The sequence below is a fragment of the Lycium ferocissimum genome, chromosome 8 (assembly GCF_029784015.1).
Source record: "Lycium ferocissimum isolate CSIRO_LF1 chromosome 8, AGI_CSIRO_Lferr_CH_V1, whole genome shotgun sequence".
NCBI classification, from domain to species: Eukaryota; Viridiplantae; Streptophyta; class Magnoliopsida; order Solanales; family Solanaceae; genus Lycium; species Lycium ferocissimum.
Genome location: NC_081349.1, coordinates 25,685,963 through 25,830,141, shown reverse-complemented (window position 1 = coordinate 25,830,141; position 144,179 = coordinate 25,685,963). Strand labels below are relative to the sequence as shown.

The following is a 144,179-nucleotide window of genomic DNA, read 5'->3' as shown; positions in this document are numbered from 1 at the left end:
ATTATCAGGGCTAAAGGGAATTGCATGTTTCCATTATTATGTGCTTACTTAATTGCATTACAAGTACATGTTTCCTTTTCGGAATTTGTGTTTTATTACTCCTTATGTCATATTTTTTGTTAAAAAATGATATATTTTTATATTTAATACTTTTTTAAAATTTTAACATTATTATTCTATTTTTTGATAATGTTCGATTACAGGAATGACATGATATGTTTAAATATATATATATATACTTTAAATGATAGTTTAACATGATTTGGTATGATATAAATAACAAAAATTTTACCATAAATTAATTATCAGGGCTAAAGGGAATTGCATGTTTCCATTATTATGTGCTTACTTAATTGCATTACAAGTACATGTTTCCTTTTCGGAATTTGTGTTTTATTACTCCTTATGTCATACTTTTTTGTTAAAAAATGGTATATTTTTATATTTAATACTTTTTTAAAATTTTAACATTATTATTTTTTTTTTTTATAATGTTCAATTACAGGAATGACATAATATGTTTAAATCACAATATTACATGATATGTTTAAATCACAATATTTAAAAGAATATTTTTGATATGTTATACAAATATTTAATTTAACACCTCAACATTCAAAAAAAACTTTAGCGTAGCGTAGGCTTCAGAGAAATATAGCAGAAGAATAGTAATTCGGAGAAACCTTCATGAAATAGCAAGATCGTTAACTCCAGATCGGAAGATTCAACTAAAGAAGAGGAAGCTATGAAAGGAGAGGATTTGGTTATGGAAGAAAGACTTTCTTGAATTGGGCAATGACTTACAATCAGGCTTGGCTGATTACAAATCGCCTAACGTCACTCCTATTTATACTTGTCTGGGATGCTTCTAGATATTATTCTAGATACATCCATAAGAAAAACTAATCATCTTTATCCCCTACCACTACTCTAGAATATCTAGATTTTTCTTTAGGATAATTATCCAATCCTACACTAACTATTCTATAATTCTATCCTCAACTATAAATATCTAAGTGTCTAGAATTTCTAGATAATTCCTAAATACAATATATATCAAAGATATTATATTATAACTTTCTAGAAACTCTTTTAAATATCTATGATATTTTTGTTCTTCCAAAAAATTAACTTTAATTTTTCACACTCCCCCTTAAAGTAATTTTTTGAAAGCTATCCTGAACTTGTCGTGGAAGAACTCAGATGAAGCTTTTGAGCGTGCCATGGTGAAGATCTCAACAATATTTTCTCAACACTTCTTCCTTCTTCAAATGATGATGGTTTTCCGCTGATAATTGGGCCTCCAAAGAAACATGAATATGCCTTGATAAAATTTTCATCTCTCGTAGCGGTTAGCGTCTTGCCACTATTTCTTATTGGCCTTTGCGAACCACGTGAATCATCTTCATGCTGAATTTTACATTCTTGAGTTTCCAGACTCCCCCTTTTTCTTAGCTCCTTGACAATTGTGTTATTTGGAGAAACACCAGAGTCGGTGACTATCTGACCATTAATTTCCTGCGAAGACTCAGAACTACCATAGGATCCACCACCAGATTCCCTTTTCAGCTCTTCAATGAACTGTTTGTCAGCTTTAGAGCATCCGAGAACCATATTATATGTCTCTCCATATGAAATTGAGCCTTCAAGGTTAACCTCTTCATTTATTTGACCATCAGCTTCCAGTATTTGATCTGAGCTAGTGATTGAGTCTGATATGGCAGATGATTGGCCAGAGACCTCAACTTCCACTACGACTCCCTCAATGCTTTCTCTAGAATGGTCACCATTTTCATATATAGTTTTAGAACCTTCATGTATCGTGTTTTACTCCAACATCCTCCACGTCCGCACTTTTATTACTAATTTTAAGATCCAACTTCGTTGATTTCCTCGATAGCGACTACCACGTCACTAGTCCGAACGTCATTGGAATCTTCTTGCTTTTTGATGACACCGTGTCTTCCTTCTCCACGTAATGGAGCGTATTATATCCCGAATCCACGATCCGACCTCTTTCGAAATTGAGAGAAGCTAAGGCATCTACTACTCGAGTCTCGGCCACAAAGCACCTTCCCAATCTTCTTCTTCGGGAGCTTCTCTCGCTTTGAGCCACGTAGCCTTTCCTTGGCGTTAATGAAAATCTTTTTATGTGTCCTACTTCACCACATCGATAACATTTAATAGTCTTCTTGCCATTATTAGAAGACTCTTCCTTCCTCTTGCGTGAGCTTGACCCTCATGGAATTGAGAATGTGTCATCTCTCTTGCACTTTGCTTTTGGTTTGGTCTTTAAAATTCCTCTTGTAAGCTACAAGAGCATTTCCTTCCCCTTCTTTGATAGACACACTAGCCATCCGTTCGGCTAGTAGCTCTGTGATGACAACAAATTCTCGAACTCTCCAAGGATGGTTGTTGAGCCCATCCTTGAATTGATGTAACAAAAGGAATATATTCTCAAGTTTCTCGCACCACGAATGATAATTCTTCTCATTCGTGCTTCGAGAGATAGCCTCATCCGTATTTAATAAAGAAATCTCTCGAACATAAGTTCTTAATCCTCAAAAAGTACTCGGCAATAGAAAGATTACCTTGAGTGGTGTTCGCCAATTCATTCTCCGGATTTGCGGTAGGGCTTCATCCTTCTTGTTGAACAACCGATCGAGGGTCCTCCATATCTCGTAGCCGATTTGCACCTAATAATATGATCAAATAAGTTGTGAGAAATGGACCTCTTTAGGATGAACTCCGCTTTCGCATTAATCGCTTCCACTTCTTGTACGCGTCGCTATTTTTCGGTCCGTCAATAGGGGGACTTGTGTAACTACCATTAACAACATCCCACAAATCTCTCCCATGAGTATGACTCATACATGTCTTCCATACCTTGTAATTAGACTCGATTCAACAACTCCATCCTCAGTCCGTTAACACGGCCGCTCAAATCCATTTAGAGAAACTAGTTGAATCTACCACAAACCCGATCTTGAAATAAAATCCAAAAGCCAACTTGTGACTATGGCTCTGATACCATGTAGAGAAATATAGCAGAAGAATAGTAATTCGGAGAAACCTTCTGCTAGCCCAAGATCGTTAACTGAGATCGGAAGATTCAACTAAAGAAGAGGAAGCTATGAAAGGAGAATTTGGTTATGGAAGAAAGACTTTCTTGAATTGGCTTGAATGACTTACAATTGGGGTTGGCTTGGCTTGATTACAAATGCCTAATGTCACTCCTATTTATCTTGCTAATGGGATGCTTCTAGATATTATTCTAGATACATCCAAGAAAAACTAATCATCTTTATCCCCTACCACTACTCTGTATATCTAGATTTTCTTTAGATAATTATCCAAGATCTACACTCGACTATTCTATAATTCTATCCTCAACTATAAATATCTAAGTGTCTAGAATTTCTAGATAATTCCTAAATACAATATATATCAAAGATATTATATTATAACTTTCTAGAAACTCTTTTAAATATCTATGATATTTTTGTTCTTCCAAAAAATTAACTTTAATTTTTCACAGGCTCTTGTTTGGAATCCATCACTAATGCTTCCTACTGAACTTGACAAAGCAAAGGGCATGTTCCAATGTCGTGTTTTCTTTCCTTTGGTATTTAGCTTCATATCCCGTATTAGTATTGGGATTGATTAATTCAAAATGTACTATATAACGTTCAGTAAAGGAGAAAATATTCTTTATCAAATTTATTTCATTTTTACAGCTCGAGTCTAAAACTTTTGATTGAGTAAAAAGAATCTTATCCGTCCCATCATAATCTTGAGTAGTGTTCCGATCTACAATTATTAGTGTATACTATTGTACGATAGTTCGGACCTTATTGTTCCCTTGGTAGCTTGGGTTTGTTTTGGCAACAGCTAGGACTACATATTTATTCATCTCTTGCTTTCAGTAATTTATTCATACCTTTTATTTATTTCTCAATTTTATTTTGATCTCTATAAATAGTGCTAAAAGATAAAGAAAACAGTTACCGGTTTTATATTCAGTATCCAACTGTTAAATTCTCACTTCATGATAATTCAATAATTCTCCATTCTGACCATCCAGCATTATTACTTTTAAAACACTGGTGTGCATTTCTCGCGAGTTAAATTTAGCTAATTTGGGATATCACTATAATTTAACTGAATACATGTTAGTATCTCATATCAGTGTAGGAATCAGATAACTTTATCAACCAAAATTTAGACAGATGAAAAAAATCATTTAATACTTTTTGTGTCCACTAAAATTTGAATTTAACATCTTGGAGTTCTCGTATTTCATTGATCTCGCCCTATCCAATTGAGTAATATCTTACTTATCATAGGTCGAATCATAAGCCTCAAAGGTAGTACTACCAAAACTATTAAATTAACACCTTAAAAATGAATAAAGATATGAATAACATAATAGATATATACTAAAATTTGAGTGCAGTTCAAAAAATGTGTACGAAAATTGATTTAGCAATTAGGCAAACTCACAGATGGACATAAAAACCCACTCAGAAAATTGCTTTGCCCGAGAAGTTCTAGGTTAGTCTCAACTTCACCTTTTAAAATATAGAGTATAAGATAAAGAACTTATTCCTATTAATGGAATCGTATTAATTGATCACTATAGTTAAATGATAAAATTGGATAATATTTTATACTTCTTCTATTTCAATGACATTGTTTAATTACAGTCTATTTTAAGAAGAATAACTTTTCTTTAAGAATAACTCGTTTCTATATTTGAGAACATCAGCAATAAATTTCTCATTTTATTGGTAATGAAAAGCTTTCTTATCACATCAATATTACTCCATCGTGTTAAAGACACAATTTTAAAAATCTCATTTTACTTAAATTTTACACAAAATCAAACTATATCGTATAAATTATAATGCATGAAATATTAATTGACACGGTTACATGAAAAATTTACGTTGTAGGGGCGAAGCAAATGCACCGAAATTCGTAATTTGACTCATACTCTGTATTTTAATAATTTAAAATCCTAAATAAAAATAAATACACTTATTACATTGTGATGGAATCTAATCAATCGATGATAGTGATGACTATATGGCCAAATATAAATATACTAGTAGTCGTAATAATATATGAATCAATCAATAGAGAGAGTAACACGTACGTATAAATCAACCTACCCCTTCACTCCATATTTCTCTTTCTTCCTAGATTTTAATTAACTCTCTCACAATTACTTCAATGGCAACAACATCACCATTCTTGTCCCTTCTTCTCTTCTCTCTCTTTTTCTTCTCCTTCTCCTCCTCCGCCACCACTTTCTCCACCACCAACCGCCGCATAAAAAAAGTCGAATACTTAAAACTCCCATTACTTCATAAAGACACATTTCCCTCAAATCCTTCACAATCACTCTCTTCTGATATCCGCCGTTTAAACACCCTTTACTCCTCCCTTCTCCACCGTAGCGCTAAGCTCCCGCTAACTTCCGGTGCTTCCTCCGGCAGCGGACAGTACTTTGTGGATCTCCGACTAGGTAAATATTTTAATTCATGTCCAGTTAGGATTTATGCTCCCTCTATGTTATTTGTTTTTGTTACTTTCCTTTTAGTCCGTTTAATTCGCAACTCCTTAATCTCAGCTTTTTTGCTATCTTTTCAAGGAAGCTTAAAAAGTATTTTAGTACATTTTAGTATCTTTTGTTTAACGCCACAAGATTCAACCGTTTTTCTTTAATTTCTTAAATTTCGTGCCAGATTGAAACTGAGGGAGTATAAGAACAGTTTCTTCCTGTTTTGAGTTAAAGTAGATTTGGTACTATTATAAACAGAGGTGCTTCTACCCGCTAGCTATTTTTTCATAATGTGGAGATTATAGCGAGCATTTAGAGATTTATGAGTTTATGAATAAACTATTTTTCCTTTCAGGTACGCCACCGCAACGCCTCCTTTTAGTGGCCGACACAGGTAGTGACCTTGTTTGGGTAACTTGTTCCGCTTGCCGTAGCTGCACGCGCGGCCGTGGCAACTCAGCATTCCTCGCACGCCACTCTTCAACTTACTTCCCTTACCATTGCTACGACAAGAAATGTAACCTCGTACCTAACCCAAAAGGTGTCGCGTGTAACCACACGCGCCAACATAGCCCGTGTAGATACGAATACTCTTATTCGGACAAGTCGGAAACTAAAGGTTTCTTCTCAACTGAAACGACGACGCTTAATGCCAGCTCAGGTAGTTCAGTTAAGTTTAAGAAATTATCATTTGGTTGTAGTTTTGAAGCATCCGGTCCAAGCATAACCGGTCCGAGTTTTAATGGTGCACAAGGAGTTATGGGTTTGGGCCGCGGTTCAATTTCATTAGCGAGTCAACTGGGCCGCCGGTTCGGTAACAAGTTTTCTTATTGCTTAATGGACTATACATTATCTCCAACTCCAACTAGTTATTTACTAATCGGACGGTCAAACACGGTCAACGGTTCGAAAATGAGTTACACCCCAATGATAAATAATCCGTTTACTTCGACGTTTTATTATATTGGGATTGAAAGTGTTTATATTGAGGATGTGAAATTACCGATACGCCCTTCGGTTTGGGCAATTGATGAGTTAGGTAATGGTGGGACTGTTATGGATTCAGGGACAACATTGACATTTCTAGCCGAGCCGGCTTATAGGCGTATAGTTCGAGCGTTTAAGCGGCTCGTCAAGCTGCCCAAAGCCGATGATAAGACTATGGGGTTTGACTTGTGTGTTAACGTGTCGGGTGTGGTGCGACCGAGTTTCCCAAAGATGAGTTTTAAACTCAGTGGTGACTCGGTTTTCTCACCGCCACCCGGGAATTACTTTATTGATACCGCGGTGGACGTTAAATGCTTGGCATTGCAACCGTTGACCGCGCCGTCGGGGTTCTCGGTTATTGGAAACCTAATGCAACAAGGGTTCGTGTTTGAATTCGATAGAGACCGATCGCGAATCGGTTTCTCTCGGCATGGTTGTGGCAAGCCATGATAACTCGGTGATTCACCGAGTCGTGGAGTTTTTTTTTTTTTTTTTTTTAGTTGGTTTTGGGAGGTGGGGTACATTTTTTTTTAATTGATATAAATCGATTTGTTGTTGTGAATTGTGTTATAAAATATAATTGTACTATTCTTGTCGTTTTTGTTTGTATGATTTTTGTATTTATACGAAACGGCCAAAAATATGTTGGAGAGAGGAAGATATAAGGGACGAGATGTTTTTGTTGCTTTTCGCTGTATCTGATTTGTGTTTGATGCTTTCACGTGAAATTCTTAATGAATTATGGAATCGCTTGGACTTTGGAGGGGCATGCTCCTTTTGGGTGGGGCAGGGGTTGGGGTAATATAATAGTATATTTTTGTGAACTCAAATTCAACTGTATGACTGTGCCCATATGAGATGAAGGTATGAACATGTCAATGTATGCCAATAATTTAGGTAATTACTCCGTTAATGTGCAACAAATCACGCACTAACGTACAAACAAATCTCGCAATTATTGCAACTTGTTTTCAACGAACGTATTAACTACTTCATTAGGGACATCACATGTCCAAAAGAATGAGCAGCTTCAGCATATTAAAGTCTCGTACTTGAAAAATTTGAAACGTGATCATCATCTGCTCATCCTCTACTTGTTGAGGCTTTACCTGCTCTGGGTAAGACTCATTTTGAGATGTCGACTAATTTGAATTCGTCGTGTAAGGCTCATTAAAGAAGAAAATGCTCTTTGTCAGAATTTTTTTCATTTTTAAATTTGAATCTGAAATTTCTAATTAAAAAATAAATGAGTTTTATATATCCCATCATAATCCTCGATAGTTCCGTTAATTATTGCAAGGAATAGGTATTGAATGGACAGCTATGAGCTAAGTTGAAAAGGAAAGCTACCCAAATTGGACAACCTAAATTAAATGAAATTAAGGTAAGTGTAACTTTCATGAAGTGTAGGTTGTACTAATTCTCATTAATTCAAGAATTCGGTGTAGTTACCCTATAAAGTAATGGTGTAATAACTTCTCTATCACCAATGACAAAAGTTGGTTTCATAAATTGCCTAATGAGTAATTTCAAGGACAACTATTTCCTAACAAAAGGGCAAATAGCTTTTTCATGTTTTACACTCACATGTTTTTTTATTCGGTATTTGAAAATTCGCTTTGGGGACCTGATCCAATTCCAAATAAGATCCATTAAAGAAAAAATGTTTCTTACCATAATTTTTTTTTAACCTAAAGTTCGGTTTGAAAATCTCTAATTAAGAGTAGATGCATTATATCTATTCCGCAACATTTTGTTGTATCCCCATGTTCTAAACGTCACTGTAAGGTTGTCTGACTGTCATATAAAAAAATTAAAAAAAAAATCATTTGCCAGCTAAATTTACATGTCCCTAAGCTTAGTCCGAATTTACATTGTCACATTTTTATTGGACCCCAAAAAGAGGGCTTGCTTTGTACTGAAAAAGGGACTTTATTCTCTCTTCGTCCCCATTATATTATAGCCATTATAGACTTGGCCCATGGATGACTTAGCTTTTGGTACATTGGATTCATTTTAGACAATGAACTACTATACCATATAACGGAGTGAGTTGGTCAAGTTTATGACTTTGTGTGGCGTATATAATTTTTATATAGTCTTAATATAGGTCATATTCAAGCAATTATTGGGATCAAGCCTTGTAATCAAGATATATTTATATAAATATTTTTTCTTATTTATAACTGTGTTGTTCAGACGATGTTGTGCGCATCTTAAATTAATTCCACGGGTAACATATTAAAGCACAAGTATCGGGTTAATCCAGTAAGAGCTTTACCTTCTTTAGGTTTTAAACATGACGAGGTCTCATGGGTCTCAACTTACTTCATTGATCACTAGGTCAAACCTTGAATGCCACATAAACACATTTAAGTTTCAAATTCAAGAACTTCAATAATTTTTTCTTTTGTTTTCAATTATAAGTCATAATAATGATTTTGTGTCTTTGTCCTTATATGATCTTGGACAACCTCACGCCATGAGAAATTTTTCGGAGTTGAGTTGGTCGCAAGATCTCTTTTAATTTCTTAACATAGTATTAGAGGTTATGCCGCATTTGTTGTTACCTAATAATGTTGAGCTCACATAACTGAAGTTGCTCAAGTTTTCAGTAGGGTCTGAGCTACGAGGTTATTTTTCTATCTTATGTGTTCGGTGATGGCCACTCGTGGATGCTATCTGTTGTAATTCTATGTTGCTCACGCTTCATATGTTTAATCATAAATGTATTGGGGGTCTAAAATATTTCACTGTCTATTGAGAAAATAACATGTTATCTCCGTAACTTTAGATGATTTTGGATGACCTTCCTCTTAAAGAGTAAAATTCTTTTAGGCAATCATTAGCATATTTAGATCATTAAAAAGAACACAATCACATTGTAGAAAACAATTCCATTCGGAACATTTTTTGGTAGTCCGGTGCACATGGTATTTCATGTTCACAGAGAATTCCGACAACATTAAATTTCAAGAAAGTGTAATGTAAACAACCTATCATAACACAAATATCAGTGACTGATTTCACGACTCGAACTGGAAAATAATTGGTTTTTTTCTCAAAAAGTTTCTCCAAACAACTTTCAAGAAAAGCAAGCTTAACTGCCCAACAATTGGACAATATCCAATAAAAAGGAGATTAAAAGGGGGAAAAGAAAAAGTGAGTCGTTCCAAATGATGTACAATGCTAAAATGTAAGCTTTTTCAACAGAATTAATTCTTTATACAGTTTTGTTAAAAAGATTTCTTCTATGTATATAATTCTCCCTTTTCCTTTTAGTGTCGACAAAACCCATTTAAAAATAATAGAAGTCACATGATGTATGTTTTTTTAAAATTCTTGTTTCTAATAGAAAATTGAATACTCCATTGAAGAATATTAATTAGAAGAATGATCGCCAACTTTATTTAGCAATAATTAAGTCATAATAAGTTTGAGTATATAGACGTTGAAAATGACTATTAATCATGTCAATTTGACAATCATAATGCTCCTTTCTCATTTCACGCAACAAGTCCAAGTCAAATAATTGTCTAATTTATCAGTTGTTTATCGAATAAAGGCTGACTGACATTTTGAATTGGTGGACAAATGCATACAGTTATTTGAATCTTAATTTTTGAAATCTACTGATCTTATTAAAATCACGTTTGATGTAAAGCCAATTTATTTTAATTACCCTTCATACATGTCTCTAAATTGGCATAACAAAGCTGCAACAAAACATTTATTTGAGCCCTTGTGTGAATAACCTGGGTAGCAGGTCACAATTCGAATCATTATGGATTTCTCAGTAATTGTTGTCGAATTGATTCCTTCACATGAAATTCAATACTCCATCCTTTTCAATTTATATGATATGATTTGACTTGATACAAAATTGAGGGAAGAAAACATTTTAATTTTTTTTAAACTATGACATAACATTAGTGTTGTTATAAATATGTTAAAATATTTGGTCATAAACATGTCATAACATTTATATGACTATAAAAACTTCTCATTAAGGTAAACTTTGAGAAATAAGTTCTGTTAAATTACTTCTAGATTATATATATATATATATATATATATATATATACGGTTTTAGCCGAGTGTGGCTTAAAAATCTCTCACCCCTAGCCGTAATTACTTGTGCCCAGGATCGTTATATATATATATACTCAATGTTAAAAATCTCTCACCCCCTAGCCGTAATTACTTTTGCCCAGGATCGTTATATATATATATATATATATATATATATATATACACTCAATGTATAGCAAGTGTATTATTAGCATATAATGAATATACACTGATTATGCTATGATTACACTGGCAAAAATTTATACAAAAAAAAGGTTAAGGTAACAATTTATTGTGAGTTTTATTAAGTTATTTGATAATATGTTACATAAATTGAAACGGAAGAAATACGTCAAATGAAAACAGTTAATTTTATTTTTATGAGGGACCATGAAAGTGTGAAAATGGAGTCCAGTCTTTCGTAGGCCCAAACTAATTCTAATTAGAATTATTGTGGTTGCTTTTTTATTGGGCTAGCTAATTGGTAGTGATTTAGTGTTAGATTTTTCAGATAAAAGAAGAGAATCTAATGATGATGATGAAAATAAAATTGTTAAATGTGGGCTTGGTGATTAGAAGGTCCACATGAGTGAATGATTGTTTGGTGTACTGACTGTACTCTTACATTGCCATTATAAGTTTGAACAACCAAGCAGCCACAACATTGCTTTCTTTCAGTGGGTTTCTGTCAGAGTGTGTAGTTATTTCTGAAGCAGTAGGAATGGTGTGCATTTGGCAAAGCCAGCTACAATAAAGGATCTCAATTTATTTCATACTTCACTTATTACAACTATATTTTAGGGGCAAAGGGTCAAATTTGCCCGGTACTATGCGAAATGGAATAGATTTGCCATCTGTCAATAGTTGAGGTCAAATGTGCCCTCGTCATTACTGGTCAGGATCAAATTTGATCCTGAATTATGCAAAATGGAACAAATTTGCCCTTATTTTTAAATGGTGAAACCTTAGCACTCGATGATGCTACGTGTCACGCAGTTAAGTACTTTTGAAGAAGGAAAAAACACAGAGTAACGCATAGTTCATGGGAAAATTTGACTCTTTGCCCTATTTTTAACATGAACCATCAAGGAATGTGTCGCGATGATTGAGATCTTTATACCTTTATCAATTATAGGTCTCGTATTTGAGCCTTACGAATAAAAATCTTTTTGACAGAAAACGTTTTTACCCCTCTTAATAAGCATTACTCGACGCGAAATACAAATTAGCTGGATAAATGACTTTGAAAGTGATGGTTAGACTAGAGCAGTAGGAATGGTGTGCACTTGATAAGCTAGCTACAATATAGGGTCTCAATTTATTTCATACTTCACGTACTATATGTTTTTTAACCAATTAGGGATGTGGCGGATGGTTGGGATTCTTATATCATTAATTAGAGAAGATGGAGTCGTAGAGAGTAGTTACAATAAGAGAGAAAATATGATTCATAAGGGCATTCAGTGAATGGAGGAATTAGCATATATTTGACCTGAAGTTCGAATTTTGAACTTTGAGAATGGAGAATCTCTTGGTAAATAGCGTTTTGCCTTCCTTAGTGGACATACCCGACGTGAGTCTATATTAATCGAGCTAATGACATTGAATGCAAAATGGTTAAATTTGAAAGGAAAAAAATTACACTATACAACAGCCCAACAAAGCTCAAAATTGGAAATAATCCCAATTTTATTTGTTACAAATTTTAGCTAGCATGCAGTGTATAATTACGGTATATTTTGTATGTATATATTATACAATAATTATGCATTGATTATATATTGAGTACATGCAGACAACGAGTACAAACTATTATGGCTAGGTGAATGAAAATAATGTTAGCCAACTGAATAAAAATGTTAGATCCCCCCAAAAAAAAAAATCTTCTCGCGAGTTTAACTTCCATATGCAAAATGTTTAAAATTATTTTACACTATCAAATTATCTAAAAGACAGTATTTACGGATAACTATACATAATAAGTGAAACTCTTAAGCTAAAGACGGACAAATACCCTTCTAGACTATAAGGGGTCGTTTGGTAGAAGGTATAAGTTTGGGATATCAAAGACTAATTTTATACCATGTTTGGTAGAAGGTATAAATTTATCCTGGGATAAATTTATACCTTGTACCAAACATGATACAAAAATTAGTGCTGGGATATCCCAGCTTATACCTTCTTATCCCACTTATGCTGGGATTATTTTATACCATCTTTTAGATGGTATAAAATAATCCCAATAGATGGAATAAATTAGTCCCGGAATTATAATCCCGGGATAATTTTGACTATCTACCAAACGACCCCTAATAGGTTAATTTTTGCTTATAGCACAAAAAGTTCGATTACACTATTAATGAATACTCCTCCATTTCAAAATACTTGTCACTTACTCCTTGAGTGTCGAATCATATGAATTTTGACCAACATTTTAAAAATTATTCAATCATGATGTTGGAATTTTATTTAAATATAAATTAATTAAAGTGTTTTAAAAGAAAATGTGTCTTTTATTGAAAGGGTGTGTCCTTTCATTCATGGGTTACTACCATTCTATTTAAACCCAACTACTTTTAATCCAAAGATAACTTTTTGTTTTCTTCCCAGAGAAAATCTTTTTCTTTAAACAACAAAATCCTGCACTTAAAAATCAGAAAAGTTTTTGCTTTTCTAAGACGGATTTTTTCACTGTTTGCTTAGTGTAGATTTTCAAAGGCTTGTCATATCCACTAAAACTATCTGCGTACAATCCCATAGCAATCTCGCAAAAGAGAGAGTGTAAATATTGTTTTTAGGAAAGCGTTTCGCACGTGTTTCAAGCCTTCAATTCTGTGTTTGTTGTTCATACTGTAAAACCTTCATCTTTGTGTTCTTCTTCATATATTTTTTGTGTTCTCGGATAATATTTTCCAACACATCATATATATGAAAAGAATTACAACTCAATTATAGTACTTTTTGTATAGATTTTAATTATCTAACTTTTAATTCAAAATATTAATTAATGTAATCCAACTTCATTAGTTTAAAAAATCAATTGACTCTCGACGAAAGAAACATGTTAATTATTTTGAGACGGGTAAGCACATAAGTCAAATCCTCTTCTCACAGTCTGCAATGAGATAGTTCAATGTTTGAAAGATCATAAATGAGATGCCATTATCACCAGTTATTCACTACTTCAAATTTTAGATAAATGTTACATCCTGTAAAAAAACAAATTATCCTGTCAAATAAAGTCTTTTCTTGCTCTTCGACTGATGATGTGATAGGAAAATTTATTCTTCCCACGTGATCTGTAAAATTTTCTTTTAACTTTTTTGTCTTTTATAGCCATCTAAATATTAATGAGCCAACCCTTGTTGACCCTTTACAACATATAGGTACATTCACAATCTCATCTCTGTGTAGATGGAAGTTGGGGTCTTTCTACTACCCAACGTGCACAAATTTATTGATGGAAGACACTCGTGAAGAGACATATATTCCAGTTTATTTATCTTAAAGACTTTTTTATTAATTTTATCACGACTTTTTTGCTAATATATACTCCCTCCGACCCGTCCTAAAAAATTTGTCACGGTTTCGCTTTTAAAGAGTTAATTTGACTAATCTTTATAGTTAAATATTGAAGGTAACAAAGTTTTTTTTTTTTTTTTCATATAATTCATATTTAAGCCGTCGTTAAATAAGTTATCGACGAATTTTTATTCTTTAGAGACTAAAGTTCTCTGTAGCTAACTCTCTCTCTCTCTCTCTCTCTCTCTCTTTTTCTTTTGTGGTACGTGAGACATGGAGAATTATATTCCACCAATTCCATGAAATAGACTCTAATCGTTATCTCTAGACAATATATAAGTCTTGGGTAATGAGTTATACCAAATGTGGAATATTTGAACAAATGCCTCAATGAGTTAAGAATCACATAAATATTGTTTTGTACCATATATATTTTTTGAGATAAAAGAATTACCACTTCGAAAACTTGTCCATCTTCTAGTACTATCAACTCTTTTAAGGCCAACATGTTTGTTGTGTGTAAGCTGTGACATTTACATCTCATGCATAAATGCATACACAGAGTAGATCTGATCATGAGAGGAAGAAGAAAAAGTACTATCTATAGTGAGAGGTCATAAGGCTAGCTAGCTAGGGTAGTCAGAAAGCATTTGTATATTTAAGAGCTATACATTCTATTAAAAAACATGAATTAGTAATAGACAACTTTTGTCGCCATACAACAATAATTCATCACTAATTCTATTTGTTTATACTTAAAGTTTATTCTATACAACAACAACATACCCAGTGTATTTGTTTATACACTATATACAGTACACTTTCTTTAATTATAAGAAAACATTTGAATGTGCTTACGACTGTAACTTCATTTTTCAGACCTCAATCTCTTTTATCTTCCATTTATACAAAGTAATAGGCTATTATTGAGGTAGGGATGGGGATCCTAGGGAAGCTTTAATTGTAAAAATTGCGCTCACAGGGCAGTACTTTTGGATTATATCTTTGAAATATTTATTGTCATGAATTTTCACATTCTAGGAGTAAAATTTCAAAATATTTCATGGAGTTTCACCTGTGATTTGAATGCCATGATAGCGATTATTTTTCAATTACATAAACTGAATAGTAACATTTTTTAAAAAAAAATTTACTAGCTTATTTGAAGCTAGACAAGAGTTGGAAAAGAGCTAAAACACAAAACACTATTTGATGGGCTTGGATATTCATTTACTGGGCTTTACAATTTTTTAGTTCCCTTTATAGAGAAAATTACACCATAAGTCATGGTATTATAATTAAGCATGCAAATAGCACAATTTTTCAAATTCATCACAAATAACACTGTTTATTATGTTTATACATAATGGAGAAAAATTATAAGGAAAAAAAATCCCCCTAAATCAGGGAGTATCATTTATCCCTCTCCTTTAACGGATAAACCCTTTGTTTTATTATTATCTCTCTTCTTTAACCGAGCATCTATATTTCTCACTTCTATCTCTTCTTCAACCTATACATTCTCCATTTGCAATTGCTTATCTCTCCATTCATTTCCATTTTTCCTTCGTGATTGCTTCGATTTACAAAGGATTTATGCTAGACTAAATATATTTAATGTTGGTAATCATCCATATTTAAAAGATAATACTTTTAATATATAGAATATAATTTATTATACAATGTATAATAAAATTATACGAGGCTATAAAATTATATATAGTGTATAATCAAATTATGTAAGTTATATCTAATTTATTATAAAAGTTGTAATAAATTATATGAATATTATTCCATGTATAACATTTTTATTATACTACATATAATAAAAATTAACATTAAAATTATTGTACTCCTGTTCCCCGCCGTTTTAAATGAAAATTGTGATTTATTTTTCATGGAACAATGAAAGAAGATGAGAATATGAAGTAAAAAAGGTAAGGGAAAACATGCTGGGAAAAAAATATTTCAGAATATGGAGGAAGTTAGGTATGAAACTGTAAAAAAGTAGTTATACTATAAACAAAAAAATAGGGATTGATATTATTCCCGACTAAGTTTCCTTATATATAGCAATTTGATTTACTATAAAACACTTAACTTGCCATGTAATGTTTAATAGCATTTACCTGCTAACATTATATAAATATTATTATAGTATTGTCTACTTGCGTTTTTTTCCCACACTTATACATGTGAGGCCCAAGGAAATAGGAAGATGGAATTAGAAGTTGGATAACAAAGAAAAGGCCCATTTACATTTAGGGGACTCATTTCTAATCGTAAAATTTACTTGGCATAGCTTCCATTATTACCTATTTATGGAACATAACTAAACTTTTCAATAATTATATTTAGTAGCTAAAGTATAACATATTTACTCCACATAGCTACCAGTTTTTTACCACTCATCTGATAACTTCCCACACCCCTAAATTTAAGCCAACAAAAACGTCTCTCTCTCTATCCCACTAACTTCACGCCATTATTCACAATATCCCTAAATTTTCTCCAATTTCAAATCGCCTTTACAATTCTACAACTTCCCTTTGTTATCTCTAATTAACTACTCATTAATTTCACTCATGATTCAAATCTAATTCCCAAAAAAAGGTAAGATTCTATCTTGATTTTTTAATTTTCACCGTGTATTTAACTTATATTTTCGGAGTATTTTTTTTTTTTCGTTTGAATCAGTAATGCAACTCTAAATAATTAATTATCAATGTTTGTTCTTGGTTTTTTTGCTTAGATTCAAGTGAAATGGCTAAGAAAGCTTTTACTCCTATCAGAAATAGAGGTATTGAACCCGAATTTGATATTCCTAATTTTTCTTTGGGAATTTCTCAACACGAAACCGCCATTGCGAACTCTTATGCTGAGAATCGTTAAAAAAAATTAACGATCCTAGGCGTTCACGATTATGTTGATTCGAAGAGTAAACAACAACAAAAAGTGAAAAAGGTTTCTCAAATGGAGAAACAAAAGAAGAGAAAGAGTTTGTGACAATGTTGCTAATGTTAAGGGAAAAAAAAATTGCTAAAGCCAAACATAATGTGGATGAGGATGATGATGCGGGTATATTTATCTTATATTTTCAGTATATTTAGTTCGTTTTTTTTTTCGTATAGTTATTACAGATCTGTTAATTAACCAGATCTATTTTTTATGTGCATTTTAAGTATATTTTCTACTGTTATTTTTTTCACATGTTTCTTCAGTTAAGTCGTGTTTATTGTTCTTCACCATAACAGTAATTTTTAAGATTTTTAAGTATATTAGTGTGTATTTTGTTGACAGTTATTACAGATCTGTAAGTAAAATTTTTGATCATTTTTTTCAGGGATTGTGGTGTGTATGTGCGAGCCTTTGCCGAATACTTGAGCTCAAGTGAAGTCATCCCAACCGAATTCGATGCAAATTGGCACCGTATGAGATACGGTGCCCTTTTATGCGACTATGCATGGGATAAGTCAAACAACAATGCATCAAGTGATAACGAGCAACCTCCAAGACCAATTAGACCAGCAGATTGATTACGATGCGGTTGATAAAGAGGATCTTGATTAGGCCACCAAGTCTTTTGTGTTTTTTATTTTCATGTTGAACAATAGCGTAGTTGGTTGGGACTTTTGTTCTTTTTTTTAATTTTGGACATATCGTTTCATGTGCGGTAATGTTTTTAGGATGATTAATGTTGAACACCACCTTATGATTTTTATATTGTTGTTTCTTTCAAGTATGTTATTTTTTCAATGTATACATTCCATTTTTCATTTTACGTGAAATGTATTCATTTAACAAAGCAAGATATCTAACTTGATTAAATACAAATAAATATACATAAAATATATACGAGATATATTTTATAAGTCCATTTTTTAATGTATAGTGTTACAAAAGTTAAAATTTCATCTAAATACACTTCAAATATATGTAAAAAATATATGAAATATAGTTAACGAAAAGAAACTGAATAAGATTTATATACCGGATCGGACAAAATGCAACTAAAATATAGCCCAAATATATACGAAAAACAAATATTAAAAAAATTCGCAAGGCGAGTTTTAAATTTCGCTATGCCCCCAACGGCATACACTTGTGAAGGAATTACCAAAGTTATGCGGACCGGATATTTATGCCTTATGGGCGGATTTGGCATAAGTATAAATGGTCCGCATAACTTTGATAATTCCTTCACAAGTTTATGCCGGTCCGCATAAAAGTTTGTCCATTAAAAGTATGCCCCCCCAAGATAAATTTGTGAAGGAATTACAAAGTTATGCATATGATACTTATGCCTTATGGGGTGACATAAGTATGCGGTCCCATAACTTTGATAATTCCTTCACAAAGTTATGCCGGGTCCAGCATAAAAGTTTGCCCATTAAAAGTATGCCCCCACCGGTTAAAAATATGAATGTACTTTTTTGAATTCAATTTTTTTTGAATTTGTGTAGCTGTTTGAATGAGATATGGGATCAGATATGGAATGGGATGATATTTGCGTGAATCAGGGAACAATAAAACTGATTTTAATTTAAATTGGAACAGATTTTGTTTCCATAAATATAGCAATTTCAGTTAGCCCAGCGTCTATATTTCCGCTATATTTGCACTATATTTTAGTATACCACAATGACTAAATATAGAGACATCTAGCTACGAATTGTAAATATATAACATGTAGTTATATGTTGTTAGAATGAGCTAAAAGGTAGCTGTTTATGAAAATTTTACTTTCTAATCTTGATCTATTGGGCTATGGGTACACCTGAAAGTTCCAAGGTATTGGGCTGCTGGGCTGATTCACGAATACTTACATCTTGATAAAAAGCTAAAAGGGAAAATTACATAAGATACCTACTTGAGACTTTTTATTATAAATAAGGAAAATACATAAAAACCCCCTAACGTATACTCGAATTAATTATGGCGCATCCAACCTTTGCGGGCGACCTATTACCCCCTGGCCTTATTTTTTCTGTATTTTTGTGGCCTTTTAGGCTGACATGGCACCAAAAAAAATTGATGCCCAGTTGCACAGTGGAGAGTGTTGCACACTCTCTGCCACATTGGTGCCACATCACTGCCACATCACTGCCACGTTTCCTTTCCTTTTTTTTTTCATTTGATTTTTCTTTTATTAATTATATTTACACTAATTAACCTCTAATTAACCATTAAACCATTAATTTTGTCTTCTTCATCACTAAACTCTTCTTCTTCTTCATTTCAAGAAATCCATCAACCCATTTTCTTCCTCCATTAACACACACACATTCAACCCATTTTCTTCCTTCATTAACAACACACATTCAACCCATTTTCTTCCTCCATTAACACATACACATTCAACCCATTTTTTTCCTCCATTAATACACACATTCAATTTAATCATCAATCATAAAGAGCTTATTTTCAAGAAACATTCAACCCATTTTCTTCCTCCATTAACACACACATTCAATTTCATCATTAACCCTCCTTCTTCTTCATTTCAAGCCGCCCCCCGCTTCCCCCCCCCCCTCCCCCCCCCCAAACTCGAGATTGTACAATTACTTTATTTTCCTGCTGTTGCTGCTGCACCCCCCCCCCCCCCAACCCGCTCCTCTTGCCCCACCCATTTGAAGAAAATTGCCATTGACATCCATTTGAAGAAATTGCCATTTGAAGGGTCAACAGATAATCCAAAAGTATTAAGGAGATAGAGTCACATTAAAGTCTTCTAACGAGATGTAATTTCTAAACTAAAACGCAACCTAAGCTCTGATAAATTAGTGCCAAAGATTGACATACAAAATAAAGCATTTACGAACAAGATGAACACTGATCTTACACCCAAAATTAAACTCCAAAAATTACACACAAGAACTTAATTGCAGATGAATTTCAACCAATAAAGCAAATGGGTATTCATAAATAGAAAAAATAAAGACAAAAACTAGAAAATGTAGTTATGGGTGCTCATATTCTATGGGTGTAAAAGGGTATGTCATACCTTTAGCATTCAGTACGAGGAATTGTTTATAATCATAGCAACCCCAACCTTATTTTCTCACAATTTAGCAATGAAAATACAATCTGGGCTATGTTCAATCATGGCGGCATCGGTGGCGGCGGTGTGGTGGCGGCAGCGGCGGTGGGGGTGGTTGAGGAGAAAGAAGAAGAAAGAGAAAAAGGAGAAAGAAGAAGAAAGCTGCTTTCACTCGCTATTAAAATTTTTTTGTGCCATGTCAGCCTAAAAGGCCACAAAAATACTGAAAAAATAAGGCCAGGGGGGTTATAGGTCGCCCGCAAAGGTTGGGTGCGTTATAATTAATCTGAGTATACGTTGGTGGGGGGGGGGGGTATATATGTATTTTCCCATTATAAATATATAAATAGTTTTTCTTATTAACAAAACATAACGATATATTACGAAACATGACGAATTTTTATATATTTTTCATTTTTTCATTTTTTTTCAAAAAAAAAATATTAACTTTTTTTTTTTTGCTCAAAGGCTTAAAAAATTACCTCAAATTTTTGTGTATGAAAGCTGTATGAAATGTGTATGTGTGAACGAAATTTTTAATATAATTTTCATACACAAAATTATAAAGGAAAACTTTAAGCCTTAAATATTGTATGAAAGTTGTTACAATGTTGTTGTAGTTGTATTAATTTTCCAGAAACCTAATATGAACTTTATATACGAAAAATGTGAATGAAATTCTAAGTCTTGAGCGAGATATACACATTTCATACAATTCTTATACATAAAATTTTGGGCGTAATGTTTAAGCCTTGACCGAAATATACACATTTCATACGTTCTTCATACATAAAATTTGAGCGCATTTTTTAAGCCTTGAGCAAGATATACACATTTCATATACAAAAATTTGAGCGATTATTTTTAGCCACGAATGTTGTATCAAAGTTGCATACAATGTTGTTGTAGTTGAATTAATTTTACAGAAATCTAACATGAACTTTATACACGAAAATGTGAGCGAAATTTTAAGACTTGAGCGAGATACAAATTTCATACTGTTTTCATACACACAATTTTGAGCAGATTTTTTAAGCCTTGAACGAGATATACACATTTTATACACTAAATTTTGAGCGAACTTTTTAAGCCTTGAACGAGATATACACATTTCATACATAAATTTTTGAGCGAAAAAAATACTTAAAAAAATAAAATAAAAATTTTAAAAATAATTTTTTAATTTTTTTTAAAGCATATTTTGTATAGGGTTTGTAATGTTATGTTTTGTAAATATAAAACTATCGTCACGTTTCGTAAATATTTCTCCTTAAGATGTATATATACGTAGTTGTCCCAAGCTAAAAAGTAAGGGAACTCATGTAAATATACCCTTCGGCCAACTAATTTACCAAGCATGATCGAAGACTCAAAGTATACACGATCTATATACTTCGTTGTATATGTCGTGTATACGTATACATATTATAGTATGCATATAATATATATATATATATATATATATATATATATATATATATAGTACAGACTATACGCCACCTATACACTATGTACGTTTTTTATAAGCTAGATAACCGAATGGTTTTTAGCTACTATAATTTTCTCAAAAAGTAAATTCAAACAGACTATACTTCGTCACGAAAAATCATGGATTCAGCTGAAAGAGTTATTAACAAAATTCCTTATGCTTATAATTTATGCATCCACGAATATCTGTATTTTTTCTCTGTGAGCCGTAAACCAACTTCTATGTAGACAGTTGAATACAAACTATTTCTTAATTATATTCTCTGTTTCTCTATGCTTACACGTTAGTCAAAGCAGCTTATAAATATTTTTTGATTTATTTACGTGTTTAGTAAACATTAGAAGTACTTGTAAACTAACGAATAGTTATTTCATTCCAATTATTGTTTGCACTCCACAAAATGTTTTTCCCAAAACAAGACTTTTAACTCCATCTTCATTTCCGTTTCATCCCAAAATAAAATGTTCAACTCCCTCTTCACTCCATTTCCGTTGCATATAAGCACTTTTTACCAGAAATACAAACTATTTAATTATCAGTTTCAACACTTTTACTTAAACACACAGAACTACTTATTTTATAAACTAGGTTAACCACTTAAAAATAGTTTAATCAGCTATAACTAAGTACGGGATCTTGATCTAATTCTCATTTCTTGCCTAAAATTAAAGGGAAAACGAAATGTAACGCATGCAAATACTTAAAGAATTCTTGCCCTATACGCAAGAGATCTTTGCAAGTGTTGATGATGACTAGAAAAATATAAAAGAATTAATCTTGATCAATAATCATGATAACTGCCGGTGGAACTTTATGATGAACTAAAAATAGAAACAAGAACAACATTAAAAAAATCATGACCAAATACAGTAGACGAACCCTATGGCTTAGACATGGAAAAATATGCCAAAGACCTATGTTTTCATATGTTTTATTTAATGAAATAAAGTCACTTTAAGCCATTGAAATATATTCCAAAAGTGCCCTTTTTAATTTTCCACACAGGGTGTTGAGGTATGATTAACCAAGACTCCACTTTCGGCTACAATATGAAATGGACAATTTGAAAGCATGTTCTGAAAATGACTGAAAATAAAGGATATTGGGTTCTTTTTCACATTGACAAACACAAACCCCACTTTCCTTGTAAGGTGTAGCTTCGTCATATTTGACTCAAGTAACATCAGTTGAATGTGCTCTAACTTAAAATCAAGATTAATTAAAGAGAAAATAATGCGACACAAGAACTATGCCTCAATCCCAAATAAATTAAGTGATGGTTATATAAATTCTCATTTGCTATGTTTTTCCATTTAATATCATTTCAATTGTATTGTGAGAATTCATAATCATTTGATTAATTTTATACAAGGCAGGCCCTAGAGGTTTGATTACGGGTTCACGTGAACCCAATAGCTATTGCTCAAAATCCTATATGTATATATATTTATAAAATTCACTAACTACTAATTATAAATTTTAATTTGACGATTATGAACCTAGTTATTAATGTAGAAGTATTAGCTTGAGGTTGTAGAAACCTGTAAATCTTATATCGTGGATCCGCCTTTGATTTTATGTTGATTGCTTGCCTACACCGCGCCCTCCTTTATCACTACTTAGGACAATAATATGCTCAAATTTGGACAGGCAAAGTTATTATGGGAGGAAATCATGCTTTGATGTTTTAGCCTTCGATTATGATAGGCCTAGTGCAAAATCCTACTTATATATTGCTAAAAGTCAAACTTGAGGCAGACTGATTTATTCGTAGGAACAAAAAGTTACTGTGTTAAATATGCAAGAATGTTCAAAAAAGCTAATCGATAATGTTCAAAAAAGCTAATCGATCCCTCCACATTAATAATGCAGGGCAGAGGTGGATTTAGGATTTAAATTATAGGGGTTCAACATCTTATACTTTTAGCACTAAATCATTATATTTTTAAAGTTATGAGTTCATATCTACTATTTATTATAATTTTAGTAAATTTTTACACATAAATTTATACCCCGCATCAAAAGTTTGGGGTTCAATTGAACCCCAAGTTATAGTGTTCCATCCGCCTCTGAATTGCAGGGTCATAATCAAAACTTATAACTCTAATGGGAAGTCCTTTAGTCAGATGATTAACTTTATCTCTAGGAAGATAATTATATTCTGGTTATCATCAATTCATTTTCACTTTGTCGACAAGTCTCAATCATTTGCTTTATTTTCTACTAAACTTTTCTTATTGAATTTGAGTTGGTTTTCTTTTTCAGTTTATTTCATTATTATGTATATTTAATTTTCTAGGTGTTTGAATGTAATCACTTGCAGGTCCTTCTGATCGCGATGTGGACAAAACTCAAAACACCACTATGTGGTCCATTAATTTATTTCCTACATTAGAAGAAAACAATTCAATCAAATGGAGTAATAATTAAGGAGCTTTCTTTAAAGATCAATATTATGAAGAAACGGGTCCAAATATAACGGAATCGATATATAAGATTTGTTTCATGTAATCACTAATTCCACATCTATAAAACACGTAAGATTGTTTAAAAAAAAGTGTTAGACGATCTTAGTGACGTAATATTTGATAATCATGTGAGCTTACATCTAAAGCAAATTTGAGTAACTGTATTTAAGGCATGCAAAACCTTATAATTAGGCACTTTGAATATCCACCAACTTGAATATATAGAAACTGTGGATGTAGGTAATGCATGCCTCTATGCTGCAAACCAAACATGTATGTAATTCATTTATTATTTTTTAAATATCAAACTAATTTTATTGTTACACTTGTATATATTCCAGCAAATGAAATGTTATATATAATCTTACGTAAGTTGAGGGGATGAGCAATGCTTAATCACCCTGATTTACCTTGATAGATAGCCAAAACTATTTATATACATGAGATGAGGTAAATCGTAAATGCATATTGATAAACTAACTATCTAAAGCCTAACCAATTCATGCTGGCTCAAAAAAGATGCTAACTCTATTAAGGTTCACAAAACAAGTGGAGGGAAAACCCCATCCATCTACTGTCAAAAGACCTTTAACTTGAAGAGGAGGGTCAATTGTAGCTCAAGTACTCTATAGTAGCAGTGAGGCTGTGACTTAGAGACGGGCGAATCTATGTGCAAAAAATGGGTCACGTGAATCCATGGTCGCTCGACTAAACTCGGTATATTATGTATATATTCCTTAAAATATATCTAATACTAACCAAGGAACACGTGGTTAAACTGATGAGTGAAAGGTTAAGTGTTGGGTTTAATCCCTTAAGGTTGTGGGATCGAATCCTACTAAATGCACTATTGCATCTTTTTTAAGAAAAAAAAATTTCTAAGGTGAACTCATTCTTTTGAAATCCTGGATTGGCCTCTGCAGTTAGAGAGGCCAATTTTCCAGCTACTTGATTAGTTCCCTATAACAGTGTTGAATAGAGGTTTGTATCGGCTCCAATTCTCTGATCTTGTTCACTTCTTTAAGCATCCTCAAGGTCTTTGGTTGAGTCTTTTGACACAATCCACCCAAAGTTTGGAATCAGTTTCTGCAATTAAACTTGTATATAGGACCATTGTTTTTGCGCCATTTGATTCCATACAACAACGCAGCAGCTTCTGCCCAGTTACGTGAGCCAGGTCCAATAAGCACCAGTGAGTAAGCACATATCAGAGGTCCATTCCTATCCCTATGATGCCACCACCTCCACAAATGTTATATATATTGGTTGACAAAATTAGATCATGAAAGTGTGATTCGTCCAACTCACTCATTTAGTAACTCAATCCATCTTAGTCTGCTCAAATTCAGTTCATTTACTTGATTTGGGCCAAGTATGTAGTCCAAATTGATCAATGAAAAACCTTATTAAACTATTTAAACAAACAACTTTTATTAGTTTTGTTTGGTCGTTACACAAAAAAACTAAAATTTGGTAGAGTTGAACGGGTGGGACTAACACACATCGTTTTGCATTGAGGGGCAAAAAGACCAGCACAAAATAGGGCCAAAAGTGCAAATGACCCAAGAACTCTGGGAAGGATTGGCAATCATCCATCCTATTGATTCAACTCAATTTGACCCCGTCCAAATTCAGCTCAATTCGTTCTTTTGCCACCTCTAACAGTATATATATTCCTTTGTGACTAGTATATTTTATGCTATACTACATATGATTATAGTGCTTCTTAATCATAGAATTGGTGCTAATTAAGTGCCATTACAAAATCTTACTTTATTAGTTAGGTACTCTGGTTTAGTGGCAAATCTTAAGTTAACAAAATTCTCTCTTTATTCTTCCTTTGGTTGGTTTGGGATTTGTACTTTTCCTAAAAGGCATTTGAACATATAATAAACTATGTAAATGAACATATAAAAATGGTTTGGACACGACTGATTCATCTTAAAGGGTGGGTACTCTAGCAGCCCTTTTCAAATTTAATGGTTATCTAAGTTGAAACTGAAAGTGCCTTTTAGAAAATTTGTTCTGTAGCAAATAACTTTTGCTTAAAATAATAATAGGGGACAATAAGTAAGTTCATAATATAAAAGGGAATAAATAAATTATCCTTTTTTTACTTTATGATCTGTCTAATTAATTTTTCTTAAGATAGATCTCATGGGCAGTGGGGTACTTCTTAATATAGATCTCATGGGCAGTGGGGTACTTGGAAACTATTTTGTAGCCCTCTAATTAATTAACTAATGCAATTAAAGTACAACTCTTTGCCATTAGAAGTTTGATTAATCTGAGAATGGATCACTTCTCCAGTTCATAATTTTCATAGCTGCCTTGCAGAGAACTTGAATTGATCTCAATGTCCACAAATAACACATACAGCTTGCTACTGATCAGTTGATTTATCTTTCAGTTTCTATTCTAATATTTAAGTATACATCTGGCAAGATCTATTCAATAATTAGACAGAATTTGACTTAATTAGCTAATCTTGAGATCCACAATAATTAGAGGACGAGTTTTGGCGCAATGGTTAAGTTGCTCTTTTGATCATAATCAACATGACATGACGTTTGAGTCGCGAAACTTCTTCTTTGAATGAAGAAATGTAAGAGGAGGGTTGCATAAATATATGTCCACAATTGAGAGATAGAGCAACCATTCTTTTTTTGTTGAGTTTGTCCCACATCAATTGTGGATGGAAATTTGGTCTTCTAATATAGCCGTGGCAATCTTTACCTCATTATGAGCTAGCTTTTGTGATTGAATTAGATTCACGAGTTCTTATCATGGTATCAGAACCAAACTCATTCAATTCTTTTGATTTATTCCATGTTGGATCCTCATATTATGTTGTTCCTGCTCTAGTTGGCAAGTCTGAGTGTACGAGCGGTGTTGAATTTGTCCCACAACCATGGAATGGGAACTTGATGTCCTTGTACGATATTGGATAACCCTCAATTCATGAACAAAATTTTGGGGTTAAACTAGGCACAATGTCCATTTTTGAATTAGGTCCAAGATTCATTTGAAATAGGTCATTTCTTATCACTACCATGTCAAAGTGTGGGTCTATTTTGTCTAAAGGTTTAAATTGTTAGAGATAACACGTGAAGTTCGAGGGTAGAATACATCGTGAACATACTCATTTATACTCATCCAAGGGTTCATGTATCACATTAATTGACTATATTTATTTCTTCTTGAAGAAGATTTTAGAGTTTATCATATGGCAAGTACTTTGATTAAATGGAAAGACACATTGCTCAAAAATAAAAATAAAAAATAAAACAAGGCAAGATAATTAACTAACAAATTATACTTTCGTTCTATCTCAGCATGTGCAAACCACCTGAAATGTGAAAAAACAATAATGTTTATAATGTGAGATAGGCATGCGGCTAACTTTTTTTTTTTTTTTTGTCAATGTCGTAGGGGCAATAAATTCTGTTTGGACAAAATTAATCCCTCGAAAAAATTCCGTACTTTAAGGCAAATATAACCAATTATTTTTAGCCACGGCTTTGTCGACCTTTTTGTTCACTCTACATAAAGTTAAAAGAAAACCATTGTAATTAGCCAGTGAAAAGGTAATCAAACAAAGCACTACTAATTATAATTAGCCAAGACATGAGGAGTTGGTTTCTCAAGACTTAATATATTAATTAGCACCATGGTTAAATAGTTAATTAAGCACTTGTTGCTTAAGGGGAATAAACGTCATGACAGCATGAGACTGATGTCATAATAATCCCCACAAATAAAGGAAAGGGAGCTTCTATTCCAATATAAGTTTTTAATTTTTTTCTAGTGGTACTAGCTATCATCAAATCTTTGAATTAGGAAAGACTTAAATTAAAAACACAGAAAGTACAGGAAAAAGGAACCTAGCTAAAAAGGTTAAACAATGGGGACCAAAGTTGCCATGCGTGTGACCACCATATATATGGTTCCTAACTTCCTATAAACCTTTACTTAACACCGCATTACAAAAGAAAAGACTTCCATTTGCTAGCTTCTACATGAGTTTGAAAGAATTTGTTAGTAAATTATACTAGTGTATAAATATGATGAAACAAATATCCTATCCGAAGTTTTTTTTTGCGCAAATAAAACAAACACATAATATTAGAAAAGTCAGAATTTCTGATTAGTTTTTCCATCTAGAAAAATTGTGATAAGTACATTTTCATCTGAAATTCCCTTGATATAAGTAAAACTTCTAGTGTAGTGTCAAAGGTGACTCCAAAACTGCTATAGGTGTCAAGTTCAGATCTAGATTGGGTAAATATTTCCATGGAAGGACTCTGATTCAATTCCCCTCCCCTTCCCTCACAAAACTGAAAAGGAAATTGGGTTGTTATGGAAAATATTTTCTAACAATATATTTTCCTCTAATTTCTAGAAAATCATTTTCCTGCCAAGAGGAGGGAAGACAAATTCTGAAACTCTCCCATGTAGGGGCGGATGTTCTTCGAATTATATGTTCGGCGAAATTCAATCGCTTTGACTCAAATCATGTATATGTGTAAAATTAAATTTAAAACCGAATAATTAACTAGCACTTAAGGTTACTGTCTTATAATTCAAAACTCATTAAGTTCAAATCTAGGATTTGCCTCTGCGTACCAGCCTCCCACACCCCCACATCTCACTCACCTCCCACCCCAACCCCTCCAACCCCCATCTCCACCCAAAATAGTTTAATTAAAATACAGTTATCAGCGCTTGAGGTTATTGTCCTACAATTTGCAACCTAATATAAAGGTTAAATTATAAATCTGCCTATGCCCACTATCTTCCTACCAAGTACTGACCCCACCCCATCACCCATCTCCCTCACAACCCCAACCCCGCATCCCCACCCTGAAAAGTTAAAATTTATTTGTCACATTATAAGTTCTACTTACTTATCACTTAATATCGAAAAGTAGCGAAAATATTATCCTTTCATGCCAAAAACACCCTAAAAGGAAAAAGAACAGTAGCAGCTCATGAGGGCAGTGACAAATCTGTGCATGAGTGACCTGACAATGGTGAAAAGAAGAAGGGCAATGAATATCCGTACTAAAAATAGAGTAGGAAAGAGCACTAACAAGAAACATCGGAAATGAACATGTCTTTTCTTCTTCTTCATGTGCATAGTGTTTTTATTCCTACTCTAAATGTTGGTTCATAGGGTCTCATTCCTACGTAAAGTGTTTGTTCAAATTTGACACACACTACACTAACCTAACTTACCTTTATATTATGGAAATTTTGGTAACCCACGATAACATGATTCTATCAACTACTCAATTTAATTTTGGAATAGAAGATTCTCTCAATTACTCGATTTAATTTTGGAACAAAGTTCAAGTTTGTCCAATATATTGTCCAGAATTATTTAATTTTACCTTATTTTCTTTTCATGGTGTTCAGGCCAAGTTGAACGTACCTCGATTAAGTTAACGGGTACCTGCTAGGTTGCTACACCTTCCACCAACACAGGTATCATCGCTTGTAACCTTATTGTTGGCAAATTATATTGTATTTAGTCAAAAATGAAATGAATGTACTCATCCACGTGTCCAAAATCTTCAACAAAAGATCACATTTCCCCCCTCAGCTTCTGATTATGGTTTTTAGAACTATAACATGATTAATATTAGACTACAAACTAACCGATGACAAAGTTTCTCAATTTTAGATATTCACTGCTAAAAGAGAACGAAATTAATTTCTTGGAAACGTTTCCGACAGATCTAGACTTTTCAATGGAAATCCCATATTTTCGAAGGCGTTCTAACGAGAACGTATGTCCATAAAAAAAATTCGATTTTAGTAGTGATTACATGGAAAACTTGATCCTTTTCATTAATTTAACTATAAGTAATGCGAATTCTTGCTCCCAAGTGTAACAACAGTTACCAGTCAAATGAAAGCAGCTAGCAATAATGGTCAATTTTAAGTATAACTTTTTTATCTGTGTAAGTTAATTACTCCCTCCGTCCCATAATAAGTATCACCTTAGCCAAAGACACGCATATTAAGAAACTAATAATGCAATGTGAAGTTTACCAAATTACCCCTATATAATAAAAATAAATTATTTTTATCTTTTGATTAGAGCATGCAAAGGAAGTAAATCTTTTGATATTGGGAATCCAACAATACCAAGTTACTATGTGGTTTTTCCAATCATCATTTTGATGTTACTTTATTGTCTAAGGGTAGAATTGGAAAAAGCTAGCCAATTTATGTCTTGGTTTCCTAAAGTGACACTTATTATGGGACAAAAAAATTTGGCTAAAGTGATACTTATTATGGGGCGGAGGGAGTATCAATAAAGCTCTTTAGTATTCCAAGATATAGGGGAAATATAAAGGGGAGAGAGTTCACAGTAGGGGTTGATGCTATTTGTATTAACTTTACTCAGCCAAATTTCTTATGAACTGTGTAATTAGTCAGATCCTGTTGGTCAAGACATCTCAGGATAAAAGCAGTTTTTTTTCTCCTCATTTTACTCTTAGTCAGTCATTTTCTTTTTTGTGTATTAGTAGTATAATCATTTCTGAAAAACAGCTTTGGAGCTTTATGCATATTTGACTAAAATAAAGAGACTTTCACAGAAGAAGAAAAAAGGAAAACTAAGCATATTTTGTATCAACCACCAAACATGGCAGAACAAACTAGAAAGCCATCTTTTGAGCACTAGATACATATATTATGCCATATTGTCAGATTTGACAACATCCATCATTTTAGAAATATTTTGGTCTTTTGGGGAACTAATGTAATCTACAAGCAAGAATGTTTTTTTCTTGCCTTAGCTAATAGCACTACTTTTACTACTTTTCACATACTCTTAAGTAAAAGAATCAGCAAAAATCTACTAACTTCGCCACTAAATAATTCATCGCTAACAAAGTTTTTAATAATTTATGTCTAATCCGTCATTAAATAAGATTAACTACGAATTTTGTAGTTTAACTATAGAACTTGTCCATAGTTAGTTCCTATTGTTTTAATAATAATTTCTTAGTAATGTGATGGAGATCAATTTTGGTGGCAGGTAGCTAGGGTAGTCGCAAAATTAACATTTCTCATGTAATTTTTCATTAATATTTAAGATTTATAATACGTATGTCATGTGATAATATGTTAGTTATCATTTTTATCAAATATATTTTGATTTCAGTCTGTCTCGAGGGTCAATCTTTGCATTTTTTGAGAAATTAAAACACAAATTAAATTTTTGATTAATACTCTGGGCAAAACTACTGTTGGTTCTACACATGTTGTAATTAGATGATGTAACAATTGATTTAAAATAATTAATCTTTGAATATTAGAAAACTAAGCAGCATAATGCAACATGATGTCAGTGTAGAATCACACCAAACCTCACAAACTTAGTAGAGACAACATTTTCGAACAACAACATTTTCGAACTTGTAACTTATGTCAGCAACAACTTGAGAATTTAATTTAAAATTCTATAAGCTTGTGGTAGCCTAAGTATTGCTTTAATTAGTGGGAAATCTGTTGCCAATTCCCAACCAATGGATTAGACAAAAAAGTACCCTTGAGTTCAAAATTAGAGCTCCAGTTTAAACTTTAAAAATATTGAAGTTTAACGTTTAAACACTATCTGTCTAAACCACGTTAAAACAACTATGAGTAACTAATCATAATAAGTCGAACTAGCTGCCTCAAAAATAACCCGTTGTAATGGATTAAAATTAGAAAGTGTTTAGCTACGTTTATACACATTTTTTTAGTTTATTTACACGTTTGGTAAATAGCAACAATACTTATAAGCTAAAATTAATCAAAATTCATAAAATGATCACCTCCAACTTATGATTTATAGTTTATAATTAGTATTTTTAATTTGACCAAGCCTTGTATGATCTTATCCCTAATTAATATCTTTTGTTATTTTCGAGAACTCTTCTTTGTGTAACAATACTGTTAAACTTTTCTTTTGTAATAAATAACTTTAAGGACATCAGTCATTTTAACATAAAAAGTGTTTATTAACATCTTTATATCAAACACACTAATGACTTATTATCAGTTTCAACACTTCTATTCAAACACATTATTGTTTACTTATAAAATTAATTTCAACACCTAAAAAGTGTATTCCAACATTTGATGCTTATACTTATTACTATATATGATTGATATATATAACTTAAATTCAAAATTTTCAAATAAAAACGTCTATAAGCCGTTCTCAAGAACTGTTAGGGGTCGTTTGATAGCTGGTTTTGAAGGTGAGTTATGCAAGTAGTAAATTTTGCATAAGTAATACCACGTTTGATAGCTGGTTAGGAAGTAAGTTATTCATGTATAATAATTAATATGGTGTTTGGTTTGCAATTTAGAAACTCACATAACTAATACATGTATAAGTTATGAGGGAATTTATGTAAAGTATTATTTTATATAGGATAGAAGGTGGAATAACTAATATATGAATAACTAAACACTGCATAATTAATTTCTACATAAAATAATACATAGATTTTTTCATAACTAATGCCTCTATTACTCATACTTGCATGACTCTAACCAGATAGCAAACGACCCCTGTTATTCAACTTAAGAAGAAAGATTAATGAATTATGGAAGGACTAATTAATACTGCTAGTACAATTAGATGTAATGAATAGAAGCAACTGAAACCGAGGATAGAAGAATGCATCATGTGAAGACAAACTCAATATGTAGTTGTAACAATGGCCAATTATATTACACACCTACCTACCCCACTGGTCACTACGGTGTGGGGGGAGGAGTGTGTTCCAAGACACAATGATTACAAAGGTCTTGGGGAAGCAGAAAGGGTTGGCGTGGAAAATAGATATCTATCGGTCTATGAAGATAAAAGAGAGAATAATAATATGGAAGAACGTGGGGGCTTGACCAAACAAACCCTAAAATACCTTAAATTTTCAAAACTATTCTATATCTCTCTTTCATGATCCATTACACATAGTCACACACTTGAACCAAAAGGCGAAAAAAAATACTAGTACTATATAGCATTCAACTTTGACTACGTAGGTTTGGTTACATTCTGATCCCAAATTCGGATAAAGAAGGGAGGTGAAATAGACCGATAACTAGCGTAAAACTTATCAATTGATCATAATGAATTCAGTGTATACACATAAATAGAAAATATAAAAGAGAATCAATTTCTTTTAGTTTCTTTCTCTATAAATCGATGATTCTGTTTTTTTAATGACGGTGATTTACTTGTGCGTACTTTGACTATCTCATGAGGTATCTACTATTTCCTATCAGTATGAGTATCTGAAAATTTAACTTGCTGCAAAAACTTAAGTAGAAGAGAAGAAATCACTTGATGCCTTTTATCTTTGTTGAGATATGAAATGATTCTGATCCTTTTATTTGGAACTAATATCGTGAAGAACTTTCATATTGTCGATTTGGATGCAGATAGGCTTGGTTTTATTAGGTATACAATTGAATCAGAACTTTAGATATGAAATGTAAGTATAGGTGAAAATTTTAGTAAAATTTCTACAAATATTAAATTTTGAATTCATAATTTTAAAAAATTAAAATATTCAATATTACGACTGTAATTCAAAAATGAACTTATAAGTTTAAATTTTTTGATTCGCCTCTAAATATTGTATTAATTGATGTACAACAAGTAACCCTTTGTATCCATATGTTAAATAGAAAACCAGATTAATAATCTGCTATAACTTAGTTATTTAATTACTTGGATACTGCAAAAACTCATTTACTTTTGTCATGCATAAGCTAAATTCGAATTATTATAATTGTCTTTGGTCTGTCGACAATCCGTGTGTTTTGTGTTCACTGTGTTTCTATCTCTGCTCCCCCTAGTCCTCTCTTCCTTTCTGCTGCAGCAACACACACTGTTATCATAATACTTTGATCCAATCACAAAGTAGCAACACGCTTCTCAAATTATCATAACTATTAATTTTAGTACTACGGTAGTAATATAAATAATACTATTGTTCATGTGTTCCTATAGGGAAAACAAATACTACTCAAATCCTATAGTAATATTTTAGTACTACTTAAGTATTACTAAATATAATGTTAGACTAAGGAATTTTCATTCTATCAATCGTTGAAAAGATCTAAGACTTCTACTAGTAATTCTTTTTAAAATGTGATTTGTAAGCGTCAAAATAAGATAGATTACTTAGTATAACAGGTAAAAGTGACTTGATAGTGTAAAAATGCTTATATTAATGATGCATATTATGTCAATTTATGTGAAAGAATTCGGAGTACAAGATCAAAACACTTAACTTCGACCGTAAATTTTATCATAGTTGATGATTCAAAATATTTTTAAAACATTATAGTCAAACAAAAAATTATTTTTGACTCCTCAAAGATTAGTACCTTCACATAAATGAGTGCGGGGAGCATGTATATATTGTTCATGTGTTTCTATTCGGAAAATAAATGAAACAAAATACAAACTGAATAAACATGAGAGAGAGAATTAACAAGTTGTGTGATAGCTACAGAAATAAATAGTTGAGAGAGAAAAAAAGAATGCCGTAAAGAGAAAGGAAAGAAGACTAGCAGTACTTTGCATACTCTTCTCGGTATACATTTGTCAAAGTGGGATAAAAATAAAAGTGGGGTGTATACATGAAAGAGAAAAGACTATAGTGAAAAAGTTGGGCCCATAAAAATAAAAATAAAAATAAAAACAAAAACAAAGGGAAACAAAAAGATACCAACAAAGCCACAAAAGAGATTTGGAAAGTTAGTTGATGCTAAGGATAAAAAGGGTCACTTCCATTGCCATTCAAAACAACTAAAGAGAAGTTAGAAAGAAGAACAAGCTGAAGTTCACCAAAAAATATCCTTTTTCTCTCTCTCTCTTCATCAAAACAAAAAACCTTAGTTCATCACTACATCAAAGCAAAGCAAAGGTCTGTCTTTTACTTCCCTTTTTGTGTGTTTATTCCTTGAAAAATTCCTTTTGCAAAATCCAACACCCCCCCCCCCCCCTTCTTGTCACAAAATCCAAGTTTGTAATATATTACCCCTTCGTTCTCTTTGTTCATTCTTTGTGTAAACGAGAAAAGAATCTTATACTATATGGTTATATAACAAGCTAAAGTTCTTCAACATCAAACTTATTTTGTACTTAATATAGTTTTTTTCTTTTGGGATAGAAATAAGCTCAAAGTTTCACTCTTATCAACATATATATACTGTATAGTCAGTTTATGATCTAGTATATCAGCCAGAAAGAGTAAACAGTGAATCATACCAACTATTTGTGTAAAGATCCCTATAAACTAAGCCTAAAGTTCTTCAACATCAAATTTATTTTGTTATTTATTGAATTGTTTTTGTTGGATATAAAAAGATCAAAGTACTCTCATAAATATACATATATATACATAGAATATACTAGGATATCTTATGTCTTATACGAAAGATCATCAAGAAGATCAAGAAAATTGTTCTGAAGCTACTATACATAATCTTCAACAGTGTATTCAAGAACAGCTACTACTTCATCATCAAGAAGAACAAGAAAATATGGAGCCACAAAGTTACATGAACCAGGTTCACTTCCAAAGCAACTCGGAAATGTCACAAATTCTACCATGGACACTACCTCCAGTTCAACCTTTCAACTCGGTTCACCACCATGACCCTTTCCTCCTTCCACCTTCACCATCACCTTACGGTTTATTCAACCGTAGGCCACAATTCGGTTACGAGGGTGCCACGTCATCGGACCACGGTCACCTCAGGTTCATATCGGATACTTTAGTAGGTCAAGTGGTTCATCATCAACCCGGTTCAGCACCTTTTGGTTTACAAGCTGAGTTACAAAAAATGACAGCTCAAGAAATTATGGATGCTAAGGCATTAGCTGCTTCAAAAAGTCATAGTGAAGCTGAAAGGAGACGTAGAGAAAGAATCAATAATCATCTTGCTAAATTGAGAAGCCTTCTTCCTAATACTACAAAAGTAAGCTCAAAATTATTTCACTTCCAATCATTAATCATATCATTCTCTTATGCCTGAACGATCTTATATTATATGCTTATTTAATGTAACAGTATGTGCGCTAACGGTGTAAAAAATATTTCAACCGCTAACTCTTCGTATCAAGATTGATATGACGATAACCTATTGTAAGCCTAAAAATATTCTTTTAAACTCTTAATGCAATCTGTTGCTTTGTTTTATTTGTAATGTATTTAGGTACAATATTTCGAGTAGTATCTCTTTTCGGTTTGAGTTTAAGTTTTATATATACCGTGAGTATAAGGAAACTTTTCACATATCGAGTTATTCAAATGATATTTATAAGTCAGTTTCTTAAAAAGTGAAATTTATAATCTTGAAAATAAGATAGATTATTTGTTACAACTTATATTGCTTAGACTCTCCAAAATGTTGCAGCACCCTTTTTGGATCCTCTAAAAATGCATTACTGTTAGAGAATCCTACATGACTCAATCGACATTTTTGAAGAGTTCGAACAACATAGGTTACAACAATTCCGGTTGAACTAGTGAATAAAAATTAATTAGGCAGATGATCTATATAAGTTAAAACTCTTTTGGTTTTAGATCTTCTAAGATTTTATTTTGGATTCCTTTCATAGAGAGAGAGAATACAAAACCTAGCAGCACCAAATGAGTAAAGTGTGTATTTAGGTACAAAAAAAGTGTTGGCCCTTTTCCATTTTTCTTCTATTTCTTTGATCTATTTAATAATTTTTTCAGTTGGTTTGGACATAAAGAATGAATATTTTGGACGAAGGTGATAAATATTCTGATTGTAGTGCTAGTTCCGAGAAAAGTTGGAGAAATGGAAAAAGGGAACAAAGCGTTAATGTCGCTAATTTGACATGAAAAAGAGAAACCACCAAGCAGTTGAAAAGCTTCCATAGAAAATTCTTGCCGGTTATTTAATTTACATTACCCAAAATAAAGTTGTTGTAGGAAAAGGGGAAAAAATAATAATCCACAAGAAAAGAAAAAAAATTAAAGATTAACAAGAGACAAACAAGCATTTTTGTCAGTCATGCATACTCTAAAACACTCTACTTCATGCCTAGCCCAAAAAACCCCACCCTAAAACGAACCAAAACTTCTCAGTTTGATGATCTATCATATCAAGTTCACAAACCCCATTTTCTAAAACTTTCAAAGGGTTTAACTTATATATATATTTATATAGTATTAATATATTGTAACGTTTTATAATAAGATAACTTGCCTTCTTTTTTTTTCCAGATTAGTGATCTCATTTTTTATGAACGAATATTTATAGTTATAACTTAGGTGACCTGATATCAAGTTAACAAATCCCATCTTCTTATTTTTCAAAAAGGGTTTACCTTATATATCAACATACATCCATATGTTGTAGCAAGTAATATGTGTTACGTTTCAAATTTCCTACCTTTTTTTATGAACGATTATTTGTAGTCATTTTTTAGGTGAACTGATAGTAACTAAGAAAATTTTATATTGTTATTGTATAGAATTACGTTAAACTTTCCAAAAGATGTTCATAAATTGCATTAGTCAACGTATGTTCCCAAACTGGCTTGTTGAAGGAAGTTCATACTTATGATTTTCATTATTTTATTTTTATTTTTTTTGGTTATGATGTAGACGGACAAAGCTTCATTGCTAGCAGAGGTGATACAACATGTGAAGGAGCTAAAAAGGCAAACATCCTTAATAGCAGAGACAAGTCCTGTCCCAACTGAAATTGATGAATTAACAGTTGACAATGCAACATCCGATGAAGATGGTAAGTTTGTGATTAAGGCCTCGTTGTGCTGTGAGGACAGGTCAGATCTTTTGCCTGATTTAATCAAGACATTGAAAGCACTAAGGTTAAAAACACTTAAAGCTGAAATTACAACACTTGGTGGACGTGTGAGGAATGTCTTGTTCATAACTGGGGATGATTGTAATTATAATAATAATCAAGATTTGGATCCGAATACCAGTGATGATGATCAACAACAGCCACAATATTGTATAAGTTCAATACAAGAAGCACTTAAAGCAGTGATGGAGAAATCAAGTGGTGATGATTCTTCTTCAGCAAGTGTTAAGAGACAAAGAACTAACAACATCAACATCCTTACTTAAATTACTAGTAGTACTTTTCTTCCTTTTTGTGTGTTTCTTTTTCTTTTTTTTTTCTTTTTTTTTTGGGGGTGTGGTTTTATTTTTTTCTCCTTAACTTCTAAGAACAATATATGTAGAGGGTCGGTGTTGTTTAGGTCTTGGTCTAGTGCGTGGTAAGAGTACATCGTGTTTTGTCGCAGACAAAAACATCCAGTATAGAGGGGCGGATCTAGTATGCGCTGATTTTGGAACCGTGCATCCCCGACTCTCAAGGGTTTCTGGATTATAAAAAAATATATAGAGGGTTGGTGGTGATTTTTTTTTCGGTGTCCAAAAATGTCCCTATCAATTGCCTCATGTCATGCACTCATCAAAACTCTGATATTTAAATGGAGGAGTGTTGAGGGGTAGATCTAGTATCCGCTGATTTTCGAATCATGTGTCCCCGGTTCTTGGGAATTTCTGAATTATAAAAGAAATATAGAGGGTTGGGGGTGGTTTTTTTTTTTTTTTTTTTTTTTTGGTTGTCCAAAAGTGTCCCTTTCATCAGTTGGCTCATATCATGTTCATCAACAGTTCGAGTCATGCAAGAAAACCTAAAGAAAAAATGTGGGGAAGGATCTTTTTCGTGAAGAGAGAAGCATTATAAGAAAACCTAAGATAGAAAGGTTTGATTACGTTGGTGATCCAATTCTAGGGTGCAAATATCAAACATGCTGTCTGTCTTTTTTGTTCCTTGGTGAAATTTCCTTGTCACCTTCTTTCTCTCTCTCTTCGTCAGCATTATTGCATGGTGACGATATGTGGTTATTTTATGGAGAATTTTTACACTAAGATGTTTCTTCAAATGCTGTTTTAAGGAATTTGGTATTTTCAGAAGTTCTTTGGAATCACGAGTGTGAGCTTGTAATGGGCTGTTTTTTTTGGGGGGAAGGGAAGAACTGTAAATATTTATTATTAAGTTGTTGTGTTCCTATGAATATGCCTTGTACTTTTCTTCTCAAGGAATGGACTATCTTCCCTTTACTCTTTTCTTCTTCTTTTGTCCTTTTTTTAATTTTGTGGTTGACTCTAGGCATCGGTGATGTTATTTTCGTTGTAATTCTGGGGTTGTTTATCTGAATTCCATGTAACAAGGTGATGTGAAAATTATCAAATGAAGTTATATCTTTACCTATTTAATTCAAGCTTTTTAAATGGATATGGATTCTAAGATGAAGCCTTTGCAAATTGTAAGAGTACTACACTTTTACTGTATTAATTTAACTTCTTGTAACGCGTTATTATTTACTAATAATACTTTCAAGGTTATCATACAATATTAAATGATATTTAATTACTATGATCAACACCTGTTTAATATACATAAATTGTACTGGTTGGGTTAAATACATTATACTATTTACTCCATGTTTACGAATTTTTTACCTCAATATGCACATACAAATGCATGCATGAATGCATACATAGCATGTTACCACAAATTTGTAGTAAATGATTGTGAATAATGATTCATATGGTGATGCGCTATGTCAAACCATGGCAACTGTTCAGGTAGACCATTTAAGATTTGCTAAGGAAGATTATGTGCAATAGTAATATCTTGATTGTAAATACTAGCTTAGGCATACTTATGATTTCTTATTGCGGAAGCGAGTCTGGAACAATTACTACTTGAGTTATCGATGGTTGAAATCCTCACAAAAATGGACGAAGTGTCAACCGCCTCGATATCCTATATATTGTGATGCAAGGAAGTAGCTTAGCCGTTGTTTATTTAATTCCCACAAGAAGCACCAGGAAAAAAATCAGTGTATACCCTTTATGGATAAACCTGACCCAATGTATTTATTGTTCACAGACTAGGGTTTATTAAGAGGAGAATTAACTAATCGGTTTATGAGCTAATTAGTACTCTTTACGGATAAACCCGACCCAATAATATTATCAACAATAATAGTTTTAGATACAAGTCATAATCACCCCAAGACCCCCTTTTCCCCATCTTAGTGTTCATTTTGTTGAACATACTCTTGATGAACGGTCACGGACTCAAAATTTTAGATTATGGTGCTCAATTATTTTAAATATTAAAATTGCTATATATTTGTATATGAAATATTAATTTCTCAATGTAAATAATAATGTCTGGCTCCAAAAGTACTGGATGCTTGAACACCCAACCCATAATGTAGGTCCTTCATAGAGTAAAATGTCAATCTTTTGATATCTTAAGAGTCGTAGTAAAGTGACACAACTAACAGACATGGAAGACTACTGAGATCTCACAAGATATTTCAATGTTTATGCCCTCTGGGCCACCCAGCTTATTAGGAAGTTTAGCATATATATCCATGTCCTTGCAAGTAGCTTCTCTTGTTCATCTATACTTCTATTTATAAATAATTAATTGTTGTCCTAGCTAATTAGGAAGTTGATTTTTAAGAGTGAAATCTTAAAGCACTGATTATTGTTAATTACATGAGAGATTTTTGTATGAATAAGTTTAGGTGATATGTTCAATCATTTTAATTACATGAGAGTCAGGTATATGATTGAATTTCTGTCATTTTTGCTTGAAGTTCAGACAATATATACTGAACTTCAGCCATTTTGGTATTTGGTTCAGGCCATGACTAAACTTCGGACATTTTTGCGTGAAGTCCAGGCCATATATGATTGAACTCACTTGACATTAAACTTCTAAGTGATGTAAAATTCTCTCTCTCCTCAATATGAAATTGTGTGTGTGGGCAATGCAGTAACTCAAAAGAAACACGCCTTGGCACCTTACAACAAAAAGATTTAACCCCCCCCAAAAAATGGAGAAAGGGAGAATAACCCTTAACTAGTTATGTATGCAAAATCTTTTACAAAGATGACATCTTAATTAAATTGCGCTATGCAAATAGGCTACCTCACCAAATTACTTCTTTTCCTTTTTCTTGCCAAACTATAGAAATACTACAAAGATAATATGAAACTCAATCCCATATGCTTATGCATCAATTGGGAGACTTGAAGGCATGTAGAAATCTCTCTTCAGTTTTTCTTCTTGAAGCAATTGCAAGCAGATTCTGAAATGGCGGTCCCTTTGATTTTAAATTTTCGTTCAAATTGGGATATCTAATTTAGGATGTCAACTTTAAATGCTACACTAGCACATCATTGGAACATTAAAGGTTCTAAACTTCTAATAAGTACGTATAAGATGGAAATGAAAGTCTTCATAATATAAGAAAGTTGATTTAAGTAGTGAGTTGTCATTTGCCCATTTGCATGAGCATATTATAGTCAAACTGAAATTTGAAATGTGGAAGCTTTAGGATTTTGAATGATGTGTTTGTCCTTCCACTAAAAAGAATAATACAAGTGCCGCCTGTCAGATTTGAACCCCTGTCACCTTTTCCTATAAAGGAGCCGTTTGGACATGGTTTGAAATCATGTTTGGACATGCAATTTGGATATCTTAAGTTGAATTTTCTCTTATAAACATAAAAATCCACAAGTTGTGAAAACTATCAAAACATTCCCAATTCTTATACAATCTTACCGAATGAGCAAGTCATAGTTCATAACAAAATTAATACGTTACTAGAAGGCCTCTCTAAAAAATACAACATCAATTGATCAAACTTTAGTTCAATAAAAATGAAAATTTAACATGAATAGTAATGAGGTTGGTAGACATAAATAAAGGTTGGTGGAAGTTAATGAGATTGGGAAATGGTTGGTGAGAATAATTGTTAAATATATCTACTAGCTTATGAGTCTTATTTTACAAAATATAAACTTAAGGGTCAAATTTTTTATTTAAATTTTTTGAAAACATGGATTGAAACCCCAAATCATGCCTTTTTGGATGATTTAGGGTTTGAAACCATGAGATGATATGTCCAAACGCTGGACATAGAAGAGAAAAGGGGGGAATGGAAAAATAGACCCGTTTGGGTCTAATTCTAATAAAAAAAACCGACAGAAAAACCGACGCAGTCCGTCGGTTTTTTTAATATTGTTGACCCGACTTTGACCAAAAAAAAATTAGAAAACCGACATAGTCCGTCGGTTTATTCAAAAAAATATTCATTTATTAATATTTTAACAAACAAAATGAATTATAAATTATTTAATATATTTTTAAAATTAAAACCGGCGCCTTCCGTCTGTTTTTAATTATTTAATTTTTTTTTCTAATAAAACCGATGTCCCAAGTCGGTTTTTGTAAAAATAAAAAATAAAAAAAATTGACGGAATTATAAAAGAAACCGACGTTGTCCGTTGGTTTTTTTAATAATAAAAAAAAATATTAGAAATACACAAAACCGACGGACTGCATCGATTTTTTGAAGCGACGCGTCCGTCGATTTTTTGTCCGTCGAATTTTGGCAATTTTTTTAGTAGTGAAAACTTATTTTCCTATAATTTATATTTTATATTTATAGGTCTCATACTAGGGTTTTAGTAGGATGATTAATTATGGGCTAATAAACATCGTTTATGAATGAACTCAAACCAATTATATTTTTCAACAGTTATAAACACACAAAAAATAAAAGTCGCTTTAGATAGAAGTCATAATTCCTCCAAAACCCCTTTCCCTCATCTTTGTGTTCATTTTGCCAAACATACTCCTAGATGACAGTCAGTTGTGGACTCAGAATTTTAAATTATGGGTGTTCAACTATTTTAAATTTGAAAATTGTTACGAGCTTGGTGCTCAATTAATATATTTGTATGAACTATTAATTTTTCAATGTAAGCAATAATATTTGGCTCCAAAAGTAATGGATGCTTGAACACTAATAACCCATGTAGGTCCTTCAGAGATGATGGCGACGAGCAGATGGAATTAATCCGACAAGATCAATTCCATGTATTTTGAAAAGCTTTCTGAGTTTCAGTTAAGTTGTTAGGACAATTTTGTACAGTAAAATGTCAATCTTTTGATATCTTAAGAGTCATAGTCAAGTGACACAACTAACAGACATGGAAGACAACTGAGATCTCATAAAATATTCCAATGTTTATGCCCTCTGGGCCACCCAGCTTATTAGGAAGTTTACCATATATATCCATGTCCTTGCAAGTAGCTTCTCTTGTTCATCTATACTTCTATTTATAAATAATTAATTGTTGTCCTAGCTAACTAAGAAGTTGACTATTAAGAGTGAAATCTTAAAGCACTGATTATTGTTAATTAGGACTTGAGCAACTTGAGACATTTTTGCATGATTAAGTTCAAGTATATGCATGACTGAATTTCAACCATTTTTTGCATAAATTTCAAGTTATGTATGATGTGACTCACTTGCTATTGGACTTTTAAGTGAATGTATGATTCTCTTTCTTACAATACATTAACTCAAAAGAAACATGCTTTGACACCTTACAACAAAAAAGATTTAACAAATGATGTGCGTTAAACTGCGCTATGCAAATAGGCTACATCGTGAAACTACTTCTTTTCCTTTTGGGAAAAGAACACTGTGTGTCCAATGACCCAAAGTAATGCCACATTTGGCCAATAATTGGGCCTAATACCCCCAGGAGTCCGCTCGGCCCAAAATAATGCCAAAAAATGGCCGGTCGGCCCAAAATAATGCCAAGGCTGGCCGGCCAACAGCCCAGGCTGCTACAGCATATATACATATGTTGGAATTATAGATACACTTTATTTACAAGAATTATACATTTTATATACATATGCTGGAATTAATCATACATTTATTTTACATAAATTATACGTTAATTATACATTTATTATACACGTATTATGCAACAATGATATGATTTTTTTTTTTTACATATACAATAGTGATACATATTATATACCACAATGATACGGTTTCTATTATACATTTTTTATACGTATGGTACACTTTCTATACAAGACTGATACAGTTTATATACACATGCTGGAACTATATATACACTTTCTATACAAAAAATGATACATATTATATACAAAAATGATACAATTTTCTATTCTATACAGGGCAGTTGCACTGTGCTGATACACATTATATACAGAAATGATACATATTATATACAAAAATGATACATATATATACAAAAATGATACATACCTTAGTGATTCATATTTAATACAGTTTTTATACATTACAAATAGGTACTGATACATATTTTATACCCAAATGACACATATTATATATAAAAATCGCCTCAAACATTTTTGTGTTTGGGTTTTTATTTGAACATTGTCTTATTTAAGTTTTGGCTAATGGATGGGATTAGTTTAGTGGGTATAATTTGGGTTTGGGAAAAATTGAATTAAAGGGTGGGATTATTTATGGCCGACCGGCCATATATGTACTTTCCCTTTCCTTTTTTCTTATCTTATTTTTCAGGCCCATATGCTTGAAAGACAAGACCAAATGTGTATTTCAGAGTAGAGATATTGGGCTGGGCTTAAATGAAATTACAAAAAGTGTCTTGCCAAACTATAGAACTATCATTAAGAGAAGGTTAACAAAATCTAATGTAACTTGTGCATCGATTGGGAGATTGAGGTGCCTGCGGAAATCTCTCTTCTTCTTTTTTCCCTCTTCTTTCATTTTTTTTGACGAGGCTGCTGAAGTTTATACTTCGAGCATTTGCAAACCGATTATGAAATGATATTCAATTTTTCATTCAAGTTGAGATGTCAACTTCACATGTTACACTAGCACATCACTAGAACATTAATACTAACAAGTACGTACAAAATGGAAATGAAAGTAAACCGATTATGAAAGTTGGTTGGTTAAATAGTGAGTTGTCATTTGCTTGTGCGTATCATCATAGTCATAATTATTTGGAAGACGAAAGCAAAAAAAAAAAAAAAAGGCAAGGGAAAAAGGTAAAGAAAAAGGTCACTACAACAAGGAAATAAAAAAAAATTACTTAAAAATTATATGGCCCATGCAGGTCTCGAACTACTATTAAGAGAAGGTTAACAAAATCTAATGTAACTTAGGCATCGATTGGAAGATTTGAGGTGCCTGTGGAAATCTATCTTCTTCTTTTTTTCCCTCTTCTTTCATTTTTTTTTACGAGGCTGCTTCAGTTTATACTTCGAGCATTTGCAAATCGATTATGAAATGGTATTTAATTTTTCATTCAAGTTGAGATGTCAACTTCATATGTTACGCTAGCACGTCACTGGAACATTAATACTAACAAGTACGTACAAAATGGAAATGAAAGTAAACCCATAATATATGAAAGTTGGTTTAATAGTGAGTTGCCATTTGCTTGTGCATATCATCATAGTAATAATTATTTGGAAGATGAAAGCAAAAAATTAAAAAAGAAAAAAAAAGGGAAAAAGGTCATTACAACAAGGAAATAAAAAAAATTAGTTAAGAAATATATGGCCCATGCAGGTCTCGAACCTGCGACCTTCGCGTTATTAGCACGACGCTCTAACCAACTGAGCTAATGGGCCATCTGTGCTGGTGTGTCCATGTTATCATAAAGACTTGGTTTGCATTCTTGGACAAGAGAATAAATGCATTTTAGTAGTTGTTCATTCATTGTTCTTCTTTTGCTATCCACTGTATTAATTTTCATGTAGCATAATTCATGACATTTTGGAAGTTGAAGTGTACTTGGGATATATAACTATTTGAAAACTCATTTATGTTATTATTGTTTTTGTGTTAGTAGTTTAATTGTTACTTCTGCCCGACTGAACTATTCCAACAAAATTTACTACACATTCAAAGGAAAATAGAGTAAAACTATATATAGTAATAAAGCGGCATGAAACACTTTCTTTAAAATAGAGTAAAACTATATATAGTAATAAAGCGGCATGAAACACTTTCTTTCTCATAGTCAACTTTTGTATTAATAATTGAGTACTCATTATTGTTCGGATCTTGATCAAATCCGAGCTTCCCAAGCTCTGTGTTATTGGAACTCAGCAACGATCTTACTGCCTTGATTGACTATATTTGAGTCTTTGGAGTACATTAGGATTATATTCTGCGTCGAGAGTGTGTGCTTGTGGGCTGAAATGAATACTAGAGTCTATAGACCGACGAATCTGGTAATTGGCAATGTATGGATTTTTATGACTGATCAGGTGTATCTTATTTTACTATGAATTATTTTCCTTCGTTAATAAATTTAAATAGAGAGACGTGATAATGTAAAGGTGCTCACCGATCTTTGCTAAACTTATATGCTAGAACTGTAAAAATTGGGCATTTCTTCGCGTTAAACATTTACCAAACTCAGTTTCATAGATTTTACTTTCTTGAATAGCAAACACATTGTGGTTAAATAACTTGTAATTGTGTTGTTTTGACTTGTATTCTCATGTTGTATTCCAAGGGTCCTGATCAAACCATTATTTTAATTTGTACTATATTCTCATTGGCGCTTTGACTATTGTTAATTTCCTAGAAGAGACGTAACGAGGAGGGAATTGTTCACTCTTTGTCATTAAATAAAAGTAGAACAAATTAAAAGAAGTGTTTCCTCAACGGTTTCAACAGACTAAAACTAGGATAAAATACAAACTTTTGCCATCGAATTATTGAAACAGATAGGAAGGTAGTATTTAACAATTATCGTATTCACTTGAAAAGAAAAAGGAAATAATTTCACTTTCTTTAACAATTTTCATAGAAAAAAGAATAATTATTTTCTTTAACTTTCTCCTCCATCTTTTCTCCCTTATCGATATCGTCGTGGGGACTAGGATTGGATGTGATAATCTTAAAATATAGAAAATTATGTAACCAACACAAGTCAAATTATTTTATTTAAAGAAATTGTTGATTCTTAAAAAAAAGTTGCTTCGACAATGATAGAAGGGTATCACTCAATTCTAAGAAATTGATCTGGATAGGACACAAGGTTTTGGGAGAATTAACTTTAATACTTACTATGCTAGTCATTAGTGTAACGTAAGATTCTTAACTAAAGTACTTATAAGCCAAAAGATTATCGAGTCAATAATTATCCAAATTTATCCCATAAAAAATATCTAAGAAAGAGAGTGAAAATGAAAAACTAAAAAGTAATTAAAATAGTGGGGTCATTACATACACCAATTCTTTTGTATTTTTCTTAGGAAGCTGCGTGTATATATCATCAAACTAATAATAGTGTCACGCAAGAACAAAAGGATATTCTCCATGTATCCTTTTCCTATACTTTAAAAAGGGACCAAAATTAACCATGAATTTTCCTATGTATCCTACCTTAATTAAATTCCTCAAGAACGTACGCACATCACTATCCTGAAAAAGTCAATGACAGTGTTGTGACCTATGCAGCCAACAGACTTGCGCCCATAGAAAGGAGTCGTCAAATTGATTTAAAACAAACTGTGATATAAGATATTTCAACGTAATAAATTTTAGAATGGATTATTATAATTTTCCCCGGAAAATGATCTTCTATAGCCAATACAATTTGGATATAAAAACTATTCTTTAAAAATGTTATGTTCTTATTACCGATTTCATGTGAAAAGAGTCATATAACTAAAAAAAAAAAACATTAGTAATGAATACTCATAATTAGATTATCAGAGCCGAACCAAAATAACCGTTAGTGGACACCGGCCACTTTTTGCCGGTTAGAGAAGCATTCTTTACTGCATTAAGAAAGATGTTTATATGGACCAGAACACTTTTGATCAAAGGAATATAGGACACTTATATGTTCGATTAAAAATCACTTGTGTTGCTCGAGTTTGAGAATTTGGGGCCGCAACTTTTGTAAAACGAATCTCCTTTTTTTATTTTTTTTTCCTCACAACTCTCTTGTCATTTAACTTTAAATTACTCGTTCCAACTAAAAGTTAGACATTGTTATTATTCTTTAATTTGCTATTAATCTTTAATATACATTTTTTCATTAAAGAAATTCACTCACCCAATCAAACACTAAAAAAAAAAATTCATAAAAATATACTTCCTCCATCTCAAATTTTTTGACGTGCATTCTAAAAAAAGTTGTATCAAATTGTTTATCGTTTAGAAGTTCAAGATAAAATTAATTAATTTTTTTCCCTTCTTACCTTTAGTAGTAATTGTTCTTGAAGATTACAAACACTTTAATTATAGAATGGTGTTATGATGGTACTTCAGATACCAATGAAGGGTAAAATAGTTAAAGACGCTTTCTAATTAATAAAATGAGCTTGATTGTTTGAATATGACGTATACCTTATTGGAAAAATGTTATGGAAAAAATGTAAAGGTACTCATGTATGTAATTGAAGGTATTGGATATGTCAAATTAAAGGCGAATAATACATAATAAATATACATTAATATTAACCTTTATAGTTATGCTATAAAAAGATTTGCTATTCAATTAAGGATATTACCTAAGTATATAGTTTACTTTAGTAATTTTATTAAAGAGCATGTAAAAGAAAAACGCAATAATTTGATATGAAGGGAGTATTAAATTAGCCATTTGTAAGCTCCCAAAATACTAACTGCTAATCAAAACTAGGTAATTGACTAAAATGCCACCTAATTAAATCGATATTGGAATTTAGACACTTACTACTTAATAAGGATAAATTTGAATAAATAAGGTTAATAAGTGAACATTTTTTTAACCAAAAAAATAACAGCTAAGTGAACACTCTCTTTTATCGGTCCTGGAGGGGGGAAATATTTTCTAAAAAGATATCTCCCATCGTATCAAATACACATATCTTTCTAATCTTAGTTGTCCAAGTTATGTTCCGTGGGTGTGACAATACTCTAAAGACAACAAGAGCACCAATTTTTCGTTAAATCCAATTCTTTAAAAGTTGTCACAATTAACGTTGGTTCTTTTCTTGTTCAAACTTCCATAACACACCACTTTTTTGTCTTTTTCTTTAACACCCTTTATTTTATTTTATTTCCTATGTCTTTTCTTGAAAATCTGATTTCTTTCCCTTTTATTTTACTGTTAAATCTTTAATAAATACATCAATTTTGAGGTGGGGTTCTTTTTATTTGTGAAGAAAGAGTGGGAATTTGGGTTTTCTTGAAATTTATGATGAGTGGAAGAAGAGTGTTGAAGTCTGTACAAGCAGTGTTAGCTCATGGATTGCTCTTTTGTTTCACTTTGCTTCTTGTTCTCAAGCTTGATCGACCCCTTCATTATTCTTGGTGGTTCGTTTTTTCTTCTTCTTTTTATTTGCTTCTTTGTTGTTCATCTTTGGAATTCTTGTGAAAAAGATTTAATTTTTTTTGGAAATCCTGTTCTTGGCTTTTTATCTGATTGAATATGTTTTAACAGTTAATGAGATAAACTTTATGCAGGTACTGTGAGGATATGTGGATAAAGTGAATGTTGTCTTTTTAGTCTGAATTTCTCAAAATGACTTGTTATTTTAGTACTTTGTATCTATGATATACTAGTTTGTAACACTTTTAACTTTGAAGCATGATATTCTATTGTTGGAAATTATAATTGGAATGCATTCTTGATGAATGTTGAGCTCGAGAAAGGTGGAAATTTTGGATTTTGGATGATGTGCTTACCTTATAATTATTAATAGGATTATTCTTGAGCTTGAAAAAGGTGGAAATTTTAGGATTTTGGATGATGTGCTTACACTAAAATTGTTAATCACTCATATATGAAGAGGTGTTTCACAACTAGACATTTCCGGTAAAATTTATTAGGCTTTTGCAGAATTCCGAGTGTTTTTTAGACGCTGTGATGACGACATGAGTGGGAGGAAGATTGGTCCAAGTCTTACTGAAAAATTGGCTCTTTTCTCAGGATTAATGATGATAAAACAAACTAAGTAGATTTGCAATATGTCAAACTTAATGTTGGTTTAGCTAAGAACAGAAAATAATGTGAGCTGATGACAGTTGACAGCTAGTAGGAATTAAGACTTAATGGTTCCGTTGTTGTTGTTACACTTACATTAGGCTCGGTATTTGTTGGGAGTCTTTTTATTCTAATTAGAAAACTTGTATACTTGTTATGATAAGTGATATTTAGAAATTCTATAACTTTAGTACCCCTAAATTTTCTTGATATTCGGATAAATTGGACTTGATTAGAGCTAAAAAACTAGCTAATCTAAGATTGAGACATAGTTGGTTGATTGAATGATAGAGTGTATCAATCTTCAAAATTGTACTTTTTTATGCCAGCACTCCGTGTCCAGTGAATGAGAAGTAATATGCAAGGGCGCCTACGACCTTTGGTTAATCATTCAAAAAAGCATAGTGGACCCAAAAAAAGGGTGAATTTGACCTCAAAATTCCCCTGATAGTAAGAGTTTTTGCATTCTTCGATTGGAAATACTGAAAACTCATGCAAGGTTAGATATCTTGATTTGTTGGAATAAGTGCTATTTAATTAAGATTATTACCTAGGCTATATATAGTTTTGCTTAAGTAATTTTCTTAAAGAGCGTGCAAAAGAAAATCACGATAATTTGAGACGAAGGGAGTATTATGTATTTTCTGAAAAGATATCTCCATCATATCAAATACACATATCTTTCTAATTAATTCTTTTTCCTCTCAACAATTTACAATTCTAATCTTAGTTGTCCAAGTTATGCTCCAATGATTCCACTACTAGACCATCCCTCAAAGAACATCATTTGAGCTCTCCGAATTTGATACTACAAACCTTTCTTACCAAATCGGTCGGTGTGTCAATAATAAAGACAACAAGAGCAACGATTTTGCGTAAAATCCAATTCTCTTAAGTTCTCGCTATTAACGTTGCTCTGTCTCCTCCTTTGTTCTTTTCTTGTTCAAACTTCCAAGCAGTCCATTTTAAACCATGTCTCTTCTTGAAAATCTAATTTCTTTCCCTTTTATTTACTGTTAATCTTTGACACCCACATCGCAATTTTGAGGTGGGGTTCTTTTTATTGGTGAAAAAAGAGTGGAATTTCGGTGTTTTTAATTTATGATGAGGGGAAGAAGAGTGTTGAAGTCTTTACAAGCAGTGGTAGCTCATGGATTGCTCTTTAGTTTCACTTTGCTTCTTGTTCTCAAACTTGATCAAGCCCTTCATTATTCTTGGTGGTTCGTCTTTCTTCTTTTCATTTGTTTTTTGTATTTTTCAGCTTTTAAATTTTCTCAGTTCTTGGAATTCAAGGAATTTGGCAAGTTGAGGATTTTGGGAATTTTAGAGAACAATTTGTGTAAAGGATTCTTTTTTGGAAAAAATCATGTATACCCTTCTTGGGTTTTTATCTGATTGAGGAAGTTTTAACAATTTGTGCGGATAATAATGACATGTGGATAAAGGGCAAGTCTTTTGTTTGAATTTCTTAAATGACATGTTTACTGAAATTAGCCTAGTTATTTAGTAGTAGTACCTTGAATCTATGATGTACTACTAGTTTTGTAACACTGATTTGTTTTCTGTATTGTTCAGCTTTTGGAAACTTCTCAGTTCTTGCAATTGTTGGAATTAATTTGGCAGTTTTTGTTTAAGGATTTTGGGAATTCTATTCCACAAATTTGTGAAAAAGATTTTTTGCTTTAATTGGGAAATCCTGTATGCCCTTTTTTGGATTTTTATTTGATTAGGGAAGTTTTTAACTGTTAATGAGATTAACCTTATGCCGAGATATTGTAACATATGTGGATAAAGTGAAGGTCTTTATTGTCTGAAATTCTCAAATACCTTCTTATTTAGTACTTGAATCTATGATATACTAGTTTGTAACATTTATTAACTTAGAAGCATGATATTACATTATTGGAAATTAAAATTGGAATGCCTTTTGGATCATTGTTGAGCTTGAAAAAGGTGGAAGATTTAGGATTTTGGATGATGTGCTTACCCCTGAAATTGTTAATGATTATTGTTGAGCTTGAAAAATGCATAACCTGTAGGATTTTGGATGATGTGTTTACCATAAAATTGTTAATAGTATTATTGTTGGGTTTGAAAAAGGTGGAAACTTTAGGATTTTGGATGATGTGCTTATCCTAAAATTGTTAATAGGATGATTGTTGAGCTTTTCAGCTTGAAATAGGTGAAAACTTTAGGATTTGGGATGATGTGCTTACCCTAAAATTGTTAATAGTATTATCGAAAAAGGCAGAAACTTTAGGATTTTGGATGACGTGCTTACCCCAAAAATTGTTAATCACAAGGTGTACTCACGACTAGACATTTTCTGATAAAATTGATTCAGTTTTGGGGGAATTCTGAGTGTTTTGTTAGACGTCGTGACAACAGCGTGAGTGCCAGGAAGATTGGTCCAAGTCTTACTGAAAAGTTGACTCCTTTCTCATTGGAGTTCATTCTTGCCTATATGAGAGCATGTTCGAATTTGTAAAGGTAGATTTAACACAACGGCAATATTCTTGCTAAGGAAATTGATGAAAAATATTAGGGACAAATAGAAGGATTTACATGATATACGTAGACTTGGAAAAGTAATATGGAAGTACCAAGAAAATTTTGTTGGTGGGTACTTAGAGAAGAAAGGAATTCATATGAATTGTTTAAGTTTCATAAAAGATGTGTACAAAGGCACATTCATAAAGTGTGAGAATAAAGGGATGAGACGTAAAAGAGTTTCTTACATACACTAGGTATATGCCTTGAATTCAACTTGTTTACTCTGATTATAGATGAGTTAACGAATAGTATATAGACAAAAGGTTCTTTGATTTATGCATTTACCAGATGATAGATTTTTTTAATCGACAAAGTCAACCAAAAAATGAAATTCTGAACTAAGTTATATCCATAAGAATATAAGTCATAAGATGAATGTAACAGAAAAAAAGATGTTAAGATTGATTCTGTTTATGCTTCGCGCGATCTGGCTAATTCTATATACAGCTATCTAATTCTTCTTTATATGTAAAGCCGTGATGTACAATCAACAAAATGATAAGAATATTAATCACATCCAGTAAAAAGTACAAGTAGTACACACAGCGGATAAAATGAGAAAAAGATCGATTGAGATGATTTTCACAATTTCTTGTCTTAGACCTCCACGTGCACCGATATGTAAATGTGATAATATCAGGATTAATGGTGATAAAACAAACCAAGTATATGTGGAATTTTATTTTGGAATTTTTCTTCAGAAGACTTGCAATTTCTCAAACTTAATTATGGTTTAGCTAAGAATAGAAATTTATGTGAGCAAAAGATTCCAAACAGTTGATGACAATTGACATCTAGTTGGAACTTGGAATTAAGGCTTAAGGGTGTAGTTGTTGTTTACACTTACATTAGGCTCGGTATTTGCCCCTTCTGATATAAGTATTCTAATTGTTGGAAAGAGCAATGTGTGGGCATGCACATGTGTGTGTATTGAGAGAAAGAGGTATCCAGGAAATATAAGCACTGGTTACTAAGGTCCTTCACTGCATTTATCTTAGTTCTTTTTGATCAATCGTGTTGCTTTTGTCCTCTGTTTTCTGCATTATAATTATACCATTTGCAGTATACAGGCAATTGAGTTTCTACGTGTTGCTTTATACTCCCTCCGTCCCAATTTATGTGGCACCTTTCGGATTTCGAGAGTTAAATAAATTTTTCTTTGGCTGCAACTTTTTCATATGCCTTACAAATAATTTGAATTGTCAACTTTTGTCACTTATGGTACTTTTTACACAGTTCCAAATATGTAAATTTATTTCAAAAAATTTGAAGATTCCATGTCTGAATTCACGGTCAATATTGAAAAGGTTGACTCTCGAAATCCGAACTGTGCGACATTAATTGAGACGAAGGGAGTACTTGTTTTCACCTTTAGTTTATAAGATAATTGAGAACTTTGAAACCCCTACTCTCTTAAACAGTATAATTACAGTTGGTTTTCACATTTGGTTCATTTTGCAGGGTTGTTTTCGTTCCACTTTGGTTGTTTCATGTGGTTGTAGCAAGGGGTAGATTCTCATTTCCTGCTCCATCAGTGCCTCATGATCGACATGTATGACATACTAACTTTTCGGATTTTACATTCAACGTTTCATGTCCCAGTCAATGCTGTTTGTATATTCCCAAAAAGCTTTATAGTGACAGATGCACACATTCCTTTTTTGAACAGTGGTCCCCATTTCATGCTATCGTGGCCACACCGCTGCTTGTTGCTTTTGAACTGCTTCTTTGTATTCATCTCGACGGCACCTATGGTAAACAAGAAAAGAAATGATACAAGATATTTTTTTTTCCTTATAAAAAAAAAAAAAATCATGTATCATTTATTTTTTCTCTTTAAATTTGATATGCAATGCTAGTTCATATAAGCGGAGGCGGAGCCACTTATTTGTGAGCTGTTGTTAATTGCAGCTGTAAATTTGAAGATTGTGTTCTTTCCCCTGCTAGCACTTGAAATTGCTATCTTGGTTGATAATGTTAGGTAAGATACTTTTCCTGCCAAGAAAATGCTGACTTAAAAGCCATCTGCTGGGAGTTGAATTATTTTTGGAATAAGGAGATACTCCCTCCGTCTCAAATTATTTGTCATGTTTCTCTTTTACACGCTCCTTAAAAGCATTAATTAGAAGGGGTTTTGACTATTTTACCCTTATTCATGTCTTAAGATATGATCTCTCATTGAATATTTACTCTATTTATGTTTCATCTCCCCATAATTGAGGCGTTTCTAGTCTTGAAGAACAATTACTACCGTGGTAAAATGGGAAAAAATAATTAATTTAATCTTGAACTAATGACAAATAATTTGAGATAGCTATTTTTAGAAATCACGACAAATAATTTGAGACGGAGGGAGTATGAAATAAGATGTCCAAAAATTTGCTTTTCTCAGCATACTTTGAGAGCATAAAGTTAATGGTCTTGGTTTTGGACGTGTATCTAATTCCTTATAAACTTTTCTCCATGTTCAGAATGTGCAGGGCTCTGATGCCCGGAGATGAAGACAGCATGAGTGATGAGGCTATATGGGAGACCCTTCCTGTAAGTATAGAGCTCCTATTCAATTTTAAGAAACCACAGTTAGCATTCATGTCATTTCTGTAGCTTATCTACGGGGAGGAATCTGATATTAACAGCCTATGATTACCTTTTAGATTGACTAGCTTAGAAAGCTTATTTCTTCACTTGCACAAATGTGTAAATAAGAGAGCTTATACTACTAATATATGCACATTGTTAGTTTCTGAAAGTCATCTTATCATCTATGTCTCAGCACTTCTGGGTTGCAATCGCTATGGTCTTCTTCATAGCAGCAACAACATTTACTCTTCTGAAGATCTGTGGTAATTATTTGACTCTCTTTCTGTACCTCTAAGTGAATTTGTGTGGCTAAATTGCAACATTTGCTTCTTCTCATTTTATTTTGTATCTTTACGTTCTTATCAATTTATATCTGAGCAACTTCAAAATAGTAAACTTTTTTTTTTGGAAATGGCAATCAAAAGAAAGACTATGCTCTTACTAAGAGATTAAGAATTTGGCCACAAATTGCACTTAGTATCTTGTTGATGACGATCTACTTCGTGCTGTAGCTTAATGCTGATAGTTTGAAGTGACAAATTAACTCAATTTGTTCTACAAATAAGGATCAATAGCTGTTTAGCGCTGTTTTTAATTGCTCGATTGGTTGCCGTAACATGTGAATTCTACAACCGTATCATGATTTAGCTATAGCGTTTTGACAGTGACTTCATGCAACCTAGGAGTTAACCATTATTTCCCTACTTCTACTTTGCTCCACTACTACTTTTTTTAAAGAACAAAAGATGGACTAATATTGTCTTCGTGGTAATACTGTTAAAAACATGGTGATCCATCTTTTAACCTGGACTATAGATTAGTTTGGTAGAGTAGTTACGTTTATGGAAAAATTGCGTGATATAATGACTTAAGCCCACTAGTTACCCGATTTAGCAGTACTTTTATATTATTACAAAAAGTAGCCAGATTTTTCATTTATAGCAGATTTTTATTATTTGTTTGCATGTATGTATGTATGTATACATAATGGCCAGTGTATGTATGCACGACGGCTAGTATATGTATGTATGTATGACTGTATGTGTGATATGCTTTGAAAAAAAACTGTTGCTATGTTTGAAAACTCAATAATATCGCCATAATTTGTTATTAGGGGAATAAATATTTCTGTTTATGAAAATTCCCTATGTTTATTGGCTTTTCCACCTTATCTGTCATTCGTCAAATTACGGCTTCATGTTCCTTGGATGTGAATTGCAGGAGATGTTGCTGCTCTTGGGTGGTGGGATTTATTCATTAACTACGGGTACAGAAATTTTTTCCCACTTATCCTGCGTGATTGGCACTTGTGCCTAATTGCTTGCTAAACCTGTATATATCATACTTGGCGTTCAGTGTCGCAGAATGCTTTGCCTTTATTATCTGCACAAAATGGTACAACCCTGCAATCCACGGACACTCAAATAGACACTCAAGTAGTCTACGCACACCCAGCTCTTCTACAACAAGCATGCAATATCTTAACTGGAACAGTGGATTTCTGGCATCTTTGGATGAAGATGATCGACAGAGGGGAATATGCAGTTTGCAGGACATTGGTGGTCATGTGATGAAAATTCCTCTTGTTTGTTTCCAGCTATTGCTTTTTATGCGCTTAGCGGTACGAACTCTCTTAAGAAATTTTTCTTTCAATTTTCCAATTGTTAATCACATTTGGAGAAAATGACAAAAGGGTCCCTTATGTTTGTGGGTAGATTCAAAAGAGTCCCTTAAGTATGCGTTTAATAGTTTTAGTCTTTTAAGTCTGCTAAAATTTAACACTTTTAGTCTCTGTAAAATATTTACCGAACTCTATATGGTAGATTTGACGGGGAAAAAAAAAAAAAGGAAATTAGCAGGAACTCACATTTAGAGGTACAATTTTTGTAGTTTTTTCTATTTTTAATTTTTTTCCCTAGAGTCTAGTGCAGCATTTTGAAGTGTAATTTCTGCTATTTTTATATCCTTTTAGTATCTAGTGTAGGTTTTTTTGTTGCATAATTTAGGATTTGATGAGACTTTCTTAGTGTTTTTAGTTTAGTCTTTTTTTCCCCACTGTTTCCACGAAATCTAACGTACAGAGTTCGGTAAATATTTTGCGGAATCTAAAAGTGTTGAACTTTTGGCAAACTTAAAGGACCAAAACTGTTAAGTGCATAGTTAAGGGACTATTTTGAACCAACCTTCGAACATAAGAGACCATTTTTGTCATTTTGTCATCACATTTGCAACTAACACACTTTGATTACAGGGGACGCCACCAAGTGCTAGGCTCATCCCGATTCCCGTTCTGTTCATTCCTCTTTTCCTACTTCAAGGAGCTGGTGTTTTGTTCTCTATTTATAGACTTGTGGAGACGATTAATCTTCTGGTAGATGGTGAAGCTGGTGTAAGAAACTATTTTAGGATGTCTGCTGTTATTCGTGATTTTTTCAGTTTCATGCGTCACGGGTCAAGGTAATGATGGCAAGGTGAAACTGTACAATTTCTAATCCTTCTGAGCATTGTTTAGGTCCACTTATTCTACGTGCTTGTCTTTTTGTGTTTATCTTATTGGTACAACAGGTTGTTAGGTTGGTGGTCAATTGATGAAGGAAGCCGAGAGGAACAAGCTCGTCTATATTATGCTGGGACATCTGGGTCAGTATTCCTGTCTGTCAATACTTGCATTTTTTGTATTTCTGTACAGCACCTTGAGGGTCATCTGGTTCAAGCTTTTTAGATGGCCCTTCTTTTTTCTTTTTTTTTGGGTCGGGGGAGGGGGTTCCATCTTTCAAGAAGTTCACTGCAAATTTGCTGCTACTAAATAATTAATATCGGGAATACCATAACAACACTGTTGCAGCCTGTTACTGGACTGGAGAGATTCACTTCATTACTAAGGACTAACCCCACATTTTTGGAACAAGGAAAGTTTTTTCTTGGCGAAACAAGAGCCACTTATCAAACAAGAACTTGAAAATTACTGATGAAAAAAGAATCTTAGATTACAAAAGCAATAATATTTCTCTTGAAAGAGATTTAAATGTATGGGTAAGTATAAATACTGTAAAAGCGGGACTAGTAGTCGATTAAAAAATTCTAGAAATTATCTTTTGCTTAACTTTTTTGTCTAATTTTCTTACTGGGTACCATTGCAAGCTTGTAAGCTCCCTAGGAGGCCTTGAATATAATATCACAGTTGTTTTTCTCCGTGCACAACTCCTTATACTTGGTCCACTCTAGTATGCCTCAGTGCTTAATTAAACCTCCACTTATTTATCTTCTGGGCGTCTTCTGATTGTTATTTTAGGTACAATACTTTCGCACCTGATACCGTAAAGCAAATGCCTAAAGCGAAGCTTGCTGAAGAGGTCGCTTCTTTTTCTTGTTGCCTCTTTCTTGGTTTCTTTTACTGCTCTCTGAGATGGTTAGCTTGACTGTTGCTATCTCAGATATGGAGACTACAAGCAGCACTTTGTGAGCAATCAGAGATCACACAGACAAAACAGGATGAGTTCGAAAGACTTCAAAATGTAAGATTACATCAAACTACTGCTAATATCTAATTGATGCATTATGTTTTCGTGAAACTCAGCCACAAGAAGAAAAATACTGTCTACTTTATATTTCTTTTATCATCATACATTACTTTAAAAGAAATCTAGCGTGTGTTTAACAAATATGTGATGTTTTAGAAACTGCAGACTTAACTAAAGATTGGGCACAATGTAAGAAAAAGATCCATATTGGTGATATCTACTGGTTGGGAATTGGTTTTAGTCTTGTTAGAGGACTTCTAGTATTTGTACTATATATTTATAGGTACTATAATGATTAATGCATATATATTTAACGTATTTTCACTCTTATTTTTTATTTGGCACAACGATAACATGAGTTGAACTTAAATGGAGAAATGAGGACTCATATAGTCAACCCGACCTGTTTGGGACTGAGGCTTAATTGTTGTGATACAGTTAGAAACCAGGAATGGGCTTGTGTTACCTTAGTATTTGTAGATATTGTTTCTCGTCTAGCTAATTCTTCATGATTGTGGACTTTAGTCTGGATCTTTATACTTCTCCACTCTCCCTCCTAACACCCCCCCCCCCCCCCCCCCCCCAAAAAAAAAAAAAAAAACCAAAAACCCACACCTCCAGAACCCCCAAGACCAGAACTATTGAACTGCTAGTTCTCGAATCGGTGCTGGCATCTACTGAGCCACTTACATGTGGATCCTTTTGTCAGGAAAAAATCTTATGTCGAATTTGCTTCGAGGAACAGATCAACATTCTTCTCCTTCCTTGTCGGCATCACATCCTCTGCAGGTATTACCTAAAACCTCGTGCCACTTCTTTTCTGCAGTCCGATTTACATTCTTTCTGTGTTTTACAATATTTTATATATACTGTTTCTTTAAAATGTTGTAATCTAATTATTATAATGATCATTCTTTCACAGCACGTGTTGTGACAAGTGCAAGAGGTGCCCCATCTGCCGTGTGTTCATAGACGAGCGTTTGCCTGTAAATGATGTGTAGTTACTTCTATCAGCTTAGTTTCCTCCGAGCTTGTCCTTTCGATCAGACGAACAAAGTAGATGGTGAATGCAGTTTTATTGAGTCATGTCACCACAAGTACATTGTTTTATTTGATTTTGTATGTGTATTCGTCTGAATTGGGTTGTGTCTCTATCTTGTGAACTGTGTATATCATCCACAAGATTATTGTAGTTTTTGCAATAGATTCTGTAAAGCAATAGTTATACCAGCTCTGTGCATATTTTCTCTGATCTATCAATGTATGATGGCATTTGACATCTGTTGCTATTGTGCTCTGAAAGGAAACTCAGATTTCTTGAAGGTGAAATTGACTATTATTGTCCATCTATAATTTTGGGTGACATTGAAAGGAAAAGCACAAACATATAGAGAATTGTCATTTTTTTCTCTTCCCTATGCTTGTTTAGATTGGACTCCTTTCTTATTTATTTCATCTTGTCTTTCCCCTTTTACTATGATTACATAATGTTCTTTTGAATTATGACTAATACTGGGGTATAGAAGCTGTGATTTCAAATCCAGAAATCATTGTACTCTTGTAACCTTACGTGAGCCAAAGCATGTCAAAGTCACTCTTACTGCTACTCTACAGAATCGTAACCTCATACACTCGTTCAACTCTTTCGAGTTTCAATTTATCACTACCCATCTTTATTGTTCTTTATTGAAAATTAAAAAATCATTCGTTAGAGTTGTTTTGACAAAATAGGCAATGGTTAAGGCTGAATTAAGAAAATAGAAAACAACTAAATAAATGCTTCAAGAATAAGGAAAAGGGCAAATATTACATCAAAATAAGGAAAAAGGAATACAAAAGTTTACTCATGAAGAATGGAGAGAAAAAATTTCTCTTTCACCATGTGTTTAGGATAAAAGGACAGATAGTTGGATTAAATAGCACAAATTGCAAACTTGTTCTAGTTAATAGACATTTTGAGCATGTCATCCATCTTTAAAAGGAAATCATTAAAGCACTCATCCATGGTGCAAAAGGACTCATTGGGGTACAAATCACAGACTTCAAGGTCCTTAATACCATCAATTGAAAATTCAATTTGACAGCCCCTTATGAAAATTTCATGTGTCAAAGCTGCAACCACACTTTTGGGGATGATTTTCTCTGCAAATGACAACACATAAAAAATGAATATGATATGTTAATAAATATAAAATATATTACTTGTTATACAATTTGCAAATATTCTTTCCACCCTAAAATTTTTATTTTTGTATATAGATAAAGTTATTTTTCAAAAATAAACCATTTTATTCTCCAAGTCGCATGAATAGCGACCTGCACGACGAGGTAAAGATTGTAAGGGCTTCGCCACCTTTTGGATCGACTTTTGAAGAATAAACAATATGTGAAAATTTATTGAAAAGTAACCACTTTTGATGCAGAAACACCATGATAGTGTCAAAGATTTCGAACTTAAACAAGTGAAAAATCCAAGATATTGTTCCGTGAATTTGGCTAATTTTTCAACAACTTTTGTATTTGTAGCTATTTTAAAATTACAGGTAAAAAATATGGTTATTTTTGAATTTTACGTCATGAAAGGTGCAAACATTAGGCCGTTATCTCATACATGGATTCGGTGAAATTAAACTTTACATAAAAACGCGGAGTATGAATAGTTAAACGATAAGACCCTCTGTCAGTTAAATATGACTTTGCAGTGATAGTGTCATATAAAATGAAACGGAAAGTAGAGTGAATATATTTATACCTGCAGCAACAGCTAATAGGACATCCTCAGTGATGGTGACTCTTGGTAGTGTTCGACCAATTTTAGTTTCCCAAAGAGTAGCAATTTCGTTCATGTTAAGGAAGTTGCATTGTGGTCGAAAATGTACACCTTTATCCACTGTCCTATTGTCTTCTGCTGCTTTGATTGTGAATTTCCCAATATCAGCACCAGCTACAAAGTAAGCTGCACTATTCAAAAAAATTGAAACGAGTGAATTGAAAAAAAGGAGGAGCAAAAAAGAGTGAAACAATTAATTGAGATATATCTCAATTATAACAACAAAACAATATATCAAGATCGAATTTGTATAGGTGAAAGGAACAAAGAGTCTCTAAAATTGCCCTTAAAATCTTTAGCAGTACATCATGATTGTTCTAAAAGATATATTAACAATATTTATATTCAACAAAAATTTTAGTCAGACAGAAAAAGAGAAAAAAAGTCAATCCCAAATTAAACGTTGTTTAATAAGATGTGCATGCATTACAACACCAAAATAAAATTTTCAAAACAACATAAAAACATATATCAACTTACAAAAACACATATCAACATACAAACACTATGCAAAAAATTAGAGATTAGCGACAAGACAACTTCTATCACTAAATGACAAAAATTCGTCGCTAATTCTATTTAACAGCATATTATCAAAAAATCATGTTACCCAGAAAAAGAACAAATTATTGAACTACCAAAAAAAAAAAAAAAAAATCCTCGGTATACGAAAAATTTATTGTTTCACGTAGGGTCCAGGAAAGGGTCATTAAATACCAAAATAATGTAAAGACTGCGTATCTTGTGTGATTGTAGAATTTTTAGAGTGATTGGGAACAAATTAATGTACCTTTGACAGTGCCATCACCATAAATTTGGAAATGATCAAGAGGAGGAAGAACTTCGGAAGGATGCTTATTATCATAATAAGGCCACGAAGCCACTGAATTGCAGCAAATATAAGTATAAGGTATACTCATTTCCTCTATCAACCTTCTCACTTTCCTCTTTTCTTTATACATATTTAGCCCTGGCTCCACTGGATCTGACCTGTCTACTTCATGTCCAAACTCTGATGGCAAAAATCTCTATATATGTATTTCAAACAAAACATTAACAAAATGTTACCTGCTACAACATATTACAATTCACTAATAATGCGGAAAAACAAAGTTTCCACAATCAATATATATAAATAATTTAATGGCAAATACTGAAACAAGTTTCTCATATCACTAACACACAAGACTCTAGTTCCAGGATCCGCGCGCCTCTAGTCTTGCATGTATCTTTTTAAAACAATTGATTTTATAGGCTTGATATTTTTACATATCTAAAATCTTATGGAACGATCACGTTTTTTCTCTGATTCTTTTACACTATCGGTGCATGTCTAAGTTGTTCAACGACAAAATACCGGAAACAGTGTTGTCATGTCTTTCACATAGGCGAATTAAGGTTGGTTCTGCCGTTTCAATTAAATTCATTACTTTCGACTCGAAATATAGTACAGATAAGCAACAAAAAAAGGAAGAGGATGAGTACATATAAATTATAATATATAAGATCATAACTCATTCTACACTCGGAGACTCTAGATTTTGGATTTGCTTTTGGGTTAGCTTGTATATTTTTTAAACAATTGATTTTTATAAGAAAGAAATTACCTTAATAGTTCCAACAGCTTTCATGGCTTGAACAAGGACAAGTTGATCGCGTATACTTTCACCACCCACAGCTGATATTACTATATCAATCTCATGCTTCCTTAGTGTGTCCTCCATGAATTTTTGGTTATTTATAGCACCCTATTACAAAAAAATAATAATAATAATAATAATAAATTACAAATACAAGCATTATAAAACAAGATTTTCGGGAGTCCCTAGAAATTTTTTTGCTAATTGACACAAAATGAAAAGCTAAAATATTCTGGTGTATATAGACGTTCCTTAGTAATATCATAATGTGCAGTAGCAATACCAAACCAAAATGCTTCTTCTTATTTATTTTCCTATTTCTCCGTCCACTCAAAAAGTGAAATTAAATAACAAAGAATATGAGTGTAACATATTTTACGTGCAATATTATGGCCCCTTTATCTTCAAATCCTTTGATAATTTTAATCTTAGGATGAAAATTATCTGGGAATGATCGAACAAGAATATAATTTCTTCGATTAGCATCAAGACTTGCTTGTGCTATAAATTGCCCGATGAATAAATAATATTTTCAGTGACAGCTTCTTTCATCAAAGGTCCATTAGCATTTGTGGCGACTATGCTTGTTACAAAAGTTAACAAAATTGATTTATATACTTCTCAAAGGGCTATATACGTTATCTTTGGATGGCCCCCATAGAGGATCGTCACGTTATACCCCAACTTTTTTTTTTAATTTGTCAGATTCAACGAAACCGAAAAAAAAAAAAAAAATTTTACGTAAAACGTGGATCAGTCCACGTTTTACAAAATATATTTGTAAAACGATGACTGATCCACGTTTTACAAATATATTTTGTAAAACGTGGATCCCTCCCCGACTCTCATTCAGTTGTTGCCCTAAATTTTTCATCGTCTCCTCCGCCTCTTCCTCCATCTTCAACCTTACGAAATTTTCTCCGCCTCCATCTCCTTCTCCTTTTCCTTCTCCTCCATTTATTTTCTTTTAAAACCTTGCGGTTCTGAGTCTAATTTTTGGAGCAACTTGTTCATCCTTATCTTTTGTTGCTATCTAAATTAAGGTATTTTTTCTAGCTCATATAATTGTATATTTCTAGTAGATGTAGAATATTTGTTTGTCTTATATATCTTAATTGTTATTTTTTATTTGTGTTATTTTAATACGTATAAGATATATGTTTGTCTTATTTGTGTTATTTTAATTTGAACTTAAGATATGATTGTTAGAAGCATTATTATATAAAAGGTCTGATTTGTTTAGTAGCACTTTTGAAGAAATTTGTTGTTATGTTACTGTTATTTTTGTGGATTGTTATATAAAATTTGGCTGATTTGGTGACACTCTTATCTGATAATACATGTGTTTCCTTTTCAATGCTCAACTGAATACTTGTTTTCTCCAATTAAAAATTAGTGCGCTTAGATATTTACATAAGAGCTTTAGGAAGATCTACTCCTAAGTGGCTAACATTATCAACGGTCCAACATTATTTTTGTGGATTGTTATACCTTTAATGTGATATTTATATAGTCAGAAAAGTGAAATTTAATTGATGCCTCAGTAGCCCAAAATAAAGATACTTAAAATGTCATGATAATGCTTTATTATATGGGACCTAAGTCTAAGTGGGTGGATAATTATTTTGTCTATACCTTATAGGCATTAATGTGGTCCACTATCAGTGGTTTCTAAATAAGGCGAATGGAAGTCGACTTTATCTAGCCAATGCATATTTGTTCTGCTAAAATTGGAATAATAATTTTTTTTTAATAGTAAGTTACTCCAAATAGCTTGCTCTGGACTTTAATTTTTTTTTTTTTATCTAAGGTATGGAGCTTCCACGGGTATGCGTACATCCGGGGCCAGAAGTGTATGATGTGTTAACACTCCAGGAGAAGCATCGATCACAGGCTGTGTGGGATGGTGCCTTGAGAGGACCGACCGGATGCCTATTTCCACGCCGCGCGGATACCGAATTTTGGAAGCACGTGAAGCGTCATCCTTTTCATCCTCGCATCCTTGACTACTTTGGCTTGTGTGGATTTAGGGGAGTAGTAGAGGTAGGATGTGTATCATATGATTGGGCAGTCATCACTGCACTTATAGAGAGATGGCGTCCTGAGACGCACACATTTCATCTGCGTACGGGTGAGGCGACCATCACATTACAAGATATTGAGATCATGTTTGGCATGGTTGTTGATGGTAATCCCTTGAATGATGTTAATGCTAGAAATATAGGTATTGTTGGGTGGCAACAATTAATCCATGAGCTTATTGGTTGGGCACCCGATCTGGATTGTTTTAATGGTGTTAGTAGGTTAGAACTAAATAAATTAATTGAATATGTTAGAGGCTTAGATGACATTACAGATCAGACCCCAGAAATTGTTGTGCAACAGCGGGTTAGGTTGTACTTGCTATGGCTTTGTGGCGGCACGATATTTCCGGATAAGTCCGGTGACTTACTTAATTTAGACTATTTGCTTGACATGCGTGACCTTAGAGCAATGAGTAGACAAGCTTGGGGAGCGGCTGCATTGTCATATTTGTATATTTGTTTATGCCGCGCTTCGTTGAAGAAAGCCAAGGATGTGTGTGGATTCATTTCCTTATTGAGGTACGTGACCTTTAAAATTATATAATTTTATTTGGTTGTCCTATTTGATAGTTATAAGGTTTTTATGTATTTATTTTAAATTTTTAATATAGGTTTGGGCTTGGGAGCGAATTATACCGATGCAGCCACCACCCAGGGCCCTTCAGCCACACACGGCTCTTGCACGAAAGTGGACTCATCGTAAAGCTCGCGAAAATGAGGCACGTGTTGTGCTACCCATATGTAGGGATGTATTGGACAACCTAACAGATGGTCAGGTATTTTATCATAATTATGGTTGTTAATGGCGTTTTGATATAATTGTTACGCTTATGTGTAATTTATTTATTTTATTATTATGTAATTTTATGTTCTTTTTATCGTAGTTTGTGTGGCAGCCTTATTCAAAGGCCATCATTAATGGACTCCCTGAGTGGTGTCGGCGTGGCCAAGATATTTGGATGGCGCGGTTCCCTTATTTGTGGGATCTATCGAGAGTGGCACATGCCAGACCGCGTTCTCAGACGTTCGGTAGGAAGCAACATATTCCTGGACCATGTGCTGAGATTGATCCTTCTCATTACAAACGTGACAAACGGTATGCTATAACGGTGGAGGTTCAACAAAATTTTGCACACTCGGAGCTTTTGTGGGAAAATCGTCGACAAAGGGTAATTCGGCCGCATGAAACTCAAGACCCGAGTCATTATCAAGTATTTTTATTGGTATCGATGTCACTCGCGCACTTTTATAGAAAATCCTGTAATGTGCCTAGAGGATACCAACACATGGCGAGCGGCATCGTCCATTAGATGTTTGATGTCTTTATAGGTGTCTTAGAAATCAAATCTTGTTATTTAATTTTTTTTTTTTTTTTTTTTAGACTTTAGGACATCAAGAATCGTACGGTTGGCTCGGGAATGGCCAAGATCCAACCAAGTCTATGAAGTGAAGGAAATAGCTGTTTAGCCGCAAGACGGGGTCCGAGTCATTATCACCAGTATTTTTATTGGTATCGACGTCACTCGCGCACTTTTATAGGAAATCCCGCGCATGATGTGATCAAGATAGAGGATACCAACACATGACGCATATTACCCAATAATGGATTTTGGTATGCATACGAGGTAATCGGTACGTACGGTGTTACATTCCATTAGATGTTTGATGTCTTTATAGGTGTCTTAGACCACTATCAAATCTTGTTATTTAATATAATTTTTTTTTTTTTTTTTTTTTCTCCCAATTTGCTTTAGGACATCAAGAATCGTATACACACATTAAGTGTTTTATAGTAGCAATGAAAGCTATATATAAAAAGGCAAGATGTCATCTCAACCAAGTCAAGAATGAACTCCAAGATGTTTATCTTATGGGAACGCTTCATATATACGTATCCGACAAGGCTGATGTTTTGATTATCGTAATGGGAACGTCCCAAAACATAAATCATACGGACACAGGCGAACAGATATGTTTTTCTAAGAGTAACAACGTCAATGCGTCAACTTCTTTCATTGTTCCATAAACACATATATACCTAAGAGGACGATGTTCTATGAGTTTCGGACAATGGAGCACTCCCACACAAGTATAATAATAATTTGAGTGTTGATTTTTTATATATATAGCCATAAGATCAAATGGATTCCGGGAGGCAAATATGATAATCAAGCCGGTCTATATCATATATCATATATTCACCTATATATCAAGAGTAACTCGTTTTGATCAATATATGCCCTATATATATATATATGATTTTATTATACGTGAACAATATAAATATTACCCGAGGGACTCGGTGATAATGGATTTTTGCACGAGCGAGTAGTGAGCAACCATATGTCATATAAATCATCTTTTAGGACTCAATAGATAAGTAGACAAATCAACGCTCGAGTATCGGTGATACACTAGGATCATACTTTGAATATCATTATAAACTATATCAAAATAAAGCCTCGGGGATCATACATGTATCAAATTAATACGAGATAGCTTATGAGAGTTAAGGACATTATTCGATCACCTTTAAGAAGGAAACTTTCATGTATTGTTTACTATCCAATATAGAATAGATGTAATTCTTTTAAGAATTCTAATCAAGTTGAATGAATCAAAACATGTCTATGGAATGAGTTACCCCAAAGCCAATCGTTTCATACACATCTAGGACATGCCAAAAGAAAGAAAGGATTTTACATACCTTAATGTTTACTACAACACAAAATATGCAATAGTGCCTCAACCTATATTAAGATGTTACGATTAAACTACGGGAGATTCAAAACGTATTCTAACGTTAGTAACTCCTTTCTAAATAATTTGACGACGTATCCTTTACATTCAAACCAACCACATATAATCAAGCAAACATTAATGATCATACGTTCAAGTGCTAACCTGAGACTATTTAAACAAGACTCGAGGACACTTGGACAATTTACAACAACACTTGAGGGGAACAACAACAACACATTTTGAGGATCCAAATTCATGAACTTCGTTAACATCATTCACATAAATGCAAGAAACTATTAACATCATATTAGCTTCGCAACATGCATATTACAAACAATTACAACTCCAACTTGAACCATTAAATCCTTCATTCTCATTTTAAAATCCATCAAAAATTTGGTGACTTGTGGTTGTTATGTTCCATGAATTGTCATTCACATTACAACACGCTTTTGGTTGAAGATTAAACCTGTGTTGGTAGCAACTATCAACTTGGAGAATTTGTGAATTGAAATAATAATTGTTCTTTTACTTACCGAAATACCTTAGAAAATAAAAATTTTTTGGCATCAATTTCTTCACATGGCCGTAGCTTCATGGCTTGAACTTCCTTTCTCTCTCTCTTTTTAAGTTCATACTTTGGAAGATGAACAATGAATTAAATTAGTCATCAACTTCCCTTTTATATGCCACACATGATGGTGACACATTCCAACCTTGACATGTGTCCCATTATCAAACCAATAGCTTGTATCTTGTTTAATTTCATTAATGTAATCACTACCTTATGTGTCATATTATTCTATTTTGCAAATAGTCTCCTTGTGGCATTTGATCTTGGATCGTCACAAAATTCTTGTCCTTAACTTTTTATGAATTACAAAAATACGGGATATAACAGGTTAGCTTTTAATTCAAAGTATTTGGTGACTTGTGGTTGTTATGTGGTGTTTTGTCTTCGTTGTTTTGGTTGTTTGTGTTGGTATATGGTTTTGGAGGAAGTCCTTGTTACAGGGGAGATGCTATCCGATTTTACGTAGACAATCAAAGTAATTGTCAATAAAATTTATCTAACGAATCCAATCATACAAAAATAACTTCTATTTTTTATGGCATTTACAGGATGCGGGTGTGATACAAGAGGAGGTTCACCAACGTAGATCAAAACGAGAGCGGCGGCAAACTCAGTGTGGCACGGGGGGGAAAAAGGGACACTGTAAAAATTAAATTTTTATGAATTATTGAATTTATCTCAAATCTCAATAGTTATGTAATCTTTGAAGAATATATATTGTGTGTTGAATAAAGGTTAGATTTGAATACTTGCCAACGTTTTACAATAAATAAAGGTTAGATTTGAATGCTTGATAATGTTTTACAAGAAAAACAATTGCATTCTTGATATTACGACTACATGGCAGATTTAACGACTGCATGGCAGGCGAACATTTACGTGCATATAACAATTTTCATGCATCAATTACTGCAAAACTGCCAACGTTTTGCAACAAAATGTTTTGTTGCAAAAACGTTGGCCAATTCATTTTGTTGCAAAACGTTGGCCTGCCTACGTTTTACAACAATTCATTTTGTTGAACTTGGCCGGCCAATGCAGCAATAATTGATTCTTGAATTTTTTTTTTACGCCAGAGAATCCTTGCAGTCGTCAAATCACGCATGCAACTATAAAAGCAAAATAGTAAAATAATTTGTAAAATTATTGTTGTTAAGGCGCAGAATGCATGCAGTCGTCAAATCTGCCATGCAATCGTCAAATCAAGCATGCATTCGTAAAATCAAACAGTAAATATATTTTTTCAACATCAGCATTATGACAATCAAAGGTCCGTGAATCATTTGTTTTATATACCAGTTAAGATTTGTATTCTGCATATCTCTGAATTCTCCACTTCTCGCTTGTAGACTTCATTTTTCAAGAATTCTCCACTTCTCTCTTGCATTCTCCATTAATTTTTAGATTTGTATTCTGCATATCTCTCTGAATTCTCCACTTCTTCCTTGTAGATTTCATTTTTCAAGAATTCTCCACTTCTCTCTTGCATTCTCCACTTTTCTTAAACATTTGTATCCTGTTGAAAATAATATGGCGGAAAATTATGTAAGAGTTAACTTATATTGGGGTGGTGAAGTTGTGTACGAAGAAGGTTCAGTGAGATATAACCGTCGTGCGGAAGCCGTACAAAGGTTTCCAATTTCCCTCAAATACGATCGTCTACAACGTGTTTTCATAAGCAAAATGGCCATAACTGATCCTAACCTTTCAGTGGTTATCACTTTCAGACGATATCCAACATCAATTACGGCTAGGGGATTTCCCATTTACGAGGAAACTCTTATTTCGGACGATGACTCCTTATCGTTATTTCTTCGAAGTCCTGCTATATTTAGCAATCATATCAGTATAGCGACACTTGACATGTATGCAACTGTTGAACGCTCTACTAATGTTGAAGCACCCACTGACGATGAGTTTGATATTCGGGATACTACGTATCTTCCCGCTATGAATATTGGGCTTCAAAGAGGTACACTTCAACAAGAAACAATGATAGGAGTTGGTAGCCAATCACATAACTTTGGTTGGACTATGCAGAGCTGTGATATTCCTGGACCGAGTAGTGCTCCAGATTCAAGTGAATTAGGTGGCGGGAGTATAGTTCGATATCGCCCTACTCAAGTAGAGTCATTTACAGAAAGGTAAATATAACGATGTTTTTTTCGCTTAAACTAGGAGACTTCTAACTAATTGTTTCTGAGATTTGAACCCCTTGAATTTTCCTATGTTTGTAGGTGTAACGATTTTGAAGAAAATCCCGTATTAACTCAGCTCACACAAATTGTTAGCAATAATGATGTAGCTAATGATCACTCCGGTGAGTCAGATAGTGATATCCCATTAGATCACACAGAAACAGACGATGATCACTCATCTGATGATGATGGTCATTCTTATGAAGACATTACTGCTCGAAGTGATGGTAACGTTAGCTACCATTCTAATGCGATTCCGTATTTGGATAACACAGAAGAAGGCCCGATGATTTTGCTTTCATGAGAGATGACGGTCCGTTCGATCCGCACTTTGGGATTGTAAAAAACCGAATTTATCGGATCGGAGTTAGTATGGTGGCATTGAATATTCTTTTTCTTTGTTGGCCCATTTTTAGGGGGTTGATAATTTTTCTTGTATTATCCAATTAGGTATGTTATTTCGGAACAAGCGAGAAATGAAAGGCGCGGAGACAATATTGTCTCAAAGAAAAGAAAGAGTTCATTTGTGATCGGTCAAAGGTAAATTTTGGAGGGTTATTTGCAAGCGTCATATGTTGGGATGTGAGTGGATGATCCGTTTTAGAGAAATTTCAAGTGGTATGTGGAAGGCAGGCAAAGCGGATCTCCACCACAGTTGTCTCACGGATGATTACAGAAAGGATCATTTCAATTTGAACAGTCACCTAATTGCTACTACGTCGATACCATATATTATGGTCGATCCATACATCGGTATTAAGTCGGTTCGGGGAAAAAATAAAAGGATTGCATTTGTTTACTCCTAGTTATAGAAAAGCACAAAAGGGGCGTAAGAAAGCTATTGAAATGGTATTTGGTGATTTTGAAACCTCTTTCAAGACATTGCCCCGATACATGGTTGCCTTAAAATATTTCAATCCGGGGACCGTTGTTGAGTGGGAGCACGAATCAACTACAATGCAAGGTGAACACATCTTCAAGTTTCTTTTCTGGGCTTATAAACCAAGCATCGATGGATTCAAAAGTTGCAGGCCTGTCATCTCAATAGACGGTACTCATCTGTACGGTAAGTATGAGATGAAACTGCTAATTGCTGTTGGAATTGATGCGAACAATAACATTTTTCCACTTGCATATGCTATTGTTGCACGTGAGAGCTTTGAGTCTTGGACGTGGTTCCTTGTGTTGTTGTGGAGACATATTGTTCGTGAGAGACAAGGAATTGGACTTATTTCTGACCGTCATCAGGGCATCTTGCAATGTGTCCAAACACATGATTGGTTACAACCACCATCCACACACCATAGGTTTTGCGTTCGGCATTTGAAAAGCAACTTTAATAAAAAGTTCCTCAACAGTGACCTTGAGAACCTAATGTGGTTGGCGGCTACAGAGCACCAGAAGAAGAAATATAAAATGAGGATGGAACAAATCAAAACAATGTCACCTCCAGCGTATACGTGGTTAAAATCTCTTCGGAGGAGAAATGGACATTGCATAAGGACAACGGTCATAGGTGGGGGCTATGACAACGAATGTCTCCGAGTCTTACAACGGTTTATTGAAGAAAGCTCGTGGACTGCCCGTTACTGCCATGGTCCGTTATACGTTTAAAAATCTTGTTGATCGGTTTGTTGAGAGAAGCACCCTTGCTGATTTGTTGATTGCGGATAAAAAGTTTTGGCCGCGTGCTGTTGAAAAGAAGTTTGATGAATACTGGGAGAGGTCCCTAAAGCATACTGACATGCAGCAATACAATGCAACTGAAGGGGTCTTTGAGATTCTGACATTTGCACACGAAGGTAAGGGCGGAAATATCCATAAAGTCTCTGCCGAAGGAAAAGTGTTCGTGTGGGAAATGGAGAAACTACCATATGCCATGTTCACATGCAATTAAATTTTGTGATATCCGCGGAATTCAACCAAAGGACTATGTTAGCAAGTACTACAGTTGCAGGTTTTACAAGCAAACGTACAGTGAAAATTTTTCACCGTTGGGTGATGAGGCATATTGGCCACCTTCTCCCTTCAGTTTAATTGCAAACACCGAATACGAGCGAACTTCGAGAACGCGGACTACAACTAGAAGGAGGAATGAAATGGATATAGCTCCTGCTCGTATGGCTAGAAAGTGTAGTACGTGCAAGCAAACAGTCATAACAAGAATCGCCGCCCAACAAATCAGTAGTTATTGTTGCTTGTTGGTTTTTATGTTTTTTCTTAACTTGTACGATTGTTGTTTCCTTATGTAATCTTCCAAGAATATATAACATGTCTTGTGCCGTTTAATAGTTATCATGTAATTTAACATTTATTACTTAGTTAATGTGTGACGTTTATTTAACTTATATTTTATTTTTTATTTCGTTTTCGCATATATAACACATATTTAATTATTGCATGTGTTAAAATATTTATTTGAGTTATTCACTAAAATTAACTATATGCTTTAAAAATTAAAAAAATCAATAAAAAATTTTTATTAAAAACATAGCCGAATATGATTTAAATAGAGGCAACGTCTTACAAACTATTTGTAAAACGGTGGGGAAAAAATTAATGAAACGTAAAACGTGGATCCCTCCACGTTTTACGTAAAAAAAAAAATTTTTTTTTTTTTCCGACAAATTAAAAAAAAAAGTTTTTTATAACGTGGATTGATCCAAAATATAAATTTTTGGCCGCCCCTTTTAGTTTATTGGAATTTTGTTGAAATGTACTTGTTTTGATTGTGAAAAAAGTGAAAATTTTGAAAAACAAGTTTTTCTTGTTTTTCAAATTCCAAATACAACTAGAAGTTGTATTTGGAATTTTCATGGCCAAACGCTGATTCCGGAAAAAAGTGAAAAAAAATTCCGAAAAAAAGTGATAATTCTTATGGCCAAACGGGTCCTAAATGTTTAATGGATTTACAGGTTTCTCTAGAATGTGGAAAACTTGTGCTATGTTAAGAGAAGCAATGTGTCACCTTTTTTTTGTTGTTGTTGAACCCTAGGGAAATCTCCAGCCGCTACTCTTTGGGCGCGCAAGATCGGGTAACCTGCTCACTGTGCAACATTAACATTAGGCAAGCCCAGTGCGACGAGCTCTGACTGAGAAGGTTGCTGGTGAGGGGAATCGATCTCAAATCGATCATTGGAAAACTACTCATCCAACCAACTCAGTCAACCCTTGCGAGTTTGTCACCTATTTTTTCTTAATAAAGAAAGAGGAATATTTTTTTAAACTCTATATAGTATATGTCATTATGTTGAGAGTTTGTCGAGTATAAAATATTAATGTGACTGTCGCATTAGCTGTCGAATTTTGTGTGTATTGATTAGTAAAACAGGCATTTCAGTGCACGAAAGCATTTCGCAATCACGTAGTGTTCAGGGTTGCACTTCAAAAGGATTTAACATAGGCAACCTACTCTGACGCAAACATCATCCATGGTTGATTCTATAGCTTAAACCCGAAAAAAGAGTAGCCCAAAGCACAAAACACTTTGTTTGCACGCAATGTCGGGGAAGCACCCCTAGGAAGTGTGCTGTAGGGAGTTTACTTTGATTCAGGCGTTGGCTAATTCCTTTGCTCAAATCCGTACAAAAAAGCAGTCGATGCACAAAGTATCTCACGCAGGATCATGGGAAGGACTATACTCTAAGAGAGCATCAGTAGCTAATTCCATTGCTTGGACCCATCACCTCTTGATCACACGCCATCACCTATAGATCACACGAAAACAATTTTATTATTGCTTCAAGACTCCCCTTCTGATATTGTGTATATTGATTATTTGAAGAAAAAAATATTAACTCGGTAATTATGTCGTTACGACTTTGTCAAGTACGCAACAAGCAATTGTCAATTGAATCCGTATTTGCCGACTAGATATGCCAACTATGCATACTTTTTTGCTTAATAAGGGACAATAAGTTGCATTATTATAGCAAAAACAATCAACAGAATTGCACTTCATAAATAGAATTTTATGATTTTTATTACATGACTTTTGAGGATCGGAGAATAAATATCAAGTTGTCCTGTAGTGCACGCTGTGATCATGATACTGACTCAGACATTCCGAATGTCATGCTACTTAATTGGGTTTTCAGCTTAGTTTCCAGTCTCCATTTTAGGGCCCGACAAAACTAGATTGTCGGAAAATCCTACTTTGAAGGTAAAACGCTCCCTACTCAAGACAACTCCAGTTAAAGAGCTTGAACCCGAAGCTTGTTTTTTCATTCACAGGACTCAAACCCAAAAACTAGAGGTAAGAATGAAGGAGTAATTTCCAAATTTCTTCAAAATTACTTGTAGAGCTTGTAGATAAAAGAAAATACAATTCCCTGAGTTGATATTAAAACTTAGAATCGACTAAGAGATCCAAAAGTCATTTCATTAGCTCATGAAGCGCTATAATCAGATAAAATCATACATTTCTACTAAACCTGCAAGATTTAGTAAAGTAACATTTTTAGCTTCATATTTTCATTGCCCTTGTAGGTGTTGAAGTAGGAAATTTGTTACAACAGTGAAAAACCTAAAAAAAAAAAAAATGGCACTGATATCAATCTCAAAATTGTAGAAGACTTCTAAACCAGAGAACCCCCTGTGTTTGTGAAGACAATGGGACCAAGGATCACAAGGCCTCCTTGATGTTGAAGGTTCTTGATATGTCCCTGGCATAGTCATATTGATTTAGTTCTACGAGCATCTTCTTCAATCGACGAGCATATTTAGATGTCTCTATCTCTCCGCTGCTTGATGAGTGCTTCTTCTCGAGCACTCTGGCAAGTGTTAGCAAGTAATCCACCAATGGTCGTAATTTTGGACTACACAGGTTAAAGAAAACATCATCAGCAAGCAAAATTGAAAATTTTGACTTAAGGGGGAGAAGAGGGAAAACAGGATGAAATAGATTGAATATTTAAAAAGGCTGTCTGAGAATAAACATTTTCTCCACGAATAAGGAACCACGTAAACCATATATATAACAAATGTGATCATGGGAGAATAGACAACTGTTGCACATATTGCTATGTATAACCTTTGAAAGAAAGAGACTATCGAACGAGCTGAAAGAGTTTTTGCCAGTTCCTAGATTTCCTCTCTTCTAATTGGCCACAGCCTTAGTTGTAAAAACATAATACCGCTTTTATTTAATTAACAATTTAAAGAAAAAATCACCTCATTTACAAAAGATAAAGCGTTAAACCTAGAGACAACCAAGCCAATGGACGAGCAAAGATAAACATTATTTCATCAACCAGCTGAAAAATCATTACAATGACTACATTCTACCCCAGCCAACACCAACTAGATGAAGGGAGAAAACAGCCAAAGGGACTTTTATCTATCCCCTCTCTTTTCCTCCCAAAAACCTACATTGAGCCACCTTTCCTTGTTTAACCATTCATTTACGACCTTTTGGATCAAAATATCGGCAAATGACACGGCAATGGCGTTATAGACAATGACAGTCAGAAGATTTATTTTGGAGTCAGGCACCAGCCAACAAGCCTCTAATTAAGTACACATGAATGACCGAATACAGTTTACCAGCTGAAAAATCATTACAATGACTACATTCTACCCCAGCCAACACCAACTAGATGAAGGGAGAAAACAGCCAAAGGGAATTTTATCTATCCCCTCTCTTTTCCTCCCAAAAACCTACATTGAGCCACCTTTCCTTGTTTAACCATTCATTTACGACCTTTTGGATCAAAATATCGGCAAATGACACGGCAATGGCGTAATAGACAATGACAGTCAGAAGATTTATTTTGGAGTCAGGCACCAGCCAACAAGCCTCTAATTAAGTACACATGAATGACCGAATACAGTTTACCCGTTAATATAGCTTACCGCTAATTTAGCTCAAAAACTTGATTGTTTTTTCTCACTTGCATAAGTTCTCTGCCCTTTGAACCTCACCACAGAGCATATGCCATAATGATCACTGCCAAACTACTCTGATACCAAGTCCAAATACTACTTCATGTTCAAGTTCCTAGAGCCTTAGTGCCAACTCTGACAGTGAACTACTCTCCCTTTCTTCTTTATAAGCGCCACTGGACTACTCTTCTTTTTTCTCTTTACTAACAGAATATGAAGGCACCTACATGTCTATTTTTCACCACCTCTATTTCTGCCATTTGGAAGGCATTCTAAAAATCTTAATACCAGTTTCAAAAAAAAAAAAAAAAAAGGCATTCTAAAAATCTTGCATGTTTACTATTTGCCTACTGAAGTAGAATTATGGAATTACATCTTGCGTTGGCAGGTCAAAGCACCAAAAGAATGTCTCCTTCTGGAGTATTATATAATCAACGGAAAAGGGTCAAAAATGCCCTTAACGTATTAGAAATGGTTCAAAAATGCCCTCCTCCTACCTATTTGATAATTTTACCGGCCCTTCCACCTATTTGGATCAAAAATGCCCTTAACGTATTAGAAATAGTTCAAAACTGCCCTCCTTCCACCTATTTGATCAAATTTGCCCCTAACGTTATCTTCAGGCTTAAAATTGCCCTTCCATTGATGGCATGGCACAATTACATGATATTTAAATTTTAATAAAACCTGTAAGCTTTATTTATTGGTTCACATTAAACTCTAACCCAACCCAAAAGGATCTCGACCCATCCATGACACAACCCAACACAAAACCAGTTTTAAATTGATGCAGCTAAGCGATAAATTATTTTTTCACCTCCAGCTTTCAATTATTTTCTGTACCAACTACTTTAAAAAATGAATTGTATTAGTAATTGTTATTACTTTCCTTTGCCAAAGTTTTTTTTTATGCTAACTGGACAGTAGTACTCGCGAGGCCACTGAGATTCACACTTGTACATTGCAATGCGAGATCTTGAGCATCAGTCATTTAGTCAGACTAAAATGACATTAACAGTAGACAAATATATCGAAAGACGTACATATAGTAGATGGTTAAAAAAAGTGGTTTCCTACTATAAAATGCAGAACTTGATCTAAAGAATTGCCAAGATTTTTATGGAATCTGTAATGAATAATCGATGCTTCAAAAATAAATATATTGTTGTCTGAAATTGATTGAAAATGGGAGGGGAAAACATAATTTTATCGATTCGCTGCATTAATTTAAAACAGGTTTTGTGTTGGGCTGGGTCATAGATGGGTCGGAACCTTTTGGGTCGGGTCGGGTCATAATTTTATGTGGACCGATAAATAAAGACGTGTTCAATTGAAATTTAATTAAATGTCATATAACTGTGCTGTTAATGAAAGGGCAATTTTAAGCCTGAAAATAACGTTAGGGGCAAATTTGATCCTATAGGTGGAAGGAGGGCATTTTTTATCCAAATAGGTGGAAGGAAGGGCAAATTAGATCCAAGAGGTGGAAGGAGGGCATATTTGATCCATTTCTAATACGTTAAGGGCATTTTTGACCCTTTTCCATATAATCAATTGGTGATGCCTTAACCGTCAAACAAAGAATTATTCTGTAGTTTATAATCACATGTCAAGACTAGAGCAATGACTGATGTAGGATACTGTACCTACTTGGCCGTGTGCCTTACAACCTATCTATCGCTGCAAATGTAAACTTCCAGACCAAGAAAGTTAAGAGTAGTTCACACAATTTGTTGTTTCCTTTTCTTTTTTAATTTGACAAGGTAAGGTATCACAATTTTCTATTTCCTTTAAACCTTTCTTCTACTTATATCACACCCCAAGAAATGTATGGCAAGTTAGCATGTTAAGTAAAGAATATTACTCTCAAGGCAAGTAGAGATCTAAAGATGGAATTTTCTCAAAGTAACTAGAGAGAACATGGAATGCCAACTACAATAGCGTACTCAAATTAACAGTACCTGCAATCTCCTGTGACTTTGGGGCCAGCCCAGACACCGTATAGTGAAGTGACGACTCTTTCAGTTCTTGTTACAGCATCATGAATGTTTGACTGAATGCTTCGAAGATGAGGAAGAACCTTTCCACTTAAGAGTTGATCAAGAACCAGCTCTTCCAGGACAGGCATGGCAAAAATCTCATTGAACAAGCATATGTTCCTGATCAAACGAATAGACATGCCAAACCTATAAGCAGCAACTCGTGCTGCATCAGGTACAGCCCTTATTACAAGGGTGTCCCAGGTTGGGACCTGCAAAAGCAATTCAGAAGATATAAATGAGCAATCCTGTTTGAACTAAACCAGCACACAAAGATGGGTACGAGCATTTGTTTATGGTACTAATTAAAGGACATTAAAGAAGTATTGAATCTAAACACCCAAGGGTGTGGCCTAGTAGTCAATGAAGTGGGTTGAGAACCATGAGATCTCAGGTTCAAATCCCAGCAGACACAAAAACACTAGGTGATTTGTTCCCATCTGTCCTAGACTTGATGGACAGAGTTACTTGGTACCTGTTGCTGGTGGTGGGTCTGAGGTGGCAGGTATCCCATGGAATTAGTCGAGGTGCGCTCAAGTTAGCCTGGACGCCATGGTTATAAAAAATAAAAAAGTATTGAATCTATTTTTTTTATTGGTATTGAATCTATTGGATCCTCTCATCCTTTTTCACATCATGAGCCTCGACTTCACTACCAACCAAATAAAGATGAAGCCCCAATCCGACTCAATTCCTCCCCACTTTACTATTCCTAATCTAGTCGCACTTTGCTAGGAAAACTTATTCCTAGTAGTTGTTTCGCTTGGATGATTAGAAACCTAAACGTAAAAACAACATAACATTCTGTCTTAAAAATTATCCACACAATTTGGGCATCCAGAGATAAGAACACACCTTCAAATTAGCCACAGCATCAGCTAGACGATCACGAAGCACAGCAACCAGATTGCTGAGGGCTGATCCAGAAAAGGGGCCATATCTCAATACCAATCGCATGGCAGAGACAGCACGCTCTGTTTCACTGGTGCTAAGCATATCCCAGCAATTAGCTAACTGGTTATGCAGAATGGGTATTGCAAGTTTCTCCACCAACTGAGGAATAAGATTGGCATCAGTATCATCAGCACTTATTTCGTTTTCACCTTCTGGAGGAAGTCCATAATTGAATAGAGAATTGTGCCTGGAATAACACAAAATTAGTTGGCATGAGTATTGAATCTTAAGGAATAAGTAAATATGAACACATGAAAGATGAAACGAAGCATTTATGTTTGTTTTCTGAATTGGTTAGCCTGGTAGACGTTCCTGCCAAATACTTCGTCAATTCAAACAAAATTATATTGCAAAAAGCATCTAGAATATCCACATTTCACGTGGCGTTATCATTATCGACAAGTACACAAATCTTGGCCCGCTGCGGCTACAGCATAAATACTACGTCAATTCAAACAAAATTATACTACAAAAAGCATCTAAAATTTCCACATTCAGTTGGCGTTATCATTATTGGCAAGTACACAAATCTTTGGCCCTCTGTGACTACAGTATAAAGTCACAAAGCTACGATCCTCAAAAGGAAGGACCAATCTTAGAAAGGAAAAGGTTAAGGTCATAATCCTTGAGAACGATTGATTAAATTTAGTGCACATACCAGCTCATATCCATGAAATCTGTGTTTTCATGCAGTGGATCCCACTTCAGAAGCTCTAGTCTCACATAGGGTGAAAAAATAACAGGTATACTAAGTGACATATATGCATCACGGTAGCTTGAAGCATAATCTTTCTTCCATCTGTCAAACTTTTCAATAACCACAGACAGTTGAGAGTACTCCTCGTGTGCATCACCAAAAATTTGCTCGGAAACCTGTAGCAATTGATCACGGTTTGACTGATATGCCGTACTCTCAGAGTCACTCTCGTCGGTGCTAGATTCTCCTTCTATTTTCTGATAGGAGCTATCACATTTTATAGCTGACATTCTTTTAACATCACTTTTCACTCTCCTTCGTTTCCGAGCCTCTGCCCTTCTAGTTGTATCCATCCGTTTCTGCAGATTCTTGTCTCTACCAAATTCATCTAGTTCTACAGGTAAGTCTCCTCCTTTCCTCATGGCTGCCGTTGCAGCCTGAGCAGCACTTGTGGCAGCTTCTATTGTTGCTGCATTGCTCCCACCTCTACTTAGAACTTGTCTTGCAGCATTTACAGCAGCTTCAAGTTCCTTCATTTCATCATCATTATCATTAGCTCTCCTTTCTAAGATAGCAGCTGCTCGTTCTTCATGAAGTTTCTGCATTTGGTCTTCAAGTTCCTCAATGTAAGGACCTTTATCCTGTAAGGATTTAAAATACCTTAATAGTTAGCATGCAGGATCTAGTTCTCCTGGACAACTCAAACAAAAGCTCAAAAAATGAGCTTGCAAACTCAGATTTCAAAAATGTCAAATAAATCGGCCTAGGTTTTTTTAATTTTCAAAATGGCAAACGGTTCCCTAGGTTTTTTGACCCTATAAACCTACCAAATAGTCTAACTTCAGACAGCTAAAAAGTCCACTACTTTTTCACCTAAACATAGTACGATACTGTATTAGTGGCCGCAAAAGAGAAACAGTAATCAAAAACTTACTTCATCACGAAAAGAATAGAAGTCCTTATCAAAAATGAATTAATGTTTCGAAGGCGAACAACAAAACAAAATGTTGGCATTTTAGCGAAAACATGGAGCAAATCAAGAAAAACAAAGAAATAAGTGTCAAGCAAGATAAACTATAAAAACTTCATCCAAAAAAAAAAAAAAAAAGAAAGCAAGATAAACTATAAAAACAAGTACTTAATAATTACATAGCCAGATAAACTTTCAGCCAAAAATTTGCAATTGAGTAAAAGAGTAAAAACCATGTCAATTACAAAAACAAATTTATTGTCAGACAGAGATGCATAGATGCAGCTTTAAGTTCTAAATTCAAATTTAGTGACTTTCTTATGGAAAATTTCTAATTTTCTATCTGTAATTACTAACATAATCATCCATGACATTTCCTTTTCGCCAGCTACAAGTGTTATTTAGTATCACCCTAAATTTCATTGATTCCTCCTAAATTTCATTGATTCCTCCTAAAATGCCTTGATTTCTCCTAAAGATTTCATTTCAATTGGAATTTGGTTATTCACCATGTACGAGGATCCCCGCTAAGCAACCATGGCTGAATGGTTAAAGCGCCCTTCAGGAGGAAATTCATTGACCCAAGACACATGCTTTATGCCTTAGCATACTTCATAGAAGAGCTGCTTAAGCAAGGCAAAGCACCCAAACTGCACTACACCTAGCTTAAGGGCTTCAGCATGCGTGATAAAGTCTGTCTCCCACCAAGGTAAAATGTTTCACATGATTGGTGATAAAGAGAGCTTGTCTCAAACATGAAGTGCTTCAGAAGAAAGGAATGCAACTAGTGTCAAGGTGTTTTCTCTGAAACAGAACAGAGGAAACAAACAATCATTTGTTTCTCCATTGTAGCTTCACTGCTCAATTCTGGGCTCACATCTTCAACCTCATTAACACTACATGGATCATGCCTGAACACACAGCAGACCTGCTAAGTTGCTGGATTTGAAGGGGAGGAAGCAAAAGCCAAAAGAGATTGTGGAGGATTATACCATCTTGCATATGATGGACGGTGTGGAGGGAAAGAAATGATAGATGCTTTGAAGATAAATCCAATTCCATCCAGAAAGTTAAGGGAATTGTATTGTATCGTTATTTTCTTAGTGTAAACAACAATGTATAGAGGATGTTGATCAAATTGTGGATTTATTAGGATCTCTGTCACATTTTGGAGATAGCCAGCATATCCTTAATGCTGAAGAATACAATTTTACCAGTTTCAAAAAAAAGGGCTCAAGCATGCGTGAAGTGAGCTATAATACTGAATACTAAAATGGATCCTAAAAGTGCAGCAGACTCTGCAGGAACCACCTAATAGACCATCACAACTCTTATTCAAAAAACAAAACAAAAAAAAAAAAAAAAAAAACATCACAACTACAGGTGCAACTGTGCTTTTGTCACCCTTCGAGGTCATCTTTTCTCAATTTAATTGCCTAAAACTAAATTAATGAAAGACTGTCGTGCTCGTATCACGAGTACTGCAACAGCAGCGCCAGAATATATATTGAAATACATAATATGCCGCTCATAAATCAGAAAACCATACCTGCAAAAGCGCACATATAACAGAAACAAAGTCGCGAAGCTTTTGCATAAACATGTACTTCTCACCAGCAGCAGACAAAGAATTTTCCAGTGTAGTGACTTTTGACAATGAGGCAGATAAATTTTCTTCAGTCTTGTTCAATGATGCCACAGTTCGGCCATGAGATTCCTAACAAGATAAAAAAATAATTTAATTAGTCTATGTATCCATTATAATCTCTAGAATGCAAAACATGCTATTAAGTTACTACATATATATGGAGGAACTTATACATGTGTATGTGCACACACTGTATTTCGGTGAGCAATATTTAATAGTTCGCTCTATTGCATCCTTGATTCTTTTTACAAGGATAGCTTCCAAATAAATACTGAATCATCTGTATAATTTTCATTACACCAAAAGCGTAAAGATAAAATACAATTCAACTTGCTCTTCTGGATAGAATTATATCTATATTCAAAACATCTAGTGGTTCTGTCCTTCCAGATGGTCCACCATATGCATGTAGGACTTATTCTCCACTACTGCTGTGGCTGGTACATTTGCCCAAACTGTTCTAACATGGCAACAGTTCACTAGTTGACCTTGGCATTATCCATTTAATGCCTATCATATTACGGAAGATCTGGCACTGCTGGTCAGTGCTGACATCTTCGTCTATCATTCCATTCTCTTGAAACGACAAGCCTAGAGGCTAGATGTCTAAATTGTTTGCATCTTGGCACGTCTAGTCTCTCTCACCTCAACTTCGCTCTTCTCATGCTGACTAAGCTTGGAGTGTATGTATTCGGTCTTACATTACTTGTCCTAAAACCCTAACTCTCTCAAATGATTATCCATAGTTCAATATTGTGGCTGACAAACTTGCTGATTTCGTCAACTAACCAAAATGGTCAGCATATGACAACCATCATGGGACATCATCTTGTATTGTGTTGGTTAGCTCATCCATAACTAGGGTAAACTAGTAGGAGTTCAATGACAATTCTAGTGTAGACCACTATTGCGGGAAACTTCTTTCTATACTACTGTTGCATGCTACTTTGCATTTCAGACTATGATTGTTTATTTAGTGATTTTCAAATTAAAATTTGCAGATGCCATGGATATCACTTGGCAAACAGGTTTTGCACACTGTTCTTTCTCAGGAGAAAGTTTGGATCATCCTAGCTGTCATTGTCTAAAACGAGTAACAGTCTTTAACTATATATAGGGATGGTTTTACTTTCCTTCTGGGAATCGATGGTCCGTGAACTTTTGGAAGGGAACGTCTAATGGAGAAGGCCGTTGCTATTCAAAGCTTGGTGATGTCTTTTTTGGACACTTTAAAGATGGGTTAAGACATGGCCAATTTCTTTGTATCAACATTGATGGAACGAAGTATGTATGTTCATTTCTCGGCTTCTCTAATCCGGGTATCATAATTACACCTTAAAATACAAATGCTGAACTGGAATCTAAAGTTGCCTTAATGATGAAATAATATTCATGTCACACTTGAAGTAGGTGACATTGCCAAAAAATAAGAAATATTTGATTTTTCGTATTTGAGTTGTGCGAAAGGATGGGCAAGTAATGTGTGACTAAACTTTACCATCTTAAATCATCCCTCTCTTGAAGTCCCCAGGCTTGCATCTGACTTAAATACCTGCTGTACTTCTGTTCTTAGTAAAACATAGTTAAGGCTCCATAGTTCTTCCAATTAGCAACCTGGGATATAAGGTTAAGAGGTTCATGCTAACACCAGAGGAGTGCAGAAATTTGTCTCATCCTTCATACCTTGAACTCCTGTCTGTCAAATGTGTATGTTCTTTCTTTTTCTTTTTTTGGATGAGTTTGATGCACGTTTCATTCTAACTTAGGACTAGTTCTCCAATATCTGCACATAAATTTCATTTACAATTGGTAATAGTGCAATGCTTAGACGCTCAATATCGATGTGCAATGGCTGTGGACTTAGGAGCTAGTGAAGGGACTAACACGGACTACTCTCCTAGTAGATACTATATGCCCAGATGTATCATGCATATATAATACCTCTTCCATGTGCCCAAAGTTCAAGCACCCTGTACGGTTGCTAACTCATTACATGTCTAGGTCGATGAATCACCCTTGGGACCCAGAAAAACCAAGTTGATTTTACATCTGTGCGGTTTTTTTTTTTTTTTTTTGACCGGTAGTGCTAACTGCATTTTGATGCATGTTTCTATTTGCATTCAACTCCTTGCAACTAACAACTGTACTAAGGTTCTCATGAAAACGCAAAAAGATGGTCAAATACTTCACCATATATTAGACAAATGCTTGCGCGATTAGTCAACAGAATGTTAGGAAAGAGATAAAAAAAATGTTTTTGGGAAAACCTTCTCTCTGCCCTCAAGATTTCATAACATAAAAGATTCCCAAACTTCATTTATCAAATGACCCGAACTGTCGCTAAACTCAAGAATTGGTATTCAGAAAAACACATAAGAACTTGCAATTTTTCATTATTGTGTTATTGCTTATTCTTCACTCATGTAAACTTCTCAAGCATACTCAATTGCAAGCTAGGATAAAGGAAAAGGGTTGCAGGCAGCATAAAAATAGTGAACTATGATCAATCTCTGAATATTGAGAATAGAACACAATACCTAAAAAGGATTAGTATGTACCCAACCCCAACTAGGTTGAGATCGAGGCGCAGTTGATTGATTGTTTTTAGGGGTCGTTTGGTTAGAAGACAGGTTATGTTGGGATTAGTTATGCTGGGGATTAGTTATGCTGGGATCAGTCATGGTGGACTGTTTGGTCTGTTGTACTATTAAAAATAACATGCATCGCATAATTTCTAAATAGTACTGAATAGGGTGTATAAGTATAAGAATAGTACCGGTATTATTAGAATAGGGTGTATAAGTAATACTGGTAGTAGTTGTACTAGACTTAAATTTGCAACCAAACATTGCACTAAAATTTGATACCATCATAATCAAATGAAACAATTGCTATATGCTGAGTATGTAAATCATTGAAAATAAAAGTGCCAAGAAAACACTTACTTTGAGTCTTCCCATACTCTCATACAAGGCCTTTTTAGCAACCTCAGCCTTCTTCGAAATCGACAATGCATCCAAACTAGGCAACCCTCCAACAAACACTCCTCCTCCACCAATGGTAGTCCCATCAGAAACATCAATACTCTGTACTGAAGAATACACAGTAGCTGAATTACCAAAATTCGCCTTTTGAACGTTCTTAACTACATTTGCACTACTTACAACACTACTACTACTCCTCACCCCTTTATCATCCAATCTTTTTCCTAACCCTTTTCTAACTTGTTCTTCTTCCCACATTTTATCCTCCTCATCCTCATCGTTATCCTCATTATCACCCTCATCATCGCTACGACTCTGCTTATTATTTAATAATCCTATCTTATCCTCAAAATCCTCAAACACACCTCTTCTTATACTCCCACTATCACTTATTTTCTCTCCAAAAAACCCGATCCTCTGCTGAAACTCCGGTTCCTCATCACTCAACCCCTCCGCTTCACCGTGATTTCCCCCTTCATCCAACGCTATAAAATCCTGAGCAGCGGGCCGGGCTTGTCTTAACCTCTCCCTCTTAGCCCTAATTGCATCAATAGTCACCTTATCAGGTACTATCATACCTTCACTACTATCCTCTCCTTTTCCCTGAGTTTCAGTTTCAATTCTCTCAGTACTACTCGCATTAACTGGTGGTTTCACTAGACCTCTGAGCACTATAACGGGCTCAACGGGCCGGGATTCGGGCCCGGGCTTCGGTTCGGGCTTTGAGGAGCGGGAACTGCTAACTAGGGTTCTGGTGTTTTTTTGGAGCTCGAGGAGTGCTTCTTTTGTGTAAGTACCAGCTTGAGGGGTGAATGAAGATGGTTTAGGGGTAATTCGGTCTTTTCCAGAAGTGAGTTTATGCGAAGATGATGATGGTGAGGGTTTGGTGATTCGTGAGGAAGAAGATGATGAAGGTTTGGAAGGGCGAATGAACGGAGAGTCATCGGATTCTTCGTCGTCGGCGAAACTTAATAGGCTTTTCTTCTTCGGTTTTGCGGCGGTGATTGAAGCGGTTTTAACGGCGGCGGAGGTGGTTTTTGCGGCGGTTTCTTCTTCGTCGGCGGCGGAGTCGACGGCACGGCGGCGGAAGTTACGGGATTTGGCGGACATGATCAACGGAGATTGAATATGATTTTTCACAAACCTTGAGGATCGTATTTGATTTTTTCACAAATAATAATATGTTAAGGATAAATACCTAGATAGTAGGGCTCGGCATAAATACCGAAAATCGAAAAATCGAATCGAACCGAAATCTCAACAAACAGAACCGAACCAAATTAGTTTAGTTCGGTGTTTGGTATTCATCTTCAAAAAATCGAAATCGAAATAGCCAAATCGAAATTTGATAAAATCGAATCAAAAAAAGCGCGCACCGAAATTTAATACATTACCTAAAAAAATTAAAATAATTAAAAGCCCATTAAAGTTTAAAGCAAAAAAACTCAATTGTAATAAGTTCTCTTTTACATTTGTATCCCTAATTTTCACTTCAATTGAAAAAATCAATTATCCTTAACAAAGAAAGGTAACTAGGATGTCTCTTCAGGATTAATGAATGTCCTTTATGTGTTTTCTTAATTATTCTTGCGGTATGTATATAACACCTAGTAATCCTATGTCATGATTATAATTTTTACATTCTTGTGTATCCTGTTTGTTTGATTTTGATTTCAATTTATCAGTTTTATGTTCTATTGCTTTTGAGAATATGAATTAGTGCCAATGGAATCGCTTCTAATATTATATTAAAAAATCGAATTGAAAAAACCGAAATCGAATCGAACCAAACTTTAAAAAACCGAAATCGAAAGAACCGAACCGAACCCGAAATAGCCAAATCGAAGTTTGATAAAATCGAATCGAAAAATCGAACGCCCACCCCTACTAGATAGCCCCCTTAAACTTATGGAGGGACAATTAGACACTTGAATTTGGTAAAAGTGTGTATTGTGAACACAGGTATCTGACGTGGCAAATGATTTGTGTTTAAAAGCCCATGTTAAGCGAGGGAAGAAGAAAATTATATTTGGAAAAAAACTCCTAAATTTTCAACCCATTTTTGGCTAACATAGAAATTTTGAATTGGGGATGAAAGAATTCAAATCAAAAGGTATTCAAATTGTACTCAAGAATTCAAAACAAAATAGTGGGGATGGGGAAATTGAGAGAAGAATAATTATCCCTTGAACTTTTAAAATGATGAATAATTTAACGTAATTATTTTTAATAATTTTACTATGGATAATTTGAGACGAAAGGAGTAAACTAATATCCCTGCAAATTAGAATTACGAACTTCAATCAGAAAAGAAGGAATTGCGAAGTGGTGTGGGGCGAGGTCATACACTAATTTAGTTTTCATATTCTTTGTTTTGGTACAAAATATTGCTGGGTGAACATGGTACGGTAGATATCGATTATCATATTGAAATTAAAAAAATTATACCGCAGTTTTGATATTATGATATTTGGTACGGTATTTGATATGCATTTTTAAAAAGTTTGGTATTCGGCTCGGTATTCATAAAGAAAATACTGAAATACTGAATACCATACCGAAATATATAATTACATATACAATTCATATATCTTAGTATTATAATACTAACAAATATATAAACTAGTATTATTAGAAAACTAATAGTTTAAACGTAACTACTCTATCTTGATTTAAATATCTTTTTGTGTAATTAATTTACGAAGGGGATTGCTTGTACTTTCTTTTGAATTGCTTGTACTTTCTTTTGAATATTTTTACATGTCTAAAGTGTTTAGTACAAAATAATTGAGATGTTTCTTAAGTAGCGAAAGTCATAATTCTCCACGACATGAGTATGTGTAAGTCGAAGTCGGATAAACTATGGTACCAATTTATCGTACCGTAAAATACCAAAACCGAACTTTAAAATACCGAATCATACCGAATTAATTTGGTACGGTAATGGTATAGTACTTTTAGAAGCCGAAAATTAAAATTACCGTACCGAAATTTCAAATACCGTACCATGCCCACCCCTACCTACTTCTAAATGAAACAGATCTTCAAACCATTTATATAGTTTAAACAAATTTATGAATTATTTTACAATTACGATGTTTAGTTACTCGTGTGTTAGTTTAAATTTCAATTTTTCTTATGTTAATTACTCGACGTATGCGTTGCTTTCAATTAAAGTGCACTGGATCTTGGTTTGAGACTCTTGCTTTGTCTAATGTCAAAGAATAGCCAATTGGTTGGACTAATCTACAGATTGTTTTTCTAATAGAAGTGGTGTCATTTTAGACTTGGAAATTTAAGTCATATCAGTGCAAATTTTGTCTTTGTCATTGTTTTAAAGTCTTTAGCCCACCTCTAAAGGTGCATCACCTCGTCCTCTCCAAATGGAATGAATCGCTTAGATAGAGGAAAATATGTTTCTGAGTGAAACGATTTAATTTTTAGAGGAACATTTTCTGATAATTGTGCTTTTAATTAGATCCGTTGACATCAATTTTGACCCTCCATATTCTCAATTACTTTGTCGGACTCTTTCAAATTCAGACAGAGGGGAACAGTGATATTTTGTCATTTCATGTGGCAAAATATCCTAATTTCTAGTCAATATATCATATATATAATTTTTAGTATTAATTACTTGTTAATTATGATAATTTTAAAAATCAATTCACATAGGAGACGTTTTGATTAAGAAAATGTTTTAAATATCAAATCAAGCTACTTATAATTAGCTTAATTGTTTTAATAATTATTCTGCTCTATTAAATTAAGAATTTTAATTACATTAATTGATTATTAGTTTATATTATTCTTTATTAGAATGATTTTAATCTTAAGAAGAGTGTTTCCAAATTAAACGATTTTATACTTTTAAACTCAAACTGGCTACGTTTTAACCATTTTGATCGTTTTAAATGTTTTAGTTATATGTTAAACACCAAAAATGATCCCAATTAATTTCAAGGGAATTTTACATAGTGTAGAGAACATATAAGAATATTTATAATTTAGTAACTACACTTTAGTTTAATTACATCTATTAGCTAAATATTGTATTTCAATTACACAATGTAACTAATTCAAAACCCATCTTCTCTTATTCCATTGTATCAATCTTTTCCCTCAACCCCCTCTCTCTCTCCTTTTTCACTCTCTCTTCTCGTCGCCATACTTGCCGGATCATCTTCTCCCGACCGAGCTAAGCCCTCACTCCGCCGGTCATCTTCAACAATTCTAGGACTAAAAACGCTATTCTTCCCTTTATTTTTCTGATAATCAAGCTATTAATCATTTTCTTTCACGTAATTGTATCGTTTGAAGAAAACTTGGCTTTAGTTTATTTTGCATGTCTGTGCTGTTAAAAAAAAAGGAAAGCATTAAGGTGGGACCCAACAGACCGCACTTTGAATCTCCCCTTCTCGTTTTCCTTCCCTGTTCCAATTGACCCGTATATATCGGTAAATAGGTCATAAGTAACCTCGGCGTCTTGAATCCCAGTGTATTTGCTCAGATCTGAATGTATTTATCAAATCTGAGTATTTATTATTGTTGTTGCTTAAGATGTATTTGTTTTTGTGTTGAATACACAGAAAGAAATGCTTTCTGATTGGATCCTTACCGTACGATGGCATCATTGTCGGCAACGGAAAAATCTCCGAGGTGTATTTTAAAATCTGAGTGTATTTTATTTTTTGTATCTCAAATATGACTGTATTTTTTTTCTTGTATCTCAAATTTCAGTGTATTTTTTTCTCGTATCTCAAATTTGAATGTATTTTTTTCTTGTATCTCATATCTAAGTGTATTTCAATGTATTCGTTATATTTTTAGTGTAGAATAGAGTGTTTCTTTATGTATTTTTCGCTTGTATTTCGAAGGAGATTTTTTTTTTTTTTTTTTTTGTATACAAATGAATATAGTGAATTTTGAATACGGTAAATATCTCTTTTTTTTGCATTTATTTTGTTTGAATACAACCAAATTTAAGTACAATAAGTTGAATACGATGTAAAAGTTATTCACAATTAATACAACCAAATTGAATACGACGGAAATACGGTTTGAAATGGAATACGACCAATTTGAATACACGTTATTGTTGCTACGAAATGTAATTAGCAAAAGTGTAACCATGCCTAAAAAAAAAAAAAAAAAAAAAAAAAATGTAGTCATTTCTGTAAGTTGCCCTAATTTCAATCTCACTTGTTAGCAAATCAGTCCTTGTCTTCAGTTTTGGGCCAAAATCACGCAAAGCTCAAATGGGCAATTTGCACAATTACCCTTCTTTGGCGGTGGTCTTGATTTTGTCCTTCACTAAATCGCCAGTCGCTTGGTTGAATCAGAACTTCATAAAAATAAAAATAAATCACAGGTTTGCGAAAATCTGCCTTATCATGTTTTACTTAAAGCAACGTCCGTAGCATAACAGGACTTTAGTTATCTTTAAAGGTAGACTTTTTTGCAAAGTCTTTATTGCAATTTTTTACTAAACAGGAATCTCAATTATTTTAAATGACTTTTTAAGTGAATAACAAAAATTAAAGACCAATGCCTTTCAAGGACAATCCGCGCAAAAAATTGAGCTCAAATCAGTTCGTGTCCCAGCCCACTTCTAAAACAAAGGTGCGTAGTCAAGTCCAGTTAAGCCTCGACTATTAGTCACTAAAACTCTTGCAAATTATTTATTAGGGGAAACAACACAAATACCTCCTGGAGAAAAAATATTTACCCATTTGTGCCCCTCCTAAATTAATTTTGTTTCTACCCAGTAAATCTAAAGTTATTACCCGTATACTCCTCAGCTCAACTCCTCCCTTTAACCGCGTAGTGTGTTTTGAATTTTTGCTAACATCATTCAGATACAACTTTCTTTATCTTTTCGTTTACTCTTTTGTCCTTTTCTTTTCGACCTTTTCTTCTTTTTATCTTTTGCTTTTATCCAATTCCTTTTCCATTTTATCAAAAAAATTACTTTTGTCAGTCATGTTTTGTTTTCTCTATTTGTTTGTTTTATGCCTCTTTTTTTGTGGTTATTTATCTTTTTTTTAGTTCTCTATTTTTGTATTCTTCTTTTTTCCTTTTAAAATAAAATTAAACTATAATAATAAAAATATTAACTAGTTATTTTTAGATTAATAAAAATATAGAAAAATTAAATAATTAGACAACAACAAGGAATGATTTAAGAAAAATACTAAAGTTGCTAGTTTATTTATTAAAATCTAAATTATTAATAGAAAATATGTTCTTACACTTTTTTTTTCTCTTTTGCAAATGAGAATAAAAGTTATATCTAAACTATAACTCTATTTTTTTTTATTTTGTAATTCGCTTTACAAATTTTAACTTGCTAAAATGATATAAAATAATATATCAAAATTAAGCTTAAAGTTAGTATATAATATACCATGTGGGTGTCATAAAGGATTGAGAAGTATTTTAAGGAATGAACCAGTCCTCTGTGATACTCTGTTAGTATATGATATATACCGGGTTAGTGTCATAGAGGATTGAGAAGTGTCTTTTTATGAAATGAACCAGTCTCTAAGATACCATGTCAATATATGAGATATACCTGGTGAGTATCATAGATGAGGGGGTTCTTTTTTTAAGGAATGAATCATTACTTTATGAGATCATATGATATATCATTCGGGTCAGTTATCTATGATAGCCTGTCGGAATATGATATATACCATGTATGTATCATAGAGGATTGAGTTGTGTTTTCTTGAAAGAATGAATCACTTCTCTATGATATCCTGTCAATATATAGTATATGTTATATACCATGTGGGTATCATAGAGGATCGAGGAGTTCTGTTTCCCGAAGAAATGAACCAGTCCTCTATGATACCCTAACAGTATATGAATATACCGTGTGGGTATCATAGAGGACCACAGAGTGTTTTTTCTCTAAGAAATGAACCAGTCCTCTGTGATACTCTGACAGTACATGAATATACCGTGTGGGTATCATAGAGGACCGATGAGTGTTTTTTCCGAATAAATGAACTAGTCCTCTATGATACCCTGGCAGTATATGAATATACTGTGTGGGTATCATAAAGGACCGATGAGTCGTATTTTTCGAAGAAATGAACCAGTCCTATGATACCCTGGCAGTATATGAATATACTGTGTGGGTATCATGGAGGACCGATGAGTGTTTTTTGTCCCGAAGAAATGAACCAGTCATCTATAATACCCTGACAATATATGAATATACCGTGTGGGTGTCATAGAGGACCGACGAGTGTTTTTTTCCCCGAAGAAATGAACCAGTACCGTGTGGGTATCATAGTGAACCGATGAGTATTTTTTTCCGAAAAAATGAACCAGTCCTCTATGATACCATGGCAGTATATGAATATATCGTATGGGTATCATAGAGGAACGAGGAGTGTTTTTTTCCGAAGAAATAAACCAGTCCTCTATGATACGCTGGAAGTATATGAATATACCGTTTGGGTATCATAGAGGACCGAGGAGTGTTTTGTTCTGAAGAAATAAACCAGTCCTCTATGATACGCTGGAAGTATATGGATATACCATGTGGGTATCATATAGGGACCGAAGAGTGTTTTATTTATTTATTGAAGAAATGAACCAGTCCTATATGATACTCTGGCAGTATATGAATATACCGTGTGGGCGTCATAGAGGATTGAGCAGTGCTGGAATGAATCTGCTATATGTGATACATTGCTAGTAAATGATATACCATGTTGGTATCATAGAGAACTTAATGTTTTCTTGAAGGAATGGACTGTTAGTGCCGTATGATACCATGTCAGTATATGATATACCATGTCAGTATCACTGAAGACTAAGTAGTATTTTTTGAAAGGAATGATCCAACGTTCTATGATACCTTATCTGTATATAATATATACAGTATGGGTATCATAGAGGACTGGGTGTTTTCTTTAAGGAATGAACTGACAGTCCCCTACAATACCATGTTAGTGTATGGTACATACCATGTGGGTATCATAACATACTGCAATAGTACTGATTTGGTATACCATATGCTAAAATATGTTGTTTTTGAGATATAGAAAAAATTAAAAAAATATATATCAGCCATCCTCATATATATATATATAAATAAAAAAAAAGGAGCCAAAAGGTAGAATTAGATTACGAAAAAAAAAACAGAAGCTAAAGAAAAAAATTGAAAAAATGAAATTAAAAGAGAGAAAAAATAAATAAAAAAAGAAGAATAAATAAAACTAACAAAAAAGGTGATTGAAATTAGATTATGGAGATAAAAAAAAAATATATGAAATTAAAAAGGAACAAGAAACTAAAAAAATAGAGAAAATAAATAAATATAAAGGAGCAAGAATGAAATATGAAATCAAATTATGGTGAAAAAGAAAATAAAAATAGTATGATTTGGGAAAGAAATAAATGAACAAAAAAGGGGAAAAAGAAAAAAAAGAAAAGCAAAGAAAGAAGAAGTGAAGAAGATAAGAAGTATAAAAATAAAAAAGAAAAGAAGAAAAAAAAGACAATTACCTCCAAAAGCTACAATGGGTAAAAAGGATAAATAGTTTTGGGATATGAAAGTAAGAGGGCATGTGAGGATAATTATTTTATGTGTAGTGGGCATTGGTGTTCTTCCCCCTATTTATTATTCAAATCCTAATGTTCAGATGTGTATTCATATTCAGACATCTAAATCTTAATACACATATGTGCATTCAAATTCGAACGTCTTAATCTTAGTCAAAATAAATAAAGCCATCCTAATTAGCTGCACTTTGCTTTACTGCAAGGCATGTAGAGTTGTAGACTGGTAGGAGTGTCGATGGGATGGTTCGGCTGGATTTTAAAATAAAATTTATACCATATCAATTTTTTGATTATTTTATTTTGTATGATCAAAATTAGACTTTTCGAAACCATCTCATCATCTCAGTTTCTCTTTGGTATTGGTATGTTAATTTTCAGTATTATTTTTTAAAACGTCATGTAAGAGTCACAAGTCAAAGTTAGAACGCGATGTCATGCACCCTTTCGTAGGAGTTTGGCCAAAACTCTCTAGAATTTTTTATAATTTAAAAGGTGATGAAGAGAAAACATGAAAGATGATAAGAACAGAGATAATCTCACTATTTTACAGTAGTATAAAATAATATTAAGCAGAGACCAAAAGCTAGATCACACAAGTAAAGAAATGAATCAAGATGAGACTCAAGAACCGAGTCTACTAAAATTAAATATCGAGAAATTTAAATCATACGAGAAAGATATGTAAACTTTATAGCTAGCTACTCAAGATCATTGGAATATCTTGTATCTTATTACTCAAGATGCTAGAACAATTTAGTTTTAACAGGAGTAACGTAATAGGTTTCGGAGTCAGAACTTTGGATGTTAACTACCCGTTGGCTCGTGGTTATTTCAATCACCCGAGACCCTAGGCAAAAAATTTAATATAGTTTTTTCAACTTAATATAAAAATATATTTTATACATATAAATTTATTCAGTACGGTTTGATATTTTTTTCGGTTTATTTTTGTATGAAATTTAAAATCTAACTAATTCTTCGGTACGGTTATAGATTTAAGAAAAAACGTATAATTTTATTAAAATAATCATAATAATCGGTCGGTATGGTTCGATCAATTAAGTCGGTGTTTAAAAAATCATTGACAGCCTTATGGATTGGAGTACTTTTTATATTTTTTTTTAAATTATAATTTTAATTAATAAGAGGATATTAGATAGGGAAAATATTCAGTCAAATAGTATAGGTTAAAATATAATTCCAACAAAAAACAAAATCAGAAAATATTAGATAGGGAAAATATACAGTCAAATAGTATAGGTTAAAATATAATTACAAGCAAAATAAAATAAGAAAATAATAAATCATAAAAAATATTATAAGTGTAATGAAGTCAAATTTCAAGGAGATGTCTGAAACTAGTTTGTTGTACCTCTAAAATTTCAAACGCTTCATTGTGGATCTTTCCTTTTACTCCCTTAGTCCCAAAATACTTATCGTATTTTTCATGACACGCCTTTTAAAAAAGCATTTGTATAAGAGTATAATTTTGACTAGTTTACCCTCGTAACATATTCATTATGTATCTCTTATCAATAAATATGTACTCCATCAATGATCAAAATATCTTAAATACTGCTAATTAATACAAGAGTAAAGTAAAAAAAAACCCCATAAAAATAATATCTTAGCTAAATAAAATGATAAATATTTTTAGCAAGTATGACAAGTATTTTGGGACGGAGGGAGTATCTTTTATACAGACAAGAAAATATTGTTATTTGACTCTTTAAGTTTTTTTTTTTTTGGTCAAGAACCATTATTTTGCTCTTAAAGAAGAGGTCTTTTCTTGTCGGTAAGCTCGTCACAGTCCAAAGGAAAAACACGTTTTTAAATTTCAAAAAATAACTGAGGGAAAAAAAAGAATAAAAAAGTGGGAAACTACAAAGAAACCAGTAGTACTGTACTTTTTGGGACATTCTTAAATATACCCAAAAAAACAGGAGAATAAAATCAAGAAAGGGTTTTGATGCTCTTTGATTATATCATTCTTCAATGGCTAAGTATGTAGATTCTCTCTTTTACTTTGACCCCTTTTTGTATCTTTTTGTGTTTTTCTGCTAAAGTTTCAATTTTTTTTTACATTATTAGTAAATTGATATGAAAAAGATTGGATTTTTATAAATGTATGTTGAATCTTGAAGTTAAGGGATGACTTAAGTTGTTATTTTGGTTAATGGGTGAAGTTTTAATTTGTGTATTTTGTTTTTCTGGGGTTGATATGTGTGATTTTCTCTAGTAGGTTTAATGGTTCTTTTTTTTTTTTTTTTTTTTGTGTGTGTGTGTGTGGGGGGGGGGGTGGGTTGGTTTTCCGGGGGGGGGCTTGAAGGGGTTTCTTTGGTAGAGTGAGTTTGGCTGTTTACTTTGTTTATTGGGTTGACAAAGTCAAGGGATGACTTAAAGTTGTGATTTTGATGAATTGGTAAAGTTGTATTTGTCTGTTGAGTTTTTGTGTTTTTCTGCTAAAGTTTCAATTTTTATGTACATAATCTGTAAGTTGATATGAAAAAGATTGGATTTTTATAAATGTATGTTGAATCTTGAAGTTAAGGGATGACTAAAGTTGTGATTTTGGATAATGGGTCAAGTTTTAATTTGTGTATTGTGTTTTTCTGGGGTTGTTATCTGTGATTCTTTCTAGTAGGTTTAATGTTTTTTTTTTTTTTTAGTGTGTATGTGTGTGTGAATGGGCTTGAAGGGGTTTCTTTGGTAGAGTGAGTTGTGGCTGTTTACTTTGTTGATATAGTAAAGGGATGACTTAAAGTTGCGATTTTGATGAATGGGTAAAGTCGTATTTGTCTGTTGAGTTTTTGTGAGCAGATAATTTGGCTTGATTCAATGATAGATTTTGAAGTTCTTTTTGCTCGAAAACTCGAAATCGGCTAATGAGTTATGCTGCAAGAGTGTTAGTAGGTTTTGATGGTTCCTTTTAGTGAATGGGTTTGAAGGGGTTTCGTTGGTCGAGTGAGGTCTGGCTCTTAAAGTTGTGATTTTGGTGAATGGATAAAGTTGTATTTTTTTTATTGAGCTTTTGTGGGCATATGCTTTGGCTTGATTCAATGGTAGATTGTTTCTTTTTGCCCAAAAACTCAAAATCAACCAATGAGTGACGCTCTAAGTAGGCGTTTGGTCATAGATTCCAGATATTTTTCACTTTGTTTGAAATTATGAAGTTCGAGTGGAAGATGAAGTTGTGTTTGGTTATACTTTTTGCAAATGAGAGAAGAGAACACCATAATTGGAATTTATGAAGATGGAGTTGGAAGACAGGTTTGGAGCACTTCTCCAAAGTTGGAGTCCAACTCGAAGTTGGATTTGGAAAATTTATAACCGAACACTGATTTTGAATTAAAGTGAAATTGTTTTAGAAAAGAAGTGAATAAAAAATTCTCATGGCCAAACGGCTCTGTAGATTTTGATGTTTCCTTTTAGTGAATGGGTTTGTAGGTGCTTCGTTATTTGAGTGAAGTCTGGCTCTTTACTTGTTATTCGGCTCTTGAAGTCAAGGAATGGCTTAAAGTTGTGATTTTTGATGAATGGATTAAAGTTGTATTTGTCTATTGAGTTATGCTGAGCAGATAGTTTGGCTTGATTCAGCTGTTGTCTGTTATAGGTTGGAATCTTTTTGTTTAAAAATTCAAAACCGACCATTAGTGACGCTCTAAAAGTGGTAGAGGTTCTAATTTTTTTTCTTTGAATCAGTTTGAAGGGGTTTCCTTGTTTGAATGAGGTTGTGAACTTTCTACTTTTGAGTCCGAATTGGAAATAATTTATGCATTAATCAAACTAATTGTTCTTTGAGATAGATTCAGTACTTGTCTAAAGAACTTTTTGACAATCACAAATGCTATACTCGAAAGCTTGTTTGTAATGTTTCTGCCTTTTCTTTAGCATTTTTATGATGTTATTTTTTGACTTTCTTTCATTTAGTAAAATACTATGTGCTTTTACAATTTTTATCCGGGTGATCGGGCTAATAACATAAACTACCGAAATTTTTACCATCCAGAGAAATATATCACTATGTACTGATCTAGGAGTTTCAATTTTAGTATTTTAGATTTGAATCATCTTCACTTTGACAACTTGGCGAAGCCAAAGATAGTCTTTTTGGAGTATAATTGTTACACCTGATTATTCACCTGTTTGGCCAAGCTTCTTCAAGGCCAAAAGTGCTTTTTTTTGATTTTTTTTTTTTCAAAGATGAGGTGTTTGGCCAAATTTTTAGGAGAAGAAAAAGTGCTTTTAAGCAGAAGTTGTTTTTGAGAAGCTGAAATAAGTAGCTTTTCCCCAAAAGTACCGAAAGTACTTTTTTGAGAAACACTTTTTAAAAATTGACCAAACACTAATTGCTGAAATGTTTTTTCAATTGATTAGTGAAACACAAACTGCTTCTCAACAAAAGTACTTTTTTGAAAAACACTTTTCAAACTAAGCTGATTTTACAAGCTTGTCTAAACAGGTTATATGTGGAATTATCAGTGTGTTATTCATTGAAACTTCAATGTGCTTGTCTCCTTTTGTACAAATGAATCTAGCGGAAGTTTAGGCTATTGACCAAGGCAATAAGATAAGGTGTCATCTAGGAGGATGATGGATTTCTTTTCTTTGATTTTAATGTAAAGAGAAGAAGATTACTTGTTTGTAATCTACTTTTATCTTTTGGGTCTTAGTAACGAGTCATATTTCTTCATAATTATATTTTCTATGCCTGAAGCAAGAGAAATAGAACTAGTGACCTTGTCTTATGCTTATTGTGGCAAACAAGATAAATATCCAGTTTGATGTATGCTATATTAGGAAAATGAACTCACCCTAGATAGTTTAATGAAATACAACAATAGCTGGTCCGTTCATTTTGATATTCTATAGTTTAGGGTTTCCAACACTAATGATTCTCTCCAGCTTCTACTAACATAAAAGATCTCTTAACATACTAGAAGACTCAACATGACTAACCCTTGAGATAGTTGGAATCATTTACATGGATCTTTTTTGCTTCAATTGTTGTCTAATTTCGCTAATTCTGGATGGACAGGTAGGAGAAGCATATTTTTCTGATAATCTGTATATTAAGTGGGGATCTTATAGTCCTTATCACTTGTAATTTTTTTTTTGGTTGCTTCTTCTTGAAGATCTACAATTTGCAAATCCTACTGTTGCTCCTTTTCCCTCTTGCAATATGTCCACCTCTTTGCACAGAAATGCTGCAGGTGTTCTGGAAAATCGCTAATGGATTCTGAATAGCTTGTTGCAACAATGATTATTAACACAATTGTAGCTTTATACTTTTGATGACCACTAGAATTGTTAGAAAAAATTTCTGCATCTTAGAATAAGTTAATAATCTATCACAGCTCTAGATTTCTAGTTCAATTTTACATATAGGAAGTTGCAAATAAGAGAAAAATGTACATAAACAACACCTAAGGGTGTGGCCTAGTGGTCAATGAAGTGGGAGGAGAACCATGAGGTCTCAGGTTCAAATCCCAGCGGAGACAAAAAAACACAAGGTGATTTCTTTCCATCTGTCTAAGCCTTGGTGGACAGTATTACCTGGTAGGTGTAGTTGGTGGGAGGTTGGTTGAGGTGAGCGCAAGCTGGCCCGGACACCACAGTTCAAAAAATAGAAGACCCTAACATCTTCATTTGGTAGCTCTAGAAGCCTCCTCATATAACTTAAAAATGGGAAATTTCACAGAATGGATGACACATCCCACAAACGGTACCGCGTTGACCTTTTTAATTATGTGATGAGAAAGCGAGGACAAAAGGAAGAGGTTGCAACTTCATCTTATTTGTCATGCTTGGGCTAAATAAAATCAGTAACTCCGGGGTTTTTTTGTTTTTTTGTTTTGTGGCCAGTCATGTGCGCTATAGAATTTAAAAGAGTTTTAATACTGTAGTTCTCATAGTTGTGGTTATACTTTGCAGGCCGGCATGGTTAGTTGACAGTAAGAGGATTGCAACAAAAATTAAGAGTGCATCAGGTGATCCTGGAACAGTGAATTGGAAGAGCAACCCTACAAAATCTTGCCCTAAGTGCCAGTTTATCATTGATAATAATGACGTAAGAGTCTTGGCACATGAATTTTACTTATCCCTGTTAATCTATTTGTTGTATATCTTTCTATGGACCGTTAATAAGAATTCTTATTATGCTATGCAGTAAAGGTAAAATGACCCCTTTTTTCTAGATCTCTCTGGTCTCTTCCCCTCCCTCTTTCCAACCTTTGGCATTTCGAGAAAAAAAAAAAAGTTCAAATAATTTGAATGGAGGGGAAATGAACAAAGGGTATCGAATAATTGGTAGCTGTGGTACCTTTAACTGAAACATTAAAGTTGATCTTTCCAGGTCAGCCATGACTGGCCAGGATTACCGAGAGGTGTAAAATTTGATCCAACTGATCAAGAGGTTATTTGGCACTTACTTGGAAAAGTCGGAGGTGGAGATCGGCAGCCCCATCCTTTTATTGATGAGTTCATTCCAACTGTTAATGAGGATGACGGAATCTGCTATACACATCCTCAAAATTTACCAGGTATAAAAAAGAGGGTATACTATACATATTGTATAATAAATATACATTTAATATACATCATTAGAGTGTATGTCTTTTGTATTTTTTGGCGAGCGCCTGTAAATAATTTCGGCTGATGGGACAAAAATGAAAAAAGCCCTAACAAAGATGATCCTATTCCTGTTCCTGCACTTTCTGTTTTTGTTTTATTATGGATTTTTGCTTTTGCTGAATACTAGTTTTATAGGTGTTAAGCAGGATGGAAGTATCTCACACTTCTTTCACCGAGCAATTAAGGCTTATAATACGGGAACGCGTAAGCGTAGGAAAATACATGGTGATAATACTTCCGATGTCCGTTGGCATAAGACTGGTCGCACAAAACCTGTTATCTTAGATGGAATTCAAAGAGGGTGTAAGAAGATTATGGTTCTTTATGTAAGCCCAGTGGGTAAGGGTGGGAAAGCCGAGAAGACGAATTGGGTGATGCACCAGTATCACCTAGGAACAGGGGAAGATGAAAGGGATGGGGAATATGTTGTGTCTAAAGTATTTTATCAGCAGCAGCAGCAGGTCAAGCAGGGCGAAAAAATGGAACAAGAATTCCCTGAGGAGTCCGAATGTCTGGTTGCTAAAGTAGATCCACATAGCCCAAAGTCTGTGACTCCTGAACCCCCGCGGGGTGAGAGACTATCTTCAACTATGGATGCAAGACAGCAACTTGCTGCTTCTAACATCAGTCCCATTACCCAGGTATTACCACATGTAATGTTCTTGTTGCTGGTCAATGTCAATGTTACTCCCTCTGTCCATGTTTGCTTGTCCATATTTGTCTTGGCACATCCCTTAAGAAGCAATAAATAAAATGGTTATTTTACTATATCACCCCAAATTATTATAAGTGAATTATCTCATGGTTTTCCAAACTGGACAAGTAAAAGTGGACATCTATTTTTAGTATGGTGGACAAGTAAAAGTGGATGGGGGACTACATAAAATTAGACCAATTTAGTAAGTTTCTTCATTTCCTCGACCTCTATGATTTTTAGTTAGGGCTGGTCGTCTGATTGGATATGAAAACTTCGATTTGGATTTTCGATTCAAGAAATTACAATCCAATCGAAATAAGTTCGGATTGGGTCGATCTTTTTAAGTTCGGTTTAGGATAAATTGGTTTGGTTATTTCTAATCTGTGGTTTTGAGCCTATTAGTTGAGCTTCTTCTTATAAAAATGAGAATCCAAATAAAATATTCATTTCACATTGCATTAATAATTCCTCATTCCCACCATAATAATCCAAATAAAGTATTTATGTCAAGTACAATCAGACTTCTCTATAACAACTATCTCTATAATAACATTTCACTATGACGGCCAAGTTTTCTTTGTAACCTATTTTTCATATTATGTTATATTACATGTTCTCTATAACAACATTCACCATAGCAACCAAAAATTATCCGGACAAATAACACTGATATAGAGGGATTTGACTATAGTAGTGATTTTGATCATTATTGTGAAGCATCTTTTTCTTACTATATCTCTTCTTGCTTTGCACGCAGTATCATGAGGAGGATTACATAGTAGATGACATGAGAGCTCTTCCTGAGCAGACTGAGAATAATCGAGATCAAATCATAGAGAATCAGATTGATGAAACCGGGACAAAAGTTGAGACCGAGACTGGTGATGACCCGAAATGGTGGGACAGCGAGTCACAATATTTGCTAGATTCTCAGCAACTTGTAGAAGGGCTATCCTTGTGTGATGATCTTCTTGCGAGCCAGTCTCCAAATAGGGACGGAAGTGAAAATGACAAACTACAGAAATGCAAACCTAGACTTGCTGATTATGCTCGTTTAGGACCAGAGGACCTGAAGAAGGATTTGGAGGAGTGCCAAAATTTCGTTCTTGATCCAGCCAACATAGACATTGACACACCACCTGATTTTCGACTGAGTCAACTTGTAAGTCTATTTTTCTATCTACCATAATATTTACACAATATATTGATTACATCGACGGGCCCTTAAACTTGCCAGTAAATTTCATTTAGACACTCAAACTAGAACCTGTTCCCATTGAACACCTGAACACATGATAAAGTGTTCCTAGTAGACACTTCAAGTTCAAATTTTGGAAAAGTTTTTGCATGTATTCTTAAGTGCTTATTACGTAGAAGGTTAGTTAACCACTTAAAATATATCACCTTCTTTGATTATATGCATTAGCCTCAATAAGTCGTAAAACCGCAAGCATGTTCCAATTGAGGTTGATGTGAATAATGAAAGGAAGTGACATTTTTTATGTGATTAACATGACTACCTAATAGATGCTTGAGCACACGCGCAAAAGTTTCTTCAGAACTTGAACCGAAAGTGTCTAATAGAAACAATTTATCATGTGTTCAGATGCTCAACTGACGCAGACTGTAATTTGCTGACAAGTTTAAGGGGCTGTCTATGTATTAAGCCAAAAATTAATGAGGTTTATCTCTTCTTTGTTTGTGTTTAGTTTTGATTCAACGTCAAATTTCTGCAGGAGTTTGGATCACAGGACAGTTACATTGCCTGGGGTGGGAACAAGTATAGTTTTGATTCTCAAACCGGTTGAGATCATAATTCAACAAATGCTATCGAGAATGCTAATCCTTGTGATCAGTTTTTTGTCAAGCTTGTGATGAAATTATGTCTACCGCAAGTTAATGGAAACTATTGATGCAACTTACTGTTTTGTAACCAATGTGCGGCGATGCTTCAATGCCACCTTAATGCTTTTTGTGCAAGAAAGTTTGTTGTCCGAATCAGGATTTCTTGCTTAGTTAACCTTGTAAATACAAGTTTATAACTGCATATCTGAGCTTTATTAGTACTATATTTCCTATGCAACTTTACATTTTTTTGTCTACTCAGTTAGTGTTTGCATGCGAGAAATGTCCTTTTCTACTTTGTGCTTCCTCATCTATGACTCATCTGCTATTTGTGCCCTCGTTCATATGTGATATTTCTAATCTTGTTCAATCTTGTATGCCTTCTTACATATTCTTTTATGTGTTGTATGTGAACTTATTTCTTCTCAAGCACACAACAAAGGTATCTTTTTAGCACTCTATCAGATGCTCCAAGTCTGAAATAGTATTGAGATACTTTTCTCCCCTCCATAAAAAATGCCTTAGATTCGTAAATATATTAATCCCTCCGTTTCAACATGTTTGTCTGATAGACTTAGCACGAAATTTAAGAAAGTTAAGAAGATTTTTGAATTTTGTGGTCTTAAATTAAAGATGTGTAGAATATACCAAAACCTACTTTAATATTGTGGTTTTAAACATGTTATATGGAAAGTTGGAATTAAAGAGTTGTCAAAAAAGGGAAGAGATACTCACTCTATTTCAATTTATGTGAACCTATTTTCTTATTAATTCATGTAAAAAAGAATGACCTCTTTCTATATTTGGAAACAATTTACCTTTATGTAATGATTTATAGCCACACAAAATTTATGTGGCTCATTTAATACCACAAGTTTAAAAGTCTTTTCTTTTTTCTTAAACTCCATGCCCAGTCAAATGAGTTTACATAAATTGAAACAGAGGGAGTATGTTTTTTTAAACGGACTAAAAAAGAAAGCAAGACGAGCATTTTGAAACAGAGGGAGTACTACTTTTACCATGAATAATTTAAACTGGTTGGCTGTATCTCATTTGTACATTGTATAACTCATAGGTTTAACACAGCGATAATTCATATGATTTTGAATATCTTTTTTTGTTCTTATATAAACTAAGGTATTTTTTTGGGTTTTTAGCATCTTTCCAGTCGTAATATAACATTAAACAGTTTGGTTGGTCATAATATTTTAAGCTCTCCGAGGCATTTTCAAACGAACATCTTTGCATACAGAGTACAAGTTTTCTAATCTTCATATTATTTTATTATTGACATTTTTTACTCTAGCATTCTAGAATATAGCTAATTTTTTTGTCACGGATGATATGTGATGTAATGTCCATGATTCTTTTTTATAACAGCGGGATAGAATAATATTATAATAGTGATTTATTTTGTGCATTTAAGCTCTCCCAGGCATTTTCAAACGAACATCTTTGCATACAGAGTACAAGTTTTCTAATCTTCATATCATTTTATTATTGACATTTTTTACTCTAGCATTCTACGAATATAGCTAATTTTTTTGTCACGGATGATATGTGATGTAATGTCCATGATTCTTTTTTATAACAGCGGGATAGAATAATATTATAATAGTGATTTATTTTGTGCATTTAATTAAAAAAAGATACATCTCCATCCCTTTCGTTGATTTCAATATTTTACATCAAGAATAGATAGATGTATTAATGAAAATGGGAAATATACTCTTCGAATTGCATGTGCTCCATCGAATTTAAGCACATGTACTGTGTTAAATTAAATACCACAGAGTAATCTCTGACCACAGTAGCTGTTTCTTTATCTGATATTGTTAGAAGATAATTTCACATATCATAATGTTCGTAGTTGATTTTTTTTTTTTTTTTTTACTACATGAAGATTATATTCCTTGGACAGATTTCTAGTTTCCTAGTAGAATTGGTTGGGATTGAGATATGTTGATCCTATGAACATGTTCTGTTGGAAGCACAGGTTGGATTATTTTAGTGTGCATGCATCTGATGAAGAGCCACTAATTAATGTCTTGAAACTATAGGCTTTAAATTATAGGAGGGACCATTTTAGGGTTCATTTAATTTATTGTAGGCATGATTGAAATTTGAAAACTTCATATCAGTAGGTACCTATGTGTCTAGCAGCTAGGCAACATGTTTGAGAAAAAAAGTGAACTTTTAGGATAGGATTAGTTTATATACACTGACAAATCAATTTGTTGTAGTGCCTAGGCAATAGTCGCCGAGTTAAAATTTTCACTAAGGAGAATACAAATATAAAAAAGTAAATATACAAAGAAGAAAATAAATTTAACATAAGAGAAAGATGGCTCCGCCACTAGTGTGCAAAGCTAGATAGGTGGAGGCAAGGGCATCAATTGGAATTAGCTTTGCCGGAAAATTACATTATGCAAATACAAAGAAAGGGAATTTTTTGTGATGTATATCTGTTGAATTAACTTCCTATAAGGAAAGAGTCTGAATAGTAGTAAAGGAAATTCAAAAGTTACTGCGGAGCACATGTTCAAATTTCAACTATGTATGACATTGTAGCTCAAACTACCTTGTCCAAACTCCAAAGAGAGTCAATTGGCACTCCTTTTCCGGATTATTATACTGTATAGATAGGTCAATATTTTTAATGTGCACACAATATTAGAGGCGGAGTCAGGATTCGAAGCTTGTGGGTTCGGGATTCTAATTCTTTAAAATTACTGGGTTCTTAATTAATAATTTGTACATATTTGACAAAAATTTTAATACAAATATACGGTTCGGACAAAAGCTACTGGGTTCGGCCGAACCCACACCCGAAGGGCTGGCTCCGCCCCTGCACAACATGTGGTAAATCCCATTAACATTATTCATATTTTCTTAATGGGGGTGTTCGGTAGGGAGGAAAGTATTTTCCTGGAAAATATGTTCTTGAAAAATAAGTGAAATTCTACTTATTTTCTCATGTTCGGTTGGGTAGTGAAAAATAAGTGAATTTCTTACTTATTTTCTCGTGTTCGATTGGTTAGTGAAAAATATTTTTCTAAAAATACCCATTCTAGCCCCACCACCCACCCCACCCTCCACCAGCCCCCAACCAAATCTCACCCCCACCCAACTACCACCCCTCCAACCAAATCTCATCCCCACCCAACCACCACCCTCGAATGCCCTTCATCTTCACCCACCCTACCCCACACCACCGTTACACCCAACCCCACAACCACCCGCTCCACACACCAAATTTAACCACACAACCTTCCCATTTTTTTATAAATCGCGCGCGGCGGGGTGGGGAAGAAAACCAAAAAAAAAAAAAAAAAAATTGAAGGTGGGGTGTAGAAAACCAAGAAAAAGAAATTCAAAATCTTTTTTTTAAAAAAATTTGAAAGAGGGGGGGCGGGGGTGGTGTTGTAGTAAACAAACAAAAAAAGAAATACAAGACTTTTTTTCAAAAAAAAAAAAAAAAATTGAAGGTGGCGAGGGGCATGGGGGTGTGGTTTAAAAAACCAAAAAAAAAAAATTATTTAACACTATTTTTTTTTTAATTAATTTTTTTTTTGAAGGGGTGGTGGGGTGGGGTGAGGGGTAGCAAGGCGGTGTAGAAAACCTAAAAAAAAAAATAAAAAATAAAAATCAAAACTTAATTAAAAAAAAATGTAGGGGGGTGACTTGGGTTGGTGGTGGGGATGGAGGGGTGGTGCGTAGGGTGGTGGGAGTGGTTGATGGAGTGCCACCTTTGTGGTACTTATTTTCTCCACTTTCATTAGGGAAATCATTTTCCTTATTTTTAAAGAATTTATTTTTCTAAAAATAATATTTTTCAAAATTTTTGACCAAAGAAATATAAAAAAATTGGAAAACGTTTATCAGAATATGTTTTCCTCTATACTGAACACAACCTACATTTTGATTCCTTTAGTGGAAATGTTGATTCCATCACTGATTATATTAGTAGTATTTTTAAAAAAAATATTTACATGAACTCCTAATGCTGTTATTGATCGTAACAAATAACTTATTTTATTTTTCAGATTATTATTTTTATTAATATAAACGGTTACTTATGATTGTTTTATAGGTGATTTGATAGATACCCTTTTACACTTTGTGTACTAAGGTAATATATCCTCGCTCCAGCTAGATGAATTCCACGTGTCTTTTGTACATGGCATAGAAAATGGGCCATTATTTGCTGTCTACATAGTGTGATCCTAAGTCTAGCAATTGCCCTCTTCCCATTTGCTGATGTGTTTAAACAACAGACGCAAAGGGGTCTCTGACACTCTGGCCAAGTTTTGGAGTCTTAACACATGCCAAAGATTTTGAAACTACACTTTAAAATTGCAAACACGTCTATGCATGGAACACCAGAAAAGCGCATTTACTACCTGCCTTTATTTTAGGACATATGGACAGTTATTTTAGGACATAGGGACAGTCAGGTATACGAAATATTCCGCGTTCACGTAATTTTTGGGGAAGGACCACATTCTTAGGCAGTGTACTGGATTGATTTCACCTCTCAGGCACATAACCTAAAAGTCATATAGATCGAGACAATTTTATCGTTGATCCAAAACTTCCTTTTGATCCTTTGTAAAATGTGAACACTTTTATAAACGGAACACTGGAAACAACATATTTACTACTTTTCTTTCATTAAAACAACATAAGAGCAGTTGGTGCATGCACTAAGTATCTCGCATTCACAAAGAGTTCGGAGTGTACAATAGGAAACATTTCATGACCCAAGCATTAATGACTAATTTTATAACTTGAACCTTGATCATATGAAGATAACTTTATGGTTATTCCAGGATTTCCTTCCTTTATTTTACTACATAATATGTAAAATATTTATTTTTGCAACATGGATTGTTTGTTAATCAAAAATTTTACCTGGAAAATAAATTTTGCTTTTCAAAACAAATTTGCTCAACTGTCCATATGCAGTGACATGCAATTGGGTAATTAACAACTATTTTACTGATTTCCTCTGGAGAGATTCTAAAATAAGAAAAGGTTGTTGTAATAAATATTCTTTAGTTCATATTTTTATAGGCAGGCAAGAACCAACAAACCGATTTTGTTGTCTCATGCAAATCTGAATTAATCAAAGCACCAAATCTTAGTACATAAAAAAAATTGATTTATTGTATGAACCATATGTATGATGCAACTGTTTTTCATACCTAACTTTAACTACTGATCGCCGCCATGGCTTTACATTTAAAAATAGAAAACGCCGAGACATCTTAGACTTTGATTAGTTTAATTAGGACATTAACAGCTACACTTCTCAGTATATATCTATAAATAAGATTCTTGCTAATTTCCAAGTAATTTGATTGTGTAAGTATTTTTTGTACCGTTACAGTATAGAATCTAAAATTATTTACAGTAAAAGAATAAATATTGTCGATACTATACATATGGACATTTTGATCGAGTCGATTGATTTTTCTTCTGGTTTGGCGGAATGTGTATAGATCTTTGTTAAACATATTGATACGATCCGAGATACAACAAAGCAATGAAATATTAAAGAACGATAATTGAAAGTAAATTAAGGATAGAATTCGATTAAAATAATTGAATAGTCAGGATACACAAACAAAGACGAATTTAAACCCAGATTAAAACGTCTTAGACAACAATAAAAAAAATACTAACTCGATCGCCTCCAAAGAACGACGAACTATAACCTGAAATATAAAAAGTGAGAAGTAACTTAACTCTCAGGAATCACAATTCGTATCAAGTATTAATTATTGACGAATTAACTTAAACAGCCGCCGATCCAACCGCTTAAGCTACCGGCAAATGTATAATATATGTAAAACTCATGTATAATATGTGTATAATCGTGTATTTTCAATATATAATTTATATAATTAGCTGGGAAAAGTAAATATATAGTAAATGCAACCGTCTATTTGCGTAAACATCCGATATTATTACCAAGTATTGTTCAAGTACTACACAACTTGAAAACACTAGAAGAGAATTGCAAGTATATTAGATGGTGTGTGTATATGTATTAGTATTGATGTAAGACTTTATTATTAAGATAATTGAAATAGGAATGTGATATGGTATATGAAAGAGACAATATAGGTGCAACTACACGTGAAAAATAGTAGAGCTCTATACCATATTGTATTGATAGGTCACAAACAACATTTGCCCTATATATTTTCTATTTGACCCATCAATTATTGTCAATTGATTCAGTACCTTTGAATCTATCTATAGAAATAATAACATAGAAAAAGGAAAATGAGTTAGTAGTATAGCCCACAAACATGCAAGAGGGGTCTTAAAGTTGTGAACTTGGCCAAAGTACATTCCCTTTACAGTGTGCAGTATACACCCTTCAAGTTCTAATCCAACTTGTGCTCTTCTGTCCCTTTGTGGTCCTATGCCCACATATGGACTGCATAAATCTGGAAAAAAAGAATATACAAAAACTATAAAGAGTAAAGAGGGGGAAGGGTGTGTGCATGAGAGAGTACTCCTTATACGTGTGGATATATTGTTTGGTAAATATCGGGGGCGAATTTAGAATTTGAACTGGGTTTGCATTTGAAATTTTGCTACATCATATCTAATCTACTTGGCTTCAAAATTTATTATTTGTACTTATTTAGTAAGAATTTTAACACATGCAAATATTTTAAACCAAAACTACTAAATTCGTATGAACTCATCTTCTTCGCTGGATCCACCCTTTTATGTATGAGCGGACTTTGAATGAGCATATTGTAAAGGTTGAGGTAATTGGGGTTCATTTGATCCGTTTTCTGTTTCTTCTATTCAAATTGTAATTAGTCATTTAAAATCATTTCGTTTTTTTTCTTCTGTGACAATTACGGGTAAGAATTTGCTTCTATTCAGTGGCGGTGATAAGATTTTTACCAAGAAGATTCAACATCCTTATATAACATAAAAAAATTAACTCTAACTCCTACGTATATAAACAACAACAACAACAATAATAACAATCCAAATGTGATACGCAAATGGGTACGCGAAGGATAGGCGATGCAGATTTCTGCTTATGTATATAGGTACGAAGGATAGATCAGTACGCGGTATGCTTATGTATACACGATTCGTAGATACAATCATATATACGTAATGGATGAGGGGTATATGGAGAAGGGGTGGACCATTTGATGATTAGAACGAATCACAAAAGAGTTGGGTGTTGGGTGGGTAGAGTGGGGGTTGGGACCATGAGGACAATAGCTTGGGTATGGTTGAATAAGAGAGGAAGGTGCACGTGGGGATGGATAAGGCTGCTGTTTTGACTGATCAATATTGTGTCGGGCCAAAGTCTTTGGGCTGAGGTGTAAAATTGGCTTATATTAACTGGCCGACAACAGAATATTACATTAGTGGATTCAGCTAGACACCCTTTGGCGCACTTCTTTTGGACTCTCTCACTCTTGTATTTGGTTTCAAATATTCGAGACTTATTTAAAAATTATTTCAGTTAAGTTTATATTTAAAATTTAAAGGGGAGTCTTGCCTTGACGTAACTGATAAAACTACTGTCGTTTGATCAGCGTTAAATAACTTATACTTGAAATGCGAGGATAAGAGACAAATTCTGGTCACAGATTAATGGAAATTTAAGCGGGAGGAAAAATCGTATTTTTTTTTAAATTTATAATTTGATCTATTATTTTAACTTCAAATTTAATTTTTTTTTTTTTTGAAAAATATTTTTTATTCACAAAATTTCAACCTTTTTAACTGAAATTTATATTAACTTCTAAATACCCCTTTTCAATTTCTAATTCAAATACTATTCTTTTTAAAAACTTTAATCATATCATGTTCAAACGCCTAACTTTCACATTCTAAAGCGAGAATATATCGTTTAATTTTATATATATATATATATATATATATATATATATATATATATATATATATATATAAGCCACAAGGATTATCTATTACATCTTGCCTCTTCGCAGTGATGATCGGATTTGAAGTATGAATTATGACAGTCAAAATAAAATTAATGTGAAAAAATAAAATTTTAAAATATGTATATGTATATTTAAGTTTAAATGTGTAATGTATGTGTTTGTGTTGTGTGTTTGTATATTTTGAAAGTATTTATTAAATTTGTAGTCAAGGAGATTTCTAACTAATAACAGTGCTATCAAAGTAGGAAGTAATGTTTTTCCTAATCTACGTTCAATTATGGGTTTTCTTGTTCCTGTTTCCTTATTTTAAAGTCTGCACTTCCAATTGTGAATTTGGCTCTATTCATAATATACTTGCCTTCTACAATCAGAATAAAATACGGAGATAAAACGAGTATGCAAACATAATAAAATCCGACGGTACATCCATCCTGAAATGTAATAGAAGTATAGAACTTTGATTTTGTCATTGTTTTTTGTATTTTCTTGCCATAAGGTTAAAGAATTAGTTTTGACAAAATGGAATGTGGTGCTTGGAAATATTTGATAGAGAAGGATTCCTTATCTGTATTTACAGATTTGGTATCTTGAATAATACATCCTATATCCCACTTTTTATAACAGTATTACCATTTTGATAGTCAAATTGCTTTCTGTTTGATGACAATTTTTTTCATATAGCTTGTTTTTGGGAAAAAAATAAAATAAAGGTTGATAATTTATAGTTCTTTTTATAATTTAGGAGTACTCTATTACATCTTTCGTCTTAGCAATGATGCTGGGATTTTAGGTCAAAATATTTTTAAAATTTGTAGCCAAAGGGGAAAGTTTATCAAATAATAACAGTGTTACCAAAGTAGGAAGTAATTTTGTTTTCTAATCTACATACATTTATGATTTTTCTTGTTCCTGTTTCCTTCTTTTAAAGTCTGCACTTTGAATTGTGAATTTGGCCCTATTCATAATATACCTGCCTTGTAGAACTGGAAAAACAAAAGGAGATTTAAAAAGTATGCAATCATAATAAAATTGGATACTATATCCATCCTGAATGTAATATAACTTTGATTTTGTCATGGTTTTTGGTATTTTCTTGTCATAGGGTAAAAGAATTAGTTTTGACAAAATGGAATGTGGTGCTTGGAAATTACTATAGAAAAGGATTCCTTATCTGTATTTACAGATTTGGTATCTTGAATATACATCCTATATCCCACTTTTTTATAATAGTGTTACCATTGCTTTCCACTTAGATCACAATTTTTTCAAATAGCTTTATTTTAAAAATTAAAAGTTGTTAATTTATTGTTCTTTTCATGGTTTCTCATTACGTTAATTTATGTAAAAGTATCAAAAAATCGATATTTGTGTTTATGAGACTTAAAATTAAAAGGTTTGATTCTCGTATTCCGAACACTTATCTTTTTTGAAATGGATGGACTAATTGTTTTCTTTCATATGGGAATTCAAGAACACTTAGTTAATCTTTTTGTATAATTAGTTACTTTTATTCAAATTAACTGGTTATTTTGTACAATTTCTCTATCTTGTGGCGGTAACAGTAACACGTGGATTTTTTTATGTTAACTTTTATTGATGATGTGTAAATTTTACTTAACCCCCTTAATCTTTTGAATTTGAAAAACAATACTTCCATTACTCTTTCATCGTAAATTAACACACAAAAAAGATCGTCGGGTCTCGTGACATTACTTGATTGGACTGTATATTGAAGTTGTAACTTTTATTTTTCTATATAGGGGTGAAAATAATATATCTAGAACACTATCAAAATATAAATTCGATTGGAAAAAAAAAGAACTAAAATCTAAATCCAAATTTTGATAGTAATGTGTAAAAGTTAAAATTGTACAAGAAATAAAAAGAGTCAAACTTTACAGAATTTGTCTTTTATAATAACTTTACTTCTTGTACCATACTGATCAAAAAGTACATATAACATAACTGGTCCTTTTGCAAAAAAAATCACCTCATTTATCGGAAAATCATTTTATCAACCTTAAGAAAAATAAATAACAATAAATGAGTAGTAATATTGTTAGGTGGAGGTCTTTTTCTGGACAGTAAACATCTGACACGTGAATATGGGCTGGACTCCAAACCCAATGGGCCCACTAAATTAGCTTAGACCATCAACCCTAAAAAGACCATTAGATAAGGTGATAAGCCTACACCACTTAGAAAAACACCCTTTAATGGTTTATTTGATAGTTGGGAATCCGTCATTTTTATTCAGAGGTCTTAGGTTCAAGTCTCTGGGTGTAAAATTGTTTTTACTGAGAGCGTTTTACCCTAAAGGTAGGACTTTTCAGTATAAATTCAAATTTAATTGAGCTCCAATAAAAAACAAATAAAATATTTTATAATTGAAATGCAACTCCCTAACTCCAATAATTTAAAGGGATAAACCCCATTCATGTTGTTTGGTTGTGGACAAGAATCCAAACAAATATTGTATCAAGTCATTATCATCTAACTGTAAGTTAAAACAAGTTTAATGTTTCTAGCAACTTCCAATAATTGTGGGAAAGTTTATTTTAAAACCAACAAAATCCCCAGTTATTCTCTTGGGGTAACTGGAGTTTTGATCTTTCAATTATTAGTAAATTCTAATTCTGAATCTGGTGATCTCTGAGTAAACACATTTAGATTGATATGTTCACATTTAATCCCTTTATTTGTGAATCTTCACAAATTGAATGGATTATGAAGTGTCAAGCCATTTAAGCATCGATGTGTTGTGTTAAATTCATAAAGTTGCTCCATATTTGAGAGTAATATAGTTATATAAATAGTCTAAATATTACATATTTGCTATATAACTGGACCAAAAATACATATTTTAATTAATTAAAGGTTAAATGTGTTTAGCCAACTATTCCAAGGATCAAAATTAGATTTATCAATAATTTAGGACCAAAAGTGCATATAAATGAAAATTCTATTAATCGATGTTGGATCCCCATTATAACTTAATTGAATATGTTGCTTGACCAAATGACGATAGTGTAAGACACATTTAGAGGTGCTTTTCCAATAGTAGCAAAAAGTGAACAAATAATTGGACTAATTGAGACCATTTTCATGTAGTATCTAGGAGACTAATTATAGTCTTGACCATCAAAAAGAAAAGGGGAAGAAAACAAAATTAAAAATGGCTTTTTGGTATATTTTCCCAATAATAATAATAATAATTAAATTGTTAGATATCCTAAGAAGCAATATCTTGCCTTTTGGCTTTTGGGACTGCTCATCATTCAATTAATCATGCTTAGAAATTCGATTATGTGAACAAAAAAGTCTTTACTAATTTCTAAAGGCCGTCAATATTTTTCTATAATCGATGTAGTTGTTTGATTCTCGACAAGAAAATCACTCAAGATTTTCTTACACATTATCATCTAGTTTTTGGTCAGAGCAATGTTTATGTTCATATTTGTTTAGAATATCATAGCGAGACAACTGTAAAAAGCGTTGCCAACAAAAAAAATCAGAGTAAAACAAGGAAATAATAATTAAAAAGATAAAACATACCTTAGAAAATCTTTTACTATTTTTATCACGCTAATGTAACTAAAGTAAGATGCATGCACTTCTTTAGAAGTTCCTCTTTGTAACAACTCATCGATCGTTGACGGTTAAATTAGGGGCGTCTAATAGGCAGATTGAACAAAATTTAAGCGGATCAAAATGAATTTCATATAAAGTTTGTCTTAGGCAAATTCCACATTAAAACGGAAGAGTAAAGTTAGAGGCTAAGGTGGGCGAATTCAACTATCGAAGCATCATTTCTATTAAAACGTTAAAACTCAAAGGCACAAGAGTGTGAGGTGTCAATAATTGGGCCAAAACAAATAATACCTTGACAGTTGAGCTTGAATTGATATAGGTCATATAAAGAGCCAATACATCCCTAATTTGATCATCGGCCAAAGCCTGCTTTAAGCAAATAACACATCGAAATGAAAAGGGAACGTTAAAATCTTATAAGGTGGGGATAGAATTCAACTATTGAGGCACTATTTGAGTTAAATCCTTGGGGGATAAAATTGTGAGGCCCCAAAAATTGAATCGGAACTAATAATTTTTTGACAGTTGAACCTGAACCGCTACACTTTTGTGAAGAGAGATTTACATAGTAGCATAAGCAAATTCAATATATAAACAGTGAGTGCACGCGCAACTGAAAATTCAAAAAAAGATGCATATATATTTGTAAAATGGACCCTCACTGTTTTTAATGATAAAAGAAATCACAATAACATCATTTATACAAACATAAATTTGTGCTTTAAGCACTTTTAGCAAGCGTGCTTTTCCAACGGTGCCAAAAGGTTTGGGATTAGTTTGACTAGCTTTATATACATTTGATCATAACCATCAATTGCTTCAAATGATTAATCTATGGACCTTCTTGATATTCTTAGGTGCTAAATTTACCTTGTAATAATAAAAAGTTTTGCTCTTTAGATCACGCTTTTTTTTTACTAATCATAATTAGGGATGTGAACTTTAGTCTTTATTAAGAACCCTATAGTAGTACTACAATTATGATACAAGCATCACAATGAAACACCATCTCCCTCCTTCGCCAAAACTTAAAATAATAATTAAAAAAAGAAGAAGAAGAGGCAATTGAAGAAAATAAACAGAACAAAAAGAATTAGACATATTGTTTCTATAATTTGATCATTCTCCCTTCAACTAATTGCAGAACACCAAAATAAAAAAATAAGCAAAACAAAGAAGGAAAAACTCTCAAGATGGATTAAGTAAAAGTGTACAATTGCTATTGCAATTCCTCAGTAATATTTAATGTACTACTATTCTTATTAGGAAAATAAACTCCCTCCATTTCATAATAAGTGGTGTTTTTAGCTTATGCACATACCTTAAGAAATTGATTACTCCTAGAAAATTATGAGTGATTTTATTAACTTACCCCTAATTAATACATACCTAGAAAAAGGAAAAGCTATTTAATGATTGAGAAAAGACATCATTTCCCCCTGGAACTTGGCAGCAAAACTCACTTTAGCAACTAAACTTAACTGGTAATTATTTACCCCCCTAAACAACTTAACTGATAATTATTTACCCCCCTTACGGGTGACGTACAAGAAAGTGTCTAATCTCTTAAAAGCGCGTGGGAGGAAAAAAATAAATACTAAAAGTGATCCCAACTGTACGGATGTCATCTTCTAATTGGATGATATATTAAGATTTTCTTAATATTTTATTTTCTATTTTAAATTAACTTTTCCTTTTCTTTCTTATTCTTTTCCCTTCTCTTTCGTTCTACTTCACAGTTATTCCTACTATTTTTTCTTCTCGCTTTGTTTCTTTGTATATAGATTTAATTTATGGGTTTGATTTGACACAAATAAAGAGATTAAATTTGTTGAGTTAACAAACCTTAAATTTCAAATTCACCGTGAAACAGTCATTCAAATGCATAAAGTTGACATTTGCATAAAATTGACATTTGCTTTGTTGCTGTGTTGGTTTCTCTCTCTAGTGTTGTTCTGGGTTTTGTTATTAAGCTCTAGTTACTTTAATTTCTTATTACATATTCAAGGAACAATCTTCACAATCGAAATTACAATTCTTGTCTTCAAAGAAATATTATTGTTATCATTGAATGCACCCACCGTCGAAGAAGAGGGGGGACAGGGTCGCTTACTATTGTTATTTGTGTTAACAATAACAATGACAATTGTTATTGTTATTCAAACGGTGGATTTGGAATTATGGGTTGCATTGTCTCAAGTCAATTCATACTTATGTTAATTGTTGTTAATTTGTAAGCCGAGATTAAGCATGTGAGTTGGAACATTATCTGCATAAGAAGATTAAAATGCAAGCTCGATCGAGGCATACTTTCTTAGAAATGCAAGCCGAATATCTTTGGAGGGGCGGCACTTTTAGTTATATTTAGTTATCTTAGGATCAGAGACTTTTAGTTGTGTTTAACTAAAAGTCCGCCGAGGAGAAACAGACTTTTAGTTATGTTTAGTTATCTTAGGTCAAATGAGACTTTTAGTTGTGTTTAACTAAAAGTCCGCCCCTCAACAGACTTTTAGTTATGTTTAGTTATGCCTGTTCTCATATCGTTTCTTATATTCTTTGTATTGTCCGGTTATTAGTATTAGGAAAACTTAATACATTGATCCGTGTGGTGATTTTCGGGTTGAAGGAGTTGAGTATTTTGGAAAGGAAAGCATCACTGATAGAGGAAATAACAAAAGAAAATATGAAAATGCAGGAGTTAGCCAGATATCCTTGAATGCTTATTGCTTGGGTTGCTTGTCTCAAGCTGAATTCATACTTATGTTAATTGTTGTTAATTTGTAAACTGAGATTAAGCATGTGAGTTGGAACATTATCTGCATAAGAAGATTAAAATGCAAGCTCGATGCGAGGCATACTTTCTTAGAAATGCAAAATTTGAATATCTTTGGAGGCGGACTTTTAGTTATATTTAGTTATGCGGATCCTAATGGAGACTTTTAGTTGTGTTTAACTAAAGATGCCGGAGAAAACCTTTTAGTTATGTTTAGTTATGCGGTCCGGCAGACTTTTAGTTGTGTTTAACTAAAAGTACGAGGGGGAAAACGACTTTTAGTTATGTTTAGTTATGCACGTCTGTTCTCATATCGTTTCTTATATTGCTTTGTATTGTCCGGTTATTAGTATTAGGAAAACTTAATACATTGATCTGTGTGGTGATTTTCAGGTTCAAAGAGTTGAGTATTTTGGAAAGGAAAGCATCACTGATAGAGGAAATAACAAAAGAAAATATGAAAATGCAGGAGTTAGCCAGATATCCTTGAATGCTTATTGTTTGGGCTCATACCTGAAAGTTAATTATTTATTAGATTAGCTCGTTGGTGGAGGAGAAATGAATCTACTTCACTCCCCTATACTTCCAAAGAACAAATGTAATGGAAGGTATGCAATGAAACGTGCTTTCACCACAAGGATAGTTGTATTTCTGTTCTTTCAGCTGTTTATGGCATTCTTTAAAGAAGACGGTTAATGTACTTGCCTCGATATCCTAATGAAATTGTGTGTATATGAAGGCTTCAACCTAATCAATTTCTTGTTTGACACCTTAAGCGTGAAGTTCCTGTGATGTAATACGGTGGACTTCGACTTGATATGGTGGTGGTGGTGTTCTTCAATAATGAAGAAATCCAATGCGGTTTGGGGTGGGGGTGGAGGGCGGAAGAAGGTGGGGCGGCGGTGTTGGTGGCGGGGCGGCGGTGTTGGTGAGAATGAGGAGAAAGTAGAAGAAAGAGAAAAAATAATAAAAGAAAAATAAAAAATGAAGAGTTGGTAATTTTTGACGTAAGCGATGACAAGAATGATGTGGCGATGACGTACAAGTGTAATACACTGTTGATTAACCTGGGTCCAGCCGCTAAGGGGGTAAATAATTATCGGTTAAGTTGTTTAGGGGGGTAAATAATTACCAGTTAAGTTTAGTTGCTAAAGTGAGTTTTGCTGCCAAGTTCCAGGGGGAAATGATGTCTTTTCTCTTAATGATTCTTGATTATAAATAAAGGTAAGTTTGGAAGAATAAAATCAATTTAAGTTTAAAAGAATAAGATCAATTTCTTCTTGAAATCCTAAAACACCACTTATTTTGAAACAAAATAAAAAGCCTAAAGCATCACTTATTATGAAATGGAGGGAGTAATAATTTAATTCTTTATAAAAAAAATTGAACTTCAAATACTTCACATCAAGGGAAATTGTGATCCGAATAAATTTCTGTACAGGAGAGAGTATGCAAAAAGAAAATCACGTACAAGGCTCGAAGAATCATAGATAACCAACAGTCAGATAGTAGAACTTTAATTCAGATGAAAGTTGAAGTCATGAAGTAGCTTTGACATAATTTAGATGCACTTAATAATTTAATTTTGGATCAAAGATTAAATTTTGAAAGACTGAAGCCCCGGCTAACAAAATGGGGAAAATTAGTGTCCTCTTAAAAATGAATACTCAATTTCTAGGAATCAAAATACTTTGACCAATTGTACTTGAATTTCCGTATAGTAGAAAATATTAAGAGGAATTGAACTCAAAAAATTTGACTATCTCTATGTCTCAACAAGTCTCAAATCACCATATGCAACAAAACAATTTTGGAAAGAAAGAGAAATTAGACGCAAAATTGAATCAAAATCATCTTCTTTGATTGAAATGATTGAAACTATCCGATATGTATACAAGAAGAGCCTTAATAAGCTAAATTAGTACAAAATTGTTAAACCCCTCTTAATTAACTAATATCCTCCATTGCTATGTACACTCCCAAGATGAGGGAAAAGAACAATAGAAAGAAAATATAGAGAAAGCCCCTAATAGCCTTGTTTCTCGAATGATTTCAATCATGCCAACATAGGAGCATGACTACACATCTTCTAATAATGTAAAGTTTGGCCCTTTGTTCTCTAAGAACTCCTCCAACTCCTCTGCTTGAAATTCTCCTCTTGGAACTTCCCATATTGGTGCTGCTCATCTTCATCTTTAATTCAATTGTGTGATTGAAAGAAAATCAAGAAAATGAAGGAAGAAAAATGGAATGTTTGAAGTGATTCTTGGATTTTCTTTGTTTAGAGCTTTGGGTTTCTTGATGATGTATTTTTCTTTTGGTTTTTGTTGGTGTGTGTAGAGAGATTGAAATGAATGTGTTAAGTTTAAGTGGCAAGAAGGGGTTCTTATAGGTGGGATTGGAGAGTGGTCCAAAATTGTATTGGTCGAGTAAAGAGGACACTATGGGGGCATCAAAGGATGTGCAATGCCTCCTATAGCTCACCACACAGTCCATTGTGGGTCCTACTTTCCACTTGGTACCCCATACCCCACATCACACCACAACCAAGTAAAAAATAATGTAATTTTACAACCATATACAACTACTTGTGGCATGTGTATGTATTACCACCCAAAATTGTTTGGTTGAATAGATAATATCCATCCTTGCACCATTAATCACATATTTTGGGTTTGCGTTCTGGTTACAGATAAAATTCAGGTAGGAGTATTTTCCTTTTTAATGACCTTATGCGACGCAAATCACAAATAAGTCGAATGTAGACACCAGACACTAGATGAGAGATAAAAAAGAAAAATAGATATGTATGTATCCACCTTTCTGTACGGGGGTTTGGTTTGAATTTCCTCTATCTTAATTAGAAGTTTTCAGTTAGAATTTCGAAAATGAAAAACTTTCCGATCGAGACCTCCTAATGGATTTACTTTCCAATTGAGAGTGTTTTACCTCCTAATGGATCTACTGATCAGCACGAATCTGAACTTGTATATCGTATTTTTCTTTCTTAGGTGTGGTTGTGTCATTTGTGAATCCTAAAAGTTGCAAGTGGTCACACAACAATTTGAATTTACCCTAATTTTTTTAACTATTTAAGTCAAAACATTGGTTATAATTGGTATACAATATGTCACAGTCTATGGACAAATAGTGTAGGCAATACCTACAAACATAATGGGTCAGCCATTACATGAATAAGGTAGCACAGTCCTTAGTTTACGAGCTGCCCTACAACATGTATTTGTGTTGCCTCATTCATAATTTGTTTTTATCATAAGGTCGTTTTCTTGCTTATGTGTAATTAATAGATATTTCCAATGAATATTAAAAAAAGAAATAATTTTAGTTGGTTCCACGTAAGGGTCAAAGAGGCATTAATAGGGGATAATTCAGTTGGATCCTACTACAAATGCACATCTTAACCACCTTCTTAACGTTTAATGGCTTCTGATTATTGTAATCTTATCCTTCTTTTGACTTAATATGAAAACTGACACGTACATTATATGCATGATGATGTGGATTATCATTAGAGAATTGTGGATTATCATTAGAGAATTTAAGTAGTGATGGAATATGAATATGGTCAGACGATATTAACGACTAAAATCTTATCAAGAAGAATAATTTAATTAAGGAAATTAGCGCTTTTAGTCTCTCAAATATTAGCAAAGTTTCATTCTGGTACTTGTAACTTTTGGTAATGCAGATTTAACTCAGTTAATTTATATGTGCGCTTTAATCTCTGTGATGGTGAATTTTCACAAATTTAATGAATTTTTAAGTACCTAGACGATGCAATTGTCAATGTGTTATATAAAATGTATATTGCTACAATATATTTGAAGATAATAGTTCAAAAATAGTTTAAATCTAAATATCGCATATTTTTTATATTAAAGGACCAAAACCAACCATTTCAAGGACCAAAATAAGAATTTATCAAAAACTGAAGGGCCAAAAGTATAATTATCTCTTTAATTTAATTAGTGGAAATTTAATAAATAAATTCGAAAAGCTCTCCCTTTGTTTTTAATGATTTTGGTATCTTTTTCTTTTTCCCCCTTTTGTGATGTAGGTGCTGACAGTAAGATGCAAAATTAAATTGGAAAAGATACTGTTTTTCATCATGTGCAGATTTCTATTAAAAGGGAGACTAAATATAATGTTATAAAAAGCATCCACGGAACATACGAAATTTCAAAGATAAGCAGCTTATTCATGATATGATATTATTCCACAAAAGAGAAATTGCTAAAATCCAAGATATGCTGAGGTAGACACTAGTCATAACTATAACTTTCTTTAGGAAAGTCAATTTTGTGATGTTAATATATCTCTACTGCATTACAAAGTAGTCTAAATTTTTAATAGTTTTTAACATTGGACGTGGAATTAAATATTAGACCAAGAGATAAATTGTTCATTTCTAGATAATCAATCTCAATATATTGTTAATTGAGTTTCAATTCCGTAGTTATGTTCTATATTATGTATATGAATTTTGTATTTCATTTCGCTCTTTACCGCCTATTCACTCCAATACACATTAATTTATTTGTAAGGTTTTCTAAGTATGTAAGTTTATCCTTCTTTTGATTAATTAATATAAACATGAGACGTACTTTATTTGTATGATGATGTGGATGATCATAAAGAGAAATTAAGTACTGTTTGGAATATGGTCAGATTATATCAATTCCAAAATTCTATGAAGGAGAATATTTATTTAGTGGACTATTCATAATTGTATTCGAAAAGCTCTCCCATTGACGGGTGATGATATTTTCCTTTTCTTTTTTAGTGACTTCATTCCACTTATCCTTTTCTTCTTTTTGTGATGTTGTGTTGATTGAAAAAAAAGAAGAAGATAAAAGATATTCTTTACGTCATGTGTTTATAAAAATTCTGTTAAAAAGGACATTATAAAGTTAAAGGATCAAAAGGACAAACGAATTTCAAAGATGAGGAGCTTATTCATGAACTTTTGTTATCTAGTTAAAATTGCTGAGGCAGACTTTAGTCATAACTATAACTTTTTTAGGAAGGTCAATTTTATGACACTACATTTCTTTTGCATTTAAATGTAAGTTTAAATATTTTTAATACTTTTTAATATTTAACTTGGAATAATATATATATATATTATAGGCATAATACACATGCGTCCCCCTAAATTTGCCCTTTTTTCATTTTGGCACCTCAACTAAGTGTTGTTCCTATTGAACTCCTGAACTCGTTTTCAAGTGTGTCTATCAATCTGATTTTTATTAGAAGCAGAATTAAATTGGGGAAATGAAGGTGGATTAATATTTTAGAAATGTGGTAAGCTATTCTTTAGGTCATGGATATGTTTTTGTTGGTTCTGCTCTTCCACTGCCAACTTAATTAATAGCTACTCTTTTTTCCCCTCTTAATTGCTGCTGATCTTAGCTAAAAGATGACATAATTAAATTAGAATATATATTATCATGTTGCTACATTGACGATGAAATACTATGTAAGTCGGATAATGTTTGATAGACACACTTGAGGATGAGTTCTGGGGTTAAATAGGAACAACACTTAGTTGAGGTGCCAAAATAAAAAAAGGATAAATTTAGGAGGCTGCATATGCATTAAGCCTTTATTATATATACTCTCAGTATACATATTACGTTTAATCAATGCAATTTAACTGATTATATTAATTTATTAAAGTTACCTTAGCTTATTAGACTTGTTATGAAAATTTATGTGTTGTTGTAGAATAACTTGATTAATTTGATATCATCATGAGTATACAAAGTCTAAACTCAAAAGATATTTTGTTCATTTCTAGCTAGTTAACACTCTAAGTAAACGATTTACACTTCAATTTCAAATTAGTTTGGTTCGACCATATCAACTAAAACAATACTCTACAAATATCAGCGTGTAATAGGAAAAAAATATATAATAGATGTCGACTATGTTATACCTTTATGAAAGAGTTGGAAAAATATCGATGGGACCTGTGCATGAAATTTTCCATAAGGAATCGTACATTGAGAGTTGTGATCATTTTTACACATTTTCTTGTGTAGAAATTCCTCTATGATGCTGTTGGCTTTTTGTTGTTGCAAGAATTTTACGCTACTTGCCGAAACAAATGGATCAAAATAATAGTCAAACCCATCACACGTGAAATCTCCAATATTCCCATTAATTTAATAAATATTTTAACCCAAATTATTAAAACTCCAAGAAATTAAAACTCTCCTTTCAAAGTCTATGACTAAGTAACCAATTGCCAGAGTTGTGTGTTAAATAGATTCCAGACAAAAAGAAGAAGAAAAGTATAATGGGGGAAAAGCTCAAAACCCAATTAAGTGATAGATTAAATTATGATTTATTAGTAATATAAACAATATAACCCATAGTATTCTTTATCTTGTGTTCCACCCAATTTCACTTAGGACAGTATCTTCAATTACCGAGGGATTATATTTAAAATTAATTAACGTTATTTTTCACTGTCTTTTCGACACTATCAGAAGCTCATGTCAATTTTGATTCTTGTGCATTGAGGGTATTTGTTGTTTCTTACAACTCTTTTCGTTTGTTAGCGGAATGAAAGACAAGTTCTATTTATCTAATGACTAATGTTTACAACATATACAGTATATGGTGATCGTTATTTTAGACATGTATATTCGTTGAGTAATTAATTGATTTTAAATTATGGATTCGTCTCTATAGTTAGCACAACGACTTTATGCAACGGCTATGCTTGAATCCTAATCTCTAAAACCAGTGAATAAATGCCATCAACATATGATATGTACGTACGTACTATGATGTGGTTTATAATGAGTTAACATGTAATGCATAAGCATGGCCAATAAGGCAATAAGTTCGAATAAGAACATCCATTTCAGCTAAGCTTAAAAAAATAGATGCAGTAGTAAAACGCATCAACTTTACACAATTGTTGTGTCTGAAACCTAGACTCTAAAACAAGTTAGTAAATGTCACCAGAGGTGGATCCAGGATTTGAAGGTTCGGAGTGTCACACCGTTCAAATAGGGTAAACGGGTCGGTTTCTTCAAAATTGAGTTACGGTTCGGGTCATTTATCTATTTCGATTAATATAGACAAATCGAACGAATATGCGGATATTGGTTAACGATGCCTAAGCGGCCCTTTTTTTTTTTTTTTTTTTGTAGGAGTAAGAGGCCTTATCCTCTAAAACTTTGAGAAAAATAAAGATTTTGCACGTTAAAAACCTGAACCTCTATAAACCATCTAATACCGTTATCTCAATAGACTCATACTCTATTTTCCTGGTGTATTCTTGCAGATATATAGTGTAGAAAGAGTCAAAATTGTAGCTTCAACCCATTCATCTTCCATAAGCGCGAACGTTGCGGAAAGATCAAAGCAACCTTTAAATTTGAAAACTCTTAACATAATAATATTCATCATTTTAAAACTTGAATTTGTTTTAAAATTTTGAAATTTACGATTTACATATATATTTTTTAATATTTAAAGAAAGAGGAAGTAAAAAGAGCCAAGAATTAATTAAAGCATAAAAGAGTTAATTTGGATTAACAAAGAATAGCAAGTTAAAAGAATTAAAGATACAAAAACTGAAAAAGTATAAAGCTGAAGCGTGCACAAGGAAAAAAAAAATGCAAATGATGCTACTGCGCGGAGTTCGATCTTGATCGCAAGAATGGCGAGTTATCTGCCTTTGCCCCGATTAGGCACTTTTCACTCTTTTGTTCTTTGGGGTGGCAAGACTTATGTATATTTCATTTCTTATACATATCCGCATATATTTACCAAGTTTCAGCCGAGCGGTCCGGATGCCGTGGCATCCCCATCCATCCACATAAATCCGCCTCTGAATGTCACCAACATGTACGTACTATGATGTGGTTTTTAACGAGTACTTAAGAACCTAATATATATGATGTGCCCGAATCTAATAAAAGGAAGGATCTATCTCCTTTTACTACTTACGCTTAAGTGATATAAAAATTACTGTGATATAAGTTAAATGGCGATGCACAATTTTTTGTTTTGTTTTTTTGTTTTTTTGTTTATTGGTTTGGCATTGAGGCTCTCTACCTAATAAAAAAGATAAAAAGGTTGGAAAGGTTTTACTTATGCTGAAATTGTAGTGGATAGGTAAATTGTCTCTAATATAAGAACTTCAACGACGCAGCATGATCCATTTAATCATTGTTACTGTTATTATTATTATTAGTAGTATTATTACGAACAGAATTATGCCAAGCATACGTCTACACAAATGCATGCATGGAAGCAGGAAGTGACTTGCATAATGTAACTCAGTTCAGTGTAGGACACCCCATGCTTCTGGAACTGTATATTCCTAATTCTTTTCATAGATTAATTATTTGATGTGATTCTTTTTTTTTCTTCAGGTAACATGGAGGAAGATGTGGGATAGGGGTGGGTGTGGAAGGAGGAGTGGAGGTAATGTTGATATAAATTTATTAAACTTTGTAAGGCTCCATTGATAAGTATTCCAGGCTTACTTTCAAGTGTCCCATGTTGGTCATGTTGTTGAGCTGTTATTATTATTACTCCTATTATTTTTATTTTTTTGTAACGATAGTGTTTAAATCAATTCGTGTGTGTAATCTAACTGATTTATCGATTATTTATTAGTTCTCACCGGCCCATATGTATTTGATAAGTCTGTTTACCAAAAACAAGGCAAATGAGAAGTCACATACTGTTATAAATATTATTATAATATTGTGATGTCTATCTTTAGGAGGAATTTTAGGGTTTGTTAGGGTTTGTGACTTTGCGCTGAGAGTCAATTCTCTCTATAAATAGAGAGGTTCTCTTCATTGTATTTGATCCCCCATAAGAAATAAGAACTCTCTTCTCTCTTGTTCTACATATATTCTTGCTTTAGTTTATTATTTTATAACACGTTATCGACGAGACTACTACATCTCGAAATTTTGAAAGGCTAAAGTACTATTTTTATTCTCTCTATTTTATGGCTAACCTTACAAAACTCGAGTTCGTTGCCCTTGATATTTCGGGCAAGAACTACCTATCATGGGTCTTGATCTTTGAAATCCATCTTGATGCTTATGGGTCTTGGAGACACCATTAAAGAAAATAATAAAGCATCCAACCAAGAAAATGCCAAAGGCTATGATATTCTTGTGTCATCATCTTGATGAGGACAAAATTGAATATCTTACTATTAAGGATCCACTCGTTTTATGGGAAAACTTGAAAGAAAGGTATGACCACTTTGAAGATGGTCTTATCTCCCAAAAGCACGACACGAATGGATCAATCTAAGGCTCTGAAGATTTCAAATCGGTTATGAAGTATAACTCTGAGATGTTAGGAATTACTTCTATATTGACACTATGTGGAGAAAAAATTAGTGATTACGATAAAAATTTGGAAAAGACGTTCTCCACTTTTCATGCCTCGAATGTGCTCACTGCAGACGAATATCGAGAGAAAGGTTTCACAAAGTATTGTGATTTGATTGCTCATCTTAACTTGTGAACAAAATAATGATTTCTTGATGAAAAATCACGAGAATCGACCTACTTGTGTTTGCACCACTCCCCGAAGTGAATGAGGTGTATGCCCACTACTCCAGGCGTGGAAAAGGTCGTGGCCCCGGTCGTGGTCATGATAATAGTCGTGGTCGTGGTCGTGATAATGGTCAAAGAAGAAATTATTTTCCTGGTGTTAATCACTCTTCAAAGAAAAATCACCACCAAAAGGGGAAAAAGAAGGATGATAGGCATGAAGTGCCGAAGCACGTGGCTCGAAAAAAAAATGCTATCGATGTGGTGGAAGTAGACACTGGACACGTACACATTTATGTGAAAAACTTACTTGGTTGAGCTTTATCAGGCATCAATAAAAAGGAAAGAGAAAAATCCCGAAGCTAATTTTATCTCTGAAAATCAAATTGACATCACACACTTGGATGTAGCAAATTTCTTTGAGCACCCTGAAGGAAAGATAGATCACTTGATTGGTGATGGTTCTGTGGTTAGAGATGATTGAGTTATTTGTTTTAATTTTTGCTAGTCATAGAAGTTAGTGAATAAGAGATCATGTAACATTAATTGTCTACATGAGTACTAGTCTTTAAATTCGTATTAGTTAGTAGTTAGTTATTAATAAAATTAATCTGATTCGTCTTGATATTGTTAGCGTTGGTTTTCTCGTCTACTGCAATTGTAGAAAAGCTTAGTGAAGCTCTTAAGTTCTATTGCTTGAAGTCCAACTTTACATCTGAATATTCTCTATACAAAGAAAGCTAATGACATGCATGGAAAAACGAGCCTGCTGAGAAAATAAGCATTACTGCATAAAAGAATAAAGATGCCTGTATTTTTTTTTCCCTCTTTACACGAGTCTAGTAGTAATAGATATGCCAGTACTTTATGTTATCCTACTTGCTCTACAATTTGTAAGCCTTTATTTTTCCTAAACTAATGGTGATATGGGTATAGTACTGTATATGACAATTATTCACAGCAACTCTTTTAATGATAATTAGTGAGTCCTTGTTTCGTGTATAAGATATTTATGGTTATCCACAGTAATATGTTATTAAATTAGTATATATAGATCGTATAAGTTAATTAAATATCCTACACGATTATTGGTTTGGATTATTATATTGAAACTTTGTATTGATATGAAGTTCAATTTGTTTGTACTTGGTCTGTATCTACTTTCACTGGAAGCACTAATATTTAATATTTATGTCATTCCATTCGAAGATATGGATAACTCTCAAAGCAAGTTTCGATTAAAATCCAATAATGAAGATATTTGTTTGATTGATTACTACTACACACACGATATTCAAAGACAAGAAATATTTTTCTCATTTACTTATGGGTAAGGCAAATGTTAATACCATATCACAGTAGTACTAGTTTGATTGAAGGCTTTCGGAAGAGCCACCATAATTTTTAACTAAGGAACAAAACTCATTATAAGCGATGCTATGTTCTCTCCTAAATCCCGAAGGAACTTATTAAGTTTTAAAGATATCCGTCAAAATGGATACCATATCAAAACAATGGATGAGATGAATCTTGAATATATTGGTATCACTAAGGATGTCTCTGGACAAAAAGTTGTTATAGAAAAGTTTCGCTTTGTCTTCGTGCTTATATTGGACAAAAATTGGTGTAATTGAGACATTCTATCGTAAACCGAAGTTTATCGACTCCAATACGTTTGTACTTTGGCATGATCGTAGGACACCGGATCTATAATGATGAGACGAATTATAGAAAATTCAAATGGGGACCCATTAAAGAACTGAAGATTCTTTTAAACAATGAATTTTCTTGCCATTCTTTATTATCAAGGCAAGTTAATTATTAGGCCATCACCTACAAAAAGGTTGAGTTTGAATCCCAATTTTTGGAACGTATACATATGGGATATTTGTGGACCAATTCACCCCCTAGTGGGTCGTTTAGATATTTTATGGTCCTAATAGATGCTTCTTCTAGATGGTCTCATGTGTGCTTTCTTGTCATCTGCTTTAACTGGCGTTTGCGAAATTATTGGCACAAATAATTCGATTCACGGCACAATTTCACGATAATCCAGATAAAGTCTACTCGCCTTGATAATCTTTAGCGAGTTTTCATCCCAAACATTTAATGACTATTGTTTATCAATTGGGATAAGAGTTGAACATCCTGTAGCTCGTGTTCACACCCAAAATGGCCTTGCGAGTCATTAATTAAACGTCTCTGCCAGGTTGAATGCAAGACCATTACTCATGTAAACGAGGTTGCCCATGCACAATTTTTGGGGTCATATATTTTGCATACGTGACACTTGTTCGACTCGGACCGACAAACTATCATAAATTTTCTCGCGTTACAATTGGTTTTGGGTCAAGAACCTAATATATCCCATCTAAGAATTTTGGATGTCTTGGAGTATATGTGCACAGCCTTTAGCACCATCCCACCAAGATGGGTCCCCAAAGAAGATTAGGAATATATGTTGGGTTTGAATCACCCTCCATTATTCGCTACCTTGAACCATTAACTTAGAGGAGATTTGTTCAACTTGCTCGATTTGCATATTGTCAATTTGATGAGACAATTTTCCCAAAATTAGGGGAGAGAATAATGAAATAAAAAGGGAAATTTTGTGGAATAATTCATCATTGTCTCATCTTGATCCACGTGCTTCTATTTGTGAGCAAGAGGTTCAAAAGATTATTCACTTGCGAAAAATAGCAAATCAAATGCCGGCACGCGTTCTGATTTGAAAAGGATTACCAAATCACATATCCCTCCGAGAAATGTCCCCGATTCGGATTGATGTCCTATGGGACCATCTACTAGTGTCATAGCAAATGAGTCCAAGGCACGCCGAAGCGTGGTAGACCGTTGGGTTCTAAGGATCGAAATCCTAGAAAAAGAAAAATAAATGGTCAAGATGACACTACAAAAGAACCTCGTAAAGAAATTCAAGATTTGAACAATACGATATTCTTGAAGAAATCAATGAGCACGAGACTCGAGAAAATGAGGAAATATCAATTAATCCAATTAATGTTGGGACTAATTTGAATCGATTGGAAATAAATGTGGATTATGTCTTTGCCTATAATGTTGCAACAAGAATTATGCAAGATAGTGAGGATCTTGAACCCCATCGTTAAAGAATGCCAAGAAAGATGTGATTGGCCAAAGTGGCAAGAGAGCAATTCAATCGGTTAAACTCGCTTACCAAACGGGAAGTTTTTGGACTGTAGTCCAAACACCTAATGGCATTAAACTTGTTGGTTATAAATGGGTTTTTGTGCGAAAAAAGAAATGAGAAAAATGAGATACAAAGATATAAGGCACGCCTTGTTGCACAAGGATTTTCACAAGGCACAGTGTTGATTATGAAGAGACATACTCCTTTGTTATGGATGCGATAACGTTATGTTATCTCATTAGTTTATTGTTCATGAGAGACTTGAGATGCATTTGATGGATGTGGTTACGGCTATCTATATGGATCACTTGAAAATGAAATATACATGAAAATCACGAAGGATTTAAGATGCTGAAGCATGTAGTTCAAAGTCTCGGGAAATGTATTCAATCAGATTACAAAGATCATTGTATGGCTTGAAGCAATCCGGGCGCATGTGGTATAACCGCCTTAGTGAATATTTGTTGAAGGAAGGCTATACAAATGATGCAATTTGCCCGTGTGTTTTTATAAAGAAAGTAATATCGGAGTTTGTTGTACTTGCTATATATGTTGACGACATAAACCTTATTGGAACTCTATGAGCTCAAAAGGCAATTGATTATTTAAAGAAGGAATTTGAGATGAAAGATCTTGGAAAGACAAAATTATGCCTTGGTTTGCAAATTGAACATTTGACAAATGGCCTTTTATCCATCAATACTGCACATACGAGAGAAAGTATTGAAACGGTTTTATATAGATGAAGCACATCCATTAAGTACTCCGATGGTTGTTCGATCACTTGATGCGAATAAAGATCCGTTCCGACCTCGAAAAGAATGAGGAAATTCTTGGTCTGAAGTACCATATCTTAGTGCAATTGGTGCACTTAATGTATCTTGCCAATACCACGAGGCCGACATAGCATTTTCGGTTAATGTGTTAGCAGATATAGTTGTGCTCACTACAAGGAGACACTTTGGAACGGAATTAAACACGTATTGAGGTATCTAAAGGGGACTATCGATTTGGGCTTATTTTATTCTAGCAATTGCGAGTCCGATCTTGTTAGTTATCCGATGCTGGGTATTTATCGACCACGCAAAGCTAGATCTCAAACGAGGCTATGTATTTATTTGTGGGGGAGTCTTTGCCATATCTTGGCGATCTACAAACGATCTATTGTGGCTACCTCATCAAATCATGCTAAGATAATAGCTATTCATGAAGCGAGCCGTGAAGTTGTGTGGCTGAGGTCAATGATACATCTCATTCGAGAAAAGTGTGGTTTGAAATGTGATAAAATACCTACAATCTTATATGAAGATAATGCAGCATGCATTGCCCGATTGAAAAGGAGGATTCATAAAAGGAGATAGGACAAAGCACATTTCACCAAAGTTGTTCTTCACACACGAGCTCCAAAAGAATGGTGATATCAACGTGCAATAGATTCGTTCAAGTGATAATATGGGCGGTTGTTCACCAAGTCTCTACCAACCGCAACTTTCGAGAAGATGGTGCACAAGATTGGAATGCGAAGACTCAAATATTTGGACTGAAGTTCTCATCAGGGGGAGTTAATACGCGTTGTACTCTTTTTCCCTTTCAAGGTTTTTGTCCCACTGGGTTTTTCCTTGTAAGGTTTTTAATGAGGCAACCAAATAGCGTATTATTAGAAATGTGTACTCTTTTTCCTTCACTAGAATTTTTTTTTAAAGGCTTTGGGTTTTTTTCTAGTAAGGTTTTAATGAGGCATATTATCTATCGAAATAGACATCAAGGGGGAGTGTTATAAATATTATTATAATATTGTGATGTCTATCTTTAGGAGGAATTTTAGGGTTTGTGACTTTGTGACTTTAAGTCAATTCTCTCCTATAAATAGAGAGGTTCTCTTCATTGTATTTGATCCTCATAAGAAATAAGAACTCTCTTCTCTCTTGTTCTACATATATTCTTGCTTTAGTTTATTGTTTTATTACACATACTAATATTTTCTATATCTCCTGAAATTTGAATACTGACTAGACTTCCCGTAGTGAGAGGGAGCTATGGATAGGTCAGGTATTCAGATGAATCCCTTTTTCTGAAAATTCTCATTATACAAAGGAAAGAAATTGATTTTTGTACACTGTTCAATCGACTTGATATAAGTGAAGGTAACTATAGGCAAGTTTTTCAAGATTTTTTTTTGAATTCCCTTATATTTATTTTTGGCTCCACCACTACTCGTAGTTTCCACACATTTTTTTGTTGTTGTTGTCGTCGTCATTATTATTATTATTAGTAGTAGTAGTAGTAGTATTATTATTATTATTTATTTATTTATTAAAAAGGAAAAAATTGCATAGGGTGGAGCTTGGTTGTACTGAACAAGAAGATCTGGCCACACGTGAAGGTCTCGTGCTTGATACGGCTGCTTGCTCTTGCCATTCTCGACATCATAATCATATTCATATTTTATACTCCTTTTATTACTTCTTTATTTTTTAAACTAATCTCTTTCCTTATAAAAGTATTAATATATGCATAGATAGAATTAATAAAAAAAATTAATTCTATTTAATTAGTACATGATCACGCTACCTCTACACATGATATGTGATGCAGTCATCATTTTCAAACCTCATGTTTGCTTAATTTACTTCTTCATTAATTATGGAAACTTTTTTATTCTATTTTATTCTTTTCAAGTTATTAAAATATGTGTATTTTACAATTTTTTTAATCATAATTATTATAATTATACAGTTGTTATGTATCAAGTGGCATAGAAATCCGATAGAACTTTACTTAAGGAAGTAAATTAAGCTTATGTGAGTATGCTAAGTTTTCGGATTATGAGTTAATGACAGTGTGTTTACTGTACGAACTGATATTATTTTTTGCATAATTGATTAGTTAATTACTTGAGATTATCGCTCAACCCTAACTTATATTTGGGTTGACCGCATGAAGTGGAAAAAGTTGTCAAACAAATAATACAAGGCAAAATCTCACTGGAACTAGTTGCATTTGGACAACTTAGAAACTAAGATATGGACTATGAGTGGAATTAGTTAAGGAAAACAAAATTATTAGGAATATGAAAGTTAATGGAAGGTGTCTTAAAGTTTCATATGAAGGTTCGTTCCATTGAATTGTGTTAAATTTGGAAATAAAAATCGTGTATCTATGATCAGAAATTTCCTTTCTCTATTAAGTACTATCAAAGCTACTATCAAAGCTAGTGACCAGGTGGCATATAGATAAGAAAACAAATTGGTTTTTGGTTTAGTTTGGTTTTATGAATTTTGGATTGATTTTTGAAATAGAATAATAGTAGAAAAGAAACCATCATTACTAGAAACAAAAGTTTTCTCCACCAGCATTCAGTGTGAAATTGTACTATAAAACATGATATTTCATCTCATTCCCATCGAATAATCTCACTGTGAAAACGCGTGGTGAAAAACATGTTCCCATTTGAAACGATGGAAACGTCATAATTTTTCCATGTAAAGCGCTTCTTATTTAGGTTTTAAAGCGGACGTTCGGTTTAAATAGCGCATTAAACATTTCTCAAGATGAAATTCAGTGGGAAAATAGTGATTTTTTGATAGTGCATACAACAAAAATAAAATAATTAAGACTCTTATTATGTCTCACTGTCCAAACTAGTTGAGATCAGCTATTCGAATCCTCCATCACTGACCATTCACTCCATTTAAACTAATCTCTTGTCAATAGTATACAAATACAAATTAATTTTTTGTTTTGTTTAAAGGAAGGGGATTGCGGTAGACTAGCAACTAGTATATTAGCCAATTTCACGAAGAATCCTCACAGAGAAAAAGAAGCAAAAAGGATAACAGATTAAAATGAACTTAATAATATCTTTTCATCAATTTTTAACTGAATGTACATTCAAATAGTTGAGTTGGTTTGAAAGTATGCCTCTTGTAAAGATTAAGTAAAGAATCATTTTTTTGCACGGAATGCCGTTCAAAGGCATTGGTCTTTAATTTTTCCCCCTTAAATTGTTGGTCTTTAATTTTTGTAATTCGCCTAAAAATTCATGAGTTCCGGGTTCAAATCGCCGCTCAGTCAAAAATTTTAAAAAAAAATTGCTAGATAGAGTTTTGGGCAAAACTTTACCTTTAGGTAGAGTTTCCACCTTATAAGGCAGAGTTTGGCCAAAAGTTTGCCTTAAGGCAAACCTCTGCCTTAAGGCCTAACATTTGCCCGAATAAGCCTAATTTTACTACAAACTTTTACCTTGTGAAATTCTCTTTTTTTTCTTTTTTTTCTTTTTACTGAGCTGGGGTTCGAACCCAAAATCGTTAGGCAGAGTTTTGGGCAAAACTCTACCTTTGCACCTTATAAGGCAGAGTTTGGGCAAAAGTTTGCCTTAAGGCCTAACTTTTGCCCTAATAGGCCTAGTTTTGAGCAAAAGTTTTGCCCAAATAGGCCTAATTTTGCTATAAACCTCTGCCTTGCGAAATTCTCTTTTTATTTTTATTGAGCTGGGATTCGAACCCAGAACCACAAGGTATGGCGAAGGATAAAAATTAAAGACTAACAATTCGAGGGACAAAAATTAAAGATTAGTGCTTTTGAAGGACAATCGTGCAAATGACCCTAAAAGAATTATGAAACAGGCCAAACTTTTGGGCCATCAAACATGGTCCATTGATCTATTTAGTATGCCTATTGACAAAATGAATCAACAACCACCTTGACTTGCATTAATTTATGTGAACATGAATCAACTAGAGAATAAATATATTTATTACTAATTTATAAGAAATATTTTAACGTAAGTAGAACATATATTGATACTGAGACTTGAGAGAAACCTACTGATGCAAGCCGAGCTTCATCAAGAACATGCACATCAAGTCGAGCTAGGGATCACTATTTCGGAGGCGTAGAGGGTGCTTGGATTGCAGGCTTGAAGCTCAAGAATGTGCTAAAGTGGAAGTACAAGACTCCACTTGAAATAAATAGGAAGAAGGAGGCTATTTATGCAAAGGGGCTATTTTAATACAAGCCTTTCATCTCCAAGAGAAGACCGCCAAACAAGGCCCTTATTTCATTAAGGGTATATTTGTAATAGCTAGCCTAGTCTTCCTATTCTAGTTAGTATAAATTCTACTTCAGGTTATTTCATTAGGTAGACTATTTTGAATATTGATGTTATTATACTCTTTGAGAGTTGAGAGGTTGTTGAAGTCTTTGATTGTGTTTTTTGTTGAAAGGATTGGTTGCTTAGGAATTAGATTCTCTTAAGGTCATCTTAAGAGAATAGGTGCTTAGTTGAACACTAATTTGGAAGTTTTAGATAATTAAAGAGCTTTAATTGCCAATTAATGTCTTCTTTTGTGTCATTCTAATTATCCTTTACTTTATTGTTGAATTTCTTGTTTTTCCATATCCTTTATTGTATCACTTACATTCAACGACTTCTTCAGTTCAGTTCTCATTTCAAGTCTTTATCTATGTCATTTTACTATGAGCTGAATTAACTTTTTAGAAGTATACAGTAACTAAACAAGTTCAAGAGAACACATAAGAAGAAAACAGTCCCTCAACAGATTAAGTGAAGATGGGCTCATTACATTTTTTTGTGCGGATATCCCTTCAAAAGCATTGGTTTTTAATTTTTTCCCACAAATTGGTGGTCTTTAATTTTTTTCGCCGCTGTCATCGCCGAGGTTGCGGGTTCGAACCCGACCACTAAAAAAAAAAGAAGGAAGATTGTACCTCAGGCAAAAGTTTGAATGTAAAACTCTACCTGCAGGCGGAGTTTTGAACTCTACCTGCAGGCGGAGTTTTGAACTCTACCTTAAGATAGAGTTTTGCATTCAAAATTCTGCATGCAGGTATAATTTTGCATTCAAACTCGCCTCGCGTTTTTTTTTTTTTTTTTTTTTTACGGCGGGAGACGAGTCTCAAACCTCATGATATTAGGCGAAAGATAAAAATTAAAGACCACCCCAAAATAAGGGCACTCCTGCGAATTGCCCCACCCGGCTGATTATGGGTCGACAGGTTGAGAATTAGGCCGGAATAAAATTGATTGCTAAATGTGAGTTGGGCATTGGCACATATGTCCCTATTTTGTGTTGGTCTTTAATTTTAGACTTTATAACAAATAACTTTTACACAGGACATAAGTTTATATTTTTGCATTATAATATCGACAACTTATACCCTACTCCCTTAAAGAACTTATGGCTCGCTAGGTAAGTTCGATTTTGAAGGGAAAAATTAAAGACCAGTCCATTTGAAGGACGAAAGTGCAATTTTTTTCACTAACCAAACTCAGTACCCGTTTGGCCATGAAATTTTTTCACTTTTTTCCGGAAAATTATTTCACTTTATTTGGAAATCAGCGTTTGGCTATGCAAACAACTAAAACTTTGTTTTCACTTTTTTCACTTTCAATACATTCAAACAACCAACTATTAACAAAAATATAACCAAAACACAACTGGCTCAAAAATTCCAAAAATTCAAAAAAGTGAAAAATATTTGGTTGTCATGGCCAAACGCCCACTCAGTTGGGACCCTAAAGGGTAATAATGGAATTGGGCCAGAAATAGCCCATAGCCCCACAGCAGACCCAAAGTTGTTCAGAGCATTAGCAAATACCAATCCTACTGTTTGATTAAGTGGAAGTTATTCGGGTGATTTGCATCCATAACCACTTTTTAAGGCTGCTATTTAAAAGATATCTAATATTTGCAAAGTATTTAAAATTTATGCAATACTGAGATGTTATGCCCCTCCTTTTGCTTTTGTTATGAAGAACGTTACAAGTTATTCAGTGGAACCATCAGAAAAAATGTAGACCACAAAGGGTATCACACAACAAGCCCATACTTGTAAAAACATTTCAAATCCCTCCATTGTTTCATTCAGTGCCTTTTCCTTTGTGAACTGTCGAATGAGCTTTGAGGACATTTTTTTGCGCGGATTATCCTTGGGGTGGTCTTTAATTTTTGTCCTTCAAATTAGTGGTCTTTAAGTTTTGCCCTTCGCCTAATATTACGAGGTTGTGGGTTTGAACCCCAGTTCAGTAAAAAAAAAAAAATCGCAAGACAGAATTTTTTGAGGCAGAGTTTTGAAGACTCTGCATTGCGAATCCAAACTCTACTTTGCGAATTTTTTTTAAAATTTTTGACTGAGCGGGAGTTCGAACCTGAAATCAAGGAATTTTTAGCGAAGGATAAAAGTTAAAGACCACCAATTTGAGGGATAAAAATTAAAGACCACCCCAGCAAAGGATGATCCTGCAAATTGCCCCTTTGAGGAGATATGATGGCTTGATATGTGGGAATTAGGCCCAAATAAAGAGAATTAGCCAAATGTGAGTTTAGTTAGAGAAAGTCAGTGTGGACCTGCAAAGGGTAACAATGAGAAATTGGGCCATAAATAGCCCATATCACCATAGCAAGCCCAAAACTGTTTCAGAGAAATGAATCAATAATGGGAAAATGACCTAATACTACTTAAGACTAATTACAAAACATAAAGATACTTTTCCTTATTTATAAAATATAACAATTTAATTATTAAACATACCAGATTTAAGATTAATGTGTCTCTCCATGATTTTGGGCCCTTTTTTAGGAACATAATCTGGATTTGAATTTTTGGCTTAGCATAGCACGTTTTTTCTTTTTAAAAGATTAGTATAGTCTCTCTCTAGTTCCCTCTTCTTCTCAATCTCTCTAACTTCTCATTTGTAGCAGAATCGTACTCAAACCCAAACTTTATATTTTTTCCTAATAACAAACATTTTCATATTCATGACAAACAATTATTTTTTGATGTTTCTTGGCTACTAGAAAATCTTCCCCAATCTCCATTTTTTTTCTTATTCATCTTTATTGTTGAAGCAATGAGTAAAAAAACTTCAATGGAATCTCCTACTCGTAAAAGCAACAGGCTATTTGCCTCATCTAGCCCAAAAATAGGGTCGATCCCCGACTTTAATTTGCATGCATACACTCAAAGTCCTGTTAAGGAAGGTGGAAAATCACCTATTGCTACAGTAGTTCATCAAAAAATGCCTACCCGAAATCATGCTAAAAGGAAGGGGAAAGAAATTTTGCCTGCAAATTCCAAAGAAATAGTCTACGATTCTGATTTTGAAGGCGAATTTGGTTGTCCTACTGTTAAGAAAAATAGGGTTGACGGTGTGGAAATAGCAAAAGGTTTTGACAAAATTGAGGCTTCTATTGTTGTTAAAAAAAAGGTTAACAAAGGTGAAACATCAAAGGGACGCGCGACAAACCAAAATTGAAGGTATAAAACAAATATTTATTTTTCAATTGTTGTTTTATGGTCAAAATGATTGGTATGAATTTTGTATGGAAAATGGTAATCTTTCATTTTTATTTTTGGGTTTATTATTTTGGGTATGAATATTATTTTGAGTATGAATAAAAAGTGTATGAAAATGGTATGTTTCATTTTTATTTTTGGGTTTCTTATTTTGGGGATGAATATTGTATAATTTTGGTATTTTTTAGTATTTTCATTTTTACTTTTGGGTATGAATTTTGTATAGAAAATGGTATGTTTTCATTTTTATTGTTGGTTTTATTATTTTGGTATGAATATTGTATAACTTGGGTATGAATTTTGTTTAGAAAATGGTATGTTTCATTTTATTCTTGGGTTTATTATTTTATGCTTAATGTTGAGAAAAAACAGAACATTGTGCTTAATGTTGAGAAAAGACATGATTTTTTGTGGATTTTGACTTCCAAATTTTGATACGCTTGTCATATAAGATGTAATTTTGAGAAATAGCCCTCTTTGAGAAAACTCAAATTTCTAATTAAATAGTCAAAGTTGTTAGGGGTGTGAATGTGTTACCAGCACATCCATAATTAGGATATTCATTTTGACAGTTTTTACTTACAGTTGCTTAATGGAACAAGAAGTTTTGTTAATATTTTGGGTATGAATTTTGTATAATTTTGGTATATTTTAATACATAAACCTAAGCCAAAGTTGCAAGGCGTATTTCATGTATATTTTTATTATTTGTTCATAGGTGGTTAATACATATCCTCTTTATTTACTTTTTGAGAACAGGGTTGTTTCAACAATGTGATGTCCTTGAATACCGAATGTATGAAATGTATATCTTTCAGTTAATTGTAATTGCTTCTTTTAGTCTTAGTTTAACCACTGTTATGTATCCCATAAAGTTATTGGATTCCATCAACTGAATATGGTAAACAAGCCTTTCAACCATAAGGGTTCCTCTAAATATTGTCAAATTATTTTGTATGAATTTTGTATAGAAAATGGTAGTTTTCTATTTACAAGTAGGTTCTTATTATTTGTGTATAAATCTTGCTCTTGAATTTGTATAGTAATAATAAAAAAATTGTTATTTATTACATATTCAGGTGAAGAAGAAGCCAATTCGTTTTTGTTGTTACACCAACATCAAAGCGATTGATAATTTAAAGGGTCGACTTAAGGGAAAGCACTAGCAGATGTTTAGGGATTCTCCATTTGGATATTTTCTTGATTTACTGAATATCAAGGTTCACCCACAGCTCATTCGCAGCTTATAGGAGGATGCTGCCCCCTCGGGACTACCAGTAGCTTCGGTTGTTGAATTTTGTGCAAGTTAGGTTGTGGTTGTATTGGCTGCAAGCGGAACGTAGGCGCTTTAGGTGTGTGTTGACCATGCACTCTCACTTCGTGTAATGTCGTATGTATGATAGAGGTAGTGTGGTGATTGAACTCAATGCTAATGGTGATCCCCAAGGTTCAACGAATAAATGAAGCTATGATCGTCATGTTGAATGGGAAGGAGCTTTATTTTGGCATAAGAGAGTTTGCCATTATCAGTGGTTTGAAATGCGGCATGCCGAGTGATTTCGTTTCGGACCCTAATTCACCAAACCGATTAATGAATAGTTACTTTCCCGATCAAAAAAGAGTAGCAAAGAGTAGGGGTGGGCGTTCGGTTGTTCGGTTCGATTTTTTCAAAGTTCGGTTCGGTATTTCGGTTTCGATTTTTTTTAAGTAGAAACCGAACACCGCACCGAATTAGTTCAGTTTGGTATGATGTTTTGAAGTTCGGTTCGGTTCGGTTTCGATTTTCTAATTCGGTTTTTTGGCATTGGTTAAGCAATAGTCACCCGTTACCAAAATATTCATGATCAACATATCAAGAATGTCTTTAGTACCAAGATTAGCTAGGCAAGAAGAAGCGAAGAATAAAGATTTCAATGGAAGACGAAGAAGAGACGTAAGCAAGAGCGGCGGCCCGAAAGAATCCGAAGCTCGAGCCAAGAATCCGAAATAGCACAGGCCAAAGAATGACAAGCAACCACGGCAAAGAATCGTTAAAGGCGAATAAGCCAAGAATCAAGAAAGAAGAAGCAAGAAGAACAAATTGATATAAAAAAATATTATATTAAATATTCGGTTAAACCAAAAAATTGAAAAATCGAAAATCCGAAACCGAACACCGAATTTGCTATTTAAAAAAATTGAAACCGAACCGAAACACCGAAAATCGAAAACCTAATTCATTCGGTTCGGTTCGATTTTTTGATTTTCGGTATTTATGCCCACCCCTAGCAAAGAGTGAGTTGATGAGGATTTTTGAAGGAAAAACTAGTATGGGGGATGACGATCTTGTGAAAATCGTCATTCTGTGTTTTATTAGCACATTCCTATTCTCAACTGAGACTTCGAAAGCTTATGTATCTAAGTTGCACTTTGACTTAGTTGAGAGCGGTGAATACAGGCGCTATCCTTGGGGAAACGATTGTTTTAAAGAAACACTTGGTTCTGTTAGTCACAAGTTGAGTGGTGATACATCATATTATATGGTTGGGGGCTTTCCACTTGCTTTGCAAGTATGGTTCTATGAGTGTTGCTCAAAGGTTGACATGAGAAAATTAAGAATCCAATGGCACAAGTAAATACACGAACTTTGCAAGAGTGGGCGCAACCTAAGATGAACGTGTTGGATATTGTTATTGTATGTTCCACCAGTGGGAGCAGCAAATTTTGAGGTCAAGAAGACTATGCTAAAAATGTTGCAAAGCAAGGGACAATTTGCTAGGCTAAGTTCTGTATGAAATATGTATATAACTATATAAATTTTGCGTAATGATCATGTTGGTTTGTGGAGATTAAATACAACTACACCAACATTGTTTACAACTTTCATACAATATCCATACAAATTTAATAGAACTACAGAGACATACAAACTTAAAATACAAAATTCATACAACTCAACATACAATTATAATACAACTTTGATAGAATATTTACCTCGATCACCTTTACATTATACACATTATATACATATTACATACAGCTAATACATGTGAGATTTTTTACCACTATTGTTACGCCAGTAAACATTTGATTTGAACACATAAGTAATACACTTATGATACAGTTGTATGGAATCTAAATGAAAGTAGTATATTGCTATGGCGTGAACATGTGATCTTGAATATCCATGTCTTCTTCAGAAACTTTTCGACTGATCTTGGCAATCTCTTCTTCTCCCTTATCTTCTTGATTACACAATCCAAATCTTTACGATTTCTCACTAGTAAATCACCATGCCCTAATTATAGTATCGTATAACCAACAATCGAATATCAGATTTTGGTCTATTGGTATTGTTATCTCTCTCAAATACCTGCAATCAACAATATTATACACAGAACAATACATATGGATGAGTAGTTCTTAAATAAAACACAGAACATGCAATATATATACATATAACATATAGTTTACATACATTTGAAAGAAAGAGAGAAGAAGTGTATATACAAACAATCTTACACCCATACACAATACATACAATCTATAAATATTTGACAGAAAAGGCAGAAGAAGTCTACTACATGTTTACATACACATGTTATACAAATACTATACATTCAGGTTAAACTTTAAAAATAAGACACAATTTGTCGATCAAGATTTCAGGTGACCTTTATAAGGATATATACAATATCCATACATATTTCATACACATAAATTAACACAATTTAATACACTAGAACTAGGACTGAAAATCAGTCAAAACTAGCTCAAATTTTACCCAAATAGCCTCAAAATTTAGATCCAGACTCCCTTCGACCTTCCAGTTCTTTTGACATATCACCCACTCAAAAAGAAATTTATTTGTGGCAAATCAATTTTTCAAACTTGAGCTTCGATCTCTTTTAATGGCTGACAATGAAGTTTTTTTTCGAATTTGGTTCTTCTATTTTTAACTTCTTGAAAAAGAACTGAACGAAATCATGGGTGAAGTTAGGAGAGAGTTTTTTTAGTCATTTTTTTTTTTGCATAATAAATGGAATCCAAAACACAAATAAACTAGACTACTGTGGAAAGTTGACTCATACTAAACTGAAAAGGGGAGATACCCTTAGCAATGGGTAATTCGTGGGTTGATGAAGATGAATATGTGGTTGAAGTTGAGTGAAGGATAAAAATTTGAATGAAAATTGCATCTTCAAATAGTGGTATAGAGAGAGGAGCTTTTAAAATTAAAAAGATTTTGATGAAGAAGGAAACTGAAATCATGTTTCAATCGTGATGTGGAGAATCTGCCGCTTAATGGATTCAATCTCAAATTGCCATGAATCGTGGATGAAAATGGGGAGAGAAAATTGCAAGGAGATATTATGGGGAGAGGGAATACTGAACGGTTATGTGATTTATGGCTTTTGCTTTACTGAATAGTAGCTTTTTTTTTACTGTATTTGGTATTTTGTATAGGTTTTGTAGTTTTCTAATGTTAGGTTTTGCCAACTTAAAAGTATCGTTATGTTTTGTGAATACACCCTCTATCTATGTATATATATGTTTTTCTCCCATATCAAATACTGTTTTATTTAGTGGAAACATAGGAAAAACCCAGCGTGGACTACAAAGGGTAATAAAGGGCCAGAGAGGCACAAATATCTGATTTCGCGACCACTACTTAAGCCATATTTACAGTGAGTAAAATTTTGCAAGTCTTCCATTTCGCAATAACTTAGATATGTGGTGTCTGAAGTTAGGTTTGACAACCTCTAACTTCACAGGTGAAGTCCAATTATTTTTTCCTAGAGTTCAGGCATTTTCACCTGAAGCTCATGCACATATGCTTGAAGTTTAACTATATTTTTTAGCAAAAGTAATAAATTAACCCTTAAACTATACCTCAAAAGTCATTTTCACACTTAAACTTTAGTGGTGATCTATTACACGCCTAACATATAAAAAAGTGATATTAATTACCCCTTCGGACACCCAAACCCAAGCGCGTGTGTGCCGACTTTTTTGTGCGCGTGAACAGTTATTTATTACGCATTAAACTTAGAAAAAGAAAAGAAAAGGAAAAACCATTTAAATC

At 33.4% G+C, this 144,179-nt stretch overlaps 10 protein-coding genes and 2 non-coding genes across 15 annotated transcripts; 7 read left to right on the top strand and 5 right to left on the bottom strand.

Moving 5' to 3' along the window:
- Positions 1 to 5,137: 5,137 nt before the first annotated feature.
- On the top strand, positions 5,138 to 7,300 carry LOC132067719 (aspartyl protease family protein 2). The gene is made up of 2 exons (XM_059461023.1): positions 5,138 to 5,530; positions 5,922 to 7,300. Exons 1-2 carry the CDS (start codon positions 5,236 to 5,238, stop codon positions 7,001 to 7,003), a joined length of 1,377 nt encoding a protein of 458 aa, XP_059317006.1. The 5' UTR covers positions 5,138 to 5,235; the 3' UTR covers positions 7,004 to 7,300.
- A 12,811-nt stretch (positions 7,301 to 20,111) lies between these two features.
- Positions 20,112 to 20,195, bottom strand: LOC132069101 (small nucleolar RNA snoR8a). Its single transcript, XR_009417668.1, has one exon. It is a non-coding gene; the product is annotated as a small nucleolar RNA snoR8a (small nucleolar RNA).
- Positions 20,196 to 34,788: 14,593 nt separating this feature from the next.
- LOC132067717 (transcription factor bHLH30-like) lies at positions 34,789 to 39,460 on the top strand. Of its 2 annotated transcripts, XM_059461022.1 has the most exons (3): positions 34,789 to 35,092; positions 35,664 to 36,149; positions 37,811 to 39,460. In XM_059461022.1, the coding sequence occupies exons 2-3, from the start codon at positions 35,712 to 35,714 to the stop codon at positions 38,297 to 38,299; spliced, it is 927 nt and encodes a 308-aa protein (XP_059317005.1). In that variant the 5' UTR covers positions 34,789 to 35,092; positions 35,664 to 35,711; the 3' UTR covers positions 38,300 to 39,460. The 2 variants fall into 2 exon arrangements, with proteins under 2 accessions (XP_059317005.1, XP_059317004.1); XM_059461021.1 differs by lacking the exon at positions 34,789 to 35,092 and having other exon boundaries at positions 35,150 to 36,149.
- Positions 39,461 to 45,651: 6,191 nt separating this feature from the next.
- Positions 45,652 to 45,725, bottom strand: TRNAI-AAU (transfer RNA isoleucine (anticodon AAU)). The gene has a single exon. It is a non-coding gene; the product is annotated as a tRNA-Ile (tRNA).
- A 3,279-nt stretch (positions 45,726 to 49,004) lies between these two features.
- Positions 49,005 to 60,021, top strand: LOC132067716 (uncharacterized). 2 transcript variants are annotated; one of them, XM_059461019.1, is made up of 14 exons: positions 49,005 to 49,416; positions 54,101 to 54,191; positions 54,309 to 54,393; positions 54,551 to 54,620; positions 55,111 to 55,180; positions 55,413 to 55,482; positions 56,441 to 56,486; positions 56,576 to 56,840; positions 57,471 to 57,676; positions 57,785 to 57,859; positions 58,512 to 58,572; positions 58,654 to 58,734; positions 59,450 to 59,529; positions 59,663 to 60,021. In XM_059461019.1, exons 1-14 carry the CDS (start codon positions 49,298 to 49,300, stop codon positions 59,739 to 59,741), a joined length of 1,398 nt encoding a protein of 465 aa, XP_059317002.1. In that variant the 5' UTR covers positions 49,005 to 49,297; the 3' UTR covers positions 59,742 to 60,021. The 2 variants fall into 2 exon arrangements, with proteins under 2 accessions (XP_059317002.1, XP_059317003.1); XM_059461020.1 differs by lacking the exon at positions 49,005 to 49,416 and adding an exon at positions 51,142 to 51,306.
- A 492-nt stretch (positions 60,022 to 60,513) lies between these two features.
- Positions 60,514 to 63,727, bottom strand: LOC132066172 (leucoanthocyanidin reductase-like; the record flags this gene model as incomplete). Its single annotated transcript, XM_059459536.1, has 5 exons — positions 60,514 to 60,882; positions 61,493 to 61,696; positions 62,361 to 62,598; positions 63,178 to 63,318; positions 63,590 to 63,727. Coding segments are annotated over 5 exons (924 nt in total), but the record flags the coding sequence as incomplete, so codon positions are not given.
- Positions 63,728 to 64,985: 1,258 nt separating this feature from the next.
- Positions 64,986 to 66,260, top strand: LOC132066757 (protein MAIN-LIKE 2-like). Of its 2 annotated transcripts, none has more exons than XM_059459975.1 (3): positions 64,986 to 65,813; positions 65,906 to 66,070; positions 66,179 to 66,260. In XM_059459975.1, exons 1-2 carry the CDS (start codon positions 65,023 to 65,025, stop codon positions 66,057 to 66,059), a joined length of 945 nt encoding a protein of 314 aa, XP_059315958.1. In that variant the 5' UTR covers positions 64,986 to 65,022; the 3' UTR covers positions 66,060 to 66,070; positions 66,179 to 66,260. The 2 variants fall into 2 exon arrangements, with proteins under 2 accessions (XP_059315958.1, XP_059315959.1); XM_059459976.1 differs by having other exon boundaries at positions 66,191 to 66,259.
- Positions 66,261 to 71,654: 5,394 nt separating this feature from the next.
- On the top strand, positions 71,655 to 72,223 carry LOC132066171 (uncharacterized). Its single transcript, XM_059459535.1, has 2 exons — positions 71,655 to 72,115; positions 72,202 to 72,223. The coding sequence occupies exons 1-2, from the start codon at positions 71,655 to 71,657 to the stop codon at positions 72,221 to 72,223; spliced, it is 483 nt and encodes a 160-aa protein (XP_059315518.1).
- A 67-nt stretch (positions 72,224 to 72,290) lies between these two features.
- On the top strand, positions 72,291 to 75,308 carry LOC132066170 (uncharacterized). Its single transcript, XM_059459534.1, has 4 exons — positions 72,291 to 72,579; positions 72,647 to 72,944; positions 74,930 to 75,063; positions 75,297 to 75,308. Exons 1-4 carry the CDS (start codon positions 72,334 to 72,336, stop codon positions 75,306 to 75,308), a joined length of 690 nt encoding a protein of 229 aa, XP_059315517.1. The 5' UTR covers positions 72,291 to 72,333.
- Positions 75,169 to 87,162, bottom strand: LOC132067715 (transcriptional repressor ILP1). Its single transcript, XM_059461018.1, has 6 exons — positions 85,945 to 87,162; positions 82,901 to 83,068; positions 80,343 to 81,022; positions 79,586 to 79,871; positions 78,653 to 78,942; positions 75,169 to 75,625 (listed from the first exon to the last, which is right to left on the bottom strand). The coding sequence occupies exons 1-6, from the start codon at positions 87,091 to 87,093 to the stop codon at positions 75,433 to 75,435; spliced, it is 2,766 nt and encodes a 921-aa protein (XP_059317001.1). The 5' UTR covers positions 87,094 to 87,162; the 3' UTR covers positions 75,169 to 75,432.
- A 9,247-nt stretch (positions 87,163 to 96,409) lies between these two features.
- LOC132067714 (SUPPRESSOR OF GAMMA RESPONSE 1) lies at positions 96,410 to 103,999 on the top strand. The gene is made up of 6 exons (XM_059461017.1): positions 96,410 to 96,566; positions 100,498 to 100,633; positions 100,919 to 101,105; positions 101,332 to 101,837; positions 102,651 to 103,055; positions 103,630 to 103,999. The coding sequence occupies exons 1-6, from the start codon at positions 96,559 to 96,561 to the stop codon at positions 103,699 to 103,701; spliced, it is 1,314 nt and encodes a 437-aa protein (XP_059317000.1). The 5' UTR covers positions 96,410 to 96,558; the 3' UTR covers positions 103,702 to 103,999.
- A 15,900-nt stretch (positions 104,000 to 119,899) lies between these two features.
- Positions 119,900 to 120,430, bottom strand: LOC132066756 (small polypeptide DEVIL 4-like). The gene has a single exon (XM_059459974.1). The coding sequence runs from the start codon at positions 120,251 to 120,253 to the stop codon at positions 120,113 to 120,115; it is 141 nt and encodes a 46-aa protein (XP_059315957.1). The 5' UTR covers positions 120,254 to 120,430; the 3' UTR covers positions 119,900 to 120,112.
- Between the last annotated feature and the right edge of the window lie 23,749 nt (positions 120,431 to 144,179).

Excerpts from the sequence above, each read along its gene's own strand:
- LOC132067719 (XM_059461023.1), top strand. The coding sequence starts at position 5,236 with ATGGCAACAACATCACCATTCTTGTCCCTTCTTCTCTTCTCTCTCTTT. Across the intron at positions 5,531-5,921 it reads CTTTGTGGATCTCCGACTAG|GTACGCCACCGCAACGCCTC; the intron begins GTAAATATTTTA and ends TTTTCCTTTCAG.
- LOC132067717 (XM_059461021.1), top strand. The coding sequence starts at position 35,592 with ATGTCTTATACGAAAGATCATCAAGAAGATCAAGAAAATTGTTCTGAA. Across the intron at positions 36,150-37,810 it reads TTCTTCCTAATACTACAAAA|ACGGACAAAGCTTCATTGCT; the intron begins GTAAGCTCAAAA and ends GTTATGATGTAG.
- LOC132067716 (XM_059461019.1), top strand. The coding sequence starts at position 49,298 with ATGATGAGTGGAAGAAGAGTGTTGAAGTCTGTACAAGCAGTGTTAGCT. Across the intron at positions 55,181-55,412 it reads CTATATGGGAGACCCTTCCT|CACTTCTGGGTTGCAATCGC; the intron begins GTAAGTATAGAG and ends TCTATGTCTCAG. Across the intron at positions 56,487-56,575 it reads GATTTATTCATTAACTACGG|TGTCGCAGAATGCTTTGCCT; the intron begins GTACAGAAATTT and ends CTTGGCGTTCAG.
- LOC132066757 (XM_059459975.1), top strand. The coding sequence starts at position 65,023 with ATGGAGCTTCCACGGGTATGCGTACATCCGGGGCCAGAAGTGTATGAT. Across the intron at positions 65,814-65,905 it reads GGATTCATTTCCTTATTGAG|GTTTGGGCTTGGGAGCGAAT; the intron begins GTACGTGACCTT and ends TTTTTAATATAG.
- LOC132066171 (XM_059459535.1), top strand. The coding sequence starts at position 71,655 with ATGGTATTTGGTGATTTTGAAACCTCTTTCAAGACATTGCCCCGATAC. Across the intron at positions 72,116-72,201 it reads CCACCATCCACACACCATAG|AGCACCAGAAGAAGAAATAT; the intron begins GTTTTGCGTTCG and ends TGGCGGCTACAG.
- LOC132066170 (XM_059459534.1), top strand. The coding sequence starts at position 72,334 with ATGACAACGAATGTCTCCGAGTCTTACAACGGTTTATTGAAGAAAGCT. Across the intron at positions 72,580-72,646 it reads AATACAATGCAACTGAAGGG|GAAAAGTGTTCGTGTGGGAA; the intron begins GTCTTTGAGATT and ends TCTCTGCCGAAG. Across the intron at positions 72,945-74,929 it reads TCGTATGGCTAGAAAGTGTA|GGCCCGACAAAACTAGATTG; the intron begins GTACGTGCAAGC and ends TCTCCATTTTAG.
- LOC132067715 (XM_059461018.1), bottom strand. The coding sequence starts at position 87,093 with ATGTCCGCCAAATCCCGTAACTTCCGCCGCCGTGCCGTCGACTCCGCC. Across the intron at positions 81,023-82,900 it reads TTATATGTGCGCTTTTGCAG|GATAAAGGTCCTTACATTGA; the intron begins GTATGGTTTTCT and ends AAATCCTTACAG. Across the intron at positions 78,943-79,585 it reads ATGCTGTGGCTAATTTGAAG|GTCCCAACCTGGGACACCCT; the intron begins GTGTGTTCTTAT and ends TTGCTTTTGCAG.
- LOC132067714 (XM_059461017.1), top strand. Across the intron at positions 101,106-101,331 it reads ACATCCTCAAAATTTACCAG|GTGTTAAGCAGGATGGAAGT; the intron begins GTATAAAAAAGA and ends CTAGTTTTATAG. Across the intron at positions 101,838-102,650 it reads ACATCAGTCCCATTACCCAG|TATCATGAGGAGGATTACAT; the intron begins GTATTACCACAT and ends CTTTGCACGCAG.
- LOC132066756 (XM_059459974.1), bottom strand. The coding sequence starts at position 120,253 with ATGAAGATGAGCAGCACCAATATGGGAAGTTCCAAGAGGAGAATTTCA.